The following is a 142,787-nucleotide window of genomic DNA, read 5'->3' as shown; positions in this document are numbered from 1 at the left end:
TATTATTATTATTATTATTATTATTATTATTATCATCATTATTGTTATTATAGAACGTCGTTATTCTTGGATTTATATATTTATTATTATTGGTTATTTATTATATTGGTTATTATTATTATTATTATTTAAACCCTTTAAAAATACAACTTTGATTTTCCTAAAATTAGTCAGAAAATTAGGAAAGTTAGAACAACGTTCGGAACGGGTAAATTCCAGAAAAAGCAACTAGAAAAAATTAAAAGTAAAAAATTGAGAGTATATTAAGTAATTAATGTAATTAAGAGTATATCTGTATACAAGAGTATTGTAGATTAAGAATTTCTTGGAATAGGTGGATAGCGCAGTCGGTAAGAGGTTTGGCTGCAACTGTACGGTCAATGGTTCGACGCCGTCGCCGAGCGAACAAAGTCTTTCATTGCTCCGGGTCGATAAATTGGTAAATCGATAAACAGGCTTATCTGGTAGGAAAAAACACTGATTTAACAATTCGGCTCGTAAATCATAAGTCGTTCTAAAGCTGCACCCGCTTCCAGAAACCTTGAATTCTGAATTAAACTCGAAAGCGTGGGCGGATCCCTGTAGGAATTGATCAGAGCGCTTTATCCTCCACCCACTTTTTCCCAAAAATTTAAAATTTCATTGACGAAAAAAAAAGAACTCTTCGTTACGAGATTTTTCAGAAATTTCCAAAAAATGCTTCGAAAAAAAAAACGCTCAGATGCACTCCGCATTACAGCGCTCGTGTCAAACTTCAAGAAAGCCGAATGTTCTTGTCGCGTAACGCAAACAGATGCACAAGGTCGGAAAAAAAAAGAAAAAAGTAGAGCATGAGAAAACCCCTGAAAACAATCGATAAACCTTTTTCCTCTGGAGAATCTGAATAATTTCGTCGTTGTTTGGCTGATATTTGTGACCAGAATCGCTATACTATTTCGATATTTATTTTTTCTATGGATCTACATGGATTTTTTTGTTGAGCTCTGTAAAAAAGACTTTCAAATGTAGTTTTCTAATTATCCAGAAATTTATGCAACTTTTCAAACTCAACGGCTTCACTATACATATTAGGTTGATTTTATGGATAACCTTCTGGTGCCGAAACGTGGCCGATATTTGATATGCTGGGAAGGAATCAAGCACGATAAGTCATATCGCTATGCAATCAAATATTTCCCATTTTTTTCTCACGGGATCTGTACCCGCAGAGCTCCCCGTTGAGCTCGTATTTCTGTTGACTGAGAACATTTTTCGGTGCATAGTTCACTATGAATAAGGAAGGATAGGGATCGTAGAAGTAAGTGGGCATAAAATTTGATGTTTTTAAAAAATTTTTTAAATTAAAATATATTCGAATCTTATGGATGGATGTGTAAAAAAAGTAAAAATAAAAATAAAAATAAATATTGAGAATACAACTTTAAAACTCCTGAATCCCTACAGTCGTTGAAAATCGGAAATTTTCGATATTCCATTTGTTTCTTTACGATTTTACATCTCGAAAATTGCACTATTTTGCTCCATTTCCACACCAATTCCATTTCTTTTTAAGATTTTTTTTTACCTTTTTGTATGGAGAAAAATGTTAAGAGCATACATACAGTACTCAGCTGGATTTGAACATTCAATCGGTTGCAAATTTTTGAAATGTGAGAAATATAATGAATATAAAACATATCTTTACCTTGATATCTCTGAGAGAAGGATATTTATTTGTACTTATGTATATTTATATTTATTTGTGGAGAAAAACATTAGGAGCATAATACTCAGCTGGAAGTTTGAATATTAGTTTTATTTTCCAATAAATTATAAATTTCTTAAATATGAAAAATACATCTCTTTGTTGATTTGTCGCACACATGGTGGTCTTGATTGGAAGATTATAAATGTTTTTTTGTATACATTTTCCTAGCTTATTCTAATATTATAATATAATATTTTTATTTTTCCTCTTTGTTTCTTGACAATATTTCAAAAATGTCCTCTTCGCGAAAAACAGAAAAGATGAGAAGGTAAAATTGCGTGGACAGTGCATCGAAATCAAAGAAAACTTCTACATTTTTCTCTTGCACCAACATTTTTTTTTTTGACAAATTATTCATACCTTTGGAATTTTCAATGCTTCCATTAAACTCGGGAAGATTTACGACCACACACGACTCGGGACATCAGTTTCTCTTCGTCGACGATTTTATCGTAGGTGTACTATGACATAAGGACCATAATTTAATTACTTTTAAGTTTGAAGAAAATCTAGATTCTATCAGAATTTTTCTGTGGTAAACGCTCAATCGTCAACGTTCGTCAATCGATTCGATCGATTTGGTCGATTGTTGTAGGCCATCTGAATATCTCCGTGACAGTAATGGTGCTAGAAATTGTACAGAAATCCAGCTGTAACCTACTCTGAGAATCAGGTTATCTAGTAAAATGGATTTCTCAAAAAATTTTCCTTAAAGTAAAGTAAGTAAGTAGTTAGTAGCAGTTAAAGTAAAGTAGTAAGTAGTGTAGTAAGTTGGAAGTAGTGAAACAAAATTTAAATTGAATTAAAAAATAAAAAATAAAGATAATTCATTTTTCGTTAAAAAAATTAAAAACTGAGGAATGACATGTGATTTGAGAGAAAAAGAAGAAAAATGTGGAGCAAATTATGGTTCGAGAGTTAGGCTTGGACTAAATATACGTAAATGGACTCATGGACATTTTAAGCTCATAGATCTTCTCATTCATAACTAGTAAACAAAAAAAAACACTAACTAGTAAACAAAAAAATCCCATCAAGCATACTTATCGAGAAGACAACAAGAAACTTCGAAGCACTCACCAAAACAAACGACGACGACATCACGATTGTTTACGTTCCTTAATCCATGGAATTAAATCATCTGCTTCACGACTAAGCAGCAATACGAGAGCAGAAACACAAATAAATTAACAAAAACAAGTTATCAAAACAAATACATGTGAAAAAATTTTATTTCGAACGAAAAACAAAATCAAAACTCTATCTCAATCCATGTTTATAATACACATTTTTGACCATCAATAAGATCGTTTCAGTAATTCTCGTGGCCGTTCTTAAGAACTCCTCGTGGAGTACCATCTGGATTAAAACGCACTCTAAATATTCATGGATATGCTTTTGCTAAATAAATAAATAAATAAATCATTGCCGCCTCCTCAAAATAATGGCGGATCGGCAAACCTCTGCTTTGACGATGGCAAACTCGACGTGGACGATCCGTGATACATTTCGCTATCGTCCCGATACTGTGGTGGATGCGTGGAGAACACAACCGTCCCCATTGGGATCCCAAATCCGCCTGAATGAGGAAAATATGGGAAAAAAATGTGCCTGTATGACCAAAGTCTTAATGATTGTTCCTTTTACTTTAATTTAATTTTTTGTTTATTTTCTCTTTTTTTCACTTTAATATTGACTAGTTTTTAAAAATTTAGTCTTTAGTTATTTTTAACGGATGAAACTATATATGAAAACTCAAAAATATAAATAATATAAATAAAATAAAAACAATAACATAAAAAGCAAAAAACTAAACCAAAAAAAAACTGAATAAAAAAACTGATTCTAAACATTTCAGCACCACGTGTCATGTAAAGGATAAATAAATAAAGAAATAAATAAATAAGCACAACAGGCCTTTACATGCCATGTAAAAAATAAGTGAATAAATGAGGAAATAAATAAATGAGCAAGGATTGGTTTTGTATTCTCATTTTCTTTGTTTATTACTTCTATTTACTACTCTACTTATTTTTTATTCTTTTTTATTCACATTTATTTTTATTCTTTCGAAATAACAATCGCAATAAGAGAATGAGCAGCGTTTTTGTGCAGAAATACTTTAAATCTAAATCATTAATTAATTATTCATTAATTTAGACCTATTAATCTTAATCTAAATTATTAATTAATTATTAATTAATTTAGATCTATTATTATTTATTATTTTGCACGGATTTAAATTTTTCTCCAAATTTTTTCTCTAATTAAAACCCCAGCATTCTATGCTGAATTTATGGTTTTTTTCTGTTTTTCATACGTTTTGATGAAGTTTTATTTATGGTTTGCCGTTATTTTCCTGACATCATTTCTATTATTTATTATTAACTTATTAATTTTTATTTTATTAATTTTTACTAATTAATTTGTTATTCAATAATTTTTTATCCGTTTATTATTTTTTTAAATTGTTATTTAAGGCCTGAAAATGGCTCCAAGTCTTTCATTCTACGTTCATCTCATCAAATTCCTCCTCACTCCTTGCCAATCCTCGATATCCTACCAACTACAGTACCCAGAAGTCCCAAACAGGAAAACAAAGGTCAGTCTCAACGATGAGCGCAGCTGGTAAGCCACAGCGTCCTTAGGTTGTCATCCAAGACGAATGAGATTTACACACCGTACAGTATCCTTAAATCCAGGTGCTATCTGTTGTCATCTACGTTCTTTATCTGACTCTTCCAATAAATTACTTATTCGTAGTGTTTGTGCCTTAGAAATCCACGTAGGACCCAATGGAATCCATGTGGGACCCAATGCAATAATATCTGAATGTTGGAAAATCATTTAATAAGATTAATACATTTCTATGAAATGATAACATATTTTATTTTTCTATATTTATTTCTATATATATATTTTTTATATTTATCACCTATTTACTTTTATTTACTCCATTTTTTACTTATAGTTGTGTATTTAGCACTTTATTTGTACTTATTTATTATTTATTATCCTTTACTGCCATTTTTGCTTTTGAAAAAGGCTTCGCTATCGAATGATCGATTTGAATTCATTTGAGATATCGGTCGAATGCGGACGATCATCTTAAAATACGCGCTCGATAGGACAACCTTAACCTTGTATGTATTATATCGCGAAAAGAATGAATGAATATTGTTGTGATGTTGTTTGTTTGTTGTTGTCAACAACAAAAGAAAAATCAGAAAACTCAGAAATGAATCCGTACAGGAGCATCAACTCCACGAAACTCTTGGGAGAGATTTTTTTTTCTGAGTTGTTACTTGTTCCGCTAAAAAGTTGTGTCAAATGGACTCTAGTCGTATTCGTTGCTCGCTCGCTCGCAGAAAAACTCCTGGATCAGAAGGAGAAAGAAAGTAGAACGTTAAAAAAATACATAAATTAAGGAAAATAGAAGAAATATTGATTTATTCAATCTAATTAATTTATTAATAGAGGAAATTTTAATTTTTTAGCCAAGCAAGTTTCTAGGATCTATTTTTATTTGAATATGAATACTACGAATACCATAAAGAGGTACTATTTACACACCAAACGGTTCATTCTGGGAATTTTCAGTAGGAAACTTTAAAAAAATTCCTTAAAATTAAAATCTTTTTGCTTATCTTTAACTTGGGATTTTTTCCTCTTCTTTCTCCTTTTCCAGAAATCATTCAAATCTTAACTTTATCTGTAATAGGAATAAGTTGTTTGTTATCTAGCGGTAGCCGAATAAGTCAGCCTAGAAACCTGTTTTTATCAATGTCGATCACATTCCATGCTTATCGACAACAACAACAACAAAATTAGTCCAAACATGAGATTTTCTAACTTCTAACTACCTTATTTTCATTATTTCTTCCATTCTGACGTTAAAAGAAGATACGTGTTTCGTAAAAGTAGTTTCGTAGTATTTCAATAGTAAAATACACTAAAGGTGGACTAATTTTATGGTTACATTAGATTTTAGTTAAGTATAAACGCATGAAAGCAGTATAAACGTAGTTTAAACGCAAAGGCAATGGAGACAACCCATTGCCAACCTCAAACCCTATATTTTTCCAAGTACTGTGCAGCGGTAAATGGAATGCCTTAAAGAAAGAAAAGAAGAGGAGAAAAAATAAGGGGAGAGAAAAGAAGAGGAGAGAAAAAGAGAGGAGAGAAAAGAAGATGAGAGAAAAGAAAAGGAGAGAAAAGAAGAGGAAAGAAAAAAAGAGGAAAGAAAAGAAGAGGGAAGAAAAGAAGAGGAAAAAAAGAAAGAAAAGAAAAAAACGGTGGAGGGAAGAGGGATTCTTGCCGCCCGATAAATATTCGTTTATTTTTCATCTTTTTCGTCCCGTCCGTGATATTCGGATAAATATCGCAGAGGTGCATAGTTCTGAATATGAACATTGGATAGAGTTTTTTTTTACATTCTCGCAATAAATAAAAAAAAAATTCCATAGTTTTTCTGGAATTGAGCTCGAACAACGGGAATTTGGTGTCTCTTCGTCGATAATAAATTTTATTTTGTTCTTTTTTTCTTCTTTGTTATTATTCTATGTTATTCTATTCTATACATCCAGCCCTATTATTTTGTGCTTGAAAATTCAACCAATCATTTTTTTCTTCGGAACACTTTAATTCTGTGGAAATTTCCCCGAGAAGATCCGAACGGATTCAAGGCTGCCGACAGCTGACAGTGTCGACCACCACATAACCTTTTTCCAGTCCATGACCTCGCCGTCTCATTAGGCTTTTCTGGGTATTTAAAAAAGATTTTTTTTTTCTTTGAAAGAGAACGATGTGTACTCGAATGGATCCACTCAATTCAGAAAATCGAAAAAATCGAAGATGTAAAAAAGTCTTATTTTCTCAGTATCCCCAGTTTTCATGGCATTTCAAACATCCTGACTTATTTGACTTATACGACAACTTCAAGAAAGTGTTAAAAGCAAGACCATTTCAACTAAAAAGTCATGCTAGTTTCGGAAACTACAAAAAAAATTTCAAAATTTCAAATTACAAAATTAAATGACTTTTTTCACGTGAGTGCATACTCTACTCTTTTATTCAGAAAATTCTTGAAGAGAAATACATTCAGGCGTCATTTCGATATCCCAAATAAACTAGGCACCAACTATTTTTCTCCTTGAATTTTAAACCTAATCGAAGGAAAGAGAATCAATTGAGAACGTCGAGAAGAATCCCCTCTCCCTGGCTTCAGAATTTCCCAATCAAATTCTTTGCTTCAGAATAAAAAATATTCACGAATCTTACATTTTCCGGAGACTGCATCCACTAAAAAAAATTTCCAGTCGGATAAATGCGCTTCAGCGGGAAATGTGTCTTGGTTAAATACATTGCTATCCAGTAAAACGTTGTCCGCGGACAACCGCGGTGGAAAAACTTTTCCACTCGTTTCAGCACACAGAAAGTGTGTTTCAGCGAAAAAACGACGGGTAGGTCTTGCAAAGAATTCCAGCTGCACCGAGTTTGCGTCAAGAAAATAATTAAATGGGATTTGATAGAATGACTGGAAAAAGAAGTCAACGATGGTTTCGTTTCCACCGCATTTATCCTACTGGGGATAGATATCTTGGATACGGGGTCTGACCGTTCTTGTCAGGACCTTACTTGTAGTATCCTAAGGAACGCAGAAAAACTGTGATGTAAAACATTAAATAAAAAGGAGACAGTAGTGAAATATATGCGGTAAGGAAGTCATACGATAAAAAAATAAAAACAAATAAAAAATAAAATAATAGTGTAATAATTTATGAAGTAGGACGACCCGATTATTTTTTGTTGAGGTCAACGATAAAAAGAAAATTTTAAAAAAATGAAAAAGTAAAAAAGTGCAATAATTCATGAAGTAGGACAAGTCGGTTGTTTTTGCGTGGCCGTTCACTGTGGCTCATGTAGGATTCACTGTTGAGTCCAACGATAAAAAGAAAGTTTAAAAAAAATAAAAAAAAATAAAAAATAGTGTAATAGTTTATAAAGTACGACGAATCAGTTGTTTTTGCATGACCGTTCACTTTGGCTCATCTAGGATTCACTGTTTAGTTCTATGATAGAAAGAAAATTTTAAAAAATGAAAAAATAAAAAATAAATAAATAAATAGTGTAATAATTTATGAAGTAGGAGGAGCCGATTGTTTTTGAGTGGACATTCACTGTGGCTCATGTAGGATTCACTGGTTTTTTTTAACTGTCTTTTTTTCCGCCCACATACGACTTATGTCCCCGTCGCATCGCCTCGTTTCTCGTTCGTTCCGGAGAGAAGGTGTCTGACATCGATTCGTCATCGTTGCGTTCTTTTCGGGATGGGTGTGGTGGCGTTACGAATAACTCGGACTGACTGACTGACTGAACTAATGGTGGTGAAATAGCGGACGGACAGATGTTCGGGTCATCAGCGTGGAATTCGAATCGATTAGGAAACCCAGTTCAAAATGCAACTTTAACGAGATTCTCGGGAAAAAAGAGCACGATAAAGATCGCAAATCGAATTATCCCAATGACTCCACAGTAATTTTAGCCTTGAACATTCCTGGACACAAAAATCCAGCATTATCTCTGGGATAATATCAACTACTAATAATTTATCACTAATAATTTAATCGATATTACATTTTTAGTGGAGTTTTCTAGTTTTTCTGTAATCATCGATTAGAGTCGACTTTTCCAGATGTCCAATAGTTTCCAGTAAAATTAGAAGTAGGATATTTGATAGAAACTACTGAATATTACAAAAAAAGTCGGGAAATAATCCAGCAATGAGCTACAGAACACTGAAAATTTCTCGTTCCCTGATTTTCAGGAAAAGATAGGTTTAGAGAATGCGTCTCTCAAACAGGAGATGTCGCAAGTTATTGTACAGACAGTCGAATATTTTACATATTTATTTTACATCCAATAGAATATTTTATAAGTAGTGATAATTTTTTGGAAAAAAAGAGAATGAAAATTGGAAGAGCCATGTATGCTCTCGAAATCCCATTATAAAATTTCTTTTTAAAAAAAGAAAAACAAAACTATATCTATTGAACGCTAAAAAATTGGAAAAGCCATGTATGTTTCCGCAAGCCCGTTATTCGAAAAAAAAAACAAAAGCACTTTTTCTTATTTTACTGAAAATGGCTTTATTGGATAATTCCTAGAATTCCGTCTATGAATGCAGTTTCTTTTCAGGAGGAGTAACTTTATGCAAAATTAGTTTCGTAAGTTTTCTTTCATTCAAATTATATTTATTTATATTCATCTATTATGCTATTTTTCTATTCATTTTTGTACGTATTTACTTTTCATTTGAATTTATTTAATTATTTTTCTTGATCCATACATGAACCTTTCCCTCCCCCGCCCACCCCCTTCATTCCGTCTCCGTTCGCAAACTCGACTTTTCTCTACAATAGCAAACGCGAATTCTCTTTGTATTCGAAAAAAGGAAAAACCGCAAATACTTACAATTATTGACCTGTTTCTAGATTATGCATGAAAAAGAGGAAAATTACCAGGAAACTGTATTCGTTCTAGGAATTCTAGGGATATTTGATTAAATTTGACAAATTAATTTACGCATTTTCAGCATAAATGAAACGAGAGAAACTATCATTTTACATCTATGGGTGATTTCGAATTGATATCTTACTGTGTTGCAATGTTTTCCACAAATACTCAAATCCTACTTCAAAAAAAGCCCGGGAAAAAAACAGATGTAAGAGGATACGAACGCTTATTCGCAAATATTTGGTCGTTGAATAGCAACTCTGCTGTGTCCCCCGATGTAATTTCTGGATTTTCATGCAGATTTTCATCCTCGAAAATTTCGCTTTAGGTTATTCTTAAGTAGGAAAATAGGAAATTCCCCGAACAAGTGCATTAAAGACGTCATTTCAAGTTCAGGACATAGAACCGATTCAAAGATTTTCTTCAAAGAATTCTTTTCAAGGAATTTCTGAGTCAGCGGCAAACATGTGAGAGACCTGAGAAAAGAACTAATGCTGATGTTTCACAGCGCCTTAGTGACTAACGTGAATGTATGACTAAACTCACTTCAATAACTCATAAATTAAAGGACTATACAGTACCGCATTTCCAGTTTCTAGGATATTTCCCTTGCCCAGGAAGGAAAAGCAAAACATAAAAGCGGCGGCACGTAGCAGATAACTGCTTGCTGGTTGGATCTAAGAACTAAAAAGTTCCCCATCCATCCCATTTTAGGATCGGCTATAAATTTTAAACAAAAAAAAGAGACAAAATGAAGAAAAAGCCGAAAAGCACATCACAAAGTAACCATAGAACGACCGAGTTGCAACTGTAGTTGATTGTATGTTGAGGAAACTTTGTTTCGTATTTTTCAAACAACCATTCCAAGTTTAAAAAAAAAGGTTTTACGTTGTTTTTTTCCATTGCAGTGAGTCGTCAAATGTCAATAAAAAAGTGTTAATGTCAATAAATGGTCCTCAGCCAAGAAAAAAAAAGAAAACTTCAAGAAATTGCATGAAAACCAATCTTTATTGTGCGAAGAAGCAAAAAATTATGCGACAATTTGCAACTTGTCCCGCCTACGCCGAACATGTGATGCTCGTTTGTGATTGGCCGACTACATACCTCACGTACCAAAGGTCCTCCCACATACGATCCGTTCAATCTTACTCTTCTTTTTCTTTCATTCCTCTCCATGGTAATTCTTTGATTGAAAATGCATAAAGGGGGAAACTCCATTTGTAAAATCGGATAAGATTCGTCAATTCCCAGAACTGTGGGAGATTGTGGCGGAGGGGTCGTACTCGGGCAAATTCCTAACGTTCACAACGAGGACTCATCGGATACTCGGCCATTGATCCATTTCTTTATAATTTGAGCCGATTTCAAGTGAACCCGGGGAGCTAATTAAGGATTTATAAAGGTAAAAAAACTGGAAAACTGGACCGTAGGAGGTACTATTTCTGCTTGCTTGTCCAAGATTTTCAAAGGAAAAATTTGATTTCCCTCGAACGTACGCTTCCTGAAGCCCTTGAGGATCACATGTCGATAGCTTAAAACGTATTCCAAGAGATATATTTTTCTTGTGGTTATATGAAACGGGTCTAGTGTAGCGGTTAGAGGTTCCGCTGCCTGCACGATCGATCGAATCGAGGTTCGAATCCGCCCCAGTGCTCACCAAGCCTTTCCCATCCCTCCGAGGTCGATAAATTGGTACCAGAGTTGTCTGGGAGGACGAAAAATGCTGACTTGACACATCGGCTAACCCCGCAAGTCATTGCAGAGGCCAGTTACACGCTCGTAAACCTCAAACAATTCTGAATTAAAGTGAACGTGGGGGCGTATCCGAAGAGGATTGATTAACGCCAGAAACTTTATCCTTTAACTTTACCCGCTCATCTCTCCCTGCATCACTGTAAACAGGCGGCTTCGGAATGCGGTTCCTTACGACGTCCTCTATTGCAAAGCGCCACCCATGCGCCCCGCCGCCGCCCGCGATTCGTCGAATGAAATGAATTGCCTATCGGGGCGTCCGAATGGATTTTCGAAGAATCGCTGGCGGTAAGGTCATTGTATGGGCCAGTCACACGTTCGTAAACCTCAAACGATTCTGAATTGAAGTAGACGTGGAGCCGCATCCGAAGCGGATTGACTAACGACAGACACTTTATCGATTTTGAGGATAATCGTAACGTTAAGATGTTGCTGAGGATCCATAACGAACGGAAATTTTAAAAATTCTCAACTACCAACAAATAGATTCATTCAAATTAAGAACTTTGTCGCGTTGAAGAATCATTTCACGCTACCCGCCTGACCTTATTATTTCCAGGATCCAAGTAACTCTGTCGGAGTCAAACGATGTGCAACCAGCGATGCTTGCAAATAGAAGATCGCATTTTTCGAGAGATTAGCAAATAATCGCGTGTACACTTTGCGGAAAAAGAAATCGTCACAAACTTTTAGTGTTATATCGATTGATTGACACGAACAGAAGAGTACATAAAACCGGTCGGTCTAATCACAACGGGTAAAATAAAAAAGATAAATAAAGATAAATAAATATGTAATGTAAATAAAGATAAAAAAGATAAATATAAACAAATTACACTACAAAACAACGCTACTTCTAGAATTTACTTCGGAACTTGGAGCCAGAAAACACTAAAAAGAGGCAAACCCGAGTTAGTCTTCGAGAGTCAACGAGTTTGCTTCTTTTAATCAAGGAATTTCCAGGTAACAGCAAAAATTTTCCAAATATAGTTGAAAATCAATAGTAAATGATATGTGGAGCAATTAAAGTCGGGTTCATTCCTCTTTTTTTTTGGTTCCAATACAAATATTTTTCAAAAACATAGTGAAAAGACGATTGAAGTGATTGAATGAGATGAGATAAACAAATATTTTACTTTGTAAACAGTACATAAGTAAACAAGAAAGGCAACACGATTGTATTTGAACTCATTCAACCACTAATTTTTAGTATAACGCTCTCGAATTAGTAATACTTTTGAAAATTTATCAATTTGGAATTTATAAAATTAGAAAATTCACTGGAACTACTTCCGCTGAGGTTTCATCAGATAGTTTCGACTTTAAATTATCGAAAATAGTGCAAAGCTTCACAAAAAACCACACTCGGAGGTGAAAAAATTCTAATAGATGGTCAAATATTCCTTGCTTACAACTACGCAGATGTAAACAACTGGACAATGTAACGCTCTGGATCGAGTCTGAACCTTTTTTTAAGGAATAGGATTTTGACCAAACTACTGTTGGGTTCAAAATACAGCTCATCTGTTAATTAAAACCATTTTTCTGTTTCTATCATAAATGTTCTTATAAAATCCTCATCTTATAAAATAATCCTAATAAATAATAACTGAATAGTTTTTGAATAGTAAATAATTCTTATAAAATCCTTATATTATGAAATCATCCTTCTTATAAAATGTCGTCGGATGAAAAGTGCATGTGAGTTATCGTTTTGCACCTTCGGTGGTTTCCTCAAAAGTGTGCGCCCTCTTCCGACGCTCCGATCGACTTATACTGTTTACTTTACAGAGCACTTCATTGTAAAAGACAATACACACTGAAAAATGATCAAATATTCCACGGTAACCGGTATCGATCAGATCGATGGATCAGGTTTGAACTTTCTTTCGAGGTGAATTTAGATCAAACTACTGGATATACAAAGTTGGTTCAATGTTCACATGCACAATATGCGTATCGATCGACACCTAGCAAATCTCACTTGGTACCCGTCAAAAACCAGCTGTGACCGACTGTAAACATTTACAAAAAAAAGCAAACAGTAGCGAAATAAATGTGGTAAGGCAGTCGTCACGGGATAAATTTCGACTGTAACAATTTATGAAGTAGGACGAGCCGGTTTTTCATTTTTATATCACCATTCACTATGGAACCATTCCGTGTGGGATTCAAGAAGAAAAAAGAATGGAAAATTTGTAAAAAAAAAACACTAGAAAATCTTTAGGTCTTAGTAGAACGAAAAATAAACTGATTTGTGCAAAAAACTCACAACAAAGTGGATACCATCCGCTCTCGTGGACACTTTCGTACATTTGCGGATTACGTCGACGATGTAACCAACAACCGTTACATAGGAGACAACAGAAGAAGGACAGAAGAATAGATAGCACAATCGAAACAATTAATCCTATTATAAGAAGAGTGTAATCGATTCTGCAAAAAAAAAAGGTTTTTTTTTCTAAGAAAAAAAAGGTCATACAAAGAAAATATCCACAAAAAAAAACCGGTTGAAACTTACTGGAACGTACTTCCGTAGGCGACAAATCGCTCTGCCCGATTATGCTCGACTCCTTTGTCGATCAACGCTCGCTCCTCCGGACCGCAACAGTAATATCCCTAAGAATTATTCATAAAACTAATGATAATCGAATTTAGATGGTCCAGCGCCAACAGTGAACTGCATAAGACGCCATTGAGTTCGTGTTGGGACCCGCTCGCTCCTCAACAATAACCAGTAGCACGAATTTTAGCAGTTAGATGCAAATTTTACGCGCAATTATTCTTCCTAATATAGATTCACCCTCTAGTAACGATCAATTGCGGGTTTTGGAAGTCAAAAGAAAAGAAAAAGAAAAAAAGAAAGCATCATTCTTCAAAGAATTTCTCTTCCCCACTTTTTCCTATTTCTATCCTTCTAAATTCTTCTTTTTTTTCTAGAAATTAACGGATGATCAGGTGAAATGGATGTTATTCACTGATAAATCCAGAAAGAGAGAGAAATAAGGGGAAATAGGTAATATCCGGAGAGAAAAGAAATGTACAAAAGAAAAATTAATAGCTATAGCTAACTCGAATCCGAAAAAAAAAACTACGTACCTGATCCGCTCCTTCAAACGAGGGACAGCACTCAAAGGCGCACTCCAAGATATGGCCATTCGAAAAAGGCGGGCATTTTACCTGAATATTGACGGTGGTAGATCAGTAGATCAGATCAATACAGTTCTAGTTCAATTTGATGTGGTCAGAATTCTTTGTTGTGTGTGTCTGTGTTTTTTTTATGAATAAGGAATCATTCTATTGTTTAATGGATATCGGGTCTTCTCTTCAAGTGTTTTTTCTTCTATTTCTTTTTTTCTTTTCTTTTTTTCTTTCTTCTTTTCATCTTCGGACGTTGCAGTGGATCAATAAATACAGAGGGATTGTGTTCTTAAAAACTATTCTTTTCATATACTTTTAGTTATACTTACTTTTACTTACTACTTACTTACTTAATTTTACTTATCTTTTATCAGTTTCCATTGGAAAAATGAATTCGGAGCTGAAACCAGTCGCAAGGAATTCCCATGTTCATGTCCGAGAGCACGCGGAACGAACGTATGTACGCGGAACTTTCCTAACCGTTGCTTAGCGCGACCGCAGAAATTCAAGTTCGACTCATTATACTCCGCTCGGATCCGATCCTCTGTTTGGCTTGGATCTTCGAATCAGCGGAGTATAATTCCCAAACCTAACGAGTTCTTCGAATTCTAAGTTTATGTCGTTCCCTTAGCCAACGTTTAAAAAATCAATAAAATCTGCAAAGCGCAACCGCAGAAGCAGAACAACTTTCATCGCCTAACGGCTGAATTTTCCTCACGGATAAATTAAGACTGTGATTATTACTACGTAAAATTGCACAATAGGTTTTTAATTACAGTAATTATCGCAAAACTTCTTCCTCTTGAAATTTGTGGAAGGAAAAATCTCGCAATTTTTCTCCATGAAATTTTTATTCCGTTTACTCCAAAAAATGGTTAGAATGAACTTTTAAGAAATAAATCAAAAATTTTTTTCAATTAATCCCAACATTATTTCTTCAATATTTTCTCCATCTAAATTGAACTTTAATATTTTCTTTAATTTTTGATATTTTCAATTTTTAACTCTTTTTCTCTAATTTAACTTTAATTTTTTAATTAAACAAGTGACTGTTTCAAAGAGAATCCGAGGACGTTGATGTCAGCGTTCGTTTACGTATCAAGTAAAGAGGTTTCTGTTCTTTTTTTATTCAGAGGTAAAATTTGCTAACAAATTCAATAGCTCTACTTTTTCTAAACTATTATTTCTTACATCTACTTGTGATTCGTGTGAAGAGGAAAAGAAAAATGAGAGGAGAACAAGAGAATTAGTGAGGGTGAGTCAAAAATTACATTTTGACAAGTTTTGAGGACTTTTTTCGGATTCCATTCATTCTTGTTCCAATTGTTTTTCTTTTCTTTAACTCCTCTTCTTTTTTTTTCTTGAAACTCTCTTCTTAGTAAAAATCATAATAGTGTTTCATGCAGGAAAAAAAACCACTTCAGTGAGTTCACTGTTCTTCGAGTCACTGAAGTGACTGGAAACTTCCTAAGCATCATCGATTATCTTTGAGTTTTTCCATTGGCTTCATTTTTTATATGGATGCACTACGAAATTTGCTGTTTTGTTTTATGATTGATTCAATCGGTCCAGGGGAACCGGTTCTGGATGGAAATAATGTTAAAATGGTGTTAGCGTGTTAGAAACGCGCCATAGTCGAGTACCGGTGAAGTTACCAATCACATGACATTTTCCCGGAGTAATTTTCATCTTCGAGTATCTGGACGCGGAAAAAAATCGGCTCCAGGATAATATCCAGGATATCTACTGATGTCCGCTATGATTCCGAAGGGAAATAAAAGTGTAACAGAGAGCGCAGCATCCAGCCCGACCGCGAATATCCCCCTAATCAGAGTTCAAGTGCTTTGCACTGCGCCGCGTTGCGTCACGCAAACGCATGCGTCAATGTTGACGCAGACATCAGCTGAGCGTATGAACTCTCTTCTACCGCTGTTCACAACCACATAACTTTCTTAGCAGCCATATAATTGTTAATAAACACTAAATATAGAAAAATAAAGTTTAAAAAAATTAATCAGACTAACAAAGACTCACGTCTCATGTATTCATTATTATTACATCAGTTTTTTTAATTTAAATTTATTATTATTACCATTAAATAAGTTAAAATCCAAATGACTCCGAAAGAAAAAAGAGAAAATTGTGATTTCTCGTGAGGAAAAAAAGAAAATTGTGATTCCTTGAGGTGTACGGAATTTTTGACGATTTCGAACATTAGTTGATTTTTTACAGAATGAATAAGGTTCGTAACAATAAGCGCCTATTTCTCCAACGAAAAGTGAATTTACGACGCTAAGCGCAAAGGAGAAAATTCTGGAAGAAAAAATAAAGTAAACAAGTAAAACCCCAAGAGGACCCAAAAACACAACAGTAATTTTTACTTGTTCGTCAGAATATTTTATTCCCAGAAAAGTCCACTGAGTCTCATCCTTGATTAGTTCTGAGCGAATTATTCCTTCAATGTCTCAAAGCGATGTAAAATCGGGTCCTGGGAAATATGTTTCTACTCATCTTCACTCACTTTAGAGGACGTAGAAGCTAGTAGCGCAGCATTTTCAAATAGGAATATGGATTCGGAAAGAAGTCGATAATATATATTCAGCGGTGTTGTTGCAAAATTTAAAAAAAACCTTAAGAATTTGTAATTAAAGGTGTTTTTCGTAGGATTCGTAGGAACATAAGAGTAGGATTTTCCTGAGACAAGGTTTTAAAGAGTAGGTTGAGCAAAAAATTCATAAGGAAACTGATTTTATCAAGATAAATCTACAATTTTTGAAGTTTTCCAACATTTCCGGAAATGATCTCAGGATTACTAGCGAGACCCTAAGGGCTTAAGAGATTTCCCGGGATGAATCCCGGGTCGTTTTATTCAGTTATAAAGACTCTTTCCGGGAGAGTAGAAGGAAACGAATAAATAACCTCAATAATTAAATTATTTTCACTAGGGTACTTAAGTGTCTTAGGTACGGAGAAAAATAAATCAGGAATAGGATCAAACGTTCTTTGCACTGGACTTGAATCCTGAATAGTTGCCATTGCCGTAATAGATAATTATCGTGGAAATTATTCGTATATATTCCCGAATTTGTGTGGAATTCCTCTATTTCCCAATACTTCAACAAATGAGTCAGCTCATGTACTTTACAATCGATACAATACCAAAGTGAAACTCATTTCCTTGCACGTATTCGCAATCGATTCCAGAACTATCTATGGAAAAAATAATTTCAAGGAAAAAAAAAGAATGAGAATGATAAGCATAGAAACCTTAGCTGTAATTTGTTGTGGTAAAAAACAGAAGAGCGTGAGTAGTAAGCACGTGATACGGTACAGCATTACCCGCGCGGTTAGGGAGGAGCTCCCCGGGGTTGGCGTTGGCGATGCGTGCGGACGGAAGAAAACTGGTTCATCAGCCGTCGAGACGCGCCCACAATAAACGTTTGACACACACACAGACACACAGACACACACATGCCGCGCTAACAGCATAACAGCAACGTATCTCTCTACTTCAAGATCCAGAGAGTTCTGGATGTCGCTGTGCTCAAACTGGTACTGAATTCCCTTTTTTTCAGGAAAATGATGCGGTAGAGCGGCGCAGATAATGCGTAGCGCTGCCATTTTCTACTACCTACGCCTATCCCTCATAGGAATAAGGGCAGTTGCGAAGGAATCGGACTGGAGCGAGAGAGTGTTGAGTGGTGCTAGCGAGGGTCCCACCCGCTACCTCCAACGAGTGGAGATAATCCCAACTTCCATGAAAAAGCTGACTCTGCTGAAGTCCCATCAAGTGAATCCTCCCAGATATAGTCGGATCAAAATCACTTGAAACTCGAAACAGCGTGCGCTGGCGACTGCGCCCGAAGCGCTTGGAATAGCCGGTGGGACCCTCGCTAAAACCACTCAACACTCTCTCGCTCTGGTCCGAGTCGTTCGCAACTGCAGCGAGCTTCGGCTCGTTTTAATCCGACTATACTTCTGTTCACACACATTTCACCGGTTTTATGTCATTTCTGGATAACACCCACCTTTACCTTTACTTTTACAGTACCAGTAGAACCAATGACTGTACCTCATCCAGTAGTGGTAGAAAACCAAGAAAATTCCCGGAATGGTGAAGATATGAACATTCAAACAACTGAATGCCCACCGCATCCTACTGTAGTTTCCTAGGACTTTTCTGTACTGGAATTTTCTAGCAGCAGAGGCGCCGATTCCACAAAAATCTCGAGGCATATGCCAAATTTCACAGGTTTTATGTCATTTATGGATGAATTTCTGGGGGTTTCATATAAAGGATAAAGATAAAGGCTAAAGTGTCTGGCGTTTATCAATCCGCTTGGGACCTGCGCCACCACGTTCACTGCAAATTCAGAATCGTTTGATGTTCACGAGCGTCTAGCTAGCCCGTACAATAACTTCCAGAGGCTAGACGATGTGTCGAGTCAGTGTTTTTATCCTCCCGGAGAAGTCTGGTACCAATTTATCGACCCCGGAAGGATGGGAAAGGCTTGGTGAGCACCAGGGCGGATTCGAACCTCCGATCGATCGTGCATTCAACGGAACCTGTAACCGCTACACTACACCCGTTTCATATAACCACAAGATTAATATATCTCTTGGAATATGTTTTAAGCTATCCTTGATGATCCTTGGCTTCAGGAAGCGTACATTCGAGGAAAAACAAATTTTTCTTTCCAAAATCTTGGGCAGACAAGCAGAAATATAGTAATTGGAACCTTCTATGGTCCACTTTTTGAAAAAAAAGTGAACTATCCTTGATCATAACGTTAGCGTCCACGAACAAAGCGTGGAAGTTGGCCACCGGTCGAAGGATCTGCAGCAACTTATCAGCGTTTTCTGCACGAGGTACGCTCCCTCTTTCCTCGGTTTTCACAGCAGTAGCGCGGAAAACGGCGAGAAAAGACAGCTACCTCCTACTATACCTCAGAAAATTCCTAATTACTTTAAAAAAAACAACTGAAATCAACCAATCAGTGAATTCCAAACAAGTCATCGTTTTCAAATGAAAAAAGTCGTGATCATCAGATGTGCGATGCAACCGGTTTCTGCCATACAATACTACTGCTCTATACTGTTTAAGGCATCACTCCACAAATCTAGTGTGGTATGGATTTCCCTTGGAGTATACCTATATCGAATCGTAAATTATGAATACAGGAACGCTGTTTCTTGCGACGTCGTCAGTTGCAATGCGCCACCATTTCGTACCGCCCACGCCTGCGATTCGCCGAATGAAATGAATTACCTATCGGAGCGTCCGAATGGATTTTCGACGAATTGCAGGCGGGGGCGGGGCGTGAGGGTGGAGCTTTGCCATAGAGGACGTCGTAAGGAACCGCATTCCGAAGCCGTCTGTTTACAGTGATGCAGGGAGAGATGAGCGGAACCATCCCAAAAATCCATACTAAGCCAGGTTCGTGGTGGGATGCCTCTAAAAAGAGAGTCTATGTAAAACCTCAGCCAACAAGTAGACAATGCAGTTACAATTTAATCACGTTTTTGTTCCACAGTGGTTTCCATAATCTTCAATCCGAACTCTAGGCTTTCCCTCTCGTTTCTGCACAAGGCTAAAATCGTGATACACTGCCTTCAAGAAGTCGGGAAGCCAAATGAAGTCGTAGAACGAAATAGGAGTGGAAAAAAGTAAAATGATTAGATTATACGCGGTAGAACGATGTGCAGTTGTTTGCCTTCCAGGTACTTTCTTAGAATTTTTGTCGAATTCTGACTATGTAGTGGAAAGCTACACTGCGTATGGAAAAGTAACGCTCAGCCCTATCTCTAACACTATTGAGACTGTTAGTCGATGGTATCCTACAGTTAACAGCAAAGGATGTTGATAAGGATTTTGTATTGTGGCTTTTCTACTTCACTGGGAAGTTTCCTGCTCTAAACTCTTTTCCAGAGGCCACTTTTCCAAGGTCCCGGGTTAAAGGCAGCGTATCACGAAAGTGATGGTGTAGGATCCTCTGTGAACAGTACATAGTTCAGGTTGTGGATTACGATTCCGAGCGTGGCCACGCTCAATCCTTCCTAATCGTCCTGAAAAACAGCGTAGGTAACGTTTCTCCCTACGATGTACGTTAGAACGCGTCAATGTCCTACATCCTCCCGTTCCTTTGCAGCCTATTCATGGCCTTTCCACGGAACTGAGACTGAGGAAACATTGAATCTATCGACCGCTCGCTACGATGATGCGATGCGTGCACAAGGGGTGGGGCGTTCTGACGTACGTCGTACGAACAAAAGCAGTTTCCCACGCCTTTTTTTCGGGATGATTATAGGGAATTGAGCAAGGACACACACGCATATTCTTTAGCTACACCCCAACTATATATGTTTCTAAGGGCTTCCCAACTACGTCACTTTCGTGATGCGCTGCCTTCCCACCCACAAACAGTTACAGTCAACGCTAATGTATCTTCAAAGATTCCTTGTAGTCCACATGGATAAAAATATGCCAGAAATAACCGGGCTAAAACAGGGATCACGAGGCTGGCCACACGTGTGGATAGTGCGAATGAAACATTCCGTACTTTTGTGAGAAATTTCTGAGTAGTGGCTGGTTATCATTGCGGATGCGGAATTAAACGAGGGTCCCACCGCTCGATTTCGCGCAGAATCGCTTGCTCCACAAGTCTGAACCGAACGTAACCAACGGGGAGTCAGATGTTATGAAGAAGAGCGAATTCTAGAGGAGGAAGTCCAGAAACAATGGGATTTCCGCACTCACTGACTCTTTCTGATATTCTGGTTTTACTTTCTAGTTCCACCTGTTGTTCTTGTGTCTGCTTAAGCAATCAAATCGGCCCCATAGGTGCGATAGTGAGGAGCCGGATCAACCGCCCAAAAGTGAATGGGATCGGACCACCGGCTCCGACTATCGCATCCATGATCGGGGGACGGGGCAAGGTTCAGGGTTACGGTTTCCGTGAAAGCTGAATCTGCATGAACGCTATAGTAAAATAGGATAGATTACGGGAAGAAAAAAACAGCCGAAGCTTGGCTATCACCAGCAATTTTTCCGCGCAACAGCTTTCGTTTTCAGGAAAAAAAAACCGTAAACCTGACCTTTCCGGCCCCCTCTCCCTTCCCCCCTCCCCTCGAGGCACACAGCGCCATCGAATCGAGTAAATCGAGCAATCCATGAGTTGATAAACACCCTATATGCAATTCATTTCCACTTGGCGAATATATGTATCAATTTTACGACAACCGACAAATCCTAGCGCTTCTTCTCCTCCTCCTCCGAGAGCCTGGACAGTTTCTTGCGTTCAGAAAGTGCGATTTCCGTGTGAAAATTGTAAACACCGTTCGTTTCTTGCGTTTCAACATTTTTGTTTGATTCTGAGAAAAGTTTATTCTGTAACTGTGTCCGTGCACTTGCACCATTATTGATCCATTGTGTTCAACAAATGGAATTTTTATTTCGTCACAATTTTCCCATATGAAGGCTGAAATCGCATCAAGAACCACATTCGTTATAATTCTAAGTTCTTTAATTCTTAATTTTACAATCAAATGAAATAAAAAAAACTAAATGAACTATTATTACTACTACACGTGATAAAAATTAACTATTCTTATAAAGAAAAGCTAAATATTGCCTAATTAAATCTTCGAAATTAATGTAGGAACTTTTCCAATGATTAAATAAGCAAAAACTAATTCGCGAACAGTTTATTTAAATCAAATTCAAAGTGAGCGGAAAAAAAGAACGAACATGACTGTCTCCGATTTCTGGCATATTCCAGGAGGATTAATTGTCCCAAAAAAAAGTAAGAAGTCGAGAAAATCACTTCTCCACTTAATTTTTTACTATGAAAACCTTTTTTGAGCACAATAAAATAAAATTAAGGAAGGAAATCACGCGGATGACGCGCACAAACGTTGCCCATGCAACGTAGCTGCACGGACATTGTGGGTGGGGCTAGCGAGCAGTGGACGAGTTTTCCTCCAGCCACTGCGATGTAATAAGATTTGCTTCATGTGATTTTCAGTTTGTGATCCTTTCTTCCTTGTTCTTTTTTTCCCCTGTTTCAGTAATGAGTTATCGATTGATTGTACTTTCAGTTCGATTTGGGTAGTTATTCAACCGTCATGTTACCTGAGCCAAGTAAAGGGAAGAAGCCGGACTCGAAGGAAAACGACAAGGTTCAGAAAACTGACAAGGTGGATATTTTTTCCATGTTTTATTTGCTTATTTTCATTCTTACCTACTATCATATCGTCGTTGATGTCTTCCGAGAAATTTCCTCTTGCCACTGGTTTTATGGGTCCACTGGATGTTAGGATTTTGATAGGCGCGGGGTACTTCTTTTCATTTTATAATAGTGTTGGAAATTGCCTGACTTCCCAGAAAACCGTCTTACATTTTCACTATAAGGGAGTGTCTGAATGATTTTGATAGCGTTCCGGAGAGATTTCGACTATTTTTAACTTTTTTACAAGCAATAAACTTTGATCAGTCACGCGCCTACTACTCGATATTTACTCGATGGGTAATTTCTGGAGCATCCAGAACCTTGACATCGTCGAGGTCATTCTGTGAAGCAAATGCAAAATCCACACGTATGGTGCCTGGAATTCTGGTGATGGTTTATTTTAAGGGTTTTTATTTCAAATTTAACCTGCAAACAGCTTATATCGGTAGTCTTAATCAAAATAGCTCTTCAGAAAATGTTATTTCCAAGTTATTTGAGGTCAGGCTATCCCCACTTCTGCATTCTTGCAATCATTCACATATTTTCTTGTCCTGTTTCTGATAGCCGCCTCTTTTTTCTTCTGATCGGGAGGCTGGTCTTCACTTCAGTTCCTCCGCTTGGGTTTTGCTTTAATACAAACAAACTTAAATGCGTGCTGACTCATTTAGTAAAAGTCCTGTATCCCTCTTGAATTTTGTACTGTAATGCAGCGGGAGTGTGATTGGGGATCAGGGAGTTCTTGTTTACTTGATTGTTTCCATATTCGCACCATGCTCACCTTTTCCTCGATGGTTTAAGTAGTTACTTGTTTCTGTAACCACGAGTGAGTTCTGTGATTATGTACTCTACTTTTTTTCTCATTGCAGCGACGAAACTCGCTCACGGATTCATCAACGTTCTCAACATCGGCCTCTTCGAATAGCAGTAGCGTTGACAGTGAAGAAGCTGCTGGTTTGTTAGGAGCGTTGTGTGAGTCAAAAGGAACAATGACAGTACCTGCCGAGAACTTATGCAACAGTACCGGCGATGAGAACGCGAAAGACGGCTTCGACCAGGTGTCCTTCGTGCTTCAGTGAAATTTGTTACCAATTTCCTTTCATATTTCAACGATATCTTCAGTATCGTCGAGCGATTCGCACTAATACATCTCCTGCTGAAGAATGTCGCCGTCGTCACGGTTTCAGAAGCATAGCTGATGATGTTGGAGTGAGTATTTTCATGGAGGGTGTGAAAGTCCGTGATGTTCTTTTCAAAGTGAGGTTTTAAGAATATTTGCAACGCTTCATGGAAATAAAAAAACAGGTGTAACGGATTAATGTTCACTTAAAACTTTGTTCTATTTCTTATCATATGTATTCCTTGAGGTTTAAGGCGATAGAATGGGAAAAAAAGAAATCCCTGACAAACAGGACCTGACAGAGAGTTCAACTCATAATCAGGGACCTGATAAAGAAAAACAGTCACGAGCTCGCCTGTTAGCGATGTCATTCAAAATAGTTCTTAGTCATATGCGATGAAGATGTCGATAGAAGGTGACTAAGAACCATGGCGCAATGATGCGATCGCTAAGATATCTCTAGTGAGGAAACAACAAAAGTATTAGTTCAGTGCAGCTGTTCTCTGCTGGCCTTTGGACAATAAGCGGTGCTCATATCATTTTGAGAAAGTAACGACAAACGTTATGACACTAAAACCACCTAAGATTGTTTCTTCTGCAATTTTAGATAAGTACCACGTACAATATTCTGAATTCCCCACGAAAATGTTGTTCGTTGGCTGTAACCCACTCATTTTAAAACCATAAAAGTAACAAATACACATGTGATGAGCGCGCTCTAATGACAAACTCATGTTTCTGCGATCGTGGCCTATTCTCCGTCCCAAGATTTTCTCTTGCGATTTCTCATAACCTGAAATTCTTCAAAGCAACTTTCTGTCTTCTATTATTTGGTAGAATCTTAGGAATTATATTAGTTTGAGAGAAGAGAGACGTCCCAATTGCAATTCATCTAGTAACGAACCTGCTACTGGGGTTTCGGGGTGATATCGCAACGATATCGCACCGTTTTCTACCTAGTAGCCAATTTTTACTCCAAGGGAATGTACTACTTTTGATCCGTCCCCTTTTGATGTATCTTCCCACAGAAAATGTAGGAATACTGCTTAGGAGTTCCGTTAGTGCCATTATCGTCCAAGACCTACTTTTTTCTTAAGAAAATTTTGTCCCAAAAAGTAAAAACTGCGGGGAATTCCTTTAATTTCATATTATTTTTTTGACCACACTAAGTCATTGGGATTTTTTCTTCTGTGAAACATGTGTAATTTCCGTTTTCTTTTCGTAAAACAGAAGATCTTTTTTAGAAAAATCCACGAAACGTAAAGATTAATGAAAAAAGCATTGGGTAGTCCGTTAACAGCAACTGCTGCTTTGTTAAGAGTGAATACGTGACTAACGACAAGCAACATGTCAACGGTGAGACAAACACCTCTGTAAGACCAGCGATTCACACTAGGAAGAGAGCAGAAAAACAGAGGAAAGAACGAGAAAAGCTGGAGAAAAAAGAACGTGATCGAGCAGCAGCAATTCAGGTTCGCTCCTCTTCCCTTTTTTTTCAAAATTAAATCAGTCAAAATTAAACTGCAGTACTTATATCGTCTGTTTAGTCCTCTTTTTCACTGTATTCACCAGCTAAGCTTGGTGAAAACTGTCATATTGCTTCTAGAAACGGGTAGAGGAGGCAGAAGCGTCTAGACAAGCTGCAATCCTTGCCAGTGAAAAAGAACGACTTGCTCGAGATTTGCTTAGGAAGGAGAATCGGCGCGGGCAGCATAAACTTGGTCCTGTTCATTACGGGTGAGATTTTTCTTTTCATTTTGATTTCGCTGACAGTGGATTTAAACTGTTTATTCTTCTCCGGAAATTCTGGGATAAACTCGCTGATTACTGAAATTTTGATCCAACATGGGATTTCTAATTTATGGCCCTTCACGAATCTTTATTTGTTCGACAATAGGTTATGAAATCACTTGTTACTGCCCATCGTACTCTTTTGTAAACATTTTACTTGGATTGGTTTTGTAGGGAAGTAAAAAAGCATGAAAACGATTGTTGTGATCGATATCAGAAACCACGAACTATTCGAAGTAAATTTTCCAGTAGAAATACTCCAAAGCAAATTTATTCACCACTAAAATATTAGGAGAATGCCTTCAAGATTATTTATACCTTAATGGATATGTTTTTGACATTTATGTTTGTGTGTAAAATATTGGTTTCTTATCATACGGTGTAATTTATTTATGATCAACGGTAGTTATGCTTCCGTACTTTAAAACTGGATCAATTGAGATGACTGGATTTTCATTGTATCAATAGTTAGTGAGTCATAGGTAGAGCAGTTTCGCATAGGAAATAAATATGAGCAGCGTTCTTGGAACGATAAACCAGCCTAATCCAGGACAAGCAATTTCACTCCACCCGTAAACTCTTCTGTCGAAACACCTCGGAATGTCGGACCTCTCGTGAAACTCCAGGCGTCCATCGGTTTTGGTATTGCTGCAACAGGCGTTTATGACTACGTACGTTTCTTTTTTAGGACATAGTTTTTCGGTTGTTAAATTTATTTGTTGTTGATTCAGTACCCGAGGATTGTTGGTGCAAGAATATCAAAGCCTTCATGTTTTTACTCTGATCTGGTAGGACCTTGGAAAGAGAATTGGCGGGAAAGTTACCAAGATGTGAGTTCTTCTTGTGTTTCATAGTGTCATAATATATTAATTCATTGGGTTTTAGTCCTATTTACGTGAGCAGAATCATGTTGGAACACTTTATGTTGCTAAGGACGCTTTGGAAGGTGTTGCTAAGTCCATGGAACAAGTTCGTTCCTCAGTTTACTTCATTGTTTTCTTTCGTAACGCAAACAATTTATTGAAGGTTGCATCGATGGCCAGTTCTCCTTTTTCAAACAAATGGTTGAAGAAACTTTTGCTGCTTGTTCTGAAGGGACAGGTTAGAAAGGTATGTTGATTTGCTGCCTTAACATCTTGAACCGACTCTTTTTTGCTAGTGCACACGACAATTTTTTAAAATTTCCCCTGTATGATGTTATGTCTGGATCTCATAGCGATGCTAAAATGACTTCCCATCCAACCTCTTATTTTGTGACCGTATAAACAAGCTTTTCGTTTTTAATGTGTTCTTTTACGAAATGATCAACCACTGGAATGTGACTTCGTGATACACAATGCACATCTCATTTTGCGGCTTCTTTAAACGTTTTGAGTGTCAGACGAACTATTGACAATTTAAAACGACATGTTCGAACTGACAATTGACAATTCGATGGAGTTTACAGCAGTTATTGGATTGGTCACCTCCCACTGATTATTTTAAGGTGTGGCGACGCATGCAGATCATAGGAGATGTGTTACGAAGGTATAAAGTTGATTATCGCTGTAATTTTCTTGGTCTCACGTCGATGATAGAGTTCGTGATGCAGGTATTTTTCTTTCCATGCTCAATATAACTGTTTCCTTTTCATATTCCGATGTCAGCAGTAAATGTCGGATTGTCGGAAGGAATTCATTATTTTTAGTCATTTTTTTCAGGGCATTACGAATTTAACAAAGAATACTGCCAACAACACAAATATAATTATGTTTTTGTCTTCACAATTCTCCGAACGAAAACCATGTTTTTTAAATAACCACCGACAATGCTTGTAAGTGTAAATTCTCTTTGTTCATTTCATGTTTACTTACAATGGCCCCATTGTGAAGGAACATTGTGCTATACAACTTTTTAAAGTCCTTTCCTTCTCACTGAAGTAACTCAAGTCGATAAAATTGTTCTTTTTTTTCTTTTAAATGTGAAATTCGCTGAAGAAAAGGAATACGAATTCAGTGTTTTGGTACCGTTGAACTGCTGATGTGTTAAGGATGATGGATTTTATTCTTCATTGTTTGGCACCATCTGCCGCTCACCAGCTCATCTCAGAAAGATCGTTTGTGACCCAACAACAAGCCGTACATTTCGCTGCTATTAGTGGGCATCCATGCCAACTTAATGTCTTACTCAGTCATGGTGAGTATTTCCCGCTGCAGCACATTTTCTGGTATTTTTATGACAGTTGCATTCGTGCATTCATTCACTTCAGCTTTCTTTCTTGTCAAATTGACATCCTGAAAGACATTTTTTTAAACGGACTTTGCTATGTTTTTGAACGGACTTTACTAGGTTTTTAGTTTCATTTTATTACATCACTTAGAGTAATAAAAAGTACAATAGTTCATTTTCTTTTCTTTCTTTGGAAAATTTTACATTTATTGCAAGATTAGGACTTAAGAATCTCTCTAAGTACTTGTTGATATCTTCTTGTGAATTAGGGGGATCATGGTCTACAGCTGCGTTGTTAATGACCCCTTTTCTCCATAAACTTCCGTCGTTACTAGTGATTACTTCTCATTCTTTACTAAATGGTTCATTCATAGTTATAGTTCATTATTCCACATTTTTTTCAAATTTGTATGAAGTGCAAAACCTATTCGGAAAGAAGAAACAACGCAGGTGTAGAACATGTTCCCCCTAAGCCTATTTTTTTATGACAGGACATTGCCTTATTACGTAACATAATTTGATTTCGCTACTCTTGACTCTTTAGTCTTTTCTTTGGTGTTTTGAGCATCATCAGATTAAGTTAAGTTCTTTCTCCAAGTTTGTGAAAGAATTATTAACAAAGTGAACTACTTATTCTGTGATCTTTGCACTTTCCACCGCTGTTACCCACCCACCCAAGTTATGTCCGAACCATTCTGATATTTATGGAGTTCAAATTAAAAAAAAACTTCAGGTACTAGTACTAACGAATTCGACCAGTCAAAACAAGCACCAGTACACTATCTTGTTGAGAGAAACAATGTGCTCATGGTATGTAGGTTTTTTTTTGGAATCCATACTAATTTATTTCATTTCTTCCTTTTTTTTGAATTCCGTAAGCCTGGAATTTTTCTAGGTTCGACAGTTGATGTGGTATGGATCTGACATGTCGTTGCTAGAACAATCAGCATCGAAAATTCCATCCGAGTTGTACAACGTTGATAATGCTGAGGTTTGTGAGTCCATACAGAAGTAGGATAGTTACTGCATGATAAGTTCAGCCGCTGTTCTCACTCCAGTACCTGCTGCTACAAATATTTTTCAAAGGAAAAAACATTAAATTCGCTTCTCATGGCATGCCTACTTCGAAATTGTAATGTTACAAAATATACCTCCCATTTTTCAGGTTTGTACATTCCTTCAGTTAAGAATGAAGGCACTGGAACGAGTTATGGCCTCATGGTTACGAGCAATTTGTGCAGGTATATCTTTTAGTTGTCTGGATCTGAGAACTATGGGTGAAAAAGGAACCCATCTATTGCTTTGACTTTTAACGAAATCTACTCTATTTCTTCCTTCAAAAAGGCACAGCTTTACTTCTATCTCCTTAAGGAAGACTCCAACTTGGTTGCGCTGCAAGTTTGTTACATTCTATGCGTTTTCTCGAAGCTCATGGTCGTTTAAATGATGTTGGACACACGAGAACACAAGAATTGGTAATAATTTTGTTTACGCACTTCAGAAGCTTTTTTTGCAAGCCAGCTGTTTTTTTTTTCAGCGAAAAATCAAGCTGGCTCTGCGGCGAGATGTAATCGAAGAAGCTAAGGGTGAAAATGATCATTTGGTTGGTAATATTTCAGCTCGTACAGTTCTATCATTCCTATAGCAAAATATTTGGTACATTTGCTCCTGAATAGGTTACGAGGAAAATATTCATGGAAAGCAGATATATCTTTCTATCGTTTCAGGTAGTTTTCATGTTGCCCGTAGCGTTTACACCTCAAGACGCGCTGATGCCTGCTGAATGTCCGCATATAATACGAAAGAAAATGTATGAAATGTACCCAACCTATCAATTGCCTTCCTTCTTCATGCAAAATAATCCTACGTGAGTTTTACCTTGTTTGGCATGAACTATTGCTTTCGATCTTCGACATGAAAATAAGTTTTCACAAGCTCTGTTTTTATAGTAGTTTTATTTTTTTGGTTTAGTTAAGAATTTCCCTTTTTCTTCCATTTTTTTTCTGCTTTTTTCTAAAGTTATTTTTGAAAGATTCTGGAAATATTTTAAAGTAAAATTGAGTATTCTCGAAGTTTTTACCTGACGGTATATTTATTACTTACTTTTATATTTTATTTTATATGTCTAATAGAAGAGAACTTAATTCAATCTCTTTTTTAATATGGAAAAGATTCTATTCATCAACCCAATATCCAGTTTGAAGCGAGCTGAGCTGTTCCTCCCTCAATGTTTTGCCTATATGGAATAGAAGATTAGTATTGGACATACAGAGGATTCATTTTCATGAGTTATTTTTCAGAATGTGTCTACAAAATGTCGGAGACTCTCCCGAATCTTCGAGAGTGTTCACCATGTTGTCAGTATTCAAAGAAACGCATAATGGTTATTTATATGCTTGGCGACTTCCATATAAAGCGAGCCAGTTGAAGGGTGTTGGTGAGTTAATAAAAGGAAATTGTTAAGATCAAACGATTTGTGTTTTTTCATAACGAAAACACATTAACTAAAGCAAAGAGGAAACATTAGGATGGTTTTTTTCTCGCGAACTAAGTCCTTTAGTTTCTCAGGAGTACAAAAGCGCGGAACGCAGGTTCTTGTAATTCTCCTTCCCTTATCTTTTTTCGACTATTGCAATTTCTGGAGTTTTTGACTCAAATTCAAGCATTGATGAATATCACAAACTCAGAACTGTGCGTCTGTAATGAGATAAATGGACGTGTAGGGAATTTTCTCTTATCTGATAGTCGTTTCACTTCCACTTTCAATGTTTCGAGTCTATTCTTTCTTTTGTGCCAATTGAGAGCTGTAAATGAGGTTCTATAGCAAAAGCTGTTGAAACCAGTTTAGCTGGATTTAGCTCTTCTGCGAAGACTTAACGATCTCAGCGATAGAGAACATCTTGTGGTCTTTTTATGGGAAGGTACGTCGTTAACGCTGTTGAGCTTAGGCTGTTTTGGACACAATCAGTTTTTACGAGGGAGTGGGGTTGCAAGAATGTTTTAGCTTCTAACTCATAGCAGCATGCTCGCTTGCGTTTGAATTTTAAAATGGTAGTTTTTTCCCATTGGCAGAGCCTCTACTGAACGCTTGTTGTTATTTCCATTCAAACGTGACATCGTAGCATTTTTTTGGATTCTCGCAATAGTTTATGATTAATAATTTTATTCTGTTATTTTACAGAATCGGCTATAATGACGTGTACAGTGGATGTGTCGAAAATAAACAGGCAAGTAGCTGAGCAGTCAATGATGTTTGTGCAAATGTTCGTTGTAAAATCGACATGCTCTCCATCCAGTAAACAGAAAATGGAGTGAACGGGTGCGCGGCACGGTTTACTTACATAATAATATAAGTATGCTTTGTGATTGCTTGCTCTGTCCTTTCAGAAAGTGTTTTGTAATTGACTTTTGTTTTTTTTTTGTCTACTTGCCAAATTTTATTTCTTCTGCTAATAATTATGGTTTGTATTATCTGCGGGCTTTGTATGTGTAATGATTCGCCCAGCGCTCCGCTTTCTGCTACAGTGCGACCCGAGAGTTCGAATCATCTCTTCACCCAATTTTGCTGTTAAGAATCAGGAGAAACTCCTTCCCCACAAATGTATTGAACTTTGAGAGTTTTTAAGGAAAAGCTTAGACGCTTAGTTTTTAAGTGAAAAGTCCATATTTATAGGTACTAAAACTTTGGCAGTCATAGAGGTTTTAGAGCATCTAGTAAGCTTCTCTTATACTCCTAGATAACTGGGAATTGTGTGGCGCTATAACTCATTTTAATCATCGGTGGAATTTCTATCTCTTCTTGATGTATGTACGCTTGCTCTGTTTGAAGTGTATTTGTTTTAAGGCAGATCTTAGTTGTTAAGTAGGTTTTAGCTTTCTTTTACATCACCTTGAGTCAGCATAGTCCTTTTAATCGAATGATTTCTATGTACTATACATTCACAACATCAAGAAAAATTTTTTAATTCTCAATTTCTAATGGTGTACTGTTTATAGATTTTTAGATTTTCATCACACTAATAGTTATTTCATTTGTCCCTCAAATATTGTACGTGTTTTCTAAAGTTTTTATTATTGATCAGGGCTGATTTGATCACAATTCAGCAAGAGAAGAACACACTTTATTAGAAGCACCATTTCAGGATATACACAAAACATAGTGGATTTAATACACAAAACCCATTGCTAACTTATTTAGCAAAGTCATATTTAAAGGTGTCGTTCATCACAACATTCTTTATTATCTCGTAATCGATATTGGCACGTTCACGACAGGTTTTCTCATTGTCATTGTTTAAAAACATGCCTGAAACAAAGATATTTTCACGTGAACAGAGTAGAAGTTCACGAAAGGATGAAAACAATGGGAACAGCTACAGATACAGCTGTTGATAGGAAATATATATTAGAAGTCTATGGAAAACAAACTTACAAAAATTCCACGTTACTTTCAAACCGTTATCCGCATATTTTAGACATTCCTCTTTCCGTTCCTCACAGTTGCTCTTCTTTAGCTTTGTTTCGCATTTTGTTTTGTACAAATCGCAAAGTTCATTCTGAAATAGGATCACATTAGTAGGGGCACATTCCTAGAAACGACAGCGCTCCGCTCCTCCGTACGATTCCGCTAATGGTGAAAATCACTCTTTATGCTGTTAGCGAACAATTACGATTGGAATAAGTGACCAATAAATTATGGAGGAAATGTGATCTTAGCACTTACTCACTTTATTTGAATATTTTATTTGAAATACAAATTTAAAGTGCAAATTTTTATTGTTGATGGGAGAGTCGTGTTAAAACGACGTGAAGCTCAGTACAGCTCCCCGAGAGGCTGCTCTCCAAGCGGTGCGGTGAAGGTAGCGATTGGGACCGAAATGGGACCTATCGCAGCGATAAGTGATGCCAGCAAGGTGCGGAGCGAAGCCACCTACGCAACTGCAACGAGCTTAAAGTCGTCGTCTACAAAAACTCGACTACATTCTGCCGCATGTGCAGACGAGTTGCGGCTGATGGGGCAATAAAGTTGGCATGGCAGTTGCATAAGTTCTTATGTGTGCCATTCTTTCTCAGGATTCTCTCTCATAAAAATGTACCAGGGTATAAATTCTGTTAGGTTCACGATTTTTAGCATCCTTTTGATCTACTACTTGTTATTTTATCTTCTCTTTTATATATATTTTTTTTACTTATTACTTGATATTTATTAATCGTCAAGTTAGTTTCGAGCCTTCTCGTTTCGTCTCGTCTTCCAAAACGTCAGCATCAACTTAAATTAATCATTGTTCAGAGTTTAGTCTTTTCATTTTTGCGTACAATCGACTACCGTTTCATACGAGATCTGGTCTTTTTTGATGAAGGAAAGAAATTTTCGAATTTTTGTTGTTTACAGCGATCGCGCAGTTTGTCAAATAGATAGATCCACATGACTATACGTCGTCGTAAAGCACAAAAACTTATCGACGGGGAACAAATGGAATTTTGAATCGATTCTTGTGAATCATCACAAAATAGTAAGAAACGATTAGTAATCGCATTCCACTTACCGTGGGGAATTCAGGTTTTTCAGTAACGGCGACCATTACTGTAATGTAGAGCGATAGTACGTAAATTATCCTCGTTTGCATATCCTGAAATGTAAATATTATCGCGATTATGATATAAATTTTACTAGAAAGGAAGTGCACGTGAAAATCGTAGGAGTCGACGAGTGAAAGGGATGTGAGTGAAAATGTGTGGAACTACCGGGATGAAAGAACACATACGCCAAGTCGGATGAACCTGCTGCTGTAAAATTAGAGCGAACTCATCCGTTGTGGGGGGACTGGATTGCTGCGGACTGTGGTGGTTGGTTTTTGCGCCAAATTAACGTTAGCAGGTTTCAGCCAGCCACGAATCCATCCACGAACAATACTGCTACGAAAATTGTTGCACTGTAGCAAGTTGGATAGGATAGGAGCAGCAGCGTTGTGCAGAAGAAACTCGAATTTTATGAATTTAATTGATAAGAATGTTCTCGACTAAGTACAATTTCCAGGAATTCAACATTTCCATTTCATTTCTTTTTGCAGCTAAGGTCATCCAAGGTCAGTAAACCAAACCACAGAAAGTGAACAATTCTGAAGATGCACTGATTTCTAACTACAACATCAAAAACATTTATTTTTGTTTATTTTTTATTTTTACTTTTTTGAAGCTGTACAGAATTCTCTCCCTTCTTTTTTTGATCGGGGCCTTTATATCCCTTCCGGAGAGAAGAATGAATCAGTAAAGTGGTACCAGACTCATCTGGGGAGGGGGAGGGTCTGGGAGGATAAAAACACTATTTTGATGCAGTGGTTTACCCAAGCAGGTCTTTTATAATTGTATATGTATTTTATTCGAATTACAGTAAGAAGGATTGGTGCATTTAAAGTGGATGGATACGCCAGAGACTTCTGGACTTTATTTTCGATCGTGAAAACACAAGACCACAGTATGATTTCTGTTGTAGCATCAGGCAGTAAAATTAAGTTGAATTTTTTATTGTTAAAAATTACACCCAAAATTTAGTGAAAGATTGGCGCCCTCAGAAAATTCGCCTCAGAAATCCAGGAATATGAAATCAATATGTATCATATATTATACATAAATGTATTTCTGATCGCTTCCATAGATGCTTGGCGCAAAAATAAAAAGAAAAAGAAAAGGATAAAAAAGAAGTAAAATGATAACTTGATAAAATTCCTGAACATTCATCGAGTAGAACTTCAAACCACAGAAAGGTGTATAACTTCAGCTGATAGGCAATACGGTTCGGGCACAAGAAATTTTGTTATTTTCATTTCTAGAGAAAAGTAAGTGTTTTTTGGACTCAATTCAACAAAAAAAAAGAAGAAGAAAACCGTCTAATACGAAAGAATTGTTTTTCTGGCTGGGGAATTCGCTCCGTAAAAGGTGAAAATGATTAGAAAATAGACTTATTCTTGTCTAAGCAGGTCCCATCAAAATGTACTTATGTAAATGTCAAAAAATCCTCTATTTTTGTTTCTCATAGAAATGGGGCTTCATAGAACATTATCACCTCTTACCGCTATCGCTGCTGCAATAAATTATTACAATTTGATTTACAGCTGTAAAAAATAAAAATAGTAAGGAGAAGAAATAAATAAGTAAATAAATAGTCACATTTTTACGATGTGCGTTTTTTTTTTATCCTGAAGTAGATGACGAGTAGCTAATACTCTACTTTTTGATGATTTTAACGCTTTCCTAATCAGATTAGTGGTAGAAATGGTGAGCCATCGCAGGGAGATCGTTTTTAAATCTGTGGAATATTCGAGAAAGAAAAGTGCAAAAGTGCAAATTCGACGATGCTAACTCGTCCATTAAGGATTTTCAAACGACTTTTTACAGCTTTAATTTTCTTTTACGATTTGGAACGTGACCATAATTTATATGTCTAGTCTCATGGAACCGGTTTCCAAGCTTAACGATGTGGTTTTAAGTCAAACTCTAGGATGTGAACGTTCTTGTTCTTTTAAACGTTGATTTTTGCAGCAATGGAATAGGATACTGTAAGGAAACATTGGGAACAGGATAAATTCATTAGGAATTGCTTAAAATTTTTCTGGAAATCAACTCGAGCTAGATTTATTCGCTCGACTTTGAACCGTTAGGCTTACAGAGCTAGATCTCAGACGCAAGGAGAATTTTAAGAAAATTTTAAAAAAGTGCTTAGACTGGTTCCTGCAACGAAATCTTCTTACTGTCTATGGTATTATTAGAGTCATAAAGATTTTATGACTGTTCTCTTCTCTATAATGGTGGCATATCATTCCGATTCCGATTTTTTTTCGGATCAGAGAAAATTTAATCACCTTCACTGGTGCTATTTTTAGGATGAAGGTGATTTTTTTTTAAATCATATTCCTTTTTGAGAAAAAGGTGAAAAGACATCACCTCGCTATAAGCGCCATGAAAACAATCATCATCCGTACTGGTAAGCGTTGAAAACGATGTGGATTTAAAAACTAGATCGTAGTAGCAGTGAATTTTGAGGATAAACACTGGATACCTTCTAAATTTCACGGGAAAGGACATAAAAAAAACAGGAAGGAATATCCTTTACCTTCTATCTTTTACTAGAAAAATCGCTAGGCGGTCATAAGCGACGGAATATCCATAAATTTAGGATATAAAATGAGTAAAGGATGTATGAGATGAGATGTTCATCACAACAGATTCGAAAATTAACTACGCCTAAGGATGCTTAAGGCGAGGATGCGATCTTTAATCCCGTTCCTTCCACACCGAAACGGCACTCGTCGTATGTTCCAGAAATCACGCTGCAACGACAGAACAACTAACCAGCAAAGCCGGTTTCTCTCACCGAAAGGTTTTCCGAGAAGATATGAATGTTGAAAATGCAAGAGCGGGTAAAACAGCGGACTACCCAAATTGCCCTTTTTTCAATGTGTTTCCAGCAATTCGGCTAGACAAATTCCTAATGAATTGCGCCGTTTCAACGGTCCTATCATTTCCAAAAGGTGTTAGGTTTCGGGATCAGCGAAGATCTGGAGGAGTCGAGAAATTGGGGATCAGAATTTCCGGAGGAATCTCCGGATTTTTGCAATGTGAAACCTATCTGAAACCGTCAGCTGTGAGACGAACAGCTTAGAGAATTCATCTAGAAGCTGGTAATGAATAATAGAACACAAAGAGAAAGCTTCGATGTGTACAAATAAACAACATTAAATTATATTCAATGTGACTGTAGAGTTAATATGAGTTGACGGACGAGGCGAGACAATAGCGCGCCTCGAACGGCGGCGCCTGGCCGCGTCCGCCGCCGGCGCACCACCTCCTTCCAGTGGCTGACTGCAGCCTATCTACTGCTGCAGCAGTCGATGGCCATCAATCAGTTCGCCTAGTGGGACCGGATAGAGCCTGGAAAACACCCACACACGCATACAGTAGTCCCCAGTAGATGAAATAAATTATTGTTATTATTTACAAAAGGAACGTGTTTGTGAACAACATGAAGATGTGAAAAATAAAAACGAAAAATGATCGTTTGAACAATAGGAGAAGTGCTTCCAAATATAGATCGCGATACAAAAAAAAATACAAACAAAAATACAGAATACAAAAGAGAAAGAAGCGGTCAAGGAGATACTGGTCTGGGATTTTCTTTGAAATTCTCCTCGAAAAATCCAATTTGCTAAATTTGGACATTTTTTCTAAAGAGTTTCACGCGTGTATTTTGTTGTTTACATTTTTTACTGTTTATGTGTATTCCTGGGTTCATACTACGCAGTCCTTATGTGAGAGTTGCGAATTTAGATCTCTCTCAACCAACTTTTTATGTTCTACATGAAATCTTCTCTTCTTCAGAGCTTCAAAAAAAAAAACCATACGCGGGTATTGAGCAAAAGAACGTTGAGATCCTCGAATCCTAATTTCAGATTAGCAGAGAAAAGCGCCTATGGGCAGCGCCTATGTTTACTTGGGCGACGGCGACGCGCCCGCAGAAATTCGCACGGCACCCTCCGCATTTTTTTCGTTTGTCAGAGCAGTTAGAAATATAAATAAGTAGCTGTAGAAGTTGTTTGTTTCGAAGAAACAAAAAACGGTGACGAAGAAATAGAAAAAAATATTTTCTTCTTCACACTCTGCGCCGATATTTCTGTTGAATTCAAAACAACATCAATGAATCAGAAGGGGAAAAAAACTCGTAATATGGTGCAGAAAACAAATGTATGGATTTTATGAGGTAAACAAACGTGCTATTCGCTCGATTCTATTCGCTTCGATTATATGATTTGTAACTTTCTTCTATAGGGCATAGGATTACAATGTTTACACCACAGTGTACAGTAGCAGAACCTGTTACATTACTCAATACACACGCACAGAAAAAACAGAGATCATTGATATGGTAGGAGGTTCAAGGAGAGGAAAGAACCAAGGAAGAGACCATGGAACAACGATGTGCAGGAGATTTTTTGACGATTGTTGTTGATGGCGGGAAAAAAAAATGAAAATATAAAATTAAAATATAAAGAAATATTAAAAATATTAAAATATATGATCAATGAAATTAGACCAGGTACTGTACGTAAGACTTGCAAAGTGGTTGGATTAGTGCTGGGGACGACTGAAAATACAGGCAGACCTGTAACCCGCCAACCCTCCCTTCTTCCCCCCTCCCAAAAAAGAAGAACAAGACAGGCTCATATTGAAATCAGAATTAAAATATCGATGCAGGAATGAACAAGGATCAGGATCAATCAAGCATTTTGAAGATCATCTAATAAGTCCATAGATAATGAGATTCTTTTAATTGAAAATGATTTCTGATGCCCAAACGATTGATCAAGAAATAGTTTCAATTTTTTTCCTGTTTTTTTTTGTTCCTGCAGTACGGGGATTTAGTCATTCTCTCTCTCAAGCTCAAGTTCAAGTTTTGGAATAATCCTGAAACCTTAGACAGTAGAATTAATTAGCAATCGAATATGTGGAATTCATCTTAAGGGCTAACACGTGAATCGAAAATTCTAGACATACTTGGCATACTGTAGCATTGAGTATGAAATGATCTGACGGTAAGAAAATTCGAATTAGTAGAAGTGTCCACAAAAACACAAACTTGATTCAATTTGTGTCTAATTTGTGGTCTTCTGTCGCGGTGATTCCGTATCAAATAAAAGACTAAATTACCTGAAAATTATGGTTGCGGTTTGAAACAAATTTCTACTCAGATTAAATATTTCTTCTTTCAATCTTAATTTTTTTAATATTTGTGGAATTTAAATTTTCTTAGAATACAGTAAAAAAAGGATAGAAAGGAATTCGATGTCTGAAACAGATTAAAATTATCTGTATCTATATAATTATTGAAATCTACCATATGAATGAAACATGGATGAAAATAAATGGAAAAAAAAGAAAATAAATAATAAAGGGGAAAAAGATAGAAAAATTATGCAAATACTATACAAACAACGAAGGCTAAAAGAACAAACACGTATCTACAGTACCGATACCGTATCCGCAGTACAATAACTGCTCGTAGTACAACGAAGAAGCCTGAGAATCTAAAAATCTATTGGGGATAGCCTAGGCTAGAAGAGGATCAGGGACTTGTAAGATGTTTAGCCTGGAAAACACAATTTTCCATAAATGGAAATGGATTTCATTTCATTTCACTCATGGAATTGAGGAAATTTTTCCTCTCCATTTTCGTAAATATTAATTTTTGTTCCATATTTGTTACCATATTTGTTGTATACTATTTGTTCGTTGTATACTCCATTCTTGATCGCATGGATTGCCATGTAGAGAATAAATAAATAAATAAATAAATAAAACCAAATAATAATAAATAACCAAATAATAAATATAATAAATACAGATTTAAATAAGGTGCTGTAAAAATGTAGGAAACACATTAAAATTGGAATTTCTGCTCTCTCTCCTAATCCCAGTCTACGTTTGCGTTTGCTGGGTTAAGATGTCAGGGAAATGTCAAGGATACCATCTAACAAAGTAAAATATGGTCCTAATCAGAATATTAACTACCGTAATGATTGTTGAATTGTATCAAATCAATCCTAGAACGCAATCTGGAAGAGATCTGCAGGTTCCTGCAGGTTTTTCCACTAATCGATAGTCATTAATCCTCTTGGACAGTCAATCTTTCCGTGGCTTAAGTACATCTTTTTGCTGATACGCTGCTCTGCATAGGAATTCCACAACGATTTATCCGGAACAGTGAAATCATTGGGGATTTCTAACAGCCAGCGTGATATCTTGCTTCAATTTCCTTTGTACTGTAGCAAAACCAAAAAAAAGGACAACGCAAGCATTTTTTTCCGCGTATGGAAAAATCTTCCATCTTTCCTTTCTTCTCAATAAACCTAGACAAAAAAAAAACTTCTCAGTTTAAATGTCAAGAGTCTCTTTTCAAATTGTTTCTTTTTCAATACATAGTGCAATGTTATTCGTCACAGTCAACCACACTACGGTAGAGAATTCTAGAGGGGAAGAAAAAAACTTCGAGAAAAAAAGAAACGTTTTGTTTCGGTTACACCATACACCGCGCACTTCTACGGGAAATTAATGGTTTTGCCAGTCGAAAGATTTCACGCTTCCTTTTCTGAGCGCTTCACTTTCTTGGTCTGATTAGGAGAAAAAAAACTGAAGAAAAAAAAACCGCCAAGTACATTTCTATGGAAATGTTTTAAGAAACTAATCGCCCAGTCGTAGCACACATTTTCGATTATATTTCCATTTTTTTCATTTTTTGAAAAGCGCATTCCATGACAGTTTTCTTCCAAAAAGTTGTTAAACCGGTAAGCCTGGTGGGCATAAACAATATATTTTGCATGAAAATTTCAATTTACTCGATATTATCTACATCATCGATTACATGCAAAACTATTGTATAAGAAATCGATAAGCTACAGTAACATCGGAATCATTTTCCTTCCTATCGGATTCGTTTTCCTTTCTGTCGAGTCCACCCTCAACTTTAAGCGTTGAAGTAAGCAAGTCCTTCTTTTAAAACAAAGGTCACCCATAGAAGAAAATTAATTTATTTTGCCTTTTTTAAAATTCTTTAACACTCAGAAAACTCAAAAGCGCTCAACAGAAAGATAGATTTTGGAAAAAAAAAGTGGCTTAAAATTACATATGTAGCAGCTAAGCTGCTATGTCTACCAAGCTATTTTTCTTTCTTTCCATGAGAATTTCTTTGCCATTTTTTTACTGAAGGAAATTTGTGAGCTACTGTTGTCACTGGAATAGATTATAAAGAAATATGTTTCATCTAAATTAGAATTTATTTAAAGAAACTAAACTACTATATCCAACAATTCTTCCAGAAAAGTTCTTTGTTACAATGTTTTTTTTTCTTTTAATGGAGTAGCAGAAACGCTCCAAATTCAAGATAAATATGTACTTCGTACATCTCTCCTTTTTTTCATGAAAATGTAATTTTAAAAAATGAAAAGCTTATAAAATTAAGTAAAAAATGAAAAAATATGGTAGAAATTCTTTTGAAAACTTCTGTATTTCAATAGCCTTAAAGACAGGAGATGAGTCATCTCATTCTTGTTTCTCAGCTCCATATGATTTAGGAGAGAAGGGCAATACAAGAACAGCAGTGCAGCTACTTGAGTTCCAGTTGAAGTAAACAAAAAAGTATACTGTTATTAATATACTTAACAACCTCATTTATTTGGTTCCACTGTCATATGAAAAGAAAAGCGTTTTCTAAGAAAAAAAAAACTCTCATTGAAACCTTTGAAATGCCCAACAAAAAAATTATCGAGACGAGAGAACAGTCAGCGATTCCGTGAGCAAACTCGGAACAAATTGTTCCCGAAATGAGAGGGTGACACGCACTAACACCAGGAAAATAATAAGCAACAATTTAGCAGTTCATCCAGACAAAAGACTTTCTTTTTCATGAATTTGAAAGATTAAAATAAAATAATAGAAAAAGTGAAGTATTCAAAAATTAAAAGATTTAAATTCAAATTTTAAAAATTAAATCTAAAGTTATGATAAATTGAAACATGAAAATTGAAATATTTAATGATTGGAAGTGAAGTAGGAAAACGTAACAAAAAAACTCCAGAACATAATGATTATTCGAAAATTGGGATAGAAGCTAATTTTTATGGAAAGTTACAATTAAATTAACCAAAAGTGATAAATAATTAATTTATAATTAAACTAAAAATTGATTAATTAAAACTATGATTTATAACTAGATATGATCTCCATCATGCTCGTGTACTCGGTTCAGCTACTTCCTATTTGTTTCCTAAAAATTTCATCAGGTAAGAGTTTCATCTATTGGGAAGTTTACTAGAAATAAAAGCAATAAAAAGCAAACAACAAAAAGGTCTTCACACTAAAAATTTAATGAAATACTAATTTCAGTAATTTTGTCGCAAAAATTTCTCGATTTGGAATCGTTTCATCCAAATTACTTCATTTCACTTACTTCACTTACTTTGTTTTATATTCCATTTGTAAACACATGGATTGCCATGTAGAGAATAAATAAATAAATAAATAAATAAATAACTTTCGTTGCAAACACTTAAACCGCTGAAACGCTATAATACCTAATTTTTTTCCCTCTTGTGGAAGTCAACTTCTACATTACAGTGAACGTGTTTTCCTTTTATTCGCCGAATTCCAATGAGGACTTACAGTCGATCCAGATTCGAACGTGTGTTTTTGTTTTAAACTGTAATAATTATGGTTTTATGTGCTAAAAGCAAATACAAATGAAAACAGTTATGGTATATCTGCAAATTCTGGAACTTCACCTCCGATAGATGATTAAAAAGAAGCATATAATCGTGGAGGAGCAAGTGAAACCCCGTTTTCGGCAACGTTTAGCATCCCATCAGTTGAAGTGAAGTGCTGTGTCCAGTAAAATTCTTGCTTCAGTTGGATAAACACGCACCAGCCGAAAATTTCCGCTGTTTTGATTGAACATTGATATCCGATAAAAATTTGCCCGCAGACAAACGTATCACGCGGCGAAAATACGTTTCCAGTACTGGAAACGTATTCCGCAACAAACGGTTGGGTCCCGCAGCGAAGTGTTGTTGCATTGAGTTTACGTTAGCAATTCAACCAAATAGTATTGGTCCCGTACTCAATTCAGCTAAGGTAGAAAATACGAAAATAGAAATTAGAGCATAAGAAGCGCGCTTCGATTGATACCGTATTTAAATCTTACCTTTGATGAAATTTGACGATTGAATGGCTGTGTGGATGAGGCTTTAACTATACTCACATAGTTTGACATTTTACGGTATCCAAGGTGTCTTAAGCTTTTTTTTTGTCACATGGAGAAATCACAAACAAAGTTAATTTAAACTCCTAAATATTTACCTGCAGAACTTCGGAGGTGGGGGAAGGGTGGGAAATCAAACGTTTATGGCCACTCCACGTTGAAAACAAACTGTACCGTCCGAACCGGACCAGTTAGGATTGCTAGGATAGCACGATTGGAAATAGAAATTGCCGATGATTTCGGTTCCTTCGTTTATTGTTCTCCCAGGGCACATATCTAGGATACGGTGTCAGGACATACTAATGAGAATAAGAAACGCTACAGAAATCCCTGTACGAAGAGAAACTCCTTTAAATTAACACATCTGAATCTTTTTTCAAGATATTCGCAGCTAAAAGTCATCCTAATTAAAGACAGCATACCACGAATCTGAGGTGGTGCGGATTTTAAGTGGAGCATTTGTACACGGGATAGTAGATTATGGAGAGGGGTGTGATTCCGTCCATTTCTTCCTAATTGCCGTAAAAAAACGGCCCGGAAGATGCGCGCGTGCACAAGGCTGGCGCGCTCCAATCGAACGCCTTGTGGAAAAAAGTGCGCCGGAAGGCCCGGAGCCGTTTTCTACGACAATTAGGAAAAAAAATGGACGGAATCACCCTTCTCTCAGTAATCGAGGATCCCGTACACGAATACTCCACCGGAAATCCGTACCACTCCAGATTCGTGGAGTGATGCATTTAGCATGGAGTAAGTACCTGATCCAGAAACATTAACAGTAGGAGAAAGGACCGTACGAGAAGTGTTCTCTAAGTTTGTTGCGATCTGTGGTCCAGTATTTTCTTTTCACCGTATCCACCTTCGCAAATTAATAGGTTGCTCTCCAACCCTCAAGTAGTCCTCAGGTTCTCACTGATCGTAACCTGTTCCGGGAACAGGCACAGTCTTTTTTCACGTAAATTTCATACTTTCCTGTCGAAGGAAAACGTTATTTTCTACTGTTTTTGTTTGTGTGTTTGTTTGTCTGTTTTTGTACCGCTTTACCGTAGCAGAATGTTCCTTCCACAGAAACTTTCACACAACACTAAAAGAAATAGGCTCCTAACATTACGGCAACAATAACAACGTGATTTCTTTCCGTTTAAACGTAGAGATCGATCATGAACGCGCGAGAAAAAAAAAATAGAAAAAAAACAATGCAAACGATCGACTGCTGCACAGGAATGCTATGTATCAGTGGATGGTATGGATACCAGGATCTTAAACTGTCATTTATCATTCTAATAGTTTTGATGAACGCACGTAATGGCCAAGTCGAAATATGTGATTTATTTTTCAGTTCGTTTTAGAACATTTGATCCTAGATTGATCCCATTTATAAAACTCTCCTCAATACGAAAACATTGCGGGAAAAACAAATAGACCAAGAAATCTTAAATTCGTTGAAATAGAAAGAAAAGAACTATGAAAAATTTACTAACAATGAGATAGCGTGAAGTGATGTTCTATAAAAGGGAAGAATGGGGAGACAATATGAGAAAAACCCCGCATAACGATGAGCTCCATTCGACATTAAAATTTCAAATTAAAATCAAAGTCGATTCTAGATAATTCTAAAATCGCATGCAACAAATATCATACCTGAATATCCTAGTTGTTCTATTGATACGTGAGTCATCCTAACCCGTTTGGTTTGGGTAGGTCAAGTATTGATCATGTGGAACAGGTCGCGTACGTTTCACTGCTTTGTCTTCATTATTCTCTAGAAAATTCTTCCCAACTATAGACGAGCGCTTAAAGCGACACCTATATCAGAACTAGCAAGTTTGATCACTGCATAACATTGCTCACAGAAGATTTAACTTTGATTTTTTTTTTGAGATCATTGTTGTGAACTACTCATGTCCCGGATCAATAAATATTCTCACACCACCTCATGTATCAAATGAAAAGAACTTAAATCTGCCCAACACTACCACTTGAACGTAGACAGACTTCGACAATAATCCTTTATTCGACCCAAAAAAGTTACGAAGAATACTCAAAGCCCGTTTTAAGTAATTTCTCAATAAAAAAAATTAAAATGTCGGGTAATTACATCATCACATTGGCAACATGTTAGAAAATACTTCAGAGGAAATTAAAAGATTAATTAATTAAATTATATAAAACAATTAATCAGCACTAGAAGACAGAGACTGGTAATCGAACATGAAAGGACACCTTCAGTAACATCTATAAAATTTTCTCAAAATCCAAACAGAACAACTCAGCACGGGGAGAAAAAGGAAGGAATAGCGAAAAGAATTGAACATGGACATAAACGATCGTCAAGCATATGGGAATTCTAGCGCCAGGTGCTGAATGAACTGAAAAGAAAGAAACATAACTGTCGTAGGAAACTTTACTATAAAGCTTATGTGAGTGCAGCGGGCGGCGGCGATTCATCGGAGCCCCGAGCCAGGCTATGGAGCGTTGAGCTTTGTTGATGATTGACGCAGTGGCTGCGCTCTTTGCCCTGGGGCCTAAAAGCAGAGCGAACCGGAGTGGTAGGCCGCGCGCGCGGCCGGAGTTTTCCACTGTAGTGTCCAGTTTCCCCAAGAAACGAACAAAAGTAATAGCCAGGTCGGAAGAAAAAAGGCGCCCAAGGAGCGAGAGGAAAGGAGCAGGGCAAAAGCCACAACCCGAGTCGCAACACTTATAGAAACTTTATTGTAAAGGTGAAACTAATACCTGCTAGGCTGGCCGCCTCCAAACAGTGAGCTTTTCTGTTGACTTTGATTAGACGTTCCACCCCCAAATAATGAACTGCTGCCCGACGTGGCACCTCCGAACAGGCTTTTATTCCCGGAGAATCTGAAAAATTCAGTTACTGTCGCTGAGTGAGAATCAATCCATATCAACCTTGTCAACAAATAACTCACGATGAAAATCCACCGCTAGTTGCAGACGCTCCACCAAAAGCACTCGTTTGTTGCGTCGTAGGAGATCCGAATACAGGTTTTCCACCAAAAACAGGAGGTCCACCAAATTTAGGAGAGCCGCCAAACACCTGAGCACGAACGTAACATTGGCTATTTGGATTTGTCAGAAAATTGAGATTAAATGTACACTGGATTACCGATTTAGACATAGCTGACGATGGAGATGTGTTGGATTGCGCGGCTTGTTGTGCAGCAGAAGCAAAAGATGACGACTGTGGGTTAGCACCAAATAACTGAAAAAAACAGCTATGAACGAAAATAAGTGGGGGATATCATTTAGAAAAAAAAATGAGAAAAGAAGAACCTCAGTGGATGGGGAACGGTTAAAAACACACCGATGTTTGTCCTCCTTTGAATAGTGAGGTCGTAGGTTGAGTTGTTGTATTTTTCACTAGATTACTTGTTCCCATTCCAAAGACGTTCTTGTTAGCATTTGTGCCCGTCGTCGAACCGATACCGCTATAAAAATCATTTATACCCGTATTTCAGATGCTTCTTCTACAAAAAATAATGATAAAATCGCTACCTCATGAAACCTCCACCGAATATACTACTTGTTCCTTGAGGAGTAGCACCAGTGACACCATCGTCATCCATTCCTTCATCATTATCTGTACTAGCTGCTGCTGCAGCAGCGGCAGCAAAACCTTTAAAGAAATAGAAAGAGATTTTCTACCAGACCAATTCGAGTTCTCACCTAAACTACTTCCACTGGGCTTGGGTGCAAACGTAAAGGAAGCTGTTGGCTGACTAGCCTCGGCTTCAGTTCTGGGTTTGAATGAAAATGTCACCGTATTTGATGCAGAAGAGGCTCCTTGTGCTAAATCAGACCATACTATTAACTTAAAAAACTAGAGTTACGCTAATATTAAATCTACTAACCAGCTCCAGAATCCTTCGCACCAAAAAGGCTTCCAAATGCACTAGGCTGTGAAGTGGTGGTTTTCGGTGCACCAAATATACTAGACGGTGTTGTTGTAGCCGTGGTAGTTGTTGGAACTGAAGGAGCACCAAAAATACTTGACGAGGTCGTCGTAGCACTTGTAGATGAAGGAGCAGTTGAAATGATTGATGAGCTGCCAAATATGTTAGACGTTGTCGTCGTTGTGGTTACTGTTGTAGTGGCTGGAGCAGTAGAAGAAAACAGAGAACCTATAATGAAAGGAAAGATCAGGAAAATAGCTTATTTTCCTGAGAGAAAACTGGAAAAAAATGAAAATAGTCAGAGAAACCTTTCCACAATGAGTGAACTCAATGTCTTACGGTATCCTAAAACCGTTCATTCTACCTATTTCAGTTAGGAATGTAAGGAGCATCATTTTACGGTATAGAAGACATTTTTTCCATTTAAAACGCGATTCAAAAGCGGAATGAATATGGTTATCTTCTCCAATCGTGACTGATTTTGTACTCTGCTGATTTCAAAGAATGTCACAACTCCAGAAAAAAAAATTAGCTCCCCACCTATCATATGACGTTCCCAAAGACTTACAAGCCACAAATAAGATGTTTTCTACTAGTCGCAAACTAATTATGACCTCATAACACTTCATTCGAATCCGTAAGGGGAATCCAATACTAGAAGAAACTTTACATAGTCTCGCAAAACCTTTGATTAGTTGCTAACTAACAACAGACAGGAGCTCGTGTCATAATCTATACTACTTCAAATATAGACATTTCAAATGAGACGTGATCCTCTTCACGGCAACAGAGGGGAGATATTCTGAAATGTAACATACCTCCAGACTTTACTTCTGGAACCTTCGCCTCCAAAACCTTTGTGTCGCCACTTTCATCTGAAAGACGCTTTCATAGGTGATATCCGCAACGGGTGCAGTCATACTTCAGCCATTGAAGCTTACCCTTCTTGTCTTTTTCGTTCTCGGATCCCGATGGTTTGTCTGGTTGCGAAGTGGCGAAGGAAAGCGGCTTTACCGATGAATCACCACCGAAAATTGACTTCGGCGTTGTTTGGTTAGCTTAACGTTCGACGTGGTAAGCAGATGGAAAATAAAAACAGAGAAACTATACTCTAGGCTCAATGTGACACTGACCTGTCCCACCGAATAGCGATGTTGGTTTTGTTTCCTTGTTCTCAGCCGTAGGAGATTCAGTAGAAACTATAATACTCGGACAATAAAAAAGAAAAAAGACAACATTTTTTCTTTTATTTTACTATGCATTAAATCAACGAGATCAACTACCTTTGCTACCAAATAAAGACGGTGATTTATCATCCTTCTTTTCTGACGTAATATTATTGGTGGATCCTAAAACACATTTACAGTACTGAAACATCAGACAAATTCCTGATAAGAAGCAGACCTAGAGCTCCAAATATGAGAGACTTCTTTTCTTCCTTCTTTTCAGATTCTGCAGTAACAGTTGATCCTCAAAACGATGAGTGTAAAAATGATAATATGATCCAACATACAATGTTCTACCTAAATTATTGAAAAGCAACGACCCTTTCTTTTCATCCTTTTTCTCAGCAGTAAGAGTGCCAGTAAGAGTGCCTAATCCACCTGCGTATAAAACAAAGATTAGTTACATGGAAAAATTAAGCAAATAAATGCAAAACAAACAATATACCGAATAAAGACTTTGATTCGCTAGCGGCTGTTGTAGTATTTTTGGGAGTTGACGCTGAAAAGTAATCAAATTGTTTTAAAAAACAGAAAAGAGAATTGAAAACAAAAATCCATGTCTTGAACTCCGAACCTAATTTGGTGGATATCAAGAGCAATTAAAAGAAGATAAAAAGAAGATTACCGAATAAAGGCTGCGAATCTGCAGACGAAGAAGCCGGTTTTACTGTCGACTCTGAAAGATTCGAATTAGGCCGTAAAACTGTGATGAACAGAAACGGAGAAAATGATATAGAGAAGATATTCAAAACACTTACGCAGCCCTCCAAAAATCGACTTTCCACCCAGCGGATTTAATTCAGTCGAAGCGGATCCAAGAGATCCCGCAGAACTGACGTGCGGCGTAGCAGAGGCGACTGTAGATGAGAACAAAGAGCCACTAGGTTTCAGCGGATTCTAGAACACTTCAATGTTATCTTCTTTCCTCTCTCCATACCAAAAACATACACACCTCTCCCAGCTTGAATCCTGGAGTAGAAGTTGCAAGCGGAACGATTCCAGTGCCTTAAAAAAAGAGTAATAGACACAGATTCGCAAATCACCAGCTTAACAATAACTAACTATTCAATTTCTTATCATCAACGGTTTTTGAGATATCTGCTGCATTTGTGATGGCCTGTTTGCTTGTCGCTAATGAGGATAGTGCGGAAGAGACTGGAAAAATCTGATCTTTCGTACTATTCAGTTCAACGGTAAGATACATTCTTGGAAATCCCGAAATCTTATGTAGCAAAGACAAAGCTGAAGTTTTGAAGCTTCCTCACTTTCCAAAAAGTGAATGAATACGCTAAAATGTTCCCAAAACCATTAAGCAAAGTAATTAATCGAAGTAACGCACTCAAAGAAATTCCTTCGGGATTCACCTTTCCCTTTCCGAAGATATCACACCAAAAAATAAGAGCTATAATAAACTGAAGGTACAAACCAGAATGAGTCTGCGCTAAAGTGGGAGGCGCGACAGAAGGTACATCCGCTTGGGTGCTGGCATTCCGCATAGTAAGAACAGGTTTCACTTTTAGCGGAGAGGATATCTAGGAATTCAAGAAATAAACCAATATCAAAAATGTCGGAATTCTGTTCTGTTTACTTACCTTCTGAAGCAAAGAGGTATCAAGATTAGGAGCATTGAGGAAGGAAGAACTCAATGTGTCATCACTAGCACCGCAATCAATCCGCATCAGTTCCACCTTCTTCGTTATAGTTTTCACCTCCTTCTAAGAATAAATTCCATAAGTTTGATAAGTGTGAAGTCCTTTACGTTTCTTTGCGCAGCAAGTTCACTACAACAAACCCTGGTCGCCATGAGTTCCAACATTTTCGCTCTTTGTTGGGACTTCGAAACTCCTCGTTCGAAGGCTATAGGCTTCGGCCTAGGGGTTATAAAGATGGAAGATGGTACTTCTCCATAGGCCACATGATCAACTACTACTGAATTCGAGAGTGACTGGTTGGCTATTGTAGTATTGGAGTTCAATCTGCAACGAAAAAGCAGATCAGTCAAAGTGAACGCGATAATAGTGCCATCAAAAGAGGGATCGGTAGGAGTGTGAATAGTTAGGACGATGATATTTTCAAATCACGACATATAAAAAGGCATCATTAGAATAATCTGTTTAGGGTAAAGACGCCCACAAAAAAAACCGGAGAGTTGTAAAACAAAAAGGTTTTCTTATGCAAAACTTACTGTTTTTGTGTAGTAATGTGCAACGCCTTCCGCTCAATATCATCCACTCGAGCTCGAACTATAGCAAAGTAACGCGCCATGTTCTTCATGCTTTCATGAATTCGTCCTTCAAATTTCGGATCAAAATGCGACACACGTCGAGGTTTCGAGGCAGTCTGACAAAAAAAAACTATAAAATTGCTCAACAAAACTCAAACGAACCACATTCTCACCGAAATCTTTTTGGTGTCTGCCAACAGCTTTTTTGCTTCATGAAGTTTTATGGTGAAATCTTCGAATTTCTGCATGATACTATCCGACTGAGTTCTCTATAATGCAATAGCAATAAACTTGTTTACAGAATGCTGAAGAAGTAGAATTTCTAAGATATACGAGCCTCTAAAAGATTCAGTGGTTGTCTATAGCTCAGTTCAATATCCCTGGATTCTTTGTAGGTTGCCGTTTTTTCCTTTATCATTTCTTTTTTCTCTAAAATTACTAACAAATATAAATAGTACTCCGAATTCCAATTCTTACAGACTTTTATTAAGTATCAAATTGATTAAGTAACTCAAACAAATTACCTGTAATGAGCCGCAAAATATCGCATAGCTCCTCATCAAGCTCGACAACCATGCGTTGAATCTCATCAGCGGTTTCCGAATTTTCAGCATGAGTCAAAGACGAAACTAAACATGTGCTTCTTTCTTCAAATTGCAGCACGGGACGATGTTATAACGTACTAGCTTCATCAATAGCACTTCCAGATTTTTGCCAGTTGATTGAAAATGAATGTAAGTCCTTATGTGAGTCACGCCACGCTTTGCTGAACTTTTCTACAGAGTCCTTCGCAGAAGAACGTGCAACAGAAATTGCAGCCTTAGTTGCCTCAGCTATGTCGAGAGCAGTTTTCTAGAAATTTTTTCTAACAATTATTTTTTCATAACAATAAACATGACGTGACGAACAACACACCTACCTCTTGCGTAATCGATGACAAAGAAGGCGGTTGCGCCGTTGTAAGTCCCGACAGTGCAGTGGGTTTGACAATCTGTTGCTGTGGTAGAGCCGGAGTAGTTGAAGGTTTTTCAAAGACTAGAACGTGGAATATATTATGATAGCTGCGAAACAACTCATATTATATGCCATATCGATGAAGGAAATAAATCAAGAAGTCTGCAGGAGAGGATTTTAAAAAATGCTGGATGAAGAACAAAGTTCAACGGAATTTCAAAGTTTTTTTTTTACAATATTATCAAATAAGTACCTGACGAAACGTTGGTTGCAGCCTGAGTAAGCGAAGATTTTGGAGTTGTCTGCGCTGGAGGTAGAGAAGTGGCGAAAGCAGTCCCGCTAGGCTGCGTTGAGGGGATCATTGATCCAGACGTTGTTCCAACATTCAAAAGACTCTGCGTAGCTACGTTAGATCCGCCAAACAAACCACCAGTTGGCGGTACTGTTGAAAAAGGACTGGTTGATGACTTTTGCTCCCCCATCTTCGCGAAAAGACCAGTTATTGGAGTCGTAGATTGTGAGAGTGGGGCTACAGAGGGTGCTTCAGACAATATCTTTTGACTACTGTTCGGTTCAACTGCGCGAAGTCCTTGTTTGATTTTGCCGGCATCTATGGGAACCAGCGACCTAAACGAAGAAGTTACAGAAGTTATTGCACAATGGCTTGTAGAGACTGCAAAGATAACTGTGAAGAATTGTAGCATCAAAAATCAAAAGCATGCGATTGGAAGCAAAAATAAAGGCTTTGAAATGATTTGATCGTTATCGAATGATAAAGAAAAATGTGTTTTATGCTACTATAGCGGTACTACACATTTTGGGTCCTTATACTCGCACTACTTGTGAGGAAACATAATACCGAAAAAATTCTAAAAAAAATAGTGCGAATACTGAAAACACTACGTCCTAACAAAAATATTTGTAAGTTGTAAGAGCTTACACATTACAATCAGGGTAATCCTTTGAAGGAGGCATGAGCTTGAACGATCGCAACGAGCCATCACTATTCAATGCAAGAATTAGAGGAAGGCGACGACTGGATCCATCACCTAACAAAGGCTCAAAATTTTTATAAATAGGTAAGAAATTGAAATTGCGTATTCCTACCGAGAGCGATTGGAGACTGCATGGAAAGATCAACTGCGATCCCACAAAGAAAGCTGGTTGGTGATGGTTGGGGTAATGATGCCAGCGGTATGGTCGACCAGGCCTGTGTCAAGAAAAGATTAGGAAAAGATTATGGCTTTAGAACAAACGTAAGATAATATATTGAAAATTAAAGTCACATTTACGTTGGGTGGCTTGCAAACCCCGAGAAGTTGACCGGGGCCAGGCAATGCCACTATAGCCACGTTCCAGTCCACCAGAAGGCGTCTTGTTTCTCCAAACGAAAACTGACCAGATAGATTCATCGGAGTCCACGAAGGCGGTTTGTCCTTAATTACAACCATTCATCAAGGGATACTCAGTAATAGCAGCAAGAGATATGACCGGTGTTTCCATCTGCTATGACTTTTTCTCTAGCGTCAGTCAACTCGACCACCGAAAAATGGATTGTATAGCTTGTTATGATTTGAAATAGTTTTTTTTTTGAAACGTTTGAAGAAAAATGATAATGAATCACAAATCTAATCAGCTTTGCCCTAATAAATATAAATTCACTCTGTCATATGGTATCTGAACTGAATTGAGTCATACTATAAGTTTGTACAGGCGACACAAAAAAAAACCCTTACCTTTTTAATGTTCAACATAAATGCTCCTCCGTTCGATCTCTGCTCATTTACATATGCAACAAGCCATTCTGTAGTAGAGAGCCAGCTCAAACTTGTCACAGCCAGACCACCAGCACTTTCTGGAGCATTGGTAGCGCGTACAAGCTAAAAAATCATTTTAGTCTGACTCATATGAAAGAAAAGCGGGATGAAAGATGGAAAGGCCAACCTCAAGCTCGGGCTTCAATTGGAAAATCTTTCCATTAGCGTCGCCAACGACAAGTTGTTTACCTTTTGGACTCCAGGAGATTTCGTTAATATTTGCTTCTAGCTTCTTTTCTCCAAGAATACTGTATTTCGACTGATTCTGTGAAAATAACATCGATAGAAAATAAACCTATATGTAGAATGTGTTATCACACAATTTGCTCACCGACATATCAACCTTGGCGATGCTCAAAGTCCGATCGTTGTCGGATGCTGCAAACATGTCTGAAAGTGCTGGATTCCACTCAAAAGCGATGCCTTTGGAAGCCGAATTTCCTACTCGAATAGTGCACAGAGAAATTGCCTAGAAAGAGAATCGACATCAGATGAACTGCAACATACGTATTACTAAAAACAAACCTCTCCGATAACGTCAACTGACAACGTAAGAACATCATAAATATGGACGAAACAACCATGCTGATTATGAGTAAGTGCTCCAAGAAGGGTTTCATCGGCATTCAGTCCAATACTGACAATTTCCCACTGAAAAAAAAATCAAAAAATACATAAAGAATAAAGGAAGAAGTTTCTCAAATGGAGAACTAACCTGTGATCCCAATACAGTCACTTTGGTCTGAATATTATTAGTATCGATCGACGCTCCACCACTTTGTTCATGGACGATGGTACTACGAAATGCAACAAGCTGAAAATATTGAAGTTCAACGCGGACTGGTTAATCGACAAAAAAAATCCTGTCATCATAAAAAAGAGGAGGTTATCTAGGCCTCCAAAATAAGGCAAAAGAGAGGGAAATCTCCAAGCGAAATATTTTCAAAAGTGGAAAAAACTGTTTTTTTTTTTAGGAAATGCAGGTTAGGTCAGCTCAATGTGAGCGAATTAGCATTACAACGTTCTTCAAATTAACGAGTACGAAATAAGCATGTATATCTATAGTTGAGCATATCCTATTTGAATATCTGTGTATAAAAAAAGCATAGTATATTGTATTGGACAAGAACAGTAAAAGCAGTAAATCTTTAAAGTCGTTTCCACTATTCACAATTGCTAAATTTGACCCAACAACTAGTCAAAAGTAAGGATAGAAGTACTAAAATGATCAAGGAACCATTTCCCGACCACTTCACTGATTTTTGAACGTTCCCGCGTTTGTTTTTAGCTTAAAATGGAGTCACTATAAAGAAATATGTGGAGATCTCAAAAGATACATCAAGATGACGACACTTCTACTAAAAAAAGAACATTCCTTGTTTTGCCACAGAATAACCTCGAAAATATTCACACATGAGATGTCTCTAGAGATAAGATATCTTAAAGACACAAATATAACGAACCTCATGATTATTCGCTACAGCAACTGCTATCTGAAATTTCGACGCTATCACAAGTCTTTGCTGAAAGTGGAGGGAAGGGTTCAATGTAGCGAAGTTGTGTACACGAGGGAGAGTAGAAAGTGGATGGCACTGAAAGAATCCAGTCGTTACCTGACTCGGACACAAAGATAACCTAAAATAATCTAAGAATGAATGAACAAATAGACTAACCGCAAACGTTTGCGCCATCTGAAGACTCCAAACAGGTAGGAGGACGAGAAATGAGGAAATAAATCAAGTCCTTGGACGCACCCTTCCACAAGAAATATACAAGAATTCAACGAAATTCAAAAAACATAAGTCGTAATGCAAATACGTTGTGTGTCGATGCAGTCGCTGCAATAATAATACGACAGGCGTGGTTCGGCTGTCGCATCCATCCGAGTTCTATGCAGTTGGCGGTTGATGTTTTTTTCTAGAGTCGAACTAAAACGTTTTTTTAACTTGAGCATTTGAATGTACCCCTACTCAAATGCTCAAATTAAAGAAGCTTCTAGCAGTTTAGAACTGAAGATTTGCGATTGCCTAAGTCCACGTTAATTTGGTTGCTTGAAAAATCACAGAAAATCGTGATTGGTAGCTTTACTGGGGTAAGATTTTATCTTACTTTTTCTCTTAGTAACTTTAGGTTACATGTCATAGATCCTTTAAGACTAATGCTAAGGTATTAGGGTCCCGATTGATTTAGCTATTTATTTCCAGAAAGAAGGGCGCCACTGAGTGCCCTCCTCCCAACTACATTTTATCCCTTTACTGTTACCCTAACATTCTATTTCGTGCTCTTTCGCGCCATTATAAGGAGCCTCTTAATCAGGGAGGTCCGATAGGGTGGAGATGTCGCTGATGACTTGTTCGTTTGTCTCTATCCTAAGATAATGCGCATAGAAAATAGGATTTGTCCGATCAGTGGGAAATATCCCCACAGGATTTCGGTTTTCCATTTTTCAATAGTCTCAGAATTGATATGTGCTGTTCTAATTGAAGTTGTGATGTGAAACCGCAGAGTATGGAAGATTCACTTTGATTTTAAAAGGAATATTTTCCCATCAGAACCAATTTCTGTGCCTAGCTTGATGATGTTCGTCCATTGGAAAACGGTGGTAGTCCCAAAAACTTGCATAGAACATTCGAGAAGTACGTTAAATCCTATACATTTGGTGAAAAGTCGCTTTTTTCTTGTTCTATTATTTCGTATCACATTGAAAAAGCTGGAATTGTTAGATTAATGAGCAAGAAAAACATACGCGTAGGGCATAAATGCTTGGTTGCCATCATTGTATCGTTGCACTTACTTCTTCTATACTTATTTTTCAGTCATTTCCGACGCATTTTTTTTTCGTATTCTTACTATTTCGTATCAAACGTGCTGTAAGGTCATTAAAAACTCGATTCATTTGGATGTTTTGACCAAACACGAAAATTATTAAACATGGTTCAAGTAATTCGAATAATTTGGGCGATTTTCCGGACTGAAGAGAAAGTTCACATTTGCTCATTCCCTTTATAATGTAAACCAGGGGGAATTTGCCGAATGTATCATAAAGAAAGAAAGACGTCAACTCTGGCGAATTCTCTACGGGATTCCTTTTTTTAACGTTTCGCTGATCGATTCATGGCTTTCTCCACAAGCCTTAACTGCATGAAGCTGGAATTCCATGCATATTGCAGGATGTCCTCCTCTTCTTCGTACTCGGGTAGCAGCGCAGTGTACAGCGATTCATCTCGTGCCAGCACACCAGAACAAGCAGGTACGTCTCCGCGCTTGTTCGCGCCACTATTTTTTTTTTTGCATGCTTTAACTTCAGCTGAACTCAAACCGTAACGAAAACGTTTTTCAGCCGTCCCACCTCCAGCAAACGTGGCGGCCCCAGCACCAGCCGAAGAAGCTCCTGCTGCTGCAGAAGCAGCTCCCGATCCTGTCGCACACGTTGAAGAAGAGCACAATTCAGATGGGGACGATGATCCATTCGCGTATTCCTCACATGTATGCGCCTAGCTCTATTTTGTTATTTTGGTCTGTTATCACTTATGAATTTTGTTAGAATGAAGACATGGCGACCGACAGCACACAAGATTCTTCGGATGATGACGTCACAGACTCGACGAGCGCTAGCGAGGATGCGGACGAGAAAAACAGACGTACGAGCTCTAATGTCTTTCTGAACAGAATTTCGAAAGCATGTTAATTCGCTTTGCTCGGATAGATGCATGATTTTTTTTTACTTTTTCTAAGGTGTAATAACATGTGCACAGTCACAATTTCGTTTTTAAAGGTCCTGATATCAGCTTTACTTTTTTCAGCAAATCCCGCTCCAATTCCTTCATCACAAGAAATGGGAAAACTTATAGTGGATTATTTGATATCAGAAGGATATAGAGAGGTGAAAATTATCTTCGACCCTTAACAATTGCACAGCTCGAAGTTCTCAGGATTTTCTGCTGAGTGCTTGAAATGGACAACTGTCTTACTTACTTCCGACATATGTTATGCCGTATAGATGTATGTTTATTAGAAATTATTACAGGCGGCAGAATTGTTGTGTCAGGAGTCTGGCCTGGAATTGCCGAAGGACGATATTAAAAATTTGGATGCGCGCATGAACATTAGGTGTGCAATTATTGAGGGGAGATTGGAAGATGCACTGCGACTGGTAACGATTCATATAAATGTGTTTTCTTATTTATATTCAGTTTTACTACAATTATAGGTAAAAGAGCTATGTCCAAATCTTCTGGATGAGAACCGAGAGGTCCGTTTTCACCTTATGCAGCAAAATATTATAGAAATGATTAGGAGAGGGTAAGTTGAGTACTATTCCGCATTTTCGTTTTTGTTAACAACTTGTTCGATTGCAGAGAAATGGAGAAATCTCTGGATTATGCCCAGGAAAATCTGTCGAATGACCCAACCCTAACGGATTCTCAGCTGGATAGGCTGGAGAAGACTTTTGCGCTTTTGGCATTTGAGAAACCTGCAGAGAGTCCATTTGGAAAGCTACTGGATCAATCTCAAAGACAGATGGTGAGATTTTTTATGGCGCTTTCCTGGAAGTTTAATCATTAGCTCAAAAATTTGGGTCCAGTTTCGACTTTCGTTTAATTCGTTAGAAATGATTTAATGACATGATGCCAAATATTGCTTTTCGCGGAAGCGTGTATCACATTTCAACTTTTTTACGTAGCCATATTTCGCTGTGCTATATAGAAGCAACACGCCACAAAATGGACGATGTTGGAATCTCTCCACACACAAATAGGGCTGGGAGTTGCATATCAAGGTTATGAGCGCGATCACCTCCAATTATCAGTAATTGTACTGGAAAACGGTGTTGGAAACGGCCTTAGCGATCCAAATTTCCTACAGCATCAGCAGCACTTTTATCCTTTCTGACAGGCGCGACGCGTACGCCTGTTTTTCTGCAATGTGTTACTAGGAGCCTCGTAGGAAACTTCGATCACAAAGGCCGTTTTTCAGAACAGTTTGAGGAAGTTGACTATGACCCTGCTCATGCTCGTGATATACATTCCTAATTCCATCTGATGATATCCCAGCATCGTCAATTTCGTGTTATGCTGCCTTTAACAGAGTTGTCAATCTGAACTGAGAAATCGGGTATATGCACGACCTCGAAAATAGCTCTGACAACTTTTGCGATATGTTCCCTATGCTTTCGAAGTGGTATTTTTGAACATTTAAGGACTGCTACTTTCTAGTTTGTTCAGCTCCATCGCGGTATAGTCGAGTAAAAACAACCTGAAGTTGTTGTGAGCGCTTGCGTTCGAAACGGTGTGGTGGAGCGCAGCCATTGGGACCTAGGGAGAGGGAAAGGGATAACCTCTTGCTTTCAACATTCAATGAAGTGCGTAATCGGTGGCTTTAAAAACAGTATCAGCTCCGGAACACACGTGTTCTTGCATCGTCGCTGCTTTCTCGCTGCTGATAGTTGTTGTGATGTGGGTATTGTGCATGTATCTGGAACTATATTGTTTTCGTCCAAGAATAAGTTAAATCCATGAACACTCTGTAAGGAGCGCCGAGAATTACTTGGATAAACTAGTCTATTTTTGTCTTTTGAGTGATTCGGAATGGAAGATTTCTGTTAGGACACAATGAGAAAGAAGAAGATGATTTTCAGTTTGGAAGATGATGCAGTGATAAAAATGTAAATGAAATGAATAGAAGAATCTATTCTCGGAATGCAAAGCTCTCGAAGAATAAATTCTTTTAGCGAGTTCTGCATTGGGAAAGAAAGAATGTAATGATATTCGTGATCTGGACCCATCAGAAAAAGAAACCTTTCCTCAACTAGCCTTTTTATTCTCTTGTATTTGTTCCTTTTTTGTGCAACATGAGCCTGATTGTTTTTGCTGTACCCTCAAAATATTGTCTATTGTCGCGCTTTCCCAAAATGGAAACCTTTGTCAAAGTTATCGGTTCCAAGTATTCATAGAACTGTCTGTTTTGTTCGAAAGTTACGAAATGTTTACAAGTTCGAGAGCGGTGAGTTTCTCGCCTTTTGAATTTTACCTGCTTCTGAATTATTGCTTTAGGTATCAACTGAAGTTAATGGAGCCGTTCTTCGAGCACTGAATCGTCCGGCTGCTCCTCGTCTCGAGGCGCTGCTGCGAATGATCGTATGGGCTCAGAAACAGCTGGTAACAGACCGTGAAGAGGATAGATCGACCGCGCCACCATATCCTGGAGCTGGCCGATTTAGTGGAGCGAGCACTAGTGCAAGTACCGATACTAATGCAATCGCTCGAGCACTCTTTGGAGGAACATCTTGCTGAGTAGTCTTGTCTTACATATCTCACTGAATTTCTTGTGTTAAGGGCAACTTGTAGTGAGCATTCGTGAAGACTACCTGCTTTTACATGTTCTCATGCACTGTTTCAACAGCATCTCTGCGAATTTCTTTTCTTTTTAATTTTAGCTTCGCAGTTCGATGTAATTCAAGTCAACTCAGAATACATCAGAAAAAATTTGCTGCTTTGCTTGTGTCTTCCTTTTTTCAGCGAAATTTTGCAGTTTGTACGGTTTTCTACTGCACTGGTAATTAGCTTGTGCATCTTGTATAGATTGACAATCAATATGCATGCTTCTTTGATGCAATTATTTGAATTTATTCTTCTCTCTTTCTTACTCATTCATATGTTGAGTGTGCTTGTTTTCGAGCCTATTTGAAAGCAATGTAGTGCGTTATTTTACGACTGGTATAGGCGCTGGTGTGTGTAAATGTATGTATGTATGTACATGATAATTATTGTGAAGGTGCAAACTTAGCTTATAGAGCATTTTTAAGGATAATTTCTCTTTCAGTGGAAGGAACATGATTCTATGCATTGCAAAAGTGATTTCAAAGATTACTGTTTTGAGTTGTTGTTAAGGGAACTCGTTATGAACACCAGGACAGGTTTCTGGAATATGTGAGCTTAATTCCATTTGTAGTATTTATATTACGATTGGGAGGACTGTGTGCACGAAAAGCAGAGCATCATTTATCTATAGAAGCAAAAAGTATAGAGCATGTGCAAACAAGGTGGTTCAAGTAGTAAACTACTACTCGTCTCACCCCCACCAAACAATATCTCAAACTTTCGGAAACCACTTGGAATTAATCCTTTTCGGATGCGGCAATGCGTGCGAATTGAATTCAGAACCGTTTGAAGTTTAATGCAAGTGTATGCGGTAAACAATGTCTAGCAGCGGTTATTCGTTGTATGAAGTTAATGTCCTTACCATTCCAGGCAAGTTTAGTACAAATTTATAGACGCCGGAGGGGTGAAAGGCTGTTTTAGTATAGGAATGTTTGGAGCCATTGACTATGTAGGTATGACGGAGAACCTATTACCACCGGGCTATGTCTGTCTATCTGCTTGAGGTAAATTACAAGATGTCAATAAAGCTGTAATTGTGCATTCGATTTATCGTGAGGCATGTTCGTTCATCTCCATCTCACCAACTTTCCTTAACCTCTGCAAGGGGTGCTCCTCGACCGGTCGCCTTATGCTTCTCGGCAAACCAGACTCGCTTTCCGTGTTCCATAAGTTCATCCATCTTTTGATGCTGTTGACATCCAAATGGTTCTGATGGAACTTGGTTTGGAATGTAAAGTACGCCATTTAAACTTAGCACTACATTTGCTTCTGCTGGACAGCGTTTTTCTTTTCGTCAGAAAATCGTCGTGGGCGCATGGACATGAGGCTGTCCAGTATCGCCAAATAATAATTGGAAGTGGCCGGTGCATCATGTAATCAAATTCACACAAATATGTCCTCTCGTCCAAAAATTGACCATATACATGACATTTGTCCAAGATCTCATAGGATGTCTGCGCATAAGCGGATAAAGTTCACAGGGTTGATCAATCCCTTTGGGAATGTACCTACGCGCTCGACTTTAATTCAGAATCGTTTGAGGTTACGAACGTGTAACTGACCTATACAATGACTTTCGGTGGTTAGCCGATTCGTCAAGTCTAGTACCAATTAATCGATTCTGGAGGGATGAAAGGTTTGGATGACATTAGGGCAGCTTTGAACTATCGATCGCGCTGTCACGGCCGAATTTCATACAGATTTCGCTTCAGCCGCTCTGAGCATACATCTTTAAAAAAAATGTATAGCGGGACTAATATGTACACGGTAACGGTAACGGACTATTCAATCCGCGGGATTTGCGAATTGGAATGTGCTGATGCACAATCTCTTTTTGATTATCTCAAATTATCTACTCATTATTTTTATTATTATTATTTATTGGATTTTTGTTTCTGTGTATATGAAAATCAGAAACGAATAAAAAGCCTCAAAAGATATTGGTGTTCAGAGAGATAAGTTGGATATGATGAGAGCGTAAATTTCTCCTTTTTAATGAAATTACGAATTTTCTGGCCCATTTTAATTCAAGTGCAATCACCTCTTGCACTTTGCGCTGCACAGCTTAGCTTCCCGGGTGGGTCAAGACGACACGAAGCACGGTGCGTAAGCAGCTGCGCCCGAAGCGGTGCGGCGAAACGTAGCGGTTGCAATGGAGGTGGGACCATCGCGAACTACAGCGAGGAATGGTGTCAGCAAGGATCCCCCTAAATCCTAACTGCTACGCTCCATCGCACCGCTTCAGGCTGCCTACATAACGGCACCGTGGTTCATGTCGTTTTAACCCCACTGTGAACTCTGTTTCATATCGATGAATCCTCTCTTGTGCATACAAATGGTTTTAGAACTTGATTAGTGGAATATATGGCCTATTAAGTATGTTACCTTTTTTCCAAATGCTACATTTCAGTGCACCAATAAACTAGCGGATCCCTAACTGAATCTTTCACTGAAAGAATGATATAGATAGGCTGGATTGCGCCTCACGTTCAGCACTGCGGTGGAGTGAATCTGTTAGTTCTCTTGCCAAAAATGAATTGCGAACTAAACTACTATGAGGTTGAACTGGGAACTATTTCTTGGTGTAATCCATCAACATTATCTGTTTGCTCCTGCAGCGAAGCATCCGTAATACCGTAATACTTTCAGCCGGTTGAAGTGCCGCAAAAACGGGTAGTTTTAATTAAAAAGAGATTAGAAGTGGTGGCAGTGAAGCGCATAGGAAAACTTACGTTATTCTCTACATAAGGATTGAATAGTGTGTCATCTCGTCAAATGTTGTGTAGAGATGCTCCCATACGTGTTAATACATTGGGAATCATGCAAAATAATCACATTAGTTAGATGGTTTGCACCATCGAACCTTTTTACAGTCATTTCTAATACTAATGAAAGAGGATTTTGCTACGAGAGTGAAGCAATCCTAGTCATGCATGCTAAACGAAGAGGAAGAAAAAAAGAAGAAGAAAACAGTCATAGGACATGAAAAACCAAAAACAACCCCTTCGCGGTTCCTCGTGTTTGCACCAATCGTCTGTAGTGATCGTAATCAGCGGATTCAAAAATTAGGGATCAACTCACAATTTTTTTCTTCGAACAACTTCCTTTCTTCACGTCTTCATGGCCCAAATGTAGATGATCGATAGTGGTAAAATCACATTTTGAGAAAATTTGATCATATCTAGGGTATTAGGACATTTGCTGTTGTGAACGAAAAGTACTTGAGATCAGTTGAGGGAGATCATCATAGACCGTATTCACAACCCATCATGATCTCGCTCAAAAATACGAACTAATCTGCTAATCGCTCAACTGCACAGGATCGCCGATCTCGACCTTGTCAGCGCCGTCATTTGTGAAATTTGTCAACACTTCTTCAATGACCTTAGCGTGGGAAAGAAACGAATGAAACGACGATGCTGGAGCCGCAAGATGAAGATGCATCATCGAAGTATCGGATTAAGTCAAGAATACTTTCCCTTACAAATCGTCACGGTTTTCGCTTTGTTCTTTCGCAATCTGGCGTTTCGTCCTTTTCAAAACCTTGGGAAAACGGCTGCTGTCTTTGGCCATCAAATATCTCATCGAGAGCCTCTGTAAATCATTGTATAGGCTATAAGCCCTTTCATAAAACACCAAACGATAGCGAATTGAAGTCGATCGCGTAGGCGCATCCTAGAGAGGGAATTGATCAATGTCGTGTACTTTATTCTCTATCCTTTACGATTATGAACAAGTGAAATGAGCGTTTGACAATTATCAGTGACCTTTTGCCATTCTTATCATTGTGTGAGTTGTAGATCGCGTGCAGCCCCAATTCATCTAGGGTGTCGGTTACGCTCGTGTAATTGCAGTGGATGCCAAGCGCTAGCATGGATGCATTTTGCGAGCAAAAAAAAAACCGAAAAAATGTTGGCTATGTCTGTCATATTCCTAAGGTATATTGAGCTCAAAACGACATGAAGCATGGTGCAGTTGCGTAAGCAATCGCGCTCGAAGCGGCACGGTGCAGACAGCGGTTGAAATCGAGATTGGGCCATCACGAACTGCAGCAATGAACAGTGGTAGCAAGGATACTCGCTCGATCCTAACCGCCACGCTCAAACGAGCGCAACCGCTTGCGCTACTGCACCGTGCTTCATGTTGTTTTGACTCTACTATGTTTTAAGCGCCGCTGAATTAGTTTCGGCAAGCTCCCCAGAAGGGAATGAAATGTTCGGTGGTCCAAGAGAGCCATTTCAAAAGTATAATAGAGTCAAAAAGTGAGGCCTAGAAAAAATCTATCACTATAGTAAATTGTGAGACAAAATGTTCCTAACAAGACGATGACAATGAGACGAAGCGCAGGTATAAAGAAACGGAAAAAATTGTTGCCTCTGTCTGATTAAAGCTCAGAGTGGCTGCTAATCACGCTGATGGGTGGTTCGTGTTTTCCAGGTGGTTATTTCGATGTTACAGTCCGATCTAATCGTATCGGTTCTAATATTGACTGGAAATGACTGTCGCCCAGGGATTACTCAGCAGATGACTGCGTTTGACATTATATTTTTGGTTAAGCTTTACGCTTCAGCGAGGAACAGTGGTCAGCGTTCGATTCGACAGCTAAAGGTCAATTTGCGTGTTGCGCCCCGCATCGCAGTCGCCTATACAGTCGCAATTACCAACCGGAATACAATGTGAAGCGGGTCCTAACCTCGTTTTTTCCACAACTGCGCATTTCTTCCATAACCGAACAAGTTTCTTTGTGACTGCAGGCAATTATGTCTCGTTACAGCAGAACAGGTAAATTTCGAGCCAGACGGTAAAATTAAAGGCGCCGTATCACGGAATCTTCTATTTTTGGATATTCTGCGAATAATAATACGAGTTCGGACCGTAGATTACGAGTGCGAATGTGGTCATGCTCAACTGCAACCTATTCTTTCTGAAAAACGCTGTGGGAAACGATGTCCTTTGTCCCTACGAGGTACGTTAAAACACGGCACCCTTGTACATGCTCCAGTCCTCTCGGCTACTTTTTCATTGGTTTTACTTGAATGGGCAGCTGAGGAGACCTCACTGTCTCCTACCGTTTGCTCGTAGACGCGGTGCATGTGTAAGGGTGATGCGTTCTACTGTGCCTCGTAGGAACTAAAGCCCTTTCCCACCGTTCTTTTTCAGGACGACTAGGGCGGAAGGGGAGAGGGAGTGGGTAGGGGGAGGGGGGAAGGTTCAGCGTGACCACGCTCATACGCGTAATCTACACCCCAAAGTCTATAAACCACGAGAGATCAAAAGATCATTTTATGATACGCTGCTTCTACGGGGTCATTTCGGTGCACATATCGCTGTGGTCCGAATTCATGTAATATAGGCGCGCAACTTGTGGAATGTATGTAAATGCACTGCAATTTTTAGATTTTCGACTTGGTTGTAAAGAGGAATGCACATAGCTATAGCGTTTTTCAGAGTCCGTGTATATCAGAGTCTATACCTCTGTTTGGAAAGAAAGTAATTAATCTTTGCTTTTGTTTAGGAGAAATTCACTGTGATATATCCTAGGGAACAGGAAATCAGCCTGTTCAGATGTGTATTGGGTTGTGCCGCTATGCAATAAAGACCTTTATGGGGATCTATTGAAATAAAAAAGAACACTGGCTTCGTATATCTGATACTGAGTTCAGTTTTCTAGCTCCCTTTGCATATTTTGGAAGGCTACATGGCCGATTAATTGTTGTGATTCACTTTTTTGAACGTTAAAAAGACGTTACGATTTATGCGTACACAGCAGCAGTCTCACTACGTCGTAAAAATGCAAATCTGTCAGTTTACCATTATTATCATTTTCTTCCTTAAGCCAATCGGATCTTATTTGGTTATTCAGTTTTTCGTTCTGATAGCATTTCTTCTTAGCAATCAAGCGTAATTTGTTATTTCCTTAATTTCCTTACTAAGTCAACAAATGTACTGCTGCTTTTCACTATAGAAACGCACCAGGACAAATAAATTCTTGTTAAGTGCACGTTTTCTTTCAGATGACCAGCTGCTTAGTGATCTAAAGTTATTTTTACAATTATTCATGTCCACCGCGGTAACTCTGCCTGGTTAGCTTCTTAAAATTCAGTTTTCTTAGAACGATGAGGTAGTACGGCGAAGTTTTCAGTTATTCTTCAGTCTCCACAGATCTCCATGGTTCATTCTGAACGACGTAGTGGCTGATAGAAATGTTCACTGAACTGCTCTCAACTCCACCAATAATGCAACGATTCGGGCAAATTAATTACAAAGAAGGTTGATTTTTTTTTGGGAGGTGTAGCGATTTCCTGCTGCAGCACACATCTTTTCCTGGCACCCACCCCCCATCAGATATCGGGGTAAAATGTAGCTGGCGGGGGCACTCAGTGGCGCCCTTATTTCTCGTAGTAAATAACCACATCAGTCGGGGCAATAAGGCTTAACCATTAGTCTTAGAGAATCTATAACATGCAAACTAAAATAACTATAATTAACTAAAGTTGCTAAGAGAAAAAAGTAAGTTAGAGCGTCGGGTGATAAGGGCGCCACTGAGTGCCCTCCCCCTCCCTCCCCCACTCCCCTTCGCTCCCTCCAACTACATTTTCCCCCCACCTATCTTCCTGTTTACGTTGTTTACTGTGGTCTGTTTGAAGAAACCGTTCCATATGAGTTTGTTCAGCACTCCAATTCTTAACCTCCTCTTAATCTTGAAAACGAGTAGGTCCCCTTTGATGCAGAAGAACTAAGTATGGTACGTCAACTAAGCGCAGGTGTATTGGGAGCGGAGCACAATTTCCTGGGCTAGTGCATGAAGAGAAATCAATCGATATTATCGTCTGACGCAATGTATTAAACTGAAATTTTCCAAATTTATCACGCAGCCGCTGCTCATGTTAAAGCTTCTGTTTCGTACAAGTACATTATCGAGCGATATCGAGGCGCATGTAAATAACCGCAGTCTGAAGACTATTGGATTTCAAGCGACTCTTTCCACCATCTATTGATCAACATTGTCGAGGCGGATCCGCTCGAGTCAATCCACTGTGGCGTTTTTCTCCCTCAGTGTTGTCTCTACGATCGGCGATGGCCCAGTTCGCTCCACAATCCACGTCCAGCGAGCCGGTTGAGCAGGCGCAACCGTCGACGGCTGGCTGGCTGGCTGGCCGGCCTGCTGACTGACTGAGTGTAAAGCGAGCGGCACACACTGACGCCCCCACTTCGCGTTCATCGCTCCTCCGTTTCATCACCTCATACCTTAGTCATCACTGTACACTCTTATCCACTTCTAAGCTCTTTTCTCTTCTTATCCGTAGGACTTTCCACAAGTCTTCCCTTGTAAGTCTTGCATCTCATTTCCTGAAGCAATTAATATGTCAACTTCCTCTTCTTTTTGGATCTGCGCTAATACATAATGCTTATCTGATGTATGAACTGTATATTCTAGTTGGGAATAGATGCTAACCGCTAGTAAAAGAAAGGATCTCTAGCTCTAGATCCCATCCACTAAATAAAAACATATGTGTTTGGGTCCGCTCTGAATGCTACGAAGCTAACAGCTGGTATTGAAACACTCTTCCTCCTCCCTCTTTGAGATTCTCTTCCAGACATCTTACGAATTGTACTTACTCGAAATGTATATTCCTGTTTATTTTCAAATCAATACTGTCGAATTTTATTTAGTCAATATAATAGCAGTGCGAATGCATATGTTTTTCTCTGCCAGAAATCGGATTTAAGAAGAAACTGGACGGAAGGGAATATAACGTGCACAGATGATTTCGCGCTGGGATGTAATTGGGTTGCAATTTATTACACAAACACTTGCGTCGCATTTCTTACGAAATCATCCAAATGTGCACCATTTAATTTCGAGGGATTCACTGCCAGCAGATGGGATATAAAGCCAAGATTGGTCTAAATACTGCTGCTAAATAAAGGATGGCGCTCCCTATAGCGAAGATATGACCTCGCGCGAAACAGATGCTGACAGTTGTCGTCGGCATACTGTCATGAAGTGGTCCCGTTAAGATTCCACCAAGTGGTTCGATGCAGTAGACAAAGCCTAGGGATGATGTCCTGGGTTCAATCTGTACTTAGCGTTCCTTATAGGCTAATAACTAGTAGTACTATTCGTATGGATCGTCGGCATAGGGAGATTAGAAGTTTGATAAATTTGTTGCGATAATTCCCACTCAGAAAATAATCCTGCGTGTAGATGAGCCGAAGGATCTATGTTTGCTGGAGGGATTGATTGATTGCTGAGCGATGCGCATGAGATGCGTTCGTTCTCAATCGATATCGAGGTGCCCCAACATTAGCAAGCGCACACGTTCACTCGATTGTGCAAATGCACCATACCTCCAAAGTTTTCAACTGGTCTATACTTTATTTTCTTCAAATATTTATTTAAACAGTACTTATAGTTCGGCTAGCTCCTCCGCGACTATAGCACTTCTACTATTTATTGCGGTAGGTTCTTCATAGTTCCATGTAAACAACTTTTTCACATCAGTTTTTTTTAATACAACAGCTGAGGCGGTTAGTGAGGTTCCTCTGCTGTTCTTTTCGTTTTATTTAGCACCGTTTTCCTTTTCACTTCTGAAAGCAGGCAGTGACAAAACTAAATGCATGTAAGAGTAGTAAAAGAACCAAATACTAAATTCATACAGGTCACCGTTAAGCTCAACTCCTTTTTTCTCGTCCTTTCAATAGTGCAATTGTTTGCTTATCGTGACGCAATTCTATTTCATTTCTCAAATAAATGAAAAAATGCTAACTAGGAAAATCAGGGAAACTAATCCGAAAAGTGCTCTCTTTGTTTAGTTCCATATAAAATCTGCAAAAATCGCCTCACAAGCTATTGCACATTGTACCTGTTACCTTCATGAGTTGAGCCAACGATGTCAGTACGTACGTGAGTGATCGGTGCCATCAAAACATGGTGCTTTCTTGTTGATAAGGACCAAGCACCTGCTACTGTGGCGAAATTCAAACACGTGCTGTCTGTTGAGTGTTGATCCTCTTCGGTGAAAAAAATTTGAAGGATGATAAGCTTCTCGAAAACTAGGCTTATATTTCCCATCTCTTGCGGGATATCCTCACCCACTGTTTTTTTTACATGATTCTCAATATATATGAGCCAATGAGCCTTTGAACTATATCAAACATATTTTCGGAAAAATTTGTTAGTGCTTCGCTGGAGAATGGAACAGACGTTTTCTTGATGCATTCTTTGTTTATCTTATCCACGCCGACGAATCTTCTGTCATTATTCTTTTACAAGGTTTTTAGCGAGCATTTGCTCTTCATTTCTCCATCTTTTTTTCTTAGTTTGTGCTATTGAAGTGTGTTCATCGTGTCACTGTAAGTGTTCTTTTTCTTTAGTGTTGTTGTAGTTTAAGGGTTCGAGTATTTAAACTAATGTACGGCTTGTTTGTGGATTCTGTATGCATTCATTTCTAGTGAAAACTCGTTCACTGACTGTTTGCGACAAAGCTATTTCCTCCACACAAAAGTTCCTTTTTTTGCTCACACTTATATACCTATAGCAGAATGTGTCATTGCAAAGTACATAGGACTGTAAATTCGTCTTTTGTTCACACGTACAGTGCTCTCTTTCGTGCTACATATTTTGTAATAGTTATTCCTCGCAATTTAGTACCAATTATACCTCGTTAAAAAGAAACAGGACTCCATTATCTGTTATACGAAATATTCAGTAGAGATATTTCGTCTGGCCTCTGCAAACAAACCCGCTCTGCTAAATTCATAAGTTTTGCAAAATGATTTCCACAACTCTGTGTTTCAGTTGATCCAAACATTCTTCCTTTTTTCTATGGAACTAACTATTGTTGGTCCCTTGGTTCTTGAAATGAATTCCCTGAAACTCCACACATTACTTTGTGGACTAAATTTCAAATTTACTTTAGTTTTGAATAGTGTTTTGAATTTTATGTTCTAGATACGTATAATGCTCTAAGGGTGTTCTAATTCATTGTTCCTACACTATCTCTAATGATTTCCGAGATGAATACGTCTCGTTTTCCAAATTCATTGTGCTCGCTTCCGCAGTGAAAATTTTGTAAAAATTATTTTAGCCTGAAGATAAGAAAATACAGTAGTTATGTACCGAATGTACGAATATATAACCGAATTAAGACTAAATGAAGCTTGGGCGTTTCTCAGTCTATTATTTCTCCACAACATAATCTTTTGAAGTTTTGAGTCTAACACGATACTTATTGGGGACAACAATACATATTGTTATTTATATTATACAATAAATGTATTAATTCAATAAGGTCAGCGTTGCATGTGAATGAGGGAAGTTCTGAGATCCCTTGGAAGTTCTTCTCTTTGAAATTGTGATTTCGAGGACTTGAGCATCACTGAGGCGTACGGATGATGATCGATCGGAGCGGCCAATGAGTCATTGCTATTGGTTCGACCGCGTAGTTTACGGAGTTCATTTTGAGCACACAGTAAGCCCGTAGACGACTATTTCTCTTCGCGTCTTGTTGGCTATTTTCCCGTTATGTTTATGGAAAGCTTTTAGAATGATTGGGACCCTACAACACTAAGAATATTGTTTTTATAATCACTCAGCGATCTTTGCTTTTCACTTTCTTCCTGGTATTCCCACAACGCATACCAATGAGCATGAAATATACAACGGGAAGTTGGCTGCACAGACAGAATAAGGTCAGCGCAGTGTTTGACTGACCACTGCCCCAAGCTGGTGCGAAGCTATTATAGTCAGCGTGGGATTTGAACCCGTGACCTTGAAGGGAAAGCAACGTCTAGTTTCGTTCTTGCGCCCAGCAGTATTCACTGACTATGACTCAACGATTTTCACGTGTCCTATGGGGAATAGAGCCGTTTCAACGCCGTAGCGATCCTCCATTGATTCCTCACAACAAAAACCTTTATTTCGAGGATGCGAGCGCTTGTTTACTTTAAGTGGACATCATCGACAATGAAGTCATCGCCAACTCTTAGCTGGCTTAGATCTACGCTTTTTGCTTCTAACCTAGCCTTGACTACAATTTTTAAAACCGTACCACCGTGTAGACAGTCGCAGTTTCGCGCTCTAATGCAATTTTTCAGGATGAGACAGAAAATAAAACCCACTAGCTTTTGTCGCCGCAGTTCTCCTATAACTGTGAAGAGATGATGCTCTGTACTTGCTACGATATTCGTAGACCGTTTGCCTTAGTCCCTTAAAATGCAGATAGATGGTGGTCAAAATGATGGACAGAGCAAAATTTTGAAATTCGCGCCTTGCGTCGAACGCGCGCGTTTCAGCCAATTGCGGCAGACGGGCGGTCGGCGGGGGCTCGGTTCGGGCTGACCACTTCTCTCCCGCCTCGGTGTCCAGTGTTGCTGTCTCCTATCGGTTTTTTCACATCGTCCTCATCGCTCTCGTGAACATCCATGGAATCCTGATAGTTCGCTTGTCCACAACACGTTCTCGTTGCTGTTTATCTGCTACCATATGGTTGAGGTACAAAATCCCGTTTTTAACACACGCTTGAAGATATCTTGACCTTCCAAAAGGGCATTTTGCGGCATGCGCACGTCGCAATTCTATTCCCCACAAAATCGCGTCGAGTTAGGCTGTTTGGCACTGATCGATTCCTTTTTTAACCATGCACGTTGTCCTTTCGCTGCTACGGGCTCTTATTGCTACGTGAGGTTATACATTGAGTGTCCGAATGAGTCATGCGTTCGCTTGTGGTTCTTATCTAGGACATAAACATCAATATGGCAAGAGTTTTTATTCATTTCGATGTTCGTTTATCAATTCGCGCAATAAGTGGGCTTTGTAATTTTTCGTTTTCAAGTTTTTGATGTGCTACATCGTGAACAAATGAAGTGCTTTTAAAAGTGCAACCATCAGTGATATATTTAGATGAAGTGGTAAAAACAAGGAAAAGGGAGCAGAAAGAAGTGTGCTGGCGTTAATATCCGTCTCTCTCCAATCACTAAGCATGACCACCTTGCAAATGCAGCGTCTGTGTCGCTATTTCCTACACTACTCAATCAATACCTGGAATGCACGGTAGATGATTTTAGAGGTTAGGAGGTTTTCTTGGGAGCATTTGTCACCAGACCAACTAACGACCCCAATCAGTTATACTACCAGCTGCTCGGTTCTCCTGGAGAGATAGATTCACAGCTTGACTTCACTGGAAACGCAATGGACGTCGCTTCCAACAAATCCGAAATAGGACATCTGCCCAGTGCTAAGAAGAGAATTAGCACGAGCTTGTAATTTAATCTCTTCGGTTTCTAGAGCGTGGTTATGCGAAATCGTCTTAGTGAATGGGTGAAAACAATAGGTGATAAACTAATCGCTTGACACCTTGTTCCTTCTGACTTGAAGATGTGCATGTCCGTGTATTCACGTTACACAAATGACATTCATATAAAAACTTTGAGAAGAAAAATAAACTGCTCGGTCTGGTAATATGAAAGGGATAATTTTTGTCCTATCAAGTATCAGGAGTTGTGTGGAAGATAAATTCAAGATTCCCCTTTAAGTCGCTATTAAAAGCATCACCCCACGAATCTGAGGTGGTACAGATTTCAAGTGGAGTATTCGTATAAGGAGTAGTTGGCTATGGAAAGGAGTGTGATTCCGTCCATTTTTTCTAATTGCCGTAAAAAACGGCCTGGAAGATGCGGCGCGTGCACAAGGCTGGCGCGCTCCAATCGAACTCCTTGTAGAAAATAGTGCGCCGGAAGGCCCGAAGCCGTATCTTCCAGCCGTTTTCTACTACAATTAGGAAGAAATGAATGGAATCACCCTTCTCTCAATAATCTACTATCCCGTATACGAATACTCCACTGGGAATCCGTAGCACTCCAGATTCGTGGGCATAGGTGCGATAGGGAGAAGCCGGACCCTCCTCAGGTGAAGGGGGTTCAGCTCATGGGGTGCAGCTCAAGTGAAGGGGGTCCTTTCGATAGTCATCCGAAAGTGAAGGGGGTAATTTCGCCAACCGTTTAAAAGTGGAGGAGGTCCTTTCCCCAACCGTTCAAAAGTGATGGGGGTCACAGCACCCGCTCCGACTATCGCATCTATGTTCGTGGGGGGGGGGATGCCTTTAAGTAACTCCCAAATAAAGATGGCCCCTTAAGATCATTCGTTACGTTTCCCATATCTTCACTTTCCTCCACTTATTCACCCAATACTCTGGATTTTTTTTTTCGCATCCTCGTTCTTTCACTAGTATCTCTCATTCTTTTACTCTTTCACGACCACTAATCTCTTAACTGCGGTAATTCCACCACACTTTTTCTCAATGACATGTTTGTACAGACACCCGCTTGGCAAGACTGAATAATTGTGCTCGTCATCCCTATTTTCGGACATTTACGTATTAGAATACTGGATTTTGTAAGAGGTTGTCCGTGTACTCAATATAATAGTAGAATCCTCGAGTATCCAAGGATTCATTTGTGCTTTTCGTTTCACAACCAACACAGGATTACTCAATTGTCGCGTTATTCTTTTTATCTATTCTGACAGCTGGAATATTTTGCTTCCTTCCGATTTAGTCAGGTTAGAAGGTGCTGAAGATCGGTGCAGTTGCGTTTGAAGCGACGCGGTGGAACTATTGGCTGGAAAATGGGAGGGCCTCGCTAACTGCACTCAATAGCTACAGCCCTGGTGAAGTTAGCGATGGAGGCAGCCCAGTCGGTACCGTTAGCTCCACCGCGCCGCTTTTTGCAGCCGCCTACACAGCTGCACCGAGCGTTGGATCGTTTTGACCCAGCTATACGGCTGCCGGCACAGGCCGATCTCATAGCGAAATTCGAGTTAAACTCGTAGATGAAGAGAAGGTCACATTGCAAATACCTTATGCGAGCTTAATAGAAGTCCTCAGTCTACATGACAACTTTCATTGGAAGCAGTTGATTTCTTTTTCCACTACCAGTCAGATATTATGTGCAACGCATGAGTCTAAATCTAGAATTATTGCGGGTACACATCTCAAGCTGTTTGAGATCCGTTGAGGAATCCCTCCAAAAAAGTTTGCGTTCGCTCGTTCCGAGCAATTTTGTGAGAGGCATGGTTATGTTCAAGCAGTCGACAGAGCAAAATTTGAGATTTTGATGCACGAGCGAGCGAGAAAACCTCAAACCGATTTAATGTCAAGAGTATGACTCTAAATATGCATCGCTCGTCGTCAACATGAACTATTGCAACAAATCCTGTCCTACAAGTTCTCTGAAGGTCAATGGATGAACATAATACTCCCTTAAATTGGTTCTAGTCTTATGTGAGAGTATAAGAAGGGTGCTTCAAAGTTATGCGAGGTGATTCTTGATTCATCGCTTGAATCTAAACTCGATTAGCAGTCTCTTCTCACTTGCTGCTGAGAAGTGGAACAGCAAAATTTCAGCTGTCATATTCAAGTGTTTCTTGTGTGTCAAATGTTCTAGTTCATATGCGTTTGCTGTGGAATAAAAGTTAGTAGGAGGTACGACTCGTTGATTTCCTCTGGTGGCTTCAATTTTGGTGCGTATTGACTGTGGGCGGGACGATCGCCTGTGGTTGCACTGCACTTAGTCAAAATGTAGCGAAGACGTCATCGCTTAACGGAGTATAGCAGCCATAGCTGCGATAGGAAGAACCCGGACCCTCCTCAGGTGAAGGGGGTTTCGCTCATGGGGTGCAGCTCAAGTGAAGGAGGTTCTTTCGCCAACCGTCCAAAAGTGAAGGGGGTAATTTCGACAACCGTTGAAAAATGAAGGAGGTCCCTTCCCCTAAAGGTGAAGAGGGTCAGGTCACTGGCTCAGACTACCGCATCTATGATAGTGGCTACATTATTTGCTGGGCATATATATTTAGTATATTTGCTGCTGTAGGAGCGAGTCTCGCTCTCTGCTTATCTTGAGCAGACGTTATGACATTCATCATTTCCATTATATTTTAAAAAATTCAGCTAAATTACATGAGATCCAAAAGCCCTTCACCTTATGAATCTATTGGAATGTGCTGCTACCTCTTGCGGTATTCATGTCCAAGCAAAATAAGGATATGGCTGGCTTGCTTATTTTCTTTTTGAGTTCTAGATTTGCCTTTGTGTTTCCATACCACAGGTGTGACAGAGAGGAGACGGACCCGCCTTAGGTGAAGGGGGTCTATCTCATGGGGTGCATCAAGTGGAGGGGATCCCTTCGCCAACCCTACAAAAGTGAAGGGGTCTTTTCGCCCACCGTCCAAAAGTGAAGAAGGTCCCTCCGTCAACCGTCTGAAAGTGAAGGGGGTCGGAACACCGGTTCCGACTATCGCAACTTTGTTCCTTATCTTTCTTACTGTTATCGAAAAATAACTGCAGGGATAGCTGTGTCTTATTGAAGACACCGAGAACTTTACATCCTTTACTTTGCATCTTTTACAAGTGTGAAATTTGCCTTTATGGGATAATCTGTTAATAGGACTGTTTCACGTCTTTCCATTTGATGATCTAGACAGATTTCAGTTGCATCTAGCCTATTCTATTCTGTAATCCATACATATCATATGTTGGTGGCCTATTATTGTTTGAAGAGAGCGAGGCAAGAACTTTGTTCTAGCGACCTTTTGCGAATAAATACTGAAATTATTGGCTTTTCACCTCTTTGAAAACCAGTTCTTTAAGATTTCCCTAGTCATTCTACGAATTTTCGGCACTTTTGTTGTTTATTTACAGATTCCGCGGATGAGTGCGTTTTTTTTATTATATGACTAAAAACAATGTAATTTTTCTCAGTGGTCCCTGTTTTGTTTCATTACTACTCTAAGTGTCGATAAAAGTTGAAGGATGAGTCAGTAGGGTCCTTGGCATTGATTGTCTGCGCTTATCGGAAACCACCGCTGTTCGAGCACTGCTTTCTGCGAATCCTCTTCTCACTCACTGCTGCTGTGCGGTTCCCGCCCACGTTCACATATAAATAAAACTTCCTTGCAAGTTCTTCCGTTCTGTTTCGTTTTTTTTATTGTTCGACATTATCAACCCCTATGCGGGATAGTCAGTCTCATTTTCCACGCTTACAGGCTTTCCGAGCTCGTACGGTCCTTTTCGGTTCGCATTAAATCAACAGCAATGGTTAGTTCTGCTATTCATAGTATTTTTAAGTGATTTTTGTTAGATTATCATATCCAAGAGGAGAGCGCAATTTGATTGGTACTAACCGTTTTCGGTTCTACCTGATGTACAGTTGTACTCAAAAACCATGGATTCCTTCCTTGATTGACACACCTTTTTAAAAGCTCGACGTAGCTTTGATGTTTTTCACTTCCTGAATGTTCGCCAGATTTTGCACCAAAAGAGCCTCGTTAGGTGGGACCTAAATCAATAAACATGTTTTGATTGCTCATCTTTTATGTCGAAATCATAATGAAGGGGCATATGAGAGATTTCACAACTTCTGATTTTTTTATAGCTGTACAAAGATCGATGAGTTTCTGAACAACTGTTCACTCTTTGTGAGTGTTACTAATAATCTGAATATTTGCATGGTGTGGTTTTTGTGTGAATGGTGTGTTTAACAACGTTTCAGTCGACTTCTGGTGTTATGGTGAACCCTGACGTCCAGGCGACGTTCCAAAAGTTGAGCGAGGGAAAGAAAGAGTTCCGATATATCATCTTTAAAATTGAGGTGAGCTTTTTCTTTGTATTTTCCTTTCATGTTTACTCTCCTCTCCACATCCTTACTTTAAAGGCATCACCCCATACTCATGAATCTGAGGTGGTACGGATTTCAGGTGGAGCATTCGTATACAGGATCGTACATTAGAGGAGAGGTTTGATCCCGTCCATTTCTTCTTAATTGCCGTAAAAAACGGCCCAGAAGTCCGGGCCTTTCGGCGCGCCATTTTCTACAAGGAGTTCGATTGGAGCGCGCCAGCCGTGTGCACGGCCGCATCTTCCGGGCAGTTTTTTTTTTACGGCAATTAGGAAGAAATGGACGGGATCACCCCCTCCATAATTTACTATCCCGTATACGAATACTTCACCTGAAATCCCTCAGATTCGTGGGATGATGCCTTTAATCGATTTTCGCGTGTAAATATTGTGTAACGTATTGTGTAGTGTAAATATTGACTTACTATTATGACAGCCCTTTTGGAAATAATCTATTTGATACGGTTCTGAGTAAGATCGTCCTGTAAGGTCCTCTAAGGAAAATTGTAAGTAGATTGCGTGAATTTTACGTGTACGTTCAAACTATGTAGGTAGTAAATATCTGGGAAACTGACAGTTTCACGCTTTCTTTTCGGTGTACAGTCGAGCGAATTGAGTACTTGGAATTGCAGGAACGTGAAGTTGTTGTTGAAGCTGCTGTTTCGCAAGAAGAACTAGGTCTTACGGGTGATGACTACGATGACTCATCTAAAGCAGCCTTCGAGAAATTCGTAGCTGATATCAAGGTTGGATTTCTAGGGATTTTATTCTTTTATTTTACCACTTGTTTCCTTCGGGGATTGGCTAGTGAAATCCTCATCTGTTTTTTTTTTCATTTGTTTAATTCCTTTATAATCAAATGCGAGTAAGGTTTGCTGGGAAGAGGAATAATAATCATAGTAGTAGCGATTTCGTTTAATGACTTTTTCTCCAGGAAAACCCTCGTAATGTTTATCAAAGTTCCGTTGTTCGAGAAGTAACCAACTCAACTGTAAACCATAGAAAGAAAAGCTTACATTGCTCATCTGTTAGCTAATTTGTCAGGGCTTCTACCGTATTCAAACCTGATCATTTTTTAAGCGCTAGAATGTTGCAAATATTTTGAGAATGATTTGCTGCTATCCGTGTTGCAGATTGAGGATACCAAGACTGGCAAGAGATGTGAGAGGACGAAATCTTTCGAATCTCTTATAGCCCATTTAAATGGGACATTTTTCATAGAAAAGTAATTTTTATAGACACATCAATTTTGTGAATGTAGAGCCTTACACCTAGAAATGGGCTGTTGTTGTTGAATGTGAGGACGAGTGAGAGATTTAGAAATGTCACAACGTTTTTATAACTTGTTAAATATAGTTTCGTTCAAACCGATTAACCATATGGTGGCGAGATTATCTTCCTCCGCGTCTGTGCTAGCTTCTGCAATTTTTCCATAGTTGGATATTCTTTATACCATATGAGCAAATGTGATAGTGGTTTTTGCCAAAAACGTATCCTTGAAGGTTTTTTTACGAGGCTTTTTAGAACAAGGTTTTGATAAAATTTATCAGATCGTAACAATTTCTCTTAGTTCCAATTTTAGGCGCGTACCGATGGCTTTACGGATTGCCGTTATGCTGTATTCGATTTCAAGTTCACATGCTCCCGCGTTGGTGCTGGGACTTCCAAAATGGACAAGATTGTATTCTTACAGCTGTTAGTGATTTCTTCTGTTTTTTTTGTTCTTTTTTAAAATAATTTTCCCCGAAATTAAATGAGTTACTTCTGTTTGAAGTTTTGCGTTTTTGTAGATGTCCGGATGGTGCCTCTATCAAAAAGAAAATGGTGTACGCTTCGTCGGCCTCTGCAATCAAAGCGTCCCTTGGGACCGGCAAAATCCTTCAGTTCCAGGTAGACATTATGCGAAGTGTTGGTCATTTAAGGTTTCTTTTTTTGACATCTCGAACGGAGCTGATAAAGTTCCTTTGTCAGTGAAGTCAGCTGCTTTGGATACAATATTAGCGCAGGAAATACTTATAATAACACTTATAATAAATACAGAAAACTTGAACAATTTTCTTTTCTGAAAACTTGAACGATTTTCTTGAACTTGATCGATTTTTATAAAATGATTATCTTATCTGTGTAAAACGTTATCTGAAGTGCTCTATTGTTTCCAGCAGTTTCTACATCGTTGAAGTCTGATGGAGCTTCGGTAGCTTGTCTGACATATCTGCAACTTTTATGAAATCAAATAGCGGAGCGTTAGTAAAAAAGTTGTGAAGGGTGCGCGGTATCGCTTTCATTTCGAAATCGTGAATGGGGAATCGTGCGAGTGAACTGTTGTTCAAATACGAGAAAAATGGACATGAGTAGTGCATTATTAGTTGCTGAAATGAATGAAGAAGTAAAATTGAAGTGGCTGTTAAACAAAGTGGAGTAAGTGAGGTGTGGTTCTCTTCAATGAGTGAGTTATACGTGATAATCATAATAAGCTAAGAGCATCTTCTAAAAAACCGCGACTTATTTTCCCTTTGTTATTTTTTCAAATTCTGCTTCGGTTCTGCAATCGGCTGTTAAATGAATGGTTACTTTTGGTTTTTTTCTCTTCATAAATTATTCGCTTTTTTTACTGCAGTTTTTGTTTTCAGGTGTCGGATGAGTCGGAAATGTCTCATAAAGAACTGCTTTCGAAGCTGACGGAGAAATATGCGGACAACTGAGCATGTTTGGTGGTGTCTTCCTAACCAACGCGCCTACGCAGCCGCAAAGATTATTATTTCTCTGGCGTGTTTCACTTGTCATCGCCCGTGATCAGTGTTCTCCCACTTTACTCTTTTTTCCTTTTCTTAAAGCATCCATTCTTTATCACCCTCCGAAACACGTCCGATTCTATGCGTGTGCGTGTTGTGTGTCGTCATGCATAACCACCACAAACTGTTTTGCGTGTGCCTCTTGCGTCTCATTTGCTAACACATGGTTTTTCTTTCTTTTTTTTTGCCTCCATCTTTTGCAACCAATGTTTTGTTAGGGTGCATTTGAGTGCCGAGAGCAGGAGTTTTGTTTTAGTCAATTCTCCTGCTTGCGTGTGTGTACGTCTCGTACTCGCTCGCTCACCCGCGCTTCACACCTGTCCGTTGCGCTACAGCAATGTTCTGTCTCGGTGTAATTTTATTTTAAGAGAACCCTTTTTTGATGTTTTTATTGTTCTCGTTGTGTGATAATAACCGATGTGCGCGTCAAAATAAATAGATATAGGTATTTCTTCGATTGTTGTGAACTTACTCGCATGGTTTGTGGATAATAATATAGAGAGTAACTTCTGAATAATGAGAAAGTCATTGTAAACTAGAGGCATCTGTTTCCTTATCATGATTAATGTACGGATAGATTAGTTTGGTAAATTAAGAGATGGTTCACCGCACATCTCTATTAGAAATTACAACCAAATGTGCATTATGGTAGGACATAACGATCAAATGAGGATTCGTGCACGTCCATCATTATTGTACATTGACATTGGTACTGTTAACCGTATTTGAGTAATTCCGAGCAAAAACGAACTTAATCTTATGTTCTAAAGGTCGATAGCGTCTCTATTTTAAGTAATGTCCGTTGATAGGTGGAAGTATCGACGGATGCTTGGTGATTCTGAGTTTTTTCTGGTTAATTCTGTTCATTTCGATATCTACGCTGATTTTTTCTGGATAAGTATGGTCGCTCCTCAATTGTTTTGCAAGATAAAAAGGTTGCGGAAAAACGTAGTTTTTAACATTATGTCCATGTTACTATGTTTTGTTTAAATATTTGTTTAAATTTCACCTGGTTCCTTGTACTCTTTACCATAAAAAAGAACGAAATGTTTTAGTGATTATTAGGATATGAACAGTCATTTTTGACTGATACTTGGAACGTTTTTATGGCATTGAACTCAGCGTGCAGCTCCTTTTGTTGTGAGCAACAAATTCCGCTCATCAATTTTCTGCCGAAAAATTTTCACTCGGTCATGGTAGGGTGTGTCTGCATCATTTCGTTAAATCCATAGCGTATTGAAGGTATATGAGAAATCCTTGAAAGCTGAACGTGACCAAAATATGCGGAAGCGTAGTGTTTTTACGATTTCCTTCCATTACTATCATAGTACCGATTCACTTCCTTTTGAAAATATTCAAGATGTTTATCTAATTGATATTATTTCTCGGTAATACCAGAGTAAAAAGGTAAAGTTAACAAAAAGAAGCAGAATCGTTATCGTATTGCAATGTTCCACAGAGAACATTGGCCTTTTCTCGTCTTTATTTTTTTCCTAAGCGATTATCTGAAATATTTTCGTTTTAATGCCTTCCTTGAAATAAATTTGATCGAATGGACATTTGACATGTGAAATACGGATACTTAAGGAAAAAAGAACGCGTGCAATAATGACGAATAGCTTTTGCTTAGAGGTTCACGTGAACGAATGGTTTTCCTTCACGTGACTACAATGATGGAGATAAATTTACCAGAACTTTCATAGGATTTGTTCTGTCAAAGTACATTCCTGGTGTTATCGATAGCGTTTATTATCACAAATTTTTTTATTTTATCTTATTTTTTGCTCCGTTTCCACAACTATAGTTTTAAAATCAATATGGATCAATAGGGATCAATGATGAAGTAGTGAGGGATGGTGGCAGGTGTTTTTGATGACCACATATCTCTCGAAAGCGTTCATCGATCATCTCGAAATCGGAATTTGACTAAAAATTAAAGGAGGGGTGAAAACTAAAAATAAAATGAAACAATATTAATAATAAGTTGTGCATAAAATTATATGAGTTATTAAGTTATATTAGAAGTTATCAAAATAAAAATAAAAATAGGAAAATTCCATTGAAAATATTTATTTCTAGATGCTTCATCATTATTAAGTTATTATTTTGTTATTAAGTCCTCGTTAAAAGGGATTTGTGCGGTGAACCAATTCTGTAACAAAATCATAACGTACAGTTGGTAACTGTATATGTCGATCAATTTATCGATTAGTAGTCTGGTTCGCAAATTCATTCATCTACTTTTCATTTGGAATTTTTAATCGCAACGTAACGTTCTCGTACCACAGAATTTAGGCCTCCGGCGTAAAAGTTGATCCATCATGCAAGAACGCGTACGATTTGCTGCACAACAAACATCAACACAGCTTCATCATTTTCAAAGTGAGGAAAAATACGCGTTTCCACCTTTTTTCATTTGTATTTTGTTTTTATTTTGTATTTGAGTCATGCCAATTTTTTTTCTATTCACCTCTTCACAGATTGATAAAAATGATACCGCTATCGTTGTGGAGAAGGTCGGCGATAAAGGTGCACCGTACTCGGAATTTGTAGAGGAGATGAGAAAAGCGGTTGATGGAGGAAAAGAATGCAGGTACGAGAGGAATAATTTTTCCACTTATTACCTCTGATATTTCGAATTCATCCGAAAATTTTATCCAAGAGTTGTCCTGTAGTCTGTCGTCTGCGAACAACTTTTGAACTGCCCAAATAAATTGCCTAAACAGAAAAAAATCCGTCTGGCGAACTACCTCCTGGCGGAAATTTCCAGATGCATTCCAGGAATTCCCCCATCCATAGAGAACTTTGATCGTTGACATTTATTTTTTTCTCTGCATCTATGTATTTGCCGACTTGGTAGGAAAATTTCTGGTGATTTGCCAGTTTAAAATGTTGATTCAATGATGTCACATTCGGATATACAACGTTTGTATTTATTGTTATCTACAATATTTTCTTCTATTATTTTTCTGAATATTTTCTACAGAATTTGGAGTAAACTTGGAAAAAGAGTATCGTTTTCTGTCATTGAGTTATCAGTTGCATAGGGAATTGAGTAGAAAATTACGAAAAAGTTAATGGAGCTGGCGCCTTTGCTATTTTTTTCTGGATGAAACTAAATTATTATTTTTTAAATGTTGAAAATTGAAACTCATTTAAAAAACATCCAACACCATATTTCTTGACTAGACGGGTAATTTATCATGTTGGAGTGGAACAGTTGTCCCATTCCTATGTTTTCCCTCTGTGACAACTCCGAACACTGACACAAAAATGACAATTTGGTTGAATACGATTGCATCAGTCACGTCACATGACTCTTATAATATTTTCAAGAATGATGCTATTCCAGAAATGTGCACAATGTTCGGAGATTTTTTTTTGTGCGTGTGGAAATCATGCGATGTTTTGGAATGGAAACATTTCAAACTCCTCTCTTTTCTTTTGATGTTTTATTGGAACGTGTTTCGTTGATTTTGCGGGGGTGGAGAACGTTTCAAGAGCATGTTTGGCCGGATTTTTCAGCACACATCGTTGAAATTCTTCGAAGAAGTGTACCAATATATAGTTTTGCGATCGTATAAGTGCTACGCGGTTCTTAGATAAAAATCTAATAAGATTTATAATTAAGAATAGAAAATGTAAGGTAGTCTAATGTAAAATACAAAAAAAAATACAATGTACACGAACTAAAATACATACTAGTACATAAATGAATGTAAAATGGAGAAAAAGAGAAAGAAAATAAAGTAATTAGAATGAAATCCGCAAATAAACAACATAAATAATGCCCCTAAACAATTTAATATCAAATTATTATTGATTTTATAGACAAAACATTGCATTGAATGCTAAACTAACCTTTGAGATTATCAATAATAATGATAATTTATTATATATAATAATTTACAATTTATAGTAATAATTAGTAATTTACAACAAAATATCTACAAAAAGTTCTATGCAAAATTGCAGGCAAAAATGTGGCGTTTTTTCAATTTTTTTCTAGAAAAAAGAACAAAATTTTGAAAAGCAGACGTAGTTGTGCTCTATTCCCGGGTCCGATCAATGGTACACTTCCGGCTACAGTATATTCTAAATTCACTGCAGACTCTGTTTATTGTGATCGACTTAATTGTGGATCTATGCATACAAAGAAGGATGAATGTAATGAATATTTAATGAGAAATTTATTTTGCACTCGTTTAGATACGCAGCGGTGGATGTGGAAGTACAAGTACAACGACAAGGTACGGAAGGTGGTAGCAAACTGAACAAGGTCATCTTCGTACAGTAGTAAGTTTGTGGAAAACGAATTTTGTTTTGTAAAACGAATTATTGTGGAAAACGTTAAACAGAAAGATTTTTGAATTTGTCTGGTTCTTATCATGGCCGCGCCACCAGTGATAAATACGTTGTATGCAGACGCAGTTGGCAGTAATGTTTTTTCCTTAACAATTCGTGATATTGTCAGATAATTATACGAGATTTTTCTCAAGTTCCTGAAGAAATTCCCTAATTTATTTTTAGTTTGAGAAATCGAAATAACGACTGCACGCTAAGTCAGAAAAAAGAAAATATACTCATTTTGATGAAAATAGAACAACTGATGGTCTCACGCTCGTAAAGTTAAAATTACACGTACATGTCTTCATTTAATCCCATTATAAAAGAAAAAAAAAGAGAAAACAAGAAATAAATTGATAATAGATAGGGAAAGCTAATAAAAATAATAATTAGAAGTTTTAATTCTGCTCTAAAAAGGTGAGGGATACGAGAATCCTTCGAAGTCTATTAAAGACGTAATTGAAATTCCCTTCCAAAGCTATGTATTTCAAGGGAAATCTAGATTTAGGATCTAAATCCTATGATAATAACGTTGGAGGCAAAATTGGCGATAAATTACTTAGTTATTATTATTTACTAATGTAAATAGTTTGTTTGAACGAGTCATTACCGTGTATCACGCTGAAATAATTTGATGTTGTGCGAAACTTCTCCTTTTTTCCATTCATTCATTCATAACCTTAAGGAAATGTTTCAGCCAGACTTCAAAATTTTGAATTCAAGTTCAATTTTGAAAAGAAAAAAAAGCGGAAATTGAACTTGTTTTTGAAATCGGACATAGACCCTCTAAGAGATGTCTGGATGGGGATAGGAAAATAATTCTCGGGCGAGTTCCATAGCTATCATTTCTTGCTTAGCGTGGCAGGAACTCGGATAGCTTTTCAGAGAAAAAGATCTTTTTTTTTTTGATTTTCTACATAATATTAGTATGTGTAGAATGTCCCTGACGAGGGTTTTTTTAAAATTATTATTTGTCTCAGACCTTTTTTTCTTTAGTTCTTGGACGAATTTATTATTGATTTACTAAGTAATGTGAAAAGATTAGGGATTTGCGAAACAGCCAATCAACGGTATTTTCCGCGAGGCGAGCGGTCGAGTATAAATCAACCGTCTTTTTTTTTAAAACAAATAGATATGACGTGCAAAGTATTTCTTTTTGTATTAAATTCTGTTATTATTTCATTCCCGATGGATGTCTGCTGGCTACCGTAATGAATTCTAAATTTACAGTTGCCCTGATGAAGCTCCTGTACGTCGTCGAATGCTTTACGCATCTTCTGTTCGCGCGCTTAAGTCCACTCTCGGTTTAGAATCGCTTATGCAGGTATTGATTTCATTGATTTTCTATAAGTTCTATTATTCTATACTCTACATTGGTTCATATACTTCATGTTTACCGTTGTTTGTGTCGAAAAACGTGTAATTTCTCGTAGAGGAACTCTGCTAGAGCAAATATTTTCGCTGCGTTGAGTTTGACGTCACGTAAAACATTCACGCCGACCGTTTCACGGTCGCATCTGCACGTGACCCTCCTCCATTCGTTCATTCGCCGTGAAACCATCTGTTCGCTTGTCAAGAGTAGATATAAAATTCAGTTAAAAGCATCACCCCATAAATCTGGCGTGGTATGGATTTTCATTGGAGTATAAGTTTATCGGGTCGTGGATTATGAGTACAAGGGTGGTTACGCTCATTTCTCCCTTTCTCTCTATCACTGTGGGCAGACGGCCCCGGAACGCTATATCTTACGACGTCCTCTATTACAACGCGCCACCCTTGCGCCCCGCCCTCGCCTGCGATTCGTCGAAAATCCGCTCGGACGCCCGGATAGGGAATTCATTTCATTCGACGAATCGCAAGTGGGGGCGGGGTGCGAGGGTGGCGTGTTGCAATAGAGGACATCGTGAGGAACCGCATTCTGAAGCCATCTGTTTACAGTGATGAAGGGAGAGATGAGCAGAACCATCTCTGTATTTATAATCTACGACCCGATATAGGTATACTTCAACAAAAATCCATACCACGACGGATTAGTGGGGTCACGGCTTTAGCGCACAGTAAGCCATCCTCCTTTTTCCAGGTTCAAGCCTCAGATTTGTCGGATCTGGACGAAAAAGCGATTAAGCATGACCTGGTTAGCAGTCAGAGGACCTAAGCATTTTTTTTTTTGCGTGCGTGCGTGCGTGGATTTCCTCGTCTTCCCCCTCACACAGCTCACACATTAATTGTCTGTCATTTCATTTTCTTATATTCTCATTTTCTGTAACGTCTCTTTGTGGCCGATATATCGTAGCCACAGTAGCGTATTGTTCTCGCTTTTATCAGCTGTTCGAACATTTCGTTGTGTACTTACAGACATAATGAGTTAATTATTTGTGTCGCAGTTTAATGAAGCATTTCTTTTTTCTTTTTTCGTTGACAATTAATAAACACATTTAACGATCATACATATAAATAATTTATAGTGAAAACAACATTGGTGATTTGTTTTTTTTTTGATATGGTCTGAATCGTCCTCCTATTGGATGAGCGAATGTAGGAATGCAAAGCACGTTACGTCGTCGTTACCGGCTTCACAGAACAACTGAAAATGTAGGAGTTTCGTCGGTAGTTTTCGTTTTTTTTCTCGAGAAGATTCCGTTGAGATTAATTTTAATTTAAACATAGTTAAGCAAACAGTTTAACGGTAAAGCCTTCAGTTCTACAGGGATTTAAATACAGTAACCCTATTTATGATTAAGTTTAAAACTCTGGTCGCTTATTAAGTCATTTTGAAACTCATTTAAGACTCAGAATTTTTCTTAGTCATTATTTATCATTATTATTAGTAGGTCATCGTGAGGTAAACAAAATGATAAATACGGTTATCTCAGTTAAAGGCCTCGATCTAAAGGTTCTTAAGTGTTTTGTGTTAACTCATGGTCAGATCTCAAAGTGAGGCCCATAAATCTGCAAGTTCTCTGTGTGGCTCTTTTTTTTAAAATAAATTATTTATTGTTTCAAAATTTACTCAAAATCTATACTTCACTATTACTATTTATATTAACATAGAATATTATTTATTCATATAATTCTATTTCGGTTTTTATTTCTGGAATTCGAATCGTTAGTATTTTAGCAGGGAAAAGTTCTAAGAAAGCCTTTCTAAGTGATGAGAGATCTTGGAAATTAAAATAGAAAGTGATGCGAGATCTCGAAAAAAAAATAATTGTAAATAATTAAAATAATATAATTGATAATAATAATAAATAATGATGATAGTAATGATAATAAATAATAAATAAAATAATTTAATTTATATTAATATAATTATAAATAATATAATTGGACCATGGAGCTAAGGGGAAGCAAAAAATAAACTAAATAATTATTAGGAAGAGGACCAAACCTGTGTGTTGGCCAAATAACTGAAATCGTGACTTGAACAGATCACATCGAACAGTCCTCCGATCTCATCCGTAGCTGCTTTCTGGATTTTACGTTTTGATGAAGATGGGTTTGAATCGATATTCTAAACGGGTGGAACGATTTACACGATCAACGATGGATAATAGATTGCCAGGACAACTGTTACAAATACTAAGAGGTGTAAGGCCATTGGCCCTCTTTCGGGACGGAGACAGCCGCTAGGGAAACTCGCCGAAATAGCATAAACTATTCATCTAGTACTCTGAATAGTTGGAACAGTTGTCGCGCGCGCGGCGATTGTCACAACGATAGCTTCCAGTTAGAGGGGTGATAAGCTAAGGAAGAAAGGGAAAATAACGGGGATTTTTCCCTGGGAATTTCTTCCTAAGGAGAAAAATTTCATCTTATATTTGTGTATGACGAAAAAAAATCGAAGCAGCATAAAGAAAATGGTCAACTTACGTCCTCTATGATCTTCTTCAGACGTTCATCATTGCATTTATCGGTGAACACCTCCGGTTTCGTACCAGATGCTAACGCTCGGCGTACAGGTTGCCGATAACCGTCGAAAATAAAGGATTTTTAAAGGATTGTATTGTGATTATGATGGTTAATATAGAAAATTCTCACTATTTGGTTGATTTTCGTAGAATTGGAACTTATCGTTAGATTCGTCGATTTGAAGACTTTCTGGTTGATCGGCCTCCACATAGCTAGAAAAAAGTGCGATAGTTCATCATATTTTGAGGTCAATATGCTCTTTTTGTAGAATTTTCTAAAGGATTTTTTTTCACAAAAAAAAGAAATAATGGCTTGAATTTTCTGAAAGACTTTTTTCTTGCAAAAATAGAAGTAATAGTTCTTTTTAGCAAAAAAAAACCCAAAATAATTTTTTTGTTCTTTTGGTATAAATGATATTTTATTGACAGGTTTGCTTTTTTTTCAATACATATGTGGACTGACCTCTCACTCGGAAGTGTGGTAGCTCTGGTCGTTGCATCCACTGGAATTGGTTCCGCGTAATGGTTGGATGGTTGAACATTCACTGTAAAAGGATTGTATTCAGCTCCTGGTGTCCATCAATTCCTTCTTAATTGTCTTGATGTACTGCCGCAGTCGTATAGTGTCGGGCTGACGCGTCGCATCCGCTCGCGTCACGATAATCAATAGGACGATGGCGCCGGTGACAACAAAAAGTGACTTCCCCACGAATACGGCAATGAATTGAACCCAGACATGCGTAATTATGCAGAAAACAGCGAGAAAATTGCAAAAAAAAGCCAAGAAATAACGAGTTGCGAGTAGTTTTATCGGTGCCATAGTCAATTTTTGATTATCACCCTAATGACCGATGGTTGCAGAGAGGTGCTATTCTCACCTCCACCGAACGTCACTCCGACACACGTTCGGCGCCTACAGTACGTACCCCGCCAGTATTCGTTAAAGGCAGGATATCACAAAATTAGTAGAGATCTCTCCACGAAAAAAAGAGGATTGGTGGTGTAGATTACGAGTATGAGTGTGATCCCCTTCATTCGTTCTGAAAAACGGCGCGAGAAGCGCCCTTTGTGTACGTTTTGTCCTACGAGGCACCTCATAACGCCACCTTTTTGTAGCATGTCTCAATGGCCTTTCAACTGGTTTTACTTGAATGGGCTACGAGATTAACCTCGTTGATTGTTGCTCGCTCGTTCACGAGTGCTGCACGTCTAAAAAGATGGCGCGTTGTTGCGTGTCTCGTAGGAGAAAACGTACAAGAAGGCTGAGACTCACGTCTCACTCTGTTTTCGAGACCGATTAGGGGGAATTGAACATGGTCCCGCTCATATTCGTATTCTACGCCCTCCCAACCTATCTTTTCTTAGAGAGACCCATTATTGTCAATTTCTGTGGTATGCTGCCTTTGGGCATGGTCAGAGGAAAAATGAGGTCCTATATACAGTCGAGTCAAAACGACATGACGCACGAACAGTTGCGTATGCGGTTGCGCTCGAAGCGGTGCGGAGGAGACAGCGGCTGAAATCGAAGTGGAACTATGGCGAACTGCAGAGATTGGTGGCGATAACGAGGATCCCAACCGCTACGCTCCACCGCGCCGCTTCGAGCGCAGCCGCTTACGCAAATGTCCATGCTTTACGTCGTTTTGACCCAACTGTAGGTACACCGACAGAAACGTCTTCATCCGAACGGTACTAATATACATTAATACGTCTGAACTTCATGACGCTTACCTTGTGGTGGAATTGGTGGCGGTGGAGGAGGAGCTTGTGGTGGTGGTGGTGGAGGAGCCAGTGGTGGTGGAGGTGGTGGGGGTGGTGGGGGTGGTGGCGGTTGAGGTGGAAGAGGTGGTGGTTGTTGATATTGTTGCTGTTGCTGTTGCTGATTGTTGAATTGCTGAAAAACTTAATAATATAATATAATCCTTTAGAAGAACCTTTTAGAAACTAGGATATTTTATTCGAAAAATGAAAAGTAATTTTTGAGAGAAATTGTTAGGAGACAGGAATCGAAATGCTCTAGCCTGAGCGAAAAGGCGCTGGCTTTCTATTGAAACCACTTAAACCGCACTTCATTGTTAAACCTCATAGTTTTATTCCTAGAGAAGATTACAATTCAGTCGACGCCTCAAATCTGGACGATTCCGGGAAAGACATTCAATTTTCTACCTCCCTTCATGGAATTTTATTTTGTGATAAAACTATTCCAGGACACCGCTACTCTTATGCGCCATTCAAGGAGTGTCGTACGCACGCAGAGCATTTTTGACGTTAAAATCTTCCTCACTGAAATGCTCGGATACCTGATTGTTCTGGATTGGCAGCAACGATTCTTGTCCGTTAGTTGGTGGTGCTACCGGTAGTGGAAGTGGTGTTGTTTGACCGAACGCGCCACCTGGGAATGGTGCCAATGTGGGCAGAGTGAATTGTTGGATACCCTGGAACGAGGATAATTTCTTCCGGAATCTAAACTTTTCTTGAACCTCGTAAAGATCAAAATTCTTTGTTTCTTCCTCCTATTTGATTTTTTTTTTGAATTCTGGCTAATTATAAAGGATGAGTGATTTTGTGGAAATTCATTTATACAATTTTAAGAAAGAACTACTATTCACATTGCAAAAAAAGTTGGAGTTACACGTCTACGAGATTTTTGTGATAAGCAAAAAAAAAACTCTGAAAGTTGTTAGCAACATATTTTTCATAAAATACTCCGGCTTTTTATTTTTACAGTAATTTACTGTATCTATTATTATCATTTTGTTTACTTTTTTACTAAAACTAGCTTTAGTAGTGAAATTAGCATTTCTATTCCTGGGACTGTTTTTCTATTTCTGCACTTTAATTCCTCTTGATATGGACAATTTGCTATCGAATTCAATTTTTCCCGAAAAAGTTACTGTTCTCATCGATTGGTAATATTTATTTTTCATAAACTACTGTAGTACTGTTGCGCAAAGAAAAACTGAACTTATTTAACCTACCTTAACTTATTGAGTCACAGATACTATGGGATAAGGGATATTATCTTAATTGTATGTTATGGGCAACTTATTTAGCTCCAGAACGCAGAATTTTCCAGAATTTCCAGAAATTTCAATTACCTGAACTCCACCATGTGGAGGAAGTGTTGGTAGAGTAGGGAATGGATTGCATGGTGGTGGCGGTGGGCATGTCATTGCTGGGCAGTTCAATTGGATCGGTTGTGGACAGGTCACTGAAAGATTTTCCAATCCAGCTACTGTGAGGTGAGGTCCAAAACTTTCGGATAGAAACCAGAACTTACTCCCAAGTTGTCCGTTCGGGCAATGACACATCGTGGGCGATGCATCGACATGTCGTGCTAACAACACAACAAAAAAGATCAGCAACCTCATTTAACGAATCTGGGCGTAACTGAAAATAGACGAAATAAGTTCCGGAATTCGGAGCGCTCTCTGTGGCGGGAAATTTAAATTCGTTTGAATCAGCGGATCAGTCAAATGGTTTTTCCCCATGGCGAAGTAGGCAAAGATTTAGGAGGAATAAATTGGATAAAGGAAAATTTCACGAAAATATGAAAACCATTTATGCATCAACGTGTACCAGCCAAAGTAAGCCTGGTTGACTGTAGCTGGGCAAACGTTTTTCATTCAACTCCGGGAATTTTCCGCTAAGCGTGGATCGTATAAGAATAGCCTAAGGGAGAGTGAGGAACTTCCTGAACTGTTTTTTTTTTGCTGTAATATGCTGCCGCTTTTACTTATTCATATTTATTTTCGTCTAAGAACCAGGATTTACGTAGGAAGACCAAGTTAGCATAACGTCCACTTTGCTCTAAACTTTTGTGATGTTCTTTAGTTATTCGAAAAATGTAGTAGGTTTATTCTTAGAGAAAGGAAGTGTTTTTGATCCAACAGGAAAAAAGTCCGCCTTTTTTTCGAATATCCACAAATACTTTTTTCTTTTCTTTTGGTCCTTGTAGAGAAATTCATTGAGAAACCCGGCGTTATTAAGGTAGAGCTTATGTTGGTTAATAAAATATTCTCGCATCGTGTTGTTGACGTCTTCTGACCGCAATATGCAGTTGTAAAAAAATTAATTGATAAGTTTTAGCGTACATATTTTGGTGTATTTTCCAATGCTGCTTCAACCATGCTCAGTTATGACGTTATGACCTCGATCTGTTTTTTTTGCGGTTCTAAAACGTACTATTTTATGTTTCGGTAACTCTTAAATAAATTAACGTATCTTAAAAGAAGTACAAGACATTTATTCTTACTGTTTCTTAGTTATTTCTTAACTTTCCTCTTAACATTGCAGTCTGTAATCTCCCCCTATGCCTATGGCCAGAGAAAAAAAAACATCTATTTAATTCTAACTTCTATACTCTTATAAAAGTTTCTATTCTACGCAAAATTCCCATTTCGTCCGTAATTTTAGACGAGTGTTCCCCGTTACATGGTTTCACGAAGAGATTAGGAAGCAAGAATTCGCTTAGACATATTTTTAGGATCGTCGAGGACGATAGAGCTACTTCCAGGCTGTTAGCCTTGTGTTACATGAGTTCGTAAGAAATAGTCCAAGAAAAAAGTCGTGGACATCTTTTGTGCTTGTGAAAACATTCCGTGAAAAATTTCAATTTGAAAAAGTGGAAATGAATTGCCTGGAAACTAAATGAGATTGGGAATTGGGAGGCAAGCTATAAAATGGGATTTTTTCTCTTGAAATGGTCCAGACAGACAGCACAGTTTTTAAGGATTGTATTACAGGACAAAGAAGGTTTCTACTACTAGAAATGCTGAGAATAGTAAGCACAATTTCTCAGGAGGATCACTGACCGATTGGATCAGATGGGGATTTTCAGCGCTTTATTACGCTCTATGCGTACGGGTTACTACGGGAGGAGAAGAGAAAACGTCCCGGGTTGGAGTGCGGAAGGAGAGCGAAAAACTGGACGACGAATAGCCGTAATGTCCGTAATGCTATATACAAGTTGCGCTATTTATATTGTAACCCCGGCGGCGGCGGGAGGCGAACACAGGGATTCACGTCGTCGATCGTCTTCCTTCTTGCGCTGCTACAAACATCGGACCACATTCACGCATGAACTCGTTCTCGATCCGCTTAACTTGTCGCACAACGTTCTCGGCAAGTAACATCTGCACGCGCTTTGTGACACAACACAGGATACGTTGATTATGCATCATCAGGGAATATTTATCCGCTATTATTTTTGAAGGGGAATAAAATTTCGCGGCGAAAAATCGAATTTAGATCATGGGACCTGTCCCAAATCCTAACTCAATTGTTATGTTTCTAATTTCAAAATGTTCGACTTTCAATAAACCCCAGCAAAATTGGATATCGTATTGATTTTCAATTAGCTGTACACGAGGTTGTAATTAACTAATTAATTGATTATCTGTCACCAGGATTTAAATATTATTTCGGACATTTTCATCCGTATAATGATTGATGATGTGATTATGAAGTCAAACTCCTGATCTGGAAGAGATAACCTTAATAAAAAAGGGTGAAGCTTCTGGCGTTGATCAATCCGCTTGGGAACTGGGCCACCACGTTCACTTCAATTCAGAATCGTTAGAAGTTTGAGGTTTACGAAAGTGTAACTGGCCTATATAATGACTTGCGGTGGTTAGCCGATGTTTTTATCACGTCACTGTTTTTATCCTCCCAGACAAGGCTGGGTACCAATTTATCGACCCCTGAGGGGTGAAGGGCTTGGTGAGCACTAGGGCGGATTCGAACGTCCGATCGTGCAGGAAGCTGAACCTCTAACCGCTACACTACAACCGTCCCCTTGATATTAAATACTGATAGATAATTAATATTAATTTATTGGGCAACGTTCCGGCTAATTATCTTCTTCAGAGCCTGGAGTTGGCGATTCAATACACAGTCTGAGCAACCTCTCTACACTTTATTCCATCAGGAACATTTTCGTCCGGAATGGAAATATGTCGGAGAATAAACAGAATAGAATATACGTATATACTTCATTGAATGTGAATGATGGTCCTCACGCGATTACGTGCTGCTACAGTATAATTGCAAGCATTGTGCACTCTGTGCTTTTATGAACCGTGTGAAAGCTGACTATATTTCCCTTTATATTTTTTTTATATATTCTATTTTTTAGACTGTATTTTTGAACCTTAAGTAGACTTAACGAACCTCATGGAAGTGACTAGTTCGTAGGATCAAAGGATCCTCTGGAAGACATTTGTGGACAACCCAAATTGCTTCCATTTATATCTTTTTTTTCTGGAAATTTTTCTACCGTTAGGGGACAAGAATAGCAGATTAGTTTCCTTTTGGACTCTAAAGTCACAGTTTATGGGTGGGAAAATTCATTTTTGCAAACTTAATTAATATTGGAAATTTTTTGATAGCACCTTCAGATACTACTGTAACCATCGTGCTAGTAATATTATATACATATGTGTCACATATGTCCGGAATTGAAAACATTTCAGGAAATCATTTATTTCGAGAAAAAAACCGACAGATGAAGTGTTTTGAAATTGCGGGAACAGTCTACAGTATCAAAAATTAAAGTTAATTAAGGCTAAAAATATTTCCCCAGTAAACACTTGTATCGTTCAGAAAAAGGTGACTTGGTTGTATGTGTGGAATTTCGCCATTATTTCCCTTGCGCCACAGGGCCATCGTATTGTTGGGGGGGATAACCTTAAAAAAAGGTTTCTTGGAGAACAATTTAAAAAATGTACATAAAAATCGTACTTTGTCCGCGAATGCTATTCATTGGGTAAACGTAAGGAGCTGAGGTAAGTGTTGGCTTGAAACCTGAAAGAAGAAAAAAAACGTTGTGATACAAATTTCGATACAATTTGTCTAATTTAAGGTTAAGGATTTAACTAAGTTAAGGTTTAACCTGGTAGTCCCGCTCCAGATAGTCGGTTCAGTTCTGAGTGTTTTAACGTGCGACCTATAAAAATGTCATCTTTAGCAAATTTATTAGGATTTATCCGTACACTACTTACATTGTGGGGACTTTATTAGTCAACTAAACTCACATGGCCACGTTTTCAAAAATATGAGGAAAGAATACTGTAAAGATGAGCGCTCCTAACTTGAAATCTTCAAACTAACCTTTTGCTACATTAGGTGTATATGCCAACACGATCGGCACGTATATTTTTCGAAGTATCATCTCTGAAATGATGTCAAAAACAATTTTTACTCTTTTCTTCCTTGAAAACGTATTTTTCAAAGATTTTTTCTAACGTAATATCTGCAGGTGATGTAGGAGCTCGCATAATGACCGATGTGCTCCTTTGTCAAAAAAAGAAAAATCGATGAAAGATGACCACAAATGGAATGTGGAAAGGAAGTAGAGTCTAGGTCCCAAAAAGAAATGGATTTTGTTAATTTGTTATCCATAAACCAACCTACGCCTCCTTGAACGTCTGTGACAGCGCTAGTTGATGGATTCGCGGTTCCTGAAATCAAACAAAAACGTGATACGTAAATTCAGTGCTTGTTTTCTTAAATTGAACCGGACACGAGATTGCTATAATTTTTTGTTCTCCCCTTTCGGCGAGTCCGCCTTCTTCAGAGTTCAGGAAAGGGTGAACTGGAGCGTGATTTATCCGATCAAATTCCCTATCCGCTCAACAAAGAAAATTCGAAGTCTACTTTTGGGTCTCATAGCCACAAGCAGAAGCGCAGATCGTTTCTTAGGATTAGATGGCTCTTCCTGCCACTGATAGATACCAGTGGTGAGGTGACTAGCGCAATCAAATATCAGCCTTAGAGGCAGCATAACACGAATCCGACGTGGTGAAGGAATCCGTGGGGAGCCTCCTTCACTTCTCCTTCAATCCGTCACTTCACTTTACCCAGTTAATTTCTCTTCCAGGGAATGAGCACCATCACACTAGAACCCCTGAATGTCATGAAAAGCGCATTTGGTCTAGTCGATCGAATTTCTCAACGAGGCACCTAACAACGTGCTCTGTAGCAGGCAGCAGCAAGGACAGGTGTCGTGTCTGCTAAGAAGTAGTGGAGACAACGTTAACTGCTCAGTGATTGTCTCGGAACTCGCTGCTCTCATGTACGTGGCACGTTGTTGGGTGCGTCGTTAGATGATACGATCGACAAGGCCGCTGTTTTTCAGGACAGTTACACATCTAACTCAAACTGGAGAGATTCGAACATCATCAATTTCATGTTATGCTGCCGTGAGGATCTGATTCAGCCTTAAGAACATCTGTGGATCTCTTATCCTCTATCCGGCATCACAGAAAGCGCTATAAATCAAACGGCCGCGATCTACATCGGCTCAGGAGGATGTGCTGTGGGAACACTCCTCATGTATGAACATAAATCACGACGCTTATGAATAGCCACCCACCTAGAGTGCGTCCCATGTTACCGTACATTCCGGGGGTATTTCTCGGTCCTGGAATAAAACAGAAGTAAGAAACTAATTAAGGTGACGCTGCGAATGGTATTATTATGAAATTGAAGAAGGATTTACAAATAAAATGGAACATGAATGAAGCGGTTTTTGGAAACAAAACAGTTTCCAGTGTATGGTTCCGTTTTAAGAGGTACGGTAAAACCCACCCATGTTTCCATATCCGCTCGCGCCACCATAATTTCCAGGCTGATTCTGATTTACCATCCCTGGAAACCGAGACGTTCCTGGTTATAACTAATTGTTCTAAAACTTAGAGAATGAGCAAAAATCTTTGAAGATTTTTCGACTGCAGAGGCCGCAAAAACGCTCATAAATATAGTCGGGTCATTCTGGTGATATCAGTCTGTTGGCACTTGCGTAGGTGGCTGCGCTTGAAGCGGTAGCGCTTGTAGTCCAGGTGGGACCCTTACTCAAAGTGGCGCGCGCTCCAGCGCTTCACGTCGTATCGACCCAGCGATATCACGAAAACATTAGTTTCGTATCGTATTATGTAGTATGTATATTAGCTCTTCGTTTCGCACAACTAAATATTTACTCAGTTTTTTCCGAATATGCTCTGTTTGACTTCCATGAATGCGCTATTGGGTATAAGATTGGTTCTAGGACTTGACTAATGAGATAAACGATCTATTTAGAGCTAAAATTTTCTGAAAAACTACATTTCAGTGCACCAACAAGTTAGCTGGGTGAAGGTTCTTTAAGTGAAGAAGGGGACAGAGCGGAGAGGATTTTGGATGATATCGAAACAGGTGTACCTTCAGCACCGATAAGCCGCACTTCGTATCCACCAACTGCGAGATACTATGGAAGGATAAAGAATCAAGCTTCTGGCGTTAAAGGCATCACCCCACGAATCTGAGGTGGTACGAACTTCAGGTGGAGTATTCGTATACGTGATCGTAGATAATGAAGAGAAGGGTGGTCCCGTCCATTTCTTCCTAATTGCCGTAAAAAACTGCCCGGAAGATACGACTTCGAGCGTTCTGGCGCGCGATTTTCTGCAACGAGTTCGATTGATGCGCGCCAGCCTTCTGCACGGGCCGCATCTTCCGGGCCGTTTTTTACGGCAATTAGGAAGAAATGGACGGAATCACCCATCTCTCCATAATATGCGATCCCGTATACGAATACTCCACCTGAAATCCGTACCACCCTAGATTCATGGGGTGATGGCTTTAAGAGGGTATGTTACAGATGTTCTTCTGTTCATCAGGTCGTTTTCGCTCGACAGCAACAGAAATTAAATGTTGGTCACACGTTGTGTTCTTCAATTGTTTTGTGGAAATACCTGGGCCTCTCTGTGTGTCGATGGCTGCTCCATTTGGCAACATGTTTTGAGGTCCATAACCTTAAATGAAAAGTCATTTACGGATATTAACAGGAATAGAAGTTAGTTTTAAAAATGGCAGACGTAGAATTGTGGTCACGCGTTGCATCAAGAAAATTTTTTTTGAATATACAACCGTAAAACAACCCTGGTATCCGTTTATCTACTGTAGCGTTCTCGGCTTGGAAAAAGGATCACGTGTGAGGATTTCTCACCTTCCGTGACTTGCTAATCCACAACATGTAATGCTTTGAAGGGCCAGCCTTTTAGAGTAAAACTTAGGCGAAATTTTAGTGAGCTCTGTTTCATCAGATTTCTCCAGATTTTCGCTATCCTTGATTCTGGAGTTTTCAAAATCGAAGAGAAAAATGCTGTAGTATACTGCTCCAAATTAATCTCGGAACACGAAAGTCGCTACGATAGCTGTGGATTATTGATAGCCAGCAATTTCATTATCTACGACAAATTTTAGGCCTCAATTCGTGTGCTCTTCAGAAAAATTGCAAAGTGTCGCGACTCGCATCGCTCTTCACGATCGAAGCCTGGCCGGGAGCATTGCTAACCGCGCTCGGTAGCCAAAGGTGCGCGCTCTTACCAGCGTGCTCTCCCATTGGCTGCCGTCTCCCGCGGAGCTCCGCCCACTCGAGCACAGGCTATATAAAGGAGCCGGTTTACCAGCCTTTGTTCTTTCTGTTTCGATTGTTCGTTTGAATTGATTTCGTATCCCAGTAGGCTTGGTTTACGCTAACGCATTGCTCCGTTGTATTCGCCTCGCGTTTGTGTAGTGGTGCTTTGTTGTGCGTCATGATGAAAGAAGTTATACGCACGTGCAAGACACGTGACGGAAAAGTAATATAACATCTTGGGAAGAAAGTAAAGAAGGCGGGGAGTGCCACGCCGTCGCGTAGCGCCTTGGTGGCACGCGGACGGCGCTAGCCGGTATGGTCCACGTATATTTTTTCCCCAATTTGGTAGAGTCTATATGATTTCCCATCCTTCAAGATACTGTAGTTCGCTATAATAGAGAAGTTAATAAACATGCGATGTAGCTGTGCTGGGACATGAGAAGGCTTGCGAAAGACAGGCGGCCCGAGGAAGAGCGCAGGAAACATCTAGGGTGCATAGATGGAAAGGGGGAGCAGGTTCGCTGACCACCGGAGAGAGCTCCTATTGCCGAGACCGAACCCCGAGTCGCAACACAAAGAAAACTGTACAAACTCTCGTTACTTTCAAGAATTTGTTCTAATCCAACGACATTCTCTGGAATTAATTAAAGGTCCCATGATTCTATGATTCTGGACGATAATATAAATAGTAAATATATATATATATATAATAGAAATAATTTTCAACGCGTGTGCTTGACTTCTGAGGTGGAATGTTTGCACATTTTGTTTTTTTTTGTACTCCAGGCTTACTCTGACTATGCTGTCCGTTCATAGGTGCACCATTTCCCACCATGTCTGGATTTCTCATAGCTGAAATTAAAAAAAAAATTCTTTATAAATTTCAGCTGCAATCAATCATAGGATCTAGATCAATGGGTAGATCCTTATTTTCATAACTCTTAGTGGTAGAATTTGCGAAAATCACAAACAGCAACCAAAAAATAAGCAAACAAAAACAAAAAGTAACCAAAGCGAGATACTACCAAATAATAAAGGATCAAGTTGGGATGCGCCCCCACGTTCACTTCAATTCAGAATCGTTTGAGGTTTACAGACGTGTAACTGGCCTATATAATGACTTGGATGAAAAGCGCTAGAGCGATTTCGAACCTATGATCGATTGTGCAGACACAGCAAAACTTCTTACCGACTGCGCTACACTCGCACCGCGAGATACTAGGTCCTGTGGAAACTCGGAAATACGCCCTCGTTCTTGATTCCCCAATAAAACATCGACAGTATTCTCTTGATTTGTTCACGAGAAGGTGTTCGATGGTTAAACGCGTATAAAAAAGTTGTTTCCTCGAAAATCTCACTCCTAACTCAATTCTCTCATTCTTTTTTTTTCGCATAGAGGGCTTCCTCGTTGGTTAAGCTGACTCGGTGCTCGTAATTCCTGTTTCGGATGTGATCTCTTATGGAATAGTAAATTGTTCTGGATGAGACATTTAAGAGGGTACGTTACAAGATGTTCTTCTGTTCATCAGATCGTTTTCACCCGACAACAACACTGCTGCAAATACTACCTCACGCCTCAAAGCGGCGCAGCGGTGGCCCTGGCCGTCGGGCAGCTATGGTGGCGAGACTTGGTCTCGGCAGGTTCAACCTTGCCGCAAAGGTGTCCTGCTAGTAGCCCGGTCCTTGGGCCAAAGCTACAGGCTAGCTAAGTGAGGGGATAGTACGACGATTTCGGTGCCAGGCTGCTAGCTTGCTACTGCTAATGTCTACTATGTGTTCTTCGGAAGCTAGGGCTAACCCAGAAGCGACGCGCATTGTCCTCACCCGGGCAATGTGGGAAATATGCGAGGGCTACCGGCTAGAGGACGGAACCGGCCAAAGAAGTTAGTCCGCCATCGCCAGCAACATCCAGTGCGCTTGGCAACACTTAACGTTGGGACGCTTACTGGAAGAAGTCGTGAACTAGCAGACAGTCTCAGAAAACGCCGTGTTGACATATGTTGTGTACAGGAGACTCGCTGGAAAGGCTCCAAGTCAAGGGAATTAGGCGATGGCTACAAGCTCATCTACCACGGCACATCAAATTGCAATGGCGTTGGTTTCATATTGAACGAGTCGTTTAGAAATAGCGTCACAGCGGTGGATCGACTATCGGATCGCTTGATGGCTGTAAAAGTAGATACAGGAGAAGTGGAATTGCGAGCCGTCTCTGCTTATGCGCCACAAGCGGGCTGTAGTGAAGAAGAGAAGACGTGCTTTTGGGAAGATCTAGAGCAGTACGTCCAATCCCGGGAAGGCGAAGAAGTGCCTCTGATCGGAGGAGAACTTAACGGACATGTCGGTTCTCGGGAAGACGGGTTCGAGAGTTTTCATGATGGATACAGTTTTGGAGCTCGCAACGACGACGGGTTGCGAATCCTGGAGTATTCTGTTGCAAGTGACTTGATCATTGCTAACATGCAGTATCGGAAGGCTGTGTACGACATGCTTGATACCAGAGAAGGCGAGCGGGCAGTGTATCGTTTAGTCAGAGCGCGACATCGCTCAACGTTGGATATGGAACACACCAAGATCGTTAAGGGAGCTGATGGAGCCGTTCTGCGCCGCTCTGGTCAGATCCTGGAGAGGTGGCGAGAGTACTACAATCACTTGTGTAACGAAGAGTTCTGTCATCCTCCCATCCCAACCGTTCCCAGCGTCGAGGGTCCTGTTCTACCAATTACTGCCGTCGAAGTCAGTGCTGCCCTCGCAAAAATGAAGTCGAACAAGGCAACCGGTCCTGATGACATACCTGCTGATGTTTGGAAGCTGCTAGGAGATCGAGGGTCCGTGTGGCTCGCAACTCTATTTAACAAGATCGTTGCAGAAGGACGGACTCCAGACGTTTGGCAAACTTCCGTGACCGTGCCTGTCTGGAAAGGGAAAGGAGACATTGCTGACTGCACTTCGTACAGGCCTATACGACTGCTGTGCCATACGATGAAGGTTTTTGAGAGTGTCCTGGAGGCTCGTCTGAGGAAAATTGTCAGCGTTTCACTCAACCAGTGCGGTTTTGTGAAGGACTGCAGCACTATAGATGCTATCCATGCTGTCCGTATCCTTCTGGAGAAACATCAAGAGAAGAACCGCAGTGTGCATCTTGCTTTTCTCGATCTCGAGAAAGCTTTCGACCGTGTCCCACATGAGCTGTTATGGATGTCCATGAGGGTACCAGAAGAATATGTGCGGTGGACAAAGCTGCTTTATGCGAAGCCTACCCGCGTTGTCCGATGTGCTAGTGGAACAAGCAGGCCATTCCCTGTACAAGTAGGGGTTCACCAGGGTTCATCCCTCTCATCCCTGCTGTTCATACTGTGCATGGACACGATAACGAAGGAAATCCAGAAGCAGCACCCGTGGACTTTACTCTTTGCCGATGATGTCATGCTCGCGTCGGAGTCTCGAGGTGATCTTCAGAAACAAGTATAGTATTGGAAGGATCGGCTGCAGAAATATGGATTGCGCCTCAACACATCAAGAACTGAGCACATGGAGTGCGGACCAAGGATAGAGGATGGTTCAACTCGTGTCGATGGCACCGAATTAAACAAGGTGAACTGTTTCAAGTACCTTGGATCCAAAGTGAATTCCACAGGCGACATTGATCAAGAAGGTCGAGCACGTGTTAATGCGGCATGGATGAAATGGAAAATGGTAACAGGCGTACTGTGCGACAAGAAAGTCCCTGTTCGACTGAAGTCGAAGATCTACAGGACGGTTGTGCGTCCTGTTGCCCTTTACGGATGCGAGTGCTGGCCGACGACGAAAGCCTTGGAAAGAGTGTTACACGCTATGGAGATGCGGATGTTAAGGTGGACGATAGGTGTAACGCTAAAAGAGAAAGTATCCAACGACACTGTGCGCTCCATCTTCGGCGTCGTCCCGATAACTGAGAAGATGAAGGAGGCCCGACTTAGATGGTTCGGTCACGTCTTGCGGCGAAATGAAGATTCTGTTGCTAAAACCGCACTGAAGCTCGACGTTTCAGGAGTGAGGCCGCGTGGGAGGTCAAAGATTCGCTGGTTAGACCGTGTGAAGCTGAATATGATAGATGCACGTTTATGTACGGCTGATGCAATGGACAGAACCAAATGGAAGACAAGAAGCAGAAAGGCGGACCCTGCGACAACGCGGGACAAACGCTAGAAAGAAGAAGAAGAAAAAGAAGAAGAACAACACGAATGAAATGTTGTTTACACGTTGTGTTTTTGAATTATTTTGTGGAGATACCTGGGCCTGTCTGTGTTTCGATGGCTGCTCCAGTTGGCAACGTATTTTGAGGTTCATAACCTTAAATGAAAAGTCATTTACGGTGATTAACAGGAATAGAAGTTAGCTTTAAAAATGGCAGATGTAGAATTGTTGTCACGCGTTGCATCTAGAAAAAAATTTCAAATACATAACATAAAGTAACCCTGGTATCCGTTTATCCACTGTAGCGTTCTCGGCTTGGAAAAAGGATCCCGTGTGAGGATCTCTCACCTTCCGTGACTTGCTAATCCACAACACGTAATGCTTTGAAGGGCCAGCCTTTTTGAGTAAAACTTAGGCGAAATTCTAATGAGCTCTGTTTTTATTTTATGGAACACCTGTAGTTGTTTTTAAATAAATAAATAAATAAGTAAAATACCAGGATTTAGTAAATGTATGCACGAATTCTAAAGTTTTGCAGAACAATCTGAAGCTTTGTGCAATTGCGCAAACGGCTGCGTCTAAAGCGACGCTGTAAGGCTGGCGGTTGCGATTGAGGTGGGACCGTTATTCATCTCTCGTAGTCGGATTGTGGCAAGTAGTGGTGGTCCCGCTACGGTCGCCGCAGTTAGCTCCGTAACGCAACTTCGAGCGCAGCCGCTCAGGAAATTGCACCTGGATCATATCGTTTTGACCCGACTATAGCAAGTATGAAAGGTTGGATTTCAGGATTCGTTTCTGAGTTGTTTTTGAGAGCTGCTTTGCCTGTTTGTCTATTCATGGTTACACTACTTTCCAGTGCACTTTAACTAACTTAAAGCTTCAGATAACAAAACTAATAGAGAAGTTTAGCTGGGATTCAAAAAAAAAATCGAAATATCGGAAAAAGACAAGTTTTTGCTGCTATGTGTCCTAGGAATAAAGTTTTTCAATGCAATAATAGCTTAAGATTCGATATTACAGGAATTTTGTACCCAGTTCCGACCCCAATGACGGCACCTGTGACTAAAAAGGATAGTTTTTCTGGTTCTACTACCAAAATCAGGCGAAATTAAACTATACAGATAATAGATAACAAAAGGATAAAGGATAAAAGATAAAGTTCCAGAAAAACGCGTTGGCGGATCCCAAGCGGATTGATACGCTAGTCTTCAATCCGCTTGGGATCCGCCAACGCGTTTTCCTAGAATCCGTAATCGTTGAGGTTTTTGAGGAACGCGTGTTGGCCTATGCAATGTCTTGCGGGGGCCAGCCGAACTGCTCAAGTCAGTGTTTTTATCCTCCCAGACAAGTCTGGTACCAATTCAGGAGGGATGAGGGCTTGGTGTGCACTAGGGCGGCTTCGAACCATCGATCATGTACATGCTACAGCCTAACCGACTGCGCTACACCCGTCCCTTGCAAATAATAACAAATTTTAAATCTGGCACTGAGAAGTAAGCATTTAAAGGTTCGTCCGTTCAACTCATGGATGACAATCTGAGAATTCGTTGAAACTGTGATCTTTTCCAGGACTATTTGTTAGAATCTGTTTGTTGTGCGTGAGGGAGTGAGTATTGGATTGTAGGGGTTGAAATGTTATAGCCGTTGGCTACTACTTTCCTGTTCCCTACATTTTCCTACATACACGGACGCTTTTCTTCTATCTTTTCTTTCTAAAAATCTCTTTGTTTATTCCCTGTAGTGAAACGTATTCCTCTTTGAATCCCTCGCTAATACAATACTACGTCGTGTTTGAATAAAAAACATGTTTGAATGATTTTTTTTTCACCGAATACTGTCTTTTTTGATTCTCTTTTGATGAATCAGATTTCCCGTCATTTTGCTTTCTGGAGTTTTTAAAATTGAAGGGGAAAATGCTGTCATCTATTACTCTAAATTAAGTTTGGAACACAAAAGTCGCTGCGATAGCTATGGATTATTGATAGCCAGCAATTTCGTTGACTACGCCAAATTTTTGGCCTCAATTCGTGTAGTCTTCAAAAAAATTGCAAAGAAAACTGTACAAACTCTCGTTAGTTTGAAAAATCCCCTCTAATCCATCGACATTCTCTGGAATTAATTAAAAGTCCCATGATTCTATGATTCTGGACGATAATATGAATAGTAAATATATAATATATAAATAATAAAAATTTTTTTTAACGCGTGTGCTTGACTTCTAAGGTGGAATGTTTGCACTTCTTGTTCGTTTTTGTTCTCCAGACTTACTCTGACTTTGTTCTCCGTTCATAGCTTGACCACTTCCCATCGTGGCCGGTATCTCAACACCTAGGTTACGGAATTACAAAGAAGGGATTATGAAGGTTTGAATGTTAATTTACGTGGTTTCATTCGATCTCACTTATAAGATTGCTGGGAAAATTTTAAATATTTTTTAAAATTTTCATAATTGAAATGCGGGTCAATTTTTGTAACAGTTCGATTCTTGTTGTTTCATCCAACGTGATTAATTGGGAACGGAGAAGAACCTCGCGGATGAGGGTCCTCGCCCCACCTCCCGTATGTATCGTAGATCGTACAAAAATTTATATAACCTACTTAATTTTAAAGCATTTACTTAGTGCTTGTTTGTTAGTTTAGATCCAGAATTTGAAAAAAAAATAAAAAAAGGAAAACTGACCTGGTTGTGGTTCTGGCATCGTTGCGCCGCCAACGTTAACATCGTTGGGAACATTTGAAATAGAATTGTTCAGGTGTGTTTATTCTATTATTTATCGATTCATTAAGAGAAAAGATGAATAAAAGGTCTGTGGGACCCCAAAATAAGCTCACATCCCTCAACGTATTAATACAGATTGAAAACTATGTGCAAAAATATTATAAAACATTTGAAAATAATGTCTGCAGATGAAATTCTACTACTTACTTTGTTGAGCAGCGATAAGATTGGATCTTATTGTTGCGGAAAATGCGATGAGAAGAAGAACGGCACGCATCCTTAAGCTCTAAGGTCAGTAATGGTAGTTAGGAGTTTAGTAATACTGCTTAGGAGCTATGTGGAAAAGAAATTGTTGTACTTTGAAGTTGGGAAGTTCAACGTGCGCTTTAAATACACCCACTAACGTCGCATATCTTTTAAAAGCGTTCCATTGAAGTCGTTTTCATATTCGAGACCGTTTTCGGACTTTTCATTAATATACATTGAAGCTTATTGTGAACTATTTGTTGGGGTTTTTTGTGGTGAAAAGAACTTCTTTCAGTGTGACTATGGAAAGAAATGGGAATTTATTCACATTTCTGTTCTTGCGGAGAGAAATTATGCACATGTAATCGTGTGCGAACGTTTTCATCATGGAAGATATTCGCCCGTTCTTAGTCTTAGTCTTAGTTCTAGTATAGCTCTATATGAAAATTTCTTTAAAGAAAACAATAGGTTACCCGCCGTGGATGTGAGGAAACTGAGATTAGTATGACGATAGAATAGTAACACAAGTCTCTTGGATCTCTTAGATAAGTCCTAGTGTAAATGATCTCCGTAAATAAGGTGAGATCTCCTCAACTTCCTTACGTCGCCATCCCCGACATCTATTTCGAGGGTGAGCTCTTCGCTAACACTAGGATTGACTTGAAAAATCCTCAGCTCAGGTTCTACAGCGAAGCGACACATGATCGACTCCACTGAAACTAACGAGGTGTAGCGGAGTCGGTAAGACGTTCCGCTTTGGCTGCAGTGTGATAGATCGAGAGTTCGATTCCACCCTAGTGCTCACCAAACCTTTCATCCCTCCGGAGTCGTTAATCTGGTGCTAGACTTCTCTTAGAGGGTAAGAACACTAACATTACACATCGGCTAGCACTCCCAAGTCCGTGTGTACGCTAATTACGTATTCGTGAACCTCAAACGATTTTTTTGTTTTTCAATCTTTTTTTCTTTTTTTTCTTTGGCTATTCTAGCACCGATTTGCTTCCTGAGTGTCTTTTGAGTTTATTGAATGCCTCAAAATCCTATCTATGCTTCGGTAAAAAAATAGAAAACAAATGGAATATTTCCATTTTTTTAATGCTCTTATCCGCTCAATTCTCTTTTCAGGTCAGTGTCCTTTAACGTGGATTTACTCAGATATTCTTTGCAATTTTCTTGTGCAATGAATTTTCAGGAAAAAAGGTGCGCACTTGAAAACATGAATATGAAAAGTATAAATACGTTAACAATGAATCTCAAAACAGTACTACGGTGGCATAGTGATAATACCATAACGACGTATATTCTCTGGAAAAGCGCACATCTCTGAACATTTTGTCGAAAAATATTTTTATCCTGAGTAAAAAGCTACATCGAAGAAATTTCTGCTTTATAGTTCTGAGATAAAATATTCAATACGAATAAAAAATTGAGATTCAAGAAAAATAAGAACTGTGAGGTATTAAACAGGAGTTTGAAAGAAATGTCTGGAAAAAAATGGAAAGAGGTAACTCAACTTAATCCGCTGCAAAACAATAACACTTGTAAATAGAGATAATTATGTATATACATTATAAATACGAGTAAATATGGATATAATATAATAATTAACAATGTATCGCTTCTTAACTGCTTCGCGGTCACCTCAGTACCATTCTCTTCAGATTCCCTACCGTATCACTTCTATCAAATCCATGGGTTTCATCGCTTTCCAGTGGGACCTCTTGTGTCGGGCGGAATATCCCACTAGCGCCTAACAAAGCGGATAAATCTTTATCTGTCTTGTCAAACTCTTTCTCGACTTCCTCATCGCCGTCAACAGGTCCCATTTCGGCCAACTCGGACTCCATATCTCCATAGTCTGCCTGAGAATTGATGCTTTGTGGAGGGGACCATTTAGTAGGAACCATCGATCTGATTAAATGCATTATTACTGCTGATCGGGGAAGAAAAACAAATTTAAAAAATTAAGTAATAAAAAAACAAGGCAAAATGCCGAAAATTTCAATATATTATGATATATGTACATCAATTGGCTTTTTTTTTCAATTTCATGGGACCCATGAATTTCTTGTCCCTGTTTCTAACCCTTCTAATAACCCCTCCCCCCTCTTCCCCTTCTCCTAAGAAAAAATCTCTGATGTAAGTCACCTCATTACGTGTAATATGTGTGTATTAATTCAGGAAGACAATGGAAAGGATAAATTTTGCTGCCAACAGCTCTAAGTTCCTAAATTCGTTGGTGACGATCACTATTTATCCGAACATAGCTCTTATTGTCAGGATCTAAGTGCTGAAAAATCTAAAGCATATTTTTTTAAATGCCACCTATGGAAGTAACCACAAAATCCCCTGAATTCCAACCGTTTCTCCTTCTCCTGCAAACGATCAATACGCATATTTTGTGCTGTGATGTGTACGGTAACAAACCTCGTCCATTCCTGTTCAGAGTTCATCTCTGCTTGTTCATCTCGCTGAAATTGTCCAGGATGATTTCGTCCAGAAATTTCATCTTGTCTGGAGAAGAACAATGTGTTGATAGCGGAATAAATTCAAAATTTATTTGTTTCTCTTTGTTACGCTCAATTGCGTGCAAAAAGTATCTGATGGGGATAAATACAAAACAAATACAGTAAACACATAAACATGAATAACACTAAAGTATACTATAAATGAAAATCTGTTAATAAAAAAAAGCAAAATAAAATAAAGAAAAAAGTAAAATAAATCCTCTAAATCCAACCGTTTCTCATTCTCCTGCAAACGATCAATACGCATATTTTGTGATATTGGCGTAAAATATAAATTAAAGTAAAATATTCTAAAATTCTTCCACCCACCTAAAAGCAAAGCAGGTCACATCTCCATGGGTGACTTCACAATATAAACTGGTAACAGCATAATAGGAGAATTTTCCTGTAGTGCAGACTGCGTGAAAAAATCCGCCAAAATTTTCGGCAGCTTTTTTTACGATCGTGAGTTTCGAGAGGAAAATGTCGTCGTTGATACTCTGAACTTACGAGGTTAAGGGATTCCCGTAAAATCCGCAATAGATCCTACCTCTATCATAATCCTTTCTAGAACATCGTTGTTGCATTTGGAATCGCCACGCTCCATGGCTTCGTCCACAATTTGATTCACTGAAAAATATTATGCGAGAAATGGTCCCCGTGGCATTGACTCACAGTAGCAAAGTTTTAGCCGAACTCACATTCTCTCTTTCCCAGCCTGTATCGAGAACGAACTCCATAGGGATTAATTACAGCTTCCTGAAAAAAGAAGAAAAAAGATTAACAGTAAACTTCTTTCTTTGGAGAAAATTTTTTTCCAGTGGAATGTCACAAACAAGTTTTCTGCTAGTGTGTAGCTTTTAGAAATAAGCAAACAACGGAATAATGTCTACGTTCGTGGATTCTACACTGATTTATTTATAAGAAATAAATGTTTCCTATTTGCAGATGAGGAGAATCTTCCAGATTTAGAAAAAAAAAGTGAGAGAGTATTAGATTTGACTAGTTGATCCGAATTTCTGACCTTTTGTATATCTGTATCGCACAAGATCGGTGGTGCAGGATCCGGACATGGTGGGCATGCCTGAAAAGGAAAATAGAACGGAAAACACGGATGAAAACAGGAAAATTGATCCTTTATGTTAGGGAGGGTTCATTTTTTATCTCTATGAAAATATTTGTGCTCTTGACCTTTCTTGTCATCAATATATTCTGAGGCGAGAAATAAAATATGATATAAGTAAAGTATAAAATAATAATATAATATAATAAAAATATGGATACGATCGTCTTTCACTGTTTTTTATCATTGAAAAAGGCCTCGCAAAGTAATCGAACTTCGAACGAGGGTTTTTTTTTTCAAAGCAATTCAACAAATATATTAAAGCATAAATCATCTATTATTATTAATTTTTTATAGGACCATTATTATTATTACTATTAAAGTTATTGTAATTATTATAATAATATTTTATTTTAAAACACAAATTTCTACTTTTAAGTCGCAAAAATGGAAACTGCATTTTCACATACGTTTTCGAGTAATTTTAAATATTACTGGTATTCTTTTAATTTACGAAAGTCGATCCGTTGCTGAACTTTAATCCTTCATTTTATCTGCATTTTGCAAAAATTTCAAATTTTCTCATTATATTCGGTTTGGTCAGAGTAACATATTTCCCGAGAGGAATTCAACCGAAGAGGTTTTACCTCATTCGTCAAACTCGACACGTTTGAAGCGAAGACGGCTAGTAGCCAAAGATTGAACATTGGGATTCTGTAAAAGGAGAAGAAAAGAAAAAGAGAAGTGACGAATGGGATGCGATATTCCCCAGGAATGGATTTAAAATATGGATTTCCGCATATATTTGTGCGTTGTCTGGATGAATAAGGCTATGGTTTGATGATTTCCACTCAAGACACACACGCACACAACGCTTAACCAGTAAATGCTACTTCGAGCAGTCGATGTTTATATAGGATGTGGTGCTTGTGTCCAGCGCATTGCAAAGCACTTATGTCCCATGCGACTGGATTCGCAACAAGCGGCCAAAGTGTTTGTTGGTGCATCGTCGTTTTGAACAAACACATTTGTCTGATTAAGTAAAAGGAGACGCACCAATATTTGCGATTGAGGACATATTTGAAAAGTAAATAGTGCTGCACGAGAATGATTAAAGTTCCGTGACGACCTAACCATATTTAATGATTAGGAGAAAGGATTACAGACATCACCCCATGAATCTGGAGTAGTACGGATTTCCGGTGGAGTATTCGTATACGGGGTCGTAGATTATGGAGAGAAGGGTGATTCCGTTCATTTCTTCCTAATTGCCGTAAAAAACGGCCCGGAAAATATGGCTTCGAGCGTTCCGGCGCGCTATTTTCTACAACAAGTTCGATTGGAGCGCGCCAGCTTTGTGCACGCGCCGCATCTTCCGCGCGCCGTTTTTTACGGCAATTAGGAAGAAATGGTTGCGGAGTAACCCTTCTCTCCATAATCTAATCTATCATAATTTTTTGACGCCAGAGGGACGAAAGGGTTCTTTGGCATTAGGGCAGACTCGAACCTCCGATCGATCACGTAGACACAGCAGAACCTCTTACCGACTGCGCTACACCCGGCTCCAAAGCCTCAACCTCGATTTAATAATTATCGAAGCAAATTGTTCTAGGGTAAGATTAAAAAGTAAGAGGAAAAGGAGAATTACAATAAAAAATGGTTGATGAACGATGTTTTCACGATCTCGAAGATCACGAAATTGAAAATGAACGGAAATTAAATAAGAATTTTCACTAAAATGGCGCAAGCACGAAACCGAGGCGAATTTCAGCTGTGGTGTACGTTAACGATTAAGTCTACTAACTCCACAAGGTTGACAAATTAATAGAATTTGTATTTTTGCTTGAACTAAGCGCAGAGAACGTCGAAAATAATTCTAAGGTTAGTTTAATAATCTTAAAAATTATCATGGCTGTAATAAAAAAATAAATTTTTCTAGGATAAATGACAAAGTCCTTGACGTATGAATCCAGTTGGGATGCGCCTCCGCGTTTTAGAGATTTACAGAGTTATCAACCCCGGAGGGCACCGGAGCGGAATCGAACTTTCGATCGATCACGCTGCAGCTGAAGCGAAACCTCTTACCGACTACGCTACACCGCCCTAATTTCAGTGGAAACGAGTCGTAGGAGTCGAGTTTTACTGCAGTTTTTGTAATCGTTGAGGTTTTTTTTTGGAATGCGTGTTCTGGCCTATGCATATCGCGTCAATATTCGTGTTTCCAGATAAGTCTGATACCAATTTATCGACCTCAAAGGGATGATGGGCGTAGTTGGCACAGGGACGGTTTCGAACCATCGAACGAGCTGCGACCACCAGCGGACCATTTACCGATTGCGCCACACATGGACTTCCTTTTGCCATATTCAAATATCACCACTACAGATTCATTTGCATGTCTTCGTTTTTCTTTTTCGCACACGTCTCAATTAGGAGAGTTTTATAGGAGTTGTGTTGTAAAACTGTAACTTGTAAAAGTTTTAAATTTGTTACTTTGTGAAGGTTAGAAATAATAAATAAATAAATAAACAATAAAACCAATACAGCAAATAAAAAATATTGTCCACTGAATAGTAAAGAAATATAATATAAAATTCGTATAATACAAATATAATACTAATATAAAATATTTATAAAATTCAATAAAAAAAAAAACAAAATCAAAACTCAACCTATACAAACACTTCCCTCCGCAATGGCACGAAACATACGGAGCTTTCTTATCATTCCTTTTTTTTTGTTGTGTCTAGCATAGAAAAAACCTCTTATGCCGTATAGTAAAATTATTTATAGTTATTTATGTCAAAATTCCTCATGTGTAATGTTTATATGTTCATGTGGAACGAGAAAGACTTCGCCAGATTCCTTTCACAATAAACTGATTGCAGTTTCTTTTTATGTGCTTTTTTTGTTTCTTACTCAGATAAAACATGTTTTTCTTCTTTCTTTTTTGGTGTGTTATTGGTGTTTGTGATAAGATAAATAAATAGATAAGTAAATAAATAAGCGCACGTGGGAGTGAATGGTTTATAAAGATTACGGTTGCTTTCTGTTGGTCATGTTATAAACATTTTCTTGAGTGGTAGTAAACAGAATAGCTGTGTAACCAGAAAAGGTTATTGTTATTTTTAATTTTATTTTTATTATTATTACTATTACAGCCGCGACAATAACAATTTATTTATTTATTACGCTCAATGGCGTGCCCAGAGTAAGACGCAAGGAATGAATACAAATAAACAATAGAAAATCTAGCAACGAGAAGAGTAGAATGAGAATAAAAGTAAATAATAATAATAATAATAATAATAATAATAATAATAATAATAATAATAATAATAATAATAATAATAATAATAATGAGAATGTGTCAGCTTTTCTGATTACGACTAGTTTGCTCAGTAACACGACCGCTGAGCTCTTCCTCCTCCTGCGCTTTGGGATTGGCTGACGAACTTCCTCTCTGGTGGGCTCTACCACTATTTTAAATTTATTAAAGCGTTATTTTTCCCCTTAAATTTTCAGAATTATCGGAAATTCCAGATAATATTGAAAGATGAGAGCATTCATGAAAAATACAGCTACAACATGTTTTTGCTTCCTTCTGTTTAAATTTTATTTTGTTAGGTCATCAATTTAAATTCTAAAGTACTTGATGAAATTGTTACATTTAGTTATTTAATTGTAAATATTTTTCTTTCTTTTCCTACACGAGTATTAGTCGTTTCCTTCGCCTTCTGTGAGTCATAGTAATGTTTTCTTGGGAAAATCCATTAAAAAAATTAGGGATCATTTTGAAGTCACGGAGAAAAGTCCTAGAATAATTTGAAAGACAGGAGTTTTTTTTTTCTTGCGAAAATCTTTCTTCGCACACACATCTGAAATAATTCGATGTGAATCGCTAATGAGTACCACGTATGAAGTTCTAATCCAGGAAAAATCTGCAAATCCATTTCGTATCTTTGAGATTGTTAAAATCTTTGCAGTTTTTTGAATTCTTTCTGAGTTTCCGAACTGGAAACGTTTCCAGAAACCTAAATAAATTTCTTTTTAGACGAATGAGATTAGTATTCCCAGCGACTCCCATGCATTGAAGCGTGAACTGGAATACTAATCTCATTCGTCTAAAAAGAAATTTATTTAGGAAATTTTGCTTTCGTCTAGTCTTTAGCGTAGAAGTTTCTGGATTTGTCCATGGATTTTTTTCTAGTCTTTTTTTCTAGATTCGAAATTTTTTTTAGGATCGTTTCGATTTTTTTTCTATTAAATGAAGACTTTGGGAACAAAATTACTTTGTTGAGCGCGATTCACCACCAGAAGTGTAGAAAAACCATGGATAGTTTGCAGTTCGAGTTTTGGATACGTGCCAAAAAACTGTATGCACGCACGTGGCCTTTGTGTGTTTTTGTGAAAGGCGGACGACGAGGAGGAGGGCGAAGACGACGGCGACGACGGCGACGATGCGCTCATCTCTTATGTACCCATGAAAAACTGAAAGAATCCGTCTGTCTGTCTGTCTGTACGTTTCAGGATGTGGTGTACGTGTGCGTGCCAGATTCAACACACAGTAACATGTAATTTTGTGTCGGCGGCGCAACGAACGTAACGAACGCAACGAGCGCAACGACGATTCGACCGAGAGAAACGGGACGCGTTAGCGCGCGCGCTTGCGCTTATCTACGTCCATCGTATATTATTTGGTTGGAGCTCAGCTCGCAATTCATCTCCGACGCATTCATCCGCGCATCCGTGAATTCTCATGAGATTTCCACGTTCGCTAATGATCATTCAACTCTCTAAAGACTCGCTCCTCAAAGTCGAATCCAATTCGTGAGTTCATTAAAATTCGTTGGATGGATTTGGGCTCGTGGATCTATGCGATTCAGACAAAAATTTTCTTTTTTGTCCTTTTTTCATTTGTAGAATTTTCGTTAAATTATCTGATTCATCTGAAAATTTCCTCTTTTGTCCCTTTTCTTTGCTTTTTTTTTGAATCAAACACCTCCCCTTTTTCCCAGAATGACGGTCCAAAAACCCAAAACAATGCACCTAATCCTTTCAATTACAGGAACAATAACTTTCTTCTCTTTTTTCTTCTACCCGTACATTGCTCTGCCGTCATCCACGCTATTATCACAAAAGTACACGTTAAAAGTATTATTATTTCAAAATTATACATTTAAAATACTATTATAGCGAAATTTCTCGTTGAAACTATTATTATTACAAATGTATACGTTTAATTTATTGTTAAATATGTAAATTTAATTTATTATTTTAAATTTAGTTCATTATTTTTAATTTTAATTTTAATTTTGATTATTTAATTTAATTTATTTTTTATTTTTTATTATTTAAATTTTCATTTAATTTATTACTTTATTTTTTTCATTATTTTTAGTTTAATTTATTATTTTAAAATAACCACAAAGAGAGTATTTATTACCTCTTTTTTGTTTTAGTTTTCATGACGCGATTTGTTAATTCGTAAACACTTTTCCCCTCATCTGATCACATCCACAAGCATAATTTTTTTGGGTCCCACTGTTCATTCTGGTTGTTGTTCTGTTTACTCGTTATGTGCTCTTATGTGCTCAATTTTTCTGATGACCTCGTGCAAAAATACATTTTATCGCATATTATTTATTTAGTGCTTTTTCTCCTATAATAAACGACTGCTACGACTAATAAATAAATAAGTAGGTAGTAATAAGTAAACAATCGTGAAGACAGCGGTATACCGCCAAAAATAATTCCTTTTTTATTGTTTGCTATTATTTCTCATCGCATAAAACTCCTAGCTTTATCATGTGTTTACTATTATTTATTTTATTTGTATATTATTTATTTTAAATGTGTATTTTTGTGCAATACCACCCATTATCCATAGTCTATAGCATTTTCTTTGCAATTAGTTTGTGAAAAAAATGATTTCCGTGAAGATTTGCTGAGATCTACATGAAATTTCTTTTCAATTCAAAGCAATTTGTCAACAACAACAACAACAACATGAAAATTTAATCTACATCTCCGTAACAACGCTGTCCATGTCGAATTTCACGGTTGACGAACAGATCGAATCTGTCGCCGGGTCGATTGTTGGAGTTCGGCGCGCTCTTTTTTTCCCCAGGAGTTTATGAGAGCTCTATAGACCTTGAGAGGTGTTTTTTCCATTCGAATGTTTGCTTTTCGCACATCCTTCCTTGGTCAAAGCATATTTTCGAATTTTTCTTATTTCTTTCCTTCCTTTTCTCTTTTTATTTCTTATTCTTATTTTTATTTTCTTATTAATTCATATTACTCGAAAAAAAAGATAACTAGAAAACATAGAATGGAAAAGTAGTCAAATTTCACCGAAAAAGATGACCAAAAATAAACATTTAAAAATGTTCGCATAGAATGTTCAAAAAAAGAATAAAAAATTGCTTGTTGCTGGAATTTATTTTCATTATTTTTTTATATTCTGTTTTTATATTTTATTTTTTATATTATTTTTATATTATTGTTCCTCCGTATTTATTATTTTTTTCGAATTATTTTCTTATCAATTTATATTATTTATTTGTTAGGAGGTATTCCGGTGGGACCTTTCATTTTTAGATAAAAAATTATTAAGCTTTTTTTTTTTTTTTTTTTTTTTTTTTTTTTTTTTTTTTTTTTTTTTTTTTTTTTTTTTTTTTTTTATTTTTTTATTATTATTATTATTATTATTATTATTATTATTATTATTATTATTATTATTATTATTATTATTATTATTATTATTATTATTATTTATTGTGGTACCTTGGAACCTAATTTTTCAGAAGTTTTCAGAATTTCAGTATATCTTTGCGCTTTCTGGTTTTTTTCTTTTGAATGAAAAGATATAGAAAGAATACGATATAAAAGATGAGAAGATAGAGAAAACTCGACAAAACATTCACGAGATCACCAGGAACGTTTTCAGGATTTTAAATGGAAAAAAGATAAAAGGACGAAAAATGAAAAAAAAATTTAAAAATGTCTTCCTCTCTGGAAACTCACAGCATCGTCCATAATTTCGATGACTGGATTTGCTCGCAACATTGCAGCTCTAATCAGCTCCTTTCCCAAAAAAAAACTACGTAAGAATTTCGTTATTCCACTATTTTCCCTACACTCCCTCATTTTCTTCGTGGCGTGCACCACAGTACAACTCGTTTCGTTGTATGTTTTCCTGCTTTCCATTGCGCTTTTATAATTTATGGATGTTGATTGAATCATGTATAGTGTAGATAATAGCACGATAGGATCCGGATTTATTCGCCGACACGATTGCTACTGTTACGTAATTCGTGCCGTGTGACGCCGATGAACTAGTAGTATGCTAACTCGTAGAACTGGTAAATGATGGGAAATTATTCTGGATCTATTCGTATAGATGCATTTGCATCTACTCCTACAACGAAAAACCACCTTTCTAGCATCTGAGTTTGAGAAAATGAGAGGGAAAGCTGCTCTAATTATTATGAACTCAACGGACATACGATTACGGTAGGCAGTCATTCAATTACGGTAGCAGCTTGCTCAGCTTACTAGTATCCACTGTTGATCCACTAATTCTGAGCGCTGAAGGTCGACGGGAGATAGGAATGGTATCCAAGAACAGGGAAAAAATTCAGTGATTTACGTACAGGCAGCAAATAGCAGCGGTTTTCTTATTTTTATTTTTTTCTTTTTACTTATTCAGTATACGTCTTTAGTTACCTTTTTTTAAAGAAAAAATTCGAAAATATGCTTCGATCAAGGAAATGAATACAGGTTTACGAGAACTGCTAAAATGTTCTGAGCTCGTATCCTGTAAAATTTTTCCTTCCGGATAAATTTGCTGTAGCGCTATAGGATAAAAATTTAAAATAAAAATTTAAAAATTTTAAAAAATTAAAAATTAAAAACGAACAAACTAATCATGCGTCGGAAATTCGTTTCCACTCTCGATTCAGTACTGGAAACGTTTCTGCAACAAACAGCTAGGTCCCGCAGCGAAATGTCGTTTGCATCGAGTTTGTGTTGGAAAAATAAATAAATATGTAATTCTGGATAACACGACTGGAAAAAGAAGTCACAAACGGTTCCGTTCCCATCGTATTTACCCGCCAAAGACGGATATACTGGATACGGGGCTCTGGAGAACTTATGGTATTTACCTACAAAAATATCCTAATCGATCGAACTTGTAAAATATGCCTCCAAAAATATCAAAAATCAATCGAGCAGAGAACTCTTCCCTGTTTTTTTAGGAAGAAACATTTCCCTTTTCATGGCTATGAGACCTTGACAAGGGCCTGTTCACGCCCTTGTCAAGCAGACGATTCGATGAGGACGTCGCGGGTTTTTCCGAGTGAAAGTGAAATCGCTGCGATCGCTTTAAGCTAGAACCAGTCCATTGAAAACATCTGCGCACGATCCTAAATCCAAGCTAACCATCTGTCACCTTTAACTTTTAAGGCGGTACTGTTTTTCTCGGGGTTTTTTCTCGAAATTTTTCAAAATTATTGCTCAGGGATCACTTGTGAGACCGTGTCAGGATTTTTTTAAAATACGATATCTAACCTTGATTCAGACCACTTTTCTTAAGGCGGTTGTAAATCCGTGAATTTTCGAGAAATTTCCACCGTATGCGCTCCGGAATCCGAAAATCCGTACGAGTTTTCTCGCGCAACAAGAAAATCGTAGATGATTTTTTTTTGCAGAGAATACCGCTGTCGTAGCTCGAGTAGTATTCGTATAACCGGATTTTCTTAGCTGTTACCTTGGATTGTTGTCATTCTACATCAAGTCTATGTCATTTGCGTACTACGTGGTGACAAAAAACGTCGTGAGAATCCATGGATTGATCGATCGATAGTTCTTGGCGAGGTAGCCGAAGCATCACTAACTGAATGGGACGTTGAAGGCGCGAACAAACGAAAACTTGAAAATTTTTGAATGAAAAAGTTACTTAGCGTCCCATTTTTTTCACTTTTCTCAATTTTGCATTTTCTTAAAAAAAGGGGCTTGTGATCAATGTCATTACCAACCTCTTATTTTGCTTGCAGCTTATTTTTTCCATTTTTTCTTGAAAAAATAGATAATAAGCCTGAAAGAAGAAGAAAATATTTCTTTCTAGTGGTGATGGTCCTGTTTTTAAGGATGGTTTGCTCTCATTTCATCAAGTCAATCATAGATTTTCTTCGGTGATAACAGGAAATTCCTTTTTTTCTGGAAAACCGGGGAAAATCTGTTAAAGCCGATGATTTATTCGATTTATCAGCTAACGTGACACACTATCAGTTGCAAATGCATCCGTTCGCGTTTTCTTGAGATCTGTGAACGGGATTTGAACGGTTTTTGGGCATCTTCAATAAACGGCAAATGTTATTTGATGTGACAACGATTAATTCAGGAGGAAAAAGCACTTCCTGAAGCGGTGGTGATGTCTGTTTCTTACAGCGACGGCCAAACAGCGCTATGGATAAGAGAGGTGAACGTTTGGACCCTTGAGTTCACTGAAAAAATTGACGTCTTTGTTCGTTGGCCGCTTTGCAAATTAATTTCAGGAGTTTCAGCAGTTTTAAGTCTGTTTTTGCAACGAGAACTGTTCCCTGTGATAGCTGTGATCTGTAGGTCCCATATCTCATCTGTCTGTCGTCCCCATCGTACTGTTACGATACGAACGAAATCGGTTTCCCCTCATCAACGCGCGACATTTGACGCTAATCGCCCGATTCGTGTTAGCCGACATTGAAACCTTTCGATAGATCGTATTTTCCGTCATCATCGCTTAGCCGTCATCCACGCGCACGTATCAGCGTGAAACATCCGGTCCGATCCCTCCCCCCCTGGTCTGCTGAGTCGTGCGGGCCGGCGCGAGCGCCTCGCGCTCATTTTTCTCGACGACGATCATCACTGCTATCACATTCGGTGCTTAACTCGATTTCATGTGATTTATGGTTTTATCTAATCGTGATCGCATAGTTGTTCGTAGAGAACAGCGATAGCACATTCATAACGGGTGCGAGAACTGGTCCCCACAATGTGACTGCTTCTTGATGTTTTAATGAGGCAGTTTATACTTGCTCAGGTGAATTATATTCGCTAGCATTATTTTCCAGATCACCCGGATAAATTCCTGGCCAACAAATTTCAATTTCTACAGTATTTCACTCGGGGACCAGTTCAAATTTTGTACCGGCCATCATTGTAGAGTATCGTTGAGAAAAAATGTGGTACGCTGTCACAGGTGCCCACCTGAGGGTCGATTATTCTTTTTGTTTAAAAAAATTGGGGTAATTTAATATTAGGAGCAAAAATCTAGGTACTTTTCCTCCATCTTCCACTTTTACTTTTATTTTTAGTTTTACGTTTTTTGCCTTTTAAGACGAAAAAACTTTTTTAAATGTACGAGTGATGTACATAGTTTATGTAGAAATCGTTATTTTTTATAAGAAAATCTAAATCCGGGCATTAAGAACCTACAACTTATTGTAGGTTTTTTTCTATTTACCTATTTCTATTGTTTACTATTTCTTTCCACTTTGGCTGAAAAATTTCTACTTAAAAAAATTGGAAAAAGTCGAGAAAAAATTGAAAAAAAAGTTGAAAATTGAATTGAAAGCTAAAAAATTAGAAAAAGAAAACGAATTTTTTTTCTGCTTTCCTCCTGTATGCCTTTAAAATGTCTCTGCGCACCATTTCGTTCGGATTTCCGGTTCAATTGGTTGGCGAAGAAAAAGAAAAGGAGTGATTTTAGATGATAACCTCCTCGTGACAACGCACTCGCACAAACATCACCATCGACCGGGCGGTCATAGATCACATTTTGACGATGTTGTTAACGTTCGGCTGCATGAAAACATTTCCGTTTTCGATTTTTTTCTCGCTCTATTTTTGAATTTATGAAGCAATAGCCGGAGGGAATGCCAGTTATTGGCGCATGGCAGCCTGCTGCCTTTAAAAATTTTATTGAAATGAAATAATGTTGCTTCGTTGTGTTTTTTTCATTTTTTCGAAGATTTTCACGTGAAATACACTGTAGAATTCCAATTGAGAACAATTATTATGAATTATTCTCTTTATTTATTACTGAAAATTTTATTTTTTTGAAATTTTTAAAGTATTTTTCTATTTATTACATTAAATATTAATAAATCAGATTTATTATTATTATTATTATTATAATCGTTATTATTATTATTATTATTATTATTATTATTATTATTATTATTATTATTATTATTATTATTATTATTATTATTATTAAATCAGATTCTCCTTGGAACTAGTAGTAACTTTAGTGAGATTTTCTGCAAATCGTATCGGACTCGATAGATCAAAGATGATCGTTTGTGTCCCACGAAAGAATCAAGGCATCGGTTGGTGATGGTGATCCTCGATCAATAACAGCCACATCCATTCTTCGCGGGTTTTTTTTGCCCGAAAATCCTCTCTATTCTATGCAATTTCCTCTTTACTGCTTTTTTTCACTATTTTTTCTACAAATAGAACCTATTCTGATATAATTTATAATTAAAGGACGTAATGGTTCTCTCGGATCGGAGTTTCTTCGAGTAAAAATCCTAATTTCTAGCCTTAAGCCTAGGAACAGGCAAGGTCTGTGGAGGAAGTCTTCGTTAAAGTCAGAAATCAGAAATCCATGACAGATTTTGATCCATACTTACTAAATATTTACTTAAATACTGTAGAAATCAAAATTAGTTGGTTAGAAACTTCTACGGGGTGATATTCGCATCCGCAAAATGATCCTAACGAAAATAATTCACCTGAAGTTCAAGTATAAACGCTCAGAGGGGCTCGGAAGTTCAGATTTATGGGGGTCATCGCCTCTTTCTGTAAATTTTATGTCAATTTTTTTTAAACTCAGTTACACAGTTCACAAAGCTGATTTGTATGAATTTTTCCGAGACCTTTTAGGATTTCTTTGTGATACTTCTTTTTTTTCCAGTTTACCGGTCATATACCATCGTAGAGCGCGTTTTTTTCTAAAAAAATATTTCAATTCTTGTGTTGTTCCACTTTTTTTCGAGATAGTTGAAATTCTGGTAAATTTACTCCTGGAAAAACGAACGCTGAGCATCAGTGCGAGCTCGAAAATTTCCGAGCAGCTCCTGGACAAATGTGGGAATAATTTTCCGAGGAAAAAAACTTCAGGGAACACTAAAATGTGGTTAGAATGAAGCTACTTTCCATATTTCCTTTCCTAGACTGACAAATCCATGCACTTTAGCGCACGCATGAAGGTCATGCGCCAGCATAATGTGTTTGAAGCATGTAAAAAACTGTATATCACGTAGTTCCCAGGACGAATAGCGATTCTGTGGCGACGACAGGAATTTATGGATTCACGAATGTAGGATGACGGCCGTCATCACTCTATTATTCGTTCCTGTTCATCCACTTTTCTTTCTCTTTTCTTTCTATCCGGATCATTTCTCTCTGTCTGCTGCTTTCGGCTTTTAATCCCGAATTCACACTCATATCGTTTCTCGCACAAACTCTGATCTGATCGATAAATGGCAGCAATTCAATGCCACCGACGAGTTCCTGATTCAATGCATGGGTACTGTAAGACGTTGTTACTGCTTTCATATGTCGCTAAACCTTTTAGTATCACCTCGTGTACTCCTTAGGGAAAAAAATTGGCGTCTCGGATTCGGGATCGATTTGATCTCGGCCTAATTCTACGATATTTAACATGAACACAGTTCCGAACTCAGGGAAGAGTGCTATGGATTTTTAACAAAAAAAATATTTTAATGAAAAGTTTCAATTCTTTAAACATGTATCCGTTAGTTTTCCAGAGAGTGGATCCATTCGTTTCATTCCTTAATTTCATGATGTTTTTCCTATTTTTTTTCTCCGTTAACGTGACTATGAGCCCATGATATCGTGAACCGCCTTTAAATTTAATTCGAACTAATCATTTTCCCGATCCATTCAAATGAACGGCGAGAACTGGTCTCTGTTATTGCCCTTTGAGTCCGCGATTAAATTTAGCCGTCTTTTTCTAAAATTTCAATTCTAAAAAGGACTGAACGCCAGATTAAATTACATGCAATGGTGGTTTCAGAATACGAAAACGCTCGGCTGAAAATGCACAAAAAAACAAAAAAAAAAAAAGAAACAGCAGGAGGAGGATACAAAACGGGAATGAGCAGAAAATACTTCCATGCAATTGATTTTCTCAATGAGGTTTTTCGGGAATCGCAACCTTACCACGCTCAAATTTGTATTCATGTGATTTTGTTTTTTTTTGTGGGCAATCACGAACAAATAAATCCTGAATACGTGCATGTACGCTGTGGAACTGGTTATGTACTTTTCGTCGCGAATTTTCTATCGTGGTGGATCGTAGGATTGCGAGGATTTTGTGGCGTTCTGTCGTTTCTTCACAAATGGTCTCAAATACATATTCATTACCGGTTGTCCATGGTTTTAATACTTTTTTTCGTCGTATTCGTTTATTTTTTTCCATTTGATGTCTTTCTTTCTTTATTTATTCCTAAGTGTGCTCCCATTTTTCTTTCCAATCAATCATTGTTTCTCTTTTATTTTTCCCGCTCTCTTTTCCTGATCCCTATTTTCTTTTTTTTTATTCTGCTCTTTTTTCTTTAAATACCTCTTTTTTCCTCTGTATTGCTCCTGAAGAATATTCTTTCCACTTTTTTCTTCTCTTTTTTCTTTTTTTCTGATTTTTCTTTCCTTTGACTGTTGTTTTTTTGATCCAGTCATTTCATCCATGCGTTTCAGCGCATCTTTGATCGCTCACCCTCTGGTTTGCTCAAATATTCTTTGATCTATCCAATCATTCACTTTTGTTCATTGATTTTTCATTCATTCATTCGTTCACTCACCCATTTATTTATTCGCTCGCTCATTCGTCCTTTTCTCCACCTAATGAGTTATTCCCTTATTATTTTTATTATTTGTACTATTTTCAACTGGATTATTTATTTACTATATTTTTCTTCATTTCATTAATGAAATCAAAAACTTATCTTAAAAATTCATGAACTATGACCGATTTATGTTCGGGTAAATTAAAAAATCTTATTTTATTATTTTCATATGTGTAACTTTGGAAAGCTATTTTGCATGCATGCCCCGTTTCCTTTCCTTGTCATTTTTCATTCGTTGTCATATTCATTTTTCATCAGATTTTTTTCCGCGTTTCTTCATCAATTCATTCTGCCTCGTCTCTCTGATACTGGACGATTTTCAGCTTGAAACCGTTGTCGTTCAATTCGGATGCCACATCGATCTGCGGATGAACCGGTTGTTTGCCGACGATTCTTCCAAATGTCTGAGAAAAAAAAGATGATAGTGATGAGCGAATGAATTACGAAACCATGAATCATAACGGAATTACTAATCGCTTTTTTTCCTGGAAAACATACGAAGAGTTTCCCAAAGGTTTTCTGAATCACTGATGGATGACAGGACGATTTTCGGAGTTCTGAGGATGCTGCCTTATGTCTGTTTAAAATCTGGTTTGAAACGTTGGGTCAAGTTATTTAGCTTCGAATGAACTGTTTGGAAAAAAATTAAAAAATTAAAAGTTGCATTTCACGCTTTTTTCTGGATAATTTATCAAGCGTTTAACAACTCACGAAAGATTTTTCAGCTCAATTTTCTTGTGAGAAAAAAAAGAGTAGCGAAATGCTCTATAATTTTTTCTGAAATAATCCAGACGTGCCCGGAGATCACGGATGGAATCATAAGGTGATGATTTTTTTTGAATATACAGAATAGTTTGAAGGGCATCGTATGGTAAGGTTGGGTACTTTTTTTGTCAATTTGTTTTTCTTTTTCTTTTCTTCTATCTTAAATTTTATTTGGAATGAAATAGCGAACTGTAGACGATTTCTCGTCTCTCCAGTGATCATCCTTCATTCGCTTTTTCCTGAGTCTGAGAGATTTTGTAAGAGAATTTTGGAAATTTTCTTAAAACTTTTTAGAAATAATTGTCAATATTTTTAAAGAAATCGAGGCATAGTTGAACATTGTTAAGTTTAAAAAGTAAAAAAGTGCTCACAACTCATTATTTTGAATTTTTATTCATTTTTGTTCTTTGACTGTGCAACATTTTTATGCCTAACAAATTTTTAAAAAAAAATACTAAAAAAATTATTTATTCATTTTTCGTTTTCTCGTCAGATCTCCTGGGACAAAAAATTCAAGGACAACAATTTCTAATTCACTAGAAACAATGGTCGCTTTGTTACAGCTGTGGAATTTTTTAGAAAAGGGGAAAAATAATAGATTCGTGTCCGTGAAGGTAATTCATCATCTCCTGTGTGAGGAAGGAAATTCCCGTACGAAGACAGGAAAAAATCCTACCCGTCTTCTGTTTGTCGGGAACTAGAAACTAGACGAGACGTTTTTTTCTTCTCATCTCAGCTGAGAAAGCTGGCATAATGCGTCTGTTATTTTGGGGAAATTTCTTTCCAAGAAAAAAAATTAAATTCGTTTTAAAAAGTAATTAAAATTCCGGAAAAATCCATGAATGTACGATCGAAGTTGCGTACAGAAGTAGAAGTTTCAGAATTCGCACGTCACCGCACTCAAGTTCCAATAATTATGTGACTCAACATTGCACCGTAGACACGTACTTTGAAACAAAATCGGACTGTTACCGTACCAGCACTGTAAATAGTTCGAATGAATCATTAGCCAATTGTGTGCACACAAGAGGACCGCCCACTTTTTTTCGAATAAAATTCGAAACTTAAGTTCACCATCATCTGAGAACCGGCAGTTGAAACAGATTTACTTCTCTCTCTATTTATTTCCTTTCATGTATCTGCTTTTATTGAGTTTAATTTTTATTTTAATTTCAATCTATTTGATTTTTAGTTCGAGTCAAAACTTCGCCCTTCTTTCTACTGAGAAGCTGACGCAAGCTAGATTTTTTTTTTGATTTTTTTGAAAATAAAAAGATGTATTTACTATGCCATTTTTCCTCGTGCAATTGATGTCGGAAAATCTTTTAATGCAAAAATATAATCTTCGAAAATCAAAATCTCCAAAATAGAATCTTTTAATAAAAAGATAATTCTAAAAAAATTTTGGAAAATAAAAAAGAGGAACGTAAAAAAAGGCTGCGCTTCAGAAAGCTAGATTTATCTTTGTTTTTTTTTTCATTTTTATGAGAAAATAACTTCGTATACTCCGATCTTTCCCTGTATAGCTAATATTAAGGAATTTCTTAAAAAATAATTTTCTTCTTTAATTAATTTTTAACTAATTTTTTCTCTACTTTTTCTTTAATTTTCAAAAATAATTCTGGAAAAGTGTAAAAAATAAAAATGAGGAACGTAAACAGTAAACAAAACTGCGCTTTAGTGCAGTACTCATGGATTGCATGGATCCGTCCGGGATTGTTTTTTCCGAGAGTAAACGAGAGTTTTTGCGTCGTCGTCATCATCAACGAAAACACGGCAGCAGAGGTTTGATCAATAGCTATGGGGAATGCGATGTTGGTGTCGCCATCACCAACATTCTGCATGTATAGCAGCAAATAACAAACAAAAACAACACGCGCACACACACATAAACACACACACGTACGTACGTACGTAGACAATCATCTCAGATGTTCGTCTATCCGGTTTCGGAGGGGGGGCGCCCACCCCGCGCCCGTATAGCATCCGACAGCAGCGGCGGCCGCCCCGGTTTGTGGAGGACGGCGCCCACGGTCACGACGTTTTAATCGCTAACCGGTAAGTGTTATGTGTTTATGGGACGTGAACATCGTGAAGTCGACTGATGAAGTGCGATCGAATCCGTCACCATCTTCAACTATTTATTTTTATTCGGAAACTATCATTTTTTAACGAAAAAATTCGTCGAACTGTCTCATTTGGGAATTTCACCAGTGTTTCTGGATTTTTTGGCTTCGTCCCTCCACGAATCTTCACAAATGTAGCAGAATTTCAGAATTTTGCCCATGGAGTGTGTAAAAATCGTTTTTTTTTTCAAAAACAGAAATCTTGTGAAGTGTAGCAGCACTTATACGAAAACACACAATTTTCAACGGAAAAATCCGTCGAACTGTCTCATTTGGGAATTTAACCAGTGTTTCTGGATTTTCTGGCTTCGTCCCTCCACGAATCTTCTCAAATCTAGCAGAATTTTGCTTATGGAATGTGTAAAAATCGTTTTTTTTTTCTCCTTCAATATCCCATTTAGGATCCATGAGCAGATCACATTTCTTTGAAGCAAAATTTTCTCGTCCTGTGACGGCAGGAATTTTCCAGAAATCTTGCGAGATCTAGCAGCACTTCATTTATACGAAAATTTATACGAATACGAAAATACTCATTTTTCAATGCAAAAATTCACTCGATTTAACTCATTTGGAAATTTCGCCAACGTTTCTGGATTTTCTGGATTCATCCTTCCACGAATCTTCCCAAATGTAGCAGATTTTTGCTTAATTGCTTGCTTTGATGTGTAAATGAATGATTTCCTGGAATGTGTAAAAATAGTTTTTTTTCCAAAAGCCCATTTAAGATTCAGATCACATTTTTTCCGAGCAAAATTTTCTCGTCCTGTGACGGCAGGAATTTTCCAGAAATCTTGCGAGATCTAGCAGCACTTAATTTGTACGAAAACACTCATTTTTCAATGAAAAATTTCACCGATTCATCTCATTTAGAAACTTCACCAATGTTTCTGGATTTTCTGGATTCGTCTCTTTAGAAAACTTTTCAAATCTAGTAGCACTTTGCTTATGGATTGTCTAGAAATCTTTTTTTTTCACCAATAAAAGACTCATGTATAGTTTCAGCCTCATATTTCTGTATCAGGACCAATTCTCTTTCCATTTTCTCGTCCTGTGACGTCAGAAATTCTCCAGAAATTTTGCCAAATGTAGCAACACTTAGTTTATGGAATATCTAGAAAACTTTTTTCTTTCCTGCTTTAGCGAAGGCCTCACACGTTATTTCTGACTGATATTTCCATATCGGAACCATTTCCAATGATTTTTCTTAGGTGATCTTCCGTGATTCCAAGAATTTCTCCATGAAAATTGCCTGTTTCTGATTTTTTCCCATTCTTCTTCGGCACCAAAGAATTGAAAGCGAAGCTCTCATAAAAGTGAGCGAGTGAAAAAAAACGCTTCCAAGACTTTTTTGTTTCTTTTTTTTTTGTGGAAGCGCCTATTGGATTTCACTTCACCGCACGGATGTCTCCACAGCCTATGTATTTTACCATCGGCTCTTTTTCGCCCTATCGTTTTTGCCTCCTCACTCCTATCCTCTTTAGAAAATTCTCGAAATTTTCTATAGCTACAATAACTTCCACTCTTCAATATACATGTTCCTCTGGTCTTTTTCCTCGTTTTGACGCTTTTGACAAATTTTTGGGTTTTTGCGAAAAATTCTCATTTATTGCTGAGATTTCTTCGGTTTCCAATGTTTTTCCTTCCCATCCAAACTACCTGGATCCTATAGGAAGCGTTCAAGAAAAGATATTTATTATATTATTTATTATTATTTTTATTATATTTTTTAAATAGAAAAGGATAGAAAATAGAAAAAATATTATATAATAGATAAATAATAATAGAAAAATAAATAATAGAAAAATAAAAATAGATTTTACCCATCCAGAAGTCAATGAATAGTTCCTAATCGCTCCTAACCGCTAAGCAATCCCTTATTTTCTGAAGCTTTGTATCCTTTTTCCTAAATAAAGGAAAAAAATTGATGTATAAAAATTCGTGGAGGCGAGAATTGGTCTCGCTGTTCTCCTGCACTTCATTATTATTGAGGTATGAAGCATACGAATGTCAATTTTTTCCACATATTTGTATTCGATACATTCTATATGGCTGACCATTTTAATTTTCTACCCTTCATCGACGCCATGAGGAAAATTCTGGCACCGCCATCAATCATTTTTTCCCGTCATCTCTTCCCGCTGCTGCTTTGCATCGATGTTTGCATGAATTTTACTCCTTTTCTTCGTTATTTTTAGGATGATCTGTGTCTACGAAGGGTAATAAATCCTCGGAAAAAGCGGTTGATATGATGTTTTCCGAGAAAAGGTGGTGCTTTTTACGGGTACATGATGTATACTGTAGCTTGACCATATCTTTAAGGTTTTTTTAAAAACTTCACACGTATTCATATTTGGTACCAAAAACTAGGAATTCAGAATTGAATTTTTTTATTTAATAATAATTTATTTTAATTGTGGAAGAACCGTTTATTCGACTAGCACGACCGAAATGGTTTTTGCATCTCCGGCAATCTCTTTTTTTTTCTAGAAGAAGGAGGAAAAGAAAGAGGAAAAGAGAGAAGAGAAAAAAGAATAACTATTAAAAAAAGGAATAACTATTAAAAAGGAGATCGTCGGAGATGCAAAAACCAATTTATTTTAATATTTTTCAAGTTACACTTTTTTACTGGTGACTTTAGCAGTTGTGGTATATTTGGGATTTTCTCCGGGAATTTTTCTTTTGATCTTTTTATTCGGATAAAAATTTGATTGTAATGTGTTAATAAACGTTAACCTATCCAGCAATGTTTATGCATTTTATAAATTTTGTACTTTATGAAAGAATAAATAATATAATAATATAATAATATAAATAATGTAATAATAAATACAAAACGAATAAATAAATAAACCCTCATAAAATTATAAATTTTGTAATTTTATAAATTCTCTCCGCGCCGCTTAATCACATCGGAGATTCCCCCGATAAGCATGGGAGGCCGCCGCTTTCGTGATTACGCTAGCGGTTGAGTCGGTGGTTATTGCTAAAATTTCGATTTCCATACATTGTTCCCCGGGAAATCCCCCTCATTTTGACTTAATCCTGCGGTAGTAGCGAAAATCCTGGTATGCTCTTTGCTTCGAAACTACTTTTTCGATAATTTCATCACGGAATAGCACGTAATGAGCAGAAATTCTACCTTTTCACTGAAGCTGAAAACATTGAAAATATTTTGTAACAATATTTAATATCATAAATATTTATTCTTATTTTTTAAATTTAATATGTAATAATATTTTATCTACTGATTTTATTTATTTAATTATTTGTTTTATTATTTCTGTGTTTATTACGCTTTATTATTGTTTTATTATTTTCACTCGATTTTTCTGCAAGTGTTTTCTATTGTGTTCTTTGCGGTTTTTAATGTTTTATGAAATTTTTGAAAATTGATTTTTCTCCACTCACTCATCCTCCGATCCTACAAAATGTAGGCTCTAACACCTAATTTTACACCCATTGAGTCGAATTGTACGTAATGATTCACGAAGACTCGTTCTAAAACTCTCGTTTTTTTTTCCTGGAAAACAATCCTAAGGTCATCTCGTACATACTTGCGATGAACTCCTCAATACGCTGAATCGAAGCCTGTTCTCTCCCGTTCGAAAAATTTCTTCCATCGACGTTTCCGTTCCAGCGATTCCACACACAAAACGATAGTGAAACGTTGTGTAACGAATTTGAATTCGTTCGCTGGCTAGAAAGAATAAATGAGAGAGAGGGAAAAAAACCGGTGCCGTAGCGGTGCTGGTGAGAAACTCGTCCGAATTCTTTGCCGATAGCCGGTTTGTTTTTCGCCGTTGCGTGTTGTAACGGATGGCATCGTCCGTCGTGCACCTCACGAACAGCCGACGACGACGCAATCAGCAATCAGTAAAACGTACACGCTCGATCATATGTCTATGATTTATGCCTATTATTGATTTTTTTCTGTCATCATTTCCCTTTTTTTCCTAGTGAAATCAAACATTCACGTCGTCAGAACAGAATCAAAGAATCAAGGTTTCAATTTTAGTTTAGTTTTTTTAATTTTTCTTATTTTCTTGTTACGAAAATCTGGTTCACTAACTAACCAGTTTTATTCAAACACCATTTACAGTTCTTACAGAGATTTTAAATGTTCTCCTTAATTTAAGCGTTTTATCTCCTAAAATTCTCACCTCTGGATACTGTATCACTTTCGCTTTTGAGTTCATGAACTTGAAAAATACGATTATGCCGAATTAACGTACTCCGGTGATAAATGACTAAGTAAATAATTAAAATAACTGGGCAAATGACTAAATAATCAAGTTTAACGTAAATTACGTTTGTTCGTAATTTTTTTCATGATTTCCTTGACCTCTCGATTTACCAGGATTCCTCAAAACCTGGAATTTGAGAGCATTACAGCGCCAATTTGTATTTAGATATTTGTTTCGGAATTTTGATGATGAATTTTGATTTGAGAATTTTATATCATCTCTTTCTGAAAGTTAAAAATCCACTTATTCTTTCCGTTCCCCTTTTTCTCCTTTTGTCTCTAGAAAATAAAAAATAAAAAAAGAAATCAAAAATTAAAAAAATTTCAAATTCGAGTTTCTCTCTTTGCCTTTTCCGCTGTTATTTTCTGCTGTTTGTATTGTACTGCTTTCTATAATTTTTAGCCTATCTTATATAAGGTTTTTTTGGATTCCTCTGCGTAGTTTTATCTTGGTCTCCTCTTCTTCTTCTCTTTTGAAAAACGTATCTTTCCTATCAGCTCACGTTCATATAATTTTTTATTGGTAATTTTCCGTTTCATTCTTCTCATAAATTACCAACATCGGCCGAGTGCGATGGTTTCAAAGCCTTGGAAGCTGAGCTTAGGGGAGGAGAGGCTTAACGTTATGTGTTTGTGGATAAAAACTGAGTTTTCTCCCGTAAAGTATTCTTTTTCCCCATATTTTACCTCTGTTTTTGTTAAATTTGCGCCCAAACCTCTCTGGCGCACTTCATTTCTTGAATCATTCAACAAATTTTCTTAGCCACTATTTTAATTACGAACAGAAAAGTTATTTTAACTTTCTTAGGGTATTTTTTTTAGGTATACTGAATTTTTCAGTGACATTTCTCACCTCAATCGTAAAACCTTTATTTTTAACCATGAATTAATTCGTTTCTAAAAATGACAAGGATAATTTAAGAAATAAGTAGTAATATTGAATTAAGCCTGTTTTGGTTTCAGAATTTAGAGATGAGGCTAAAATCCGATTCCATTGGTCCTCTCCTGAGTTTTTTCGAATCATTTATAAATAGTTTACCATTGAAACTATAACCAATTTAAAACTTATTTTTTTAATGTCATAAATTTCTTGAATTTTCGCTTAAACCGTGTGACGTCAACACTGTAACGTTTTCTTTACTGTACACATGTAATTACTAATTAGTTATCACATTCAACTGGTAATCGAGAATTATGTAGTTGTTTTTTTCCTGAAATCTGGTGACCTGCGACCTGATTTTGTCGGCAAATAGCTGTTTTTTTTTTCGGCTGTAGCGTTCCTATTTCTCACAAAGAGGGATTTTCTTACAGAGTATTTCCTTTGTATGTTTTATTTAGAAAATTAATTTTAATCTGTTTCATTGGCGTTGATGTCAAACGTTGCAATAAATGTCAGGAAATTTCGAGAATTCAAAATCATTTGAAGAAGGTAAAAGGTCAGAGGGAATCGTATTTGATTGCTCATTGGTTGTCGGATTGGATCTGTCTTGAAAATCTACGAGATCCTGAAAAATAGATTCAGAAAGGAAGAAAGTAGGGTGTTTCTACCAACCTCAATGTATTTTTCAAGATTTTTTCTTTTTTCAGACTTTTTTTTCCAGATTTTTTAGGCTGGAAATTTTTTTTCGTTCATAACCAAAATTCTGAGTGTTGTAAATTTCTGTTTCTAGTGAGTGTCTTTTTTGTTTTTTTTTCTCCAAAGTAAGGAATCGAATGCTCATGAAATGTTATGAATGTTAGGATTTTCCTGGATTTGAAGTTCCGTGTCTCGCAGCCAGATTCCACCGCACGTCACGCCACGTATTTTTGTGTTTCTTTTTTTCCGCACGTGTTTTTTTCCCTAGCAGTCAATAATCCGTAATGTTTGTCGTCAAACGTTCATATAGTATTTCAACGATGCCGGCAATGTATTTGGGTATTTGTCAGGAACTGGTTCTAAGTCATGGTTAACCAACCAACCAACCCCTCAAGCATGAGTCTCACAACTTTGTCGACGAACTTACGTCCCATTTGTCTGTCAATACTGCTAAAATGAGCGAGAAGAAATAATTTTTAACCACGTTATTCTTCTGAAGATCAAATTCGTGGATTGATTTGAATCTCACTCAGTTTTACGTTCGCTTTAAAATTTTGCCGTTTTTATTTTCAAAAAAAAAACATTAAAATTCACCTCAAATTTCAAGCGAAAGTGCTTTTTCTGCAGTTTTTCCATGCTCATTTTAACCTCCTTCGACGATCAAATTCACTGATCTCTGATTGATTTGAATTTCACTCTGTTTTACATTCGTCGCTTTGAAATTTCACTGTTTTCATAAAAGAAATCCTTGAAATTCGCCTCTATGTAATTCCTAGCGAAAGTGTTTTTTCCGCAGTTTTTCCAGGCTCCTATTCTTTTTTCTTCTTTCCATTCGCTATTTTTTCTTGTGCTCTTTTCTCAGGAGTCTCCGGAAATTTCTCCTAATTTCTTTTCTCCACATTGTTTCGCCCCAGATGTGGAGTTTACAAGATTTTGCTCTTGGGGAGTTTCCATACTTTGTGATTTTCTTCCACTACTTTTTTGCGTCATTTTTTTCTGTCGGAAATTTTTGACTTTTTTTGCGTCGGAAATTTTTGAAAAAATTCTCTCTTTTTCTTTTTAGAATCTTTCATGCTTTACGTATGACGCTGAAATCGCCTGGATTATTATGCGAATTGCATTTATTGTCTTCTATGTAGGACATTTGTACCGGAACGCGGATGCTGACAATGGTATGTGAAGAATTTTTAAAATTTCAGGCATAAATATTTTCGCGTAACTTCTATTACCATTTCCTTGACCACATTATCCAGAGAAAACGCTTTTCATCTACTTTTTTTTCACAGTTTTTCTTTAATAATTTACAATTTACTGGCTGCTATAGTCTGCTTCAAGTTCATTTTTCATTAAGTTAATTTGTGGAAAACAAAAAAATCCTCTAATCGATTCTAAAAACGATTTTTGCGGAAACAGGTAGCACTTTCCTACCCGAAGCGCACGCGAATGTTTGAACGAGTTCGCGCTTTTTGGAGGTCAAGTGCTGGTGGCTATGAGAACGCGTCGTTCTAAGAAGGTCGTAAACTCCGCGCGCAAGGTAGGGAACTTTTATTTCGAGCGTTTACGCTCATCGAAGACGAAGGTGATCGCTCAGTTAACGACTCCCCTTCTATCAGCTAAAGTCACGCGGATCGATAGTTAGGAATCACACGGATGGATAGTTAGGAAAGTCCATGAAACTGTAAAAGCTATTGAAAGCCAGATAAGAGCGCATTTAGCGGATTGTCTACGTGCATTGAAGGAGTGTTTTTCCGCCCCTGGATAATGACTTTCGGTCCCGTCACCGAATGTTACTGCAGAGTCGAAAATTTACTCACATGAAAATTCCAGAAAAAATCCTGTATTGAAAGACTTTCACGAATTTTTTTTCATTTCTCACAGTTATTTCACTTGAGATTAACGTTGAAATTTATTTATTTATTTATTTACTCATTGAAAACACCTGCAAGTGTACCATAAAACAAAAATGTCACAAGATATGATATACACAACTATGCAAGTATACACAACTATGCGCTATCCTTGAACGGGTTTTTAGCCTGAAATTCTTTTTTTTCTGGTTCAATTTTTTAAATAATAAATAGATTTTCGATAGATTTATACGTTATACGATATACGATTTACGTTATATTAAATCTAAATGAAGTAGGGTTAAAATTAGTGTAAAAATAATCAAAATAAATATAAAAATTAAAATATAAAAATAAAGTTAATATTAAAATATAAAATCTAAATATTAAATTAAATCTATTTGTAGTTGCAATACGTCAAGGACCACGTCCTGGCGTGGACTTCATTGGTCCACTCTGGTTACCGCGTACGTACAAAGTCACATGTTGTAGAGGAGGTCAACCGATGGCGGAAAATGCCGAGGTAAATTAGCGGAGTATTTTTTTGTATGTATATGTACTGTATTTTTTTGTATGTTTTTTTTGTATGTGTACTGTATTTTTTTGCATATATTTTTTTGTATGAATATGTTAGCGTGGTCTCCATTCTGATATTTTTATCATCTCGTCAACAACAAAGATTTCGCAATCGATAATGTAGTCAGCAAAGTAATCAATAGTTTTAGCCGAATACCCGATGTGATGGATAAATCATGGAATCTTTTGACGAAAGCCTCATTCTGCAGTGGACAAAAAAAAAACTGTTGACGAGTGTGGAAAAAAAAAACTTATGGGACCCAACAACCTAACAGTAAATAATTTCAGCTAATTACAAATTGGACCCAAAAAGCATCCGATTATGCGATTGATGAACACGCTCCGGATGGAGATGATGATCATTGCAGAGTGTTTGAGGTAACACTGCTCACTTTACTGATTTTTTAACCATTTATTTATTTTTTCATTAATCAATAATTATTTTTAGGGCACATTTCTGCTGTCAGCAGCAGCTCTGTACAATTTTAGTTTCACTGGTTATGGTGTCCAGTGTAAATGTCCAGGTGAGGAATCAGGGTAGGGATTTGTGATTGGTGGGCGGAGGTCCCAGCATAAATCGGTTATTGATGTGCCGTAACACAAAAAAAAAAGAGAAAAGAAGAGCCAAGAAAAAGAGAAAAGAGAAAGAAAGGAAAAAAAGAGAAAAAGAGAAAAGAGAATTTCCGCTAATCTTTGTATTCCAAGGAAACTCAATCAAATTATAAAATAAAATATTTTGTTAAATAAATAAAAATATGTTGCCCGAAGTTGATGGACAATGAAATAATAGTGTGCACCGATTACGAATAATTGACGTAATTGTCGAGGAATTTTTCTAGGTCGAGGTATCCAAAAGAAAGGTGATCGGAGGAAATTCCTTCATCGCACGCCTGGATTGTCCCCTTTGTCCACGCGTTCCTGAATTTCACTCCTTTTATTTTCGAAAATTGGGGGATTTTTTAAATTAAAATTTGTGGTGATATTAAAGATCCCCTCGGCTCTAACCGCATAATTATCACAAGATTCTAGCACGCTAACTGGTTACGGTACTGTTGTATTAATATTTATCTTATTTTTTATTATTTTATTATTATTATTATTTATTGTTATATTATTATTATTTATTATAATATTATTTATTTATTATTTATTATTTTTATTCCATTCTTATATCCTGTTTAATCAATGTTAATATTTTAAAATTAAAAAATTATTATTCGTAAATGATGCCTTCATTTAAATAGCAATTATCCTTTTAATACTTGCAGAAGGAAGATCATTGGTAAAAATAGATAAAATAAATGGATAGATAGATAAAATATAATAAAATAGGTAAAATAGAAGCTACGCCATATCCACAGAATCCGAGAATTTTAATTTCACCTTCATTTTAATTTTAAATTTTTAATTTTAATTTTAATAATGGTGGAATTTCAGAGAATACGGATGTGTTGGACAGGCACTGTAGACGTTTGGCACCGTGCCAAAATAACGGGTATCGCTCTCAATCGCTAGGAATGATGTGTGCGTGTAGTGAACCGTATTTTGGGGAGTTTTGCGATAAAATTTGTGATCAGGGTCAAGTCCTAAAAGGTAGGTCAACGTTTTTAGTCAATTTTCCTTGTATTTCTCTATTGAATTGAAGTAAAAGAGAGGTTTGCGTGCTTATGGATGGTATCCACAACCGTGGCGTGACCCGGATAGAACTCCTAGAATTACGAGTACGGTCATCCGATAATTTGGTCAGGAAGAGGAAATTTGGTTCTCGTGAAATACTACACTAACCAGAAGAGGAGGAGGTCATCCGATTCAATCCAGTTATCGATTTGGTCGCACGCTGAACCATTTCATTGCCTTCTTTGGTGTTGTTATGTGGTGGTTGGGTTTAGGGTTACCTTAATTTTTGATCACTCTCTTCCCTCACCTGGTCCTCAATCCACAAAAGTTTGTTCAGACACATCCTGAATAATATTTTATTCGAATAAACCACAATCAACTTCGTAAATTTTTCCTCTGATTTTTTCCAGAATCGTAATTCAGAATGTACGCCTTATCGAGGCATTTTTGGAAGACTTTTACCTCTTTTTTCAAATCCACAATTCCAGGCGTCGATGGCCGAAGCTACTGTAGCTGCCTACCGTTCTATCAGGGTGAACAGTGCACGGATATGGTGTGCTTAAACGGTGGTAAGTACTCGTCAGTGATTTCCAGGTAGATCTGAATCTGATTTTTCCCTTCTTCCAGGTGTGGAGGTTCACGGACGATGCACTTGTCCTCCAACGTTCGTCGGTTATCATTGTGAAGTGGATGCGAATCGCACCGCACAACATGGATCACGATTTCATCGCTTTGGCGAGGTACATAGTTTTAGCCGAGTCGATCAATATGGGCTTTTTACATGTGGAAGGGTGTGACTGGGTATTTAACTATGCTGATTTCTGGAATTTTTTCCCTTCCAGAACAACGAACTCTTCAGTCGTGACATCAGCGGAACCGTATTCAGCTTGGTTATGATCATCGTATTGGTCGTATCGATGTATTTGCTGATGAAGCATAGGATGCAGGTGAGTGCTCGTCTCATAAGTTCTTCCAGAAAATTCCTCGGTGCCTTAACGACGCCTTGAGATTTTCTAGGATACGGTAGGTATCTAAAAACACCAACTTCTTCAGGTACAATCACGATTTGCCGCTTCTCGTCGTGAAGAGATGGCACGAGCGGCGGCCGCGTACGGGATCACACGACGTGGAGATGTGATCGCTCCGGAAGATCTACGGATTGCACCGTTCATCGCGGCCGGTATCGATGGGCCTCCACCATATATGTTACATACGTATACTAGTACGTTACTAAGTAAAATAGGTATTTTAACGAAACTATTTGCTAAATATAATTATGGGTGATTTAGATCGAATGCGTAATGAAATACTACCACCTCTTCCCACTTATGAGGATGCGACAAAAGAACCTCCTATAAGGTAACGTGTGGCAGATTTTTTCTCCCTTTTTTAAAAATGATATCGCTAAATCTATCCGAATCCAATTTCGCTCTGTTATTATCAAAATATCTTTCTGGACTTTTCTAAGGAATCAAGTATTTTCCCAGAATTTTCAAAATTTCCCCAGAAAATCTTTTTCCAAATTTTCCCAAACTAAATTTTCCCCAGAAATCGGGAGAGAAAGCAAACTACAACGGTATTCCGTTATTTGCACTTATTCGAGTAAACAAATTTCTATTTCCTTTAAAAGGGTCCCATAACTGTTAGAATAATGGAGAATTTTTTTTCAAAACCCGTCTTCCGTTCCTTTAAGGACTGTAATTGTATCTTAAAAATTCTTAAAATTAATCTTAAAATCTTAACTCTTAAAATAATCTTAAAATTTTTCAGAATTGATTTATTGAAGTGGTGATAAACCTGGAAGACGGGGGTTGGTGTAGGAAGGATTAATACACGATGGAAATTATGTTATTTTTCAGTTTTTTTCCTCAAAGAAGCATCTGGAATGATTTTAGGCTGAGAGGAAGATAAACAGCTACAAATTGCCCAAATCCTCGAATTCTTAAATTTTGGGAATTTTTCAAGAAAAATTGTCTCAATGTTGCCAAAAAGGATTGCTGAGATATTTTATTCGGTACTAACCTGTCTCCTTTATCATTTGTGCTCCCGTTGTTCGTCGACTTTCTCGAGCGGGCACCAGTGAAACTTCATCCTGGTCCTTTTCCGTTTCTGTAACCTACATGACTCCTGCAACCTCGTCTTTCTTGGCGCTACCGTACCAGGGTTTCTTCGGAATCAAGAGACTCTTTTCTATTACTCTGTCTTGCATATAAATTTGGAATTCATAGGCAGGTTGGGGACCTCTATTCCTATGAGTTTTTGGGATGACGTTGCGTTCTCCTGGAGGGGACAGGTGGAGGTTATTTTTTGGAGGGGACTCCAAACCGCTTCTGTTGAACCTCCCAGTCTCTTGAATGCAGGCTTTTGACCAGAACGACGTTCTTGATCCAAGGAAGTCAGTCCTGGCTTAGCAGAAACAAGGATTCTATTCTCTGAATCCGTCTTCATCTCAGGGCAAGCAGAGGGCAGCGTCGCTTTTGATCCGCGATTAGCCCCCTGTCCGCCACCTGGGGATGCCCCACGTAGCCTCGGAACTGACCAGCTGTGATCCCTCTACTGAGGGAGATCTGGTCGGTACTAACTGTAATCAATAAATGTAAAGTACTCTGTGAACAAATAAAATTGTTTCTTATGAATTTTTCCAGGTTGACTTCACCCGGTGAGTCTTCGGATCCACCACCACCACCACCTCCTCCAGCAACACCATCGCCACCTGAAGAGCCATCCAGCAGCTCCGATGCCTCCTCCGCTCCGCCCGTCATCGGCACTTCAACGACAAACCATCATCATCGAAGCGACGTGATTGAACGGCGTTTTGAGACGCCAATAATTTCCAGAAGCATCAGTACCCGGAGAAGTTTGTAGTTGCCCGCGTTTGTAGTTTTATAAAAGCAGAGTGTAAAAATTCCGAACATTCCCAATGCCGATACATATTCCTCTTTTGTCCCTTGCCATTATCGATCGGTCTTATTACCAATTTCTTTTCTTGTGTTTTTTTTTCTCATAGTTTTTATTTGTGCAGTTTCTCATGTTAGAAGCACTTCTTTCAGGTCAGAAAGCTTTCATTCATAGCGTAATGGCTAGTGTTTTTTTTAGTGATCACTTATTTTTCATGTGTACATAATCATTGCTCAATTCACACATGATCTTTCTCGTTATGAATAAATTTTTAAACAGTGTAAGGGTTGTATTTTTTAACTTTTTTTTAAAAGAAAAACATCATATCACGAAACTGACAATTCATGGAGTCTTTGTGGGACAACATAGGGCTTGGATTGTAGATTACTAGTGAAAGTGAAGCCTCACTCAATTTAACCTAATCGTCCTTGAAGGCATCACCCCACGAATCTGAGGTGATGCAGATTTCAGGTGGAGTATTCGTTTATGGGATCATAGATTATGGAGAGGTAGGTGATTCCGTCCATTTCTTCCCAATTGCCGTAAAAAACGGCCCGGAAGATGCGGCGCCGCACAAGGCTGGCGCGCTCTAATCGAACTCCTTGTAGAAAATAGTGCGCCAGAAGCCGTATCTTCCGGGCAGTTTTTTAAGGGAATTAGGGAGAAATGGACGGAATCACCCCCCTCTCCATAGTCTCCCATCCTGTATACGAATACTCCACTTAAAATCCGTACCACCTCAGATTCGTGGAGTGAAGCCTTTAAAACGACGTGGGAACCGCTTTAGCTCCTGCGAGGTGCCTTAGAACGCATCACCCTTGCGGATGCTCCGGTCCTCTCAGCAAAAAATATTTACATGCGAAGTCAGTCCTAATTCTATCCTTAGGGTACACGTGCACCCGAAACTAAAACAGCACATAAAAAATAGCCGCAAAGCCACTAGCTTCTATAAACAACATTAAAAATAAATAAAACAATTTTATTTTATTATTTGAAGCAGGATTATGATTATGACGACCGTGTAAAATTAACAGTTTTGTAAGGCATTACTATTACCGTAAAATGCCAAGAAAATTAATTTGCTCTGTTTCGTATCGTATCTTGGAGGGTCTAATTTACATATATGAAACAAAATTTAATTATTTTTACGTTTTGAACGTACAAAACGTTTGAAAAGAAAATGAATTTACTTGTCCAAATTCTATTTATTGATTGGAAGTGATGAAATAATATTGGTTAATTGTTCCTCGAAAATTGCCCGAAGTCGTGGAAAAAAATCACGAAATTTGCATCAAAGCCGGAAAAGAATTATATCTAGCAAAATTTTTGCGTTTTAAAATATATGTGGGCTCCAGTAGCTTTTTCCGAGGTTTATGAATAGTAAAATTTTCGTTTTTATTTTCTTTTAATTTTCTTTCAAACAACAATTACAGTTACAGTGGTTTTCCTTTCTTTTAAACAACAATTACAATTACAGTGGCTTTCCTAACTCGTTATTAAAATTATTGATATTATCCTTTAGGAAAAAAGTAGAAAAATTGCGAAAATTCGTGCATACATCAAGAAAATGGCTGTGAACAGCCAAAACTCTTCTTTTTTTTTCTTTTGCAATTTGTTTAAAATTTGTAACTGATCATCGCCACTTAGAACAGCACGTTTCGAGCATAGTTCAACAACAAAATGATGTTGTAAACGAAAAAAAAATCAAATTCACTCGGAATTGGAGAATTTAATGGGAAAAAAAATCTAATTCATTCAAATTTTGGAGAATTTATTGGAAAAAAATCAAATTCATTCAAAGTTGGAGAATTTAAAGGATAAAAGGATAAGGTCACTGGCGTATTAATCCACTCGGGATGCGCCAACGCATTTTACTGGAATTCGTAATCGTTGAGGTTTTTGGAACGCGTGTTGGCCTATACAATGACTTGCGGGGGCCAGCCGATGACCAAGTCAATTTTTTTATCCTCCCAGACAAGTCTGGTACCAATTTATCGACCCCGGAGGCATGAGAGGCGTGGTTTGCGCTAGGGCGGTTTCGAACCCTCGATCGTGTGGCTACAACGGATCTCTAACCGACTGCGCCACACCCGCCCAGTTGGAGAATTTATTGAAAAAAAAATCAAATTCATTCAAAGTTGAAGAATTTATTGGAATCCCAGTAACTCTCGCTCTCGAGTGCATCATTTGTATCCATCAAAAAGTAACGTATCAATTTATTTCTTCGTTTCATTCATCTTCTTGGGGTAGCAGGATGATCCGGGCAGATGAGGACTTCACTTGCATTTCGTTTTTTTTTTCTCTCTCTCTCTTCTCATCTTTCTCCTCGTCGTCTCCCATTTTTCGAGAGCAGTGATTTGTGCAACACAACAGCCGACCAGTACACCGCAATGATCATCCGATAATCAAACACAACTAATCACTTCTGTAATCTTCTTTCACCTACCCACCTACATCTCTACCTACGCATCATTTCAACGTAATCTAGTAGGTTACTCATTGAATTTCTTCATTTCTCCTACCAGTTCTGCAAAATTTGCTCCTCTATTTTGTTGACACATATTCGTAATCGCGTGATACACCGGTGACTCACGCAGAAATGTGGAGACGAGTGATGCACCGGTGACCCATTTGCTCCTCTATTTTGTTGATTTCACCGACTTCATCAGTCCTCCTTGCCACCATAAGCAACAAGAATCTTTAGACACATTTTCGTAACTGCGTGATACACCGGTGACTCACGCAGAAATGTGGAGACGAGTGATGCACCGGTGACCCATTTGCTCCTCTATTTTGTTGATTTCACCGACTTCATCAGTCCTCTCTGCCATCATAAGCAACAAGAATCTTTAGACACATATTCATAGGTGCGTAATACACCGGTGACTCACGCAGAAATGTGGTGGAGCTCCCGCGACCCATTTGCTCCTCTATTTTGTTGATTTGACGGATTTCATCAGTCCCCGCTACAACTATAAGCAGCAAGGGTCTTAAGACACATGTTTTGAACTGCGTGATACACCGGTGACTCACGCAGAAATGTGGAGACTTGTGATACACTGGTGACTCACTGCGTCTGAACCCTTTTTGAGAGGCATAAGAGGGCAAAATCTTTTTCCATGGCGTTTTCAGTGTTCTTCTCTATGAAAAGCGTAGAAATTAACTTAGATCTTACGAATTTACTATTTCGTTGGTACCTTAGGATCTAACTCGTAACAGAGACTCACACTACACACTCGCCTGTGCAACAGTTCCCCTTTTATGCCTTTTTAGGGCCTTAATATTTTTTTCATAAAGAAAACTCCGAGTTTTATTTTCTCAGCTCACAACAATCACTGAAGCGTTTACGCACAGGTCAGAAGAACTTTAAGGAAAAGTAATAAAATCAACAAATCAGTCAAGTTCTCTGACCTTTGGATCGGATCCGCCTGAGTTTTCATCCAAAAAGCCGGTGAGGCGAACGCAACAACCTATATTCCGTGGGTGGCTCCCTACGAAGCGTTTTGTATACGTTGTGATCCTTAACCCCGTAATTTTTTTAACCCCTCTATTCGCCGTACGTTTCAGGATGTGCTTGAGTTCTGCAAAAATTGAATTATCTCTAAAAAAAAAAAGCAAAAAAGAAAGAAAAGAGAACACTCTCCAGTGATGTAAGAGTAGCTTTTTTTTGCAGGGTGACATAGGATAATTTGACAAATACTGAAGAGGTTGGGTTATTTTAAAACCGAACTTGTTGAGATTTATTGATCAAACTGATTTTGGCTGAACCAACATGGATAATATAAACAATCGCTCAGCAGTTTTGATCACTTCTAGTAGATCACAAGAATCAATGTCAGCACTCATTGATTATTGACCGGATGTGCTCAGCCCCTGACGGCCGCCTTCCCGCCTAAAATGCCTTTCTTTAAACGATTATTCCGCTTTATTTGCTATTTTTTTACTGAGCTCTTGGACAAATTCCAGGATCATCGGTAACCTTAAGAGCTTAAAGAAACATGCTGTTTTCTTTGTTTTTAGAAGTTTTTTCTAGCAAGATACGTTGCGTTGCCTCGATGTGTAAGGAGGAAATTTTATAGGCTCTCACCTAGAATATTGCGGTTGAACTTTTGATTTCTGATTTTTGAGCTATTTAAACTTACGATTCTTTACAAATAAAAGATATTTTAACTACCGACCTATAACGATGAAAAATTCCCGTTGCAAAAAGAAAATATTAATGGAAGGTACTTCTTGTTCCTGTTAAAATATTTTCATCTTTTTTAAGATTTACGAATGGAAATTTCTTGATGGCTAGGAGTGAAATTAGTTCTGAAATTGGCTTGAAATCAATGAAAAATAAGAGTTTAATTAGATAGAAATCAGAATTCGAAGTCTTCCAAGCATCCAGAAACTCGGTTACCTTATGGAGGATTGGATGATATCAAGAAATAGAAGAGAAAGTGAGAAAAAAAAAACAAGCTATCAAGAAATTTTGGTGCTTGAATTTTAAAAAGGCAAGAATTCTCCTATAGGAACAAAAAGTTCTTTCACCAATATTTTTTCTTTGCTATGAGAATTTTTTTATCGTTATTACTACTACAATTTAAAGTACTACTATGTACTTGTTAAAATAAGGTGCATTGAATTCCTTTCATTTGTAAACAATCCAAAAAATGTAAATGTTGACTAAGCAAAGGTAAACAAAGCGAAATAAAACAAAAAACAAAATAAATTGAGGTGCTTAAAATATGTTTTATTTGCTAACAATCGCAAAATGTAAATGATAGAAAATCAAGATAAATTTTAAAAAAGGATAAAATAATGCACATAAAATATTTTTATTTGTAAATAATCGTAAAATGTAGATGTAGAATAAGCAAAATAAAACTGGGAAAAAATTAAATAAAATAAGGTGCCTAAAATATAACAACAAAACAAGTACAACGAAACAAATACAAACAAATACAACAAATACAACAAAATAAAACATAAAATATCTTAAACCTAAAATATAAAAATATATCTTTTATTTGTAAACAATAGTAAAATGTAGATGTAGAGTAAGCAAAATAAAACTAAAAAAAAGAAATAAAATAAGTTACCTAAAATATCTTTTATTTGTAAACAGTAGTAAAATGTAATGTAAACAAAGCAGAGCAAACCTTCTATTTTTTAATTTCAAATTAAAAATTAAATAAAATAAGTTACCTAAAATATCATTTATTTGTAAACATTAGTAAAATGTAATGTAAACAAAGCAGAGCAAACCTCCTATTTTTTAAATTCAAATTAAAAATTAAATAAAATAAGTTACCTAAAATATCATTTGTTTGCAAACAATCGTAAATTGTAATGTAAACAAAGTAGTGCAAACCTTTTATTTTTTTTTAATTTCAAATTTAAATTTTTATGTAAACAATAATAAAATGTAATTAAACAACCTAAAATATCATTTGTTTGCAAACAATCGTAAATTGTAATGTAAACAAAGTAGTGCAAACCTTTTATTTTTTTTTAATTTCAAAGTTCTGGATTTTTCTGGTAAACAATAATAAAATGTAATGTAAACAAACCACAGCAGCTTTCTACTTTTTTTTAAATTTTGA

The 142,787-nt window shown here is 37.8% G+C and overlaps 16 protein-coding genes across 22 annotated transcripts; 9 read left to right on the top strand and 7 right to left on the bottom strand.

The window, feature by feature from the left end:
• Positions 1-3,059: 3,059 nt before the first annotated feature.
• RB195_016238 (uncharacterized protein) lies at positions 3,060-17,491 on the bottom strand (the record flags this gene model as incomplete). Its single annotated transcript, XM_064207300.1, has 6 exons — positions 3,060-3,123; positions 3,209-3,326; positions 13,287-13,450; positions 13,536-13,633; positions 14,114-14,194; positions 17,423-17,491. 6 exons carry the CDS (start codon positions 17,489-17,491, stop codon positions 3,060-3,062), a joined length of 594 nt encoding a protein of 197 aa, XP_064063181.1.
• A 2,764-nt stretch (positions 17,492-20,255) lies between these two features.
• RB195_016237 (uncharacterized protein) lies at positions 20,256-30,814 on the top strand (the record flags this gene model as incomplete). 3 transcript variants are annotated; one of them, XM_064207299.1, is made up of 22 exons in its annotated part: positions 20,256-20,393; positions 22,114-22,149; positions 22,253-22,351; positions 23,250-23,438; positions 23,503-23,589; positions 24,820-24,972; positions 25,107-25,237; positions 25,842-25,962; positions 26,023-26,121; positions 26,177-26,260; positions 26,318-26,401; positions 26,778-26,882; positions 26,992-27,104; positions 27,321-27,466; positions 28,233-28,309; positions 28,395-28,490; positions 28,665-28,740; positions 28,871-28,974; positions 29,037-29,102; positions 29,227-29,366; positions 29,800-29,936; positions 30,681-30,814. In XM_064207299.1, 22 exons carry the CDS (start codon positions 20,256-20,258, stop codon positions 30,812-30,814), a joined length of 2,415 nt encoding a protein of 804 aa, XP_064063178.1. The 3 variants fall into 3 exon arrangements, with proteins under 3 accessions (XP_064063178.1, XP_064063179.1, XP_064063180.1); XM_064207298.1 differs by having other exon boundaries at positions 23,503-23,637; XM_064207297.1 differs by lacking the exons at positions 20,256-20,393; positions 22,114-22,149 and having other exon boundaries at positions 22,280-22,351.
• An 875-nt stretch (positions 30,815-31,689) lies between these two features.
• Positions 31,690-33,262, bottom strand: RB195_016236 (uncharacterized protein; the record flags this gene model as incomplete). The annotated part of the gene is made up of 4 exons (XM_013435553.2): positions 31,690-31,805; positions 31,932-32,055; positions 33,046-33,129; positions 33,245-33,262. 4 exons carry the CDS (start codon positions 33,260-33,262, stop codon positions 31,690-31,692), a joined length of 342 nt encoding a protein of 113 aa, XP_013291007.2.
• An 11,384-nt stretch (positions 33,263-44,646) lies between these two features.
• On the bottom strand, positions 44,647-54,119 carry RB195_016235 (uncharacterized protein; the record flags this gene model as incomplete). Its single annotated transcript, XM_064207296.1, has 40 exons — positions 44,647-44,668; positions 45,033-45,155; positions 45,224-45,351; positions 45,421-45,516; positions 45,619-45,742; positions 45,810-45,930; positions 45,981-46,103; positions 46,166-46,282; positions 46,364-46,435; positions 47,026-47,082; positions 47,149-47,265; positions 47,341-47,406; positions 47,491-47,556; positions 47,612-47,677; positions 47,731-47,811; positions 47,879-47,932; positions 48,059-48,109; positions 48,192-48,330; positions 48,386-48,438; positions 48,496-48,588; positions 48,860-48,965; positions 49,026-49,148; positions 49,226-49,409; positions 49,619-49,773; positions 49,831-49,926; positions 49,995-50,086; positions 50,182-50,286; positions 50,341-50,509; positions 50,577-50,692; positions 50,865-51,238; positions 51,552-51,660; positions 51,719-51,821; positions 51,898-52,047; positions 52,348-52,491; positions 52,556-52,693; positions 52,760-52,897; positions 52,954-53,079; positions 53,144-53,242; positions 53,892-54,020; positions 54,102-54,119. 40 exons carry the CDS (start codon positions 54,117-54,119, stop codon positions 44,647-44,649), a joined length of 4,443 nt encoding a protein of 1,480 aa, XP_064063177.1.
• Positions 54,120-55,542: 1,423 nt separating this feature from the next.
• RB195_016234 (uncharacterized protein) lies at positions 55,543-58,721 on the top strand (the record flags this gene model as incomplete). 2 transcript variants are annotated; one of them, XM_064207294.1, is made up of 8 exons in its annotated part: positions 55,543-55,678; positions 55,769-55,914; positions 55,973-56,069; positions 56,232-56,311; positions 56,456-56,581; positions 56,639-56,730; positions 56,787-56,952; positions 58,482-58,721. In XM_064207294.1, 8 exons carry the CDS (start codon positions 55,543-55,545, stop codon positions 58,719-58,721), a joined length of 1,083 nt encoding a protein of 360 aa, XP_064063175.1. The 2 variants fall into 2 exon arrangements, with proteins under 2 accessions (XP_064063175.1, XP_064063176.1); XM_064207295.1 differs by having other exon boundaries at positions 55,600-55,678.
• A 7,085-nt stretch (positions 58,722-65,806) lies between these two features.
• On the bottom strand, positions 65,807-66,046 carry RB195_016233 (uncharacterized protein; the record flags this gene model as incomplete). Its single annotated transcript, XM_064207293.1, has 1 exon — positions 65,807-66,046. The coding sequence occupies one exon, from the start codon at positions 66,044-66,046 to the stop codon at positions 65,807-65,809; it is 240 nt and encodes a 79-aa protein (XP_064063174.1).
• Positions 66,047-67,073: 1,027 nt separating this feature from the next.
• Positions 67,074-67,724, top strand: RB195_016232 (uncharacterized protein; the record flags this gene model as incomplete). Its single annotated transcript, XM_064207292.1, has 2 exons — positions 67,074-67,271; positions 67,626-67,724. 2 exons carry the CDS (start codon positions 67,074-67,076, stop codon positions 67,722-67,724), a joined length of 297 nt encoding a protein of 98 aa, XP_064063173.1.
• Positions 67,725-74,899: 7,175 nt separating this feature from the next.
• Positions 74,900-78,183, top strand: RB195_016231 (uncharacterized protein; the record flags this gene model as incomplete). Of its 2 annotated transcripts, XM_013435405.2 has the most annotated exons (6): positions 74,900-74,902; positions 75,357-75,455; positions 76,114-76,227; positions 77,064-77,176; positions 77,272-77,371; positions 78,112-78,183. In XM_013435405.2, the coding sequence occupies 6 exons, from the start codon at positions 74,900-74,902 to the stop codon at positions 78,181-78,183; spliced, it is 501 nt and encodes a 166-aa protein (XP_013290859.1). The 2 variants fall into 2 exon arrangements, with proteins under 2 accessions (XP_013290859.1, XP_064063172.1); XM_064207291.1 differs by lacking the exon at positions 74,900-74,902 and having other exon boundaries at positions 75,333-75,455.
• A 2,279-nt stretch (positions 78,184-80,462) lies between these two features.
• On the top strand, positions 80,463-84,775 carry RB195_016230 (uncharacterized protein; the record flags this gene model as incomplete). The annotated part of the gene is made up of 6 exons (XM_064207290.1): positions 80,463-80,492; positions 80,569-80,655; positions 80,754-80,866; positions 82,483-82,569; positions 83,851-83,944; positions 84,701-84,775. The coding sequence occupies 6 exons, from the start codon at positions 80,463-80,465 to the stop codon at positions 84,773-84,775; spliced, it is 486 nt and encodes a 161-aa protein (XP_064063171.1).
• Positions 84,776-86,638: 1,863 nt separating this feature from the next.
• RB195_016229 (uncharacterized protein) lies at positions 86,639-89,899 on the bottom strand (the record flags this gene model as incomplete). 2 transcript variants are annotated; one of them, XM_064207288.1, is made up of 6 exons in its annotated part: positions 86,639-86,741; positions 86,992-87,073; positions 88,260-88,422; positions 88,829-88,963; positions 89,627-89,739; positions 89,809-89,899. In XM_064207288.1, 6 exons carry the CDS (start codon positions 89,897-89,899, stop codon positions 86,639-86,641), a joined length of 687 nt encoding a protein of 228 aa, XP_064063169.1. The 2 variants fall into 2 exon arrangements, with proteins under 2 accessions (XP_064063169.1, XP_064063170.1); XM_064207289.1 differs by lacking the exons at positions 86,639-86,741; positions 86,992-87,073 and having other exon boundaries at positions 88,231-88,422.
• Positions 89,900-93,168: 3,269 nt separating this feature from the next.
• Positions 93,169-97,774, bottom strand: RB195_016228 (uncharacterized protein; the record flags this gene model as incomplete). Its single annotated transcript, XM_064207287.1, has 9 exons — positions 93,169-93,215; positions 93,270-93,332; positions 93,421-93,474; positions 93,639-93,701; positions 93,938-93,988; positions 94,903-94,950; positions 95,118-95,177; positions 96,260-96,319; positions 97,717-97,774. 9 exons carry the CDS (start codon positions 97,772-97,774, stop codon positions 93,169-93,171), a joined length of 504 nt encoding a protein of 167 aa, XP_064063168.1.
• Positions 97,775-98,766: 992 nt separating this feature from the next.
• RB195_016227 (uncharacterized protein) lies at positions 98,767-100,392 on the top strand (the record flags this gene model as incomplete). The annotated part of the gene is made up of 1 exon (XM_013453261.2): positions 98,767-100,392. The coding sequence occupies one exon, from the start codon at positions 98,767-98,769 to the stop codon at positions 100,390-100,392; it is 1,626 nt and encodes a 541-aa protein (XP_013308715.2).
• Positions 100,393-100,452: 60 nt separating this feature from the next.
• Positions 100,453-100,856, top strand: RB195_016226 (uncharacterized protein; the record flags this gene model as incomplete). The annotated part of the gene is made up of 2 exons (XM_064207286.1): positions 100,453-100,617; positions 100,677-100,856. The coding sequence occupies 2 exons, from the start codon at positions 100,453-100,455 to the stop codon at positions 100,854-100,856; spliced, it is 345 nt and encodes a 114-aa protein (XP_064063167.1).
• On the top strand, positions 100,453-101,109 carry RB195_016225 (uncharacterized protein; the record flags this gene model as incomplete). Its single annotated transcript, XM_064207285.1, has 1 exon — positions 100,453-101,109. One exon carries the CDS (start codon positions 100,453-100,455, stop codon positions 101,107-101,109), a length of 657 nt encoding a protein of 218 aa, XP_064063166.1.
• Positions 101,110-105,699: 4,590 nt separating this feature from the next.
• RB195_016224 (uncharacterized protein) lies at positions 105,700-108,339 on the bottom strand (the record flags this gene model as incomplete). Its single annotated transcript, XM_064207284.1, has 7 exons — positions 105,700-105,973; positions 106,424-106,576; positions 106,900-107,069; positions 107,120-107,199; positions 107,271-107,328; positions 107,594-107,653; positions 108,280-108,339. The coding sequence occupies 7 exons, from the start codon at positions 108,337-108,339 to the stop codon at positions 105,700-105,702; spliced, it is 855 nt and encodes a 284-aa protein (XP_064063165.1).
• A 15,677-nt stretch (positions 108,340-124,016) lies between these two features.
• On the top strand, positions 124,017-137,166 carry RB195_016223 (uncharacterized protein; the record flags this gene model as incomplete). Of its 2 annotated transcripts, XM_064207282.1 has the most annotated exons (12): positions 124,017-124,160; positions 131,325-131,433; positions 132,516-132,631; positions 132,973-133,062; positions 133,133-133,208; positions 134,122-134,277; positions 134,790-134,870; positions 134,929-135,041; positions 135,144-135,248; positions 135,355-135,523; positions 135,591-135,660; positions 136,947-137,166. In XM_064207282.1, the coding sequence occupies 12 exons, from the start codon at positions 124,017-124,019 to the stop codon at positions 137,164-137,166; spliced, it is 1,449 nt and encodes a 482-aa protein (XP_064063163.1). The 2 variants fall into 2 exon arrangements, with proteins under 2 accessions (XP_064063163.1, XP_064063164.1); XM_064207283.1 differs by lacking the exon at positions 124,017-124,160 and having other exon boundaries at positions 131,370-131,433.
• Positions 137,167-142,787: the final 5,621 nt, after the last annotated feature.

This window comes from Necator americanus, chromosome V (assembly GCF_031761385.1).
Source record: "Necator americanus strain Aroian chromosome V, whole genome shotgun sequence".
In the NCBI taxonomy this organism is placed as follows: domain Eukaryota; kingdom Metazoa; phylum Nematoda; class Chromadorea; order Rhabditida; family Ancylostomatidae; genus Necator; species Necator americanus.
This window is presented reverse-complemented; position numbering and strand designations above follow the sequence as displayed.